Genomic DNA, 144,179 nt, shown 5'->3' on the forward strand with positions numbered 1-144,179 from the left:
CAAGTTGGGTGGCTTACATAACCGAAGTTCATTGTTTCATGGTTTTGGAGGCTAGAAGTCTGAGACCAAGGCGTCATCAGGGCCGGCTCCCTCTGAGGGAGGCAGGGAGAGCCTGCTCCATAGCTTCTGGTGGTTGGCTGGCAGTCTTTGGCATTCCTTGACTTCTAGACCTCTGTCTTCCTCTTCACATGGTGTTCTCTCTGTGTGCCTGTCTGTGTCCAAACCCCCCCTTTTTATAAGAACAGTTGGATTTTTAGGGGGGAATTTCAAGTATTACCTCATCTTCACCAGTTACATCTGCAATTATCCTAGTTTCAAATAAGGTCACATTCTGAGGTACTGGGGTTAAGAACTTCAACATATGGATTTCAGTTGTGGGTGGGAGGTGAGGACCCAGTTAAATGCATAACAAGGAGATATTATTTTCTCCATCTGAAGATGAGATAGGCTAAGAGAGATTATGCTCAACTTGCTGAAGTAGAATGGCTGGGGACCCCAGGGGTTGCTATGGTAACCTGGTGGTTCTGAGGTGGGAGAAAATGGAGGTGATGCAGATCCCCAAGAGCCACGCGGATGCCTTTGTAACCCAGATCATTGTCAGTTACTCCATAAAGCTGTTTAGACGAGAGGCAATGGAATGAGCTTTAGTTAGTCCAGTCTGCCACTCACTTAGCTATGTGCTCTTAGAAAAGTTATTTAAGCTTTCCTAAGCTTACAGATGGAACCAGAGATCAAATTGCCAACATCTGCTGGATCATGGAAAAAGCAAGAGAGTTCCAGAAAAACATCTATTTCTGCTTTATTGACTATGACAAAGGCTTTGACTGTGTGGATCACAGTAAACTATGGACAATTCTGAAAGAGATGGGAATACCAGACCACCTGACCTGCCTCTTGAGAAACCTGTACAGGTCAGGAAGCAACAGTTAGAACTGGACATGGAACAACAGACTGGTTTCAAATAGGAAAAAGAGTACATCAAGGCTGTATATTGTCACCCTGCTTATTTAACTTATATGCAGAGTACATCATGAGAAATGCTGGACTGGAAGAAGCACAAGCTGGAATCAAGATTGCTGGGAGAAATATCAATAACCTCAGATATGCAGATGATACCACCCTTATGACAGAAAGTGAAGAGGAACTAAAAAGCCTCTTGATGAAAGTGAAAGTGGAGAGTGAAAAAGTTGGCTTAAAGCTCAACATTCAGAAAACGAAGATCATGGCATCTGGTCCCATCACTTCATGGGAAATAGATGGGGAAACAGTGGAAACAGTGTCAGACTTTATTTTGGGGGGCTCCAAAATCACTGCAGAGGGTGACTGCAGCCATTAAATTAAAAGACTCTTACTCCTTGGAAGAAAAGTTATGACCAAACTAGATAGCATATTCAAAAGCAGAGACATTACTTTGCTGACTAAGGTCCGTCTAGTTAAGGCTATGGTTTTTCCAGTAGTCATGTATGGATGTGAGAGTTGGACTGTGAAGAAGGCTGAGCACCGAAGAATTGATGCTTTTGAACTGTGGTATTGGAGAAGACTCTTGAGAGTCCCTTGGACTGCAAGGAGATCCAACCAGTCCATTCTGAAGGAGATCAGCCCTGGGATTTCTTTGGAAGGAATGATGCTAAAGCTGAAACTCCAGTACTTTGGCCACCTCATGGGAAGAGTTGACTCATTGGAAAAGACTCTGATGCTGGGAGGGATTGGGGGCAGGAGGAGAAGGGGACGACCGAGGATGAGATGGCTGGATGGCTTCACTGACTCAATGGACGTGAGTCTGAGTGAACTCCGGGAGTTGGTGATGGACAGGGAGGCCTGGCGTGCTGTGATTCATGGGGTCGACTGAGTGACTGAACTGAACTGAAGCTTACAGATGAAGCAATATGCGAGAAAATAGCATCCACCTTGTGAGGTTGTGCAGATTAAAGGACATAGGACAATGGGTGAGAAATGTAGTGATCATCAAAACTGAAACCTGTCCTCTCATCCCAGCCACAATAAATGGAGCTCTGGTTTACATGCAGATTTCCTACATTTTGGGACCATTTTTTTGGATATAGTTTAAAAAAAACACACACACACACATAACATAAATTTACCCTCTTAACAGTTTTTAAGTCCACATTTTAAGTCCACAGTATGCACACCGTGGTGCAACAGATCTCTAGAACTTTTTCATCTTGCGTGACTGAAACTATATCCATTAAGCAACTTGCCATTTTCCTCTCACCCCAGCCCCTGGCAACTACCATTTTGCTTGCTGTTCTATGAATTTGACTCCTTTAGGTACATTGAATAAGGGGAACCATACAGTACTGGTATTTTTGTGACTGGCTTATTTCATTTAGCAAAATGTCCTCAAGGTTCATCCATTTTATAGCCTATAACAGGATTTCCTTCTTTTTTAAGGCTGAATAATATTCCATTGTATGTATATGCCACATTTTCATAATCCATTCATCCATTAATGGACATTTAGATTACTTTCATATCTTGGCTATTGTGAATAGTGCTGCAATGAACATGGCAATACAAGCATCAATTCAAGATTTTGCTTTCAAATTTGGTGGGGAGGGGGCAGCGGTGGGGGCGGGCAGGTAGTGGGGGGCAGGGCACAGTGTATGCCCAGGATTGGGCTTGCTGAATCATATGGTAATTCTATTTTTTAATTTTTTGAGGAACCCCCATACTGTATTCCATAGTGACTTCATCTTCCAATTCAAGCCCATTAATATAATTTAGGTAATTAATCACAATCCTTGACCAGAAAAGTCATTTGAATGGGAATTGGGGTGGAGGATGTAGTGGAAAGGTTAGAAAGAAAGGGAGAAGAGGTGATCTAGAGAAAGACTTCAGCTCCAGCTATCTGCCTCTCAGGGTATTTCTCAAGGTGGGAGGGGCACTGTTGGCATTTAGAGCTGGACAGGACTTCCTCTCAAGCCACTATCCCATACATTGCAGAAAGGTTACCAAGACATTAAATATCAGCCATTCCCCTAGTCATTGTGCATCCGCAAACACTCACTATTTCCAAACTCACCCCAAGGATGGTCCCAGCCCCGGCTGAGCTCAGTTAGAGGTTCCTACAGGCCCCAGGCTACATATTCTCTTTGAAAACCCTATGGCAGCCAGCACAGGGGGAAGCCCACTGCTGGTGCTCAAAGGATATGGAGCAATGGGAACTGTCTTTAGCAACTCTTTAGTGATGGGGATCCAAAATGGTACAGCTACTTTGGAAGACAATTTGGCAGTTTCATACAAAACTCAACATGCTTTTACCATAGTGCTATGCTATGCTAAGTTGTGTCTGACTCTGCACGCCTACGGAGCCTGCCAGCCTCCTCAGTCTGTGGGATTCTCCAGGCAAGAGTACTGGAGTGGGTTGCCATTTCCTTCTCCAAGGGATCTTCCTGACCCAGATATCAAACTCGCGTCTCATGTCTCCTGCATAGGCAGGCGGGTTCTTTACCACTAGCGCCACCTGGAAAGCCATTTTTACTGTACAATAAGTAATCCCACTCCTTTTTATGCACTCAAAGGAGTTGAAAATTTATGTCCACACAAAAACCTGCACATAGATATTTATATCAGCTTTGTTCATGATTGCCTAAAATTGGAAACAACCAAGGTATCCTTCTGTAGATGAATAGATAAATAAGCTGTGTTACATCAACAATGGAATATTATTCAGTCTTAAGAAAGGAGGGATTCCCTGGTAGCTCAGCTGGTAAAGAATCTGCCTGCAATGCAGAAGACTCCAGTTCAACTCCTGGGTCGAGAAGATCCACTGGAGAAGGGATAGGCTACCCACTCTAGTATTCTTGGGCTTCCCTGGTGGCTCAACTGATAAAGAATCCACCTGTAATGCTGGAGACCTGGGTTTGATCTCTGGGTTAGAAAAATCCCTTGGATAAGGGAACAGCTACCTACTCCAGTATTCTGGCCTGGAGAATTCCATGGACTGTATAGTCCATAAGGTAGCAAAGAGTTGGACAAGACTGAGCGACTTTCAGTTTCACTTTCAAGAAGAAACGAGCTATCAAGCCATGAAAAGGAGGAAACTTAAATGCATACTACTATGACAAACATAGACAGTGTATTAAAAAGCAGAGACATCACTTTGCCAACAAAGGTCCATATAGTCAAAGCTATGGTTTTTCCAGTAATCCTGTACAGATGTGAGAGTTGGACCATAAAGAAGGCTGAGTGCCAAAGAATTGATGCTTTCATATTGTGGTGCTGGAGAAGACTCTTGAGAGTCCCTTAGACAGCAAGAAGATCAAACCAGTCCATCCTAAAGGAAATCAACCCTGAATATTCATTGGAAGGACTGATGCTGAAGCTCCAATACTTTGGCCACCTGATGTGAAGAGCAGACTCATTGGAAAAGACCCTGATGCTAGGAAAGATTGAGGACAAGATGAGAAGGAGGGGGTCAGAGAATGAGATGATTGGATGGCATCAGTGACTCAATGGACATGAGTTTGAGCAAACTCAGGGATATAGTGTAGGACAGGGAAGCCTGTTGTGCTGCAGTTCATGGGGTCACAAAGAGTCAGACACGACTTAGTGACTGAACAACAACAACTAGGTGAAAGAAGCCAATTTGAAAAGTGTACATTTTGTATGATTCCAGCTATGACATTCTAGAACAGGCAGAACTATGGAGACAGTAAAAAGATCAATGGTTGCCAGGGGTTGTGGTAGGGAGGGATAAATAAGCAAAGCAAAGGGATTTTTAAGGCAGAAAAACTACTTTGTATGAGACTATAATGGTGGATACATGTCACTATATAATTGTCCAAGCCCAGAGTGTATATGCTGCTGCTACTGCTGCTAAGTCGCTTCAGTCGTGTCCGACTCTGTGTGATCCCATGGACTGCAGCCTACCAGGCTCCTCCATCCATGGGATTTTCCAGGCAAGAGTACTGGAGTGGGTTGCCATTGCCTTCTCCGCATAGTGTATATACAACACCAAGAATGAACCTTGCTGCTGCTGCCAAGTTGCTTCAATCATGTCCGACTCTGTGCGACCCCATAGACGGCAGCCTAGCAGGCTCCTCCGTCCCTGGGATTCTCCAGGCAAGAACACTGGACTGGGTTGCCATTTCCTTCTCCAATGCTTGAAAGTGAAAAGTGAAAGTGAAGTTGCTCAGTCATGTCCGATTCTTTGTGACCCCATGGATTGCAGCCTACCAGGCTCCTCCGTCCATGGGATTTTCCAGGCAAGAGTACTGGAGTGGGGTGCCAGTGCCTTCTCCAAAGAATGAAAAGATTGTAAAGCTTGGACTCTGGATGATGATGATTTATCAGTGTAGGTTCATTAGTTGTAACAAACATACCACTCTGGGAGGGAGGGGGAGATGGGGAGCGGTGGCGGTGGAGTGGGGTTTGATAATGAGGGGGGGCTATGTATGGGAGGAAGCAGGGGATTATGGGAAATTGCTATTACTTCCTCTCAGTTTTGCTATGAACCTAAAACTGCTCTAGAAAACAAAGTCTGTTAATATATATGTACATATTTTTAAAACCCTACTCAGTAAACAGAATTGCTAGAAGTAAACACCTTGGGCCAATAACTGCCCACCATCATCTCTAGTTGCATTTTCCGAGCTTCTGACACCTGAGGGGAGAGGGCTGAGAAACCCCTAGTGAAGTTGCAGTTCGCTCAGATTTGGGTTTGAACAGCAGTATAGAATTTAGCACACTTTGGGTGTTTCCATAGGGTCATGCCAACCACTGGTACTCACGTGACAGCTCAGCGGTTACTCCTCATTCTGGGAGGAACTGCCTTCTGAGTTACATTTTCTACTTTCTGCTTCAGTGGTACGTCTGAAGTATCAGACTGAGTCAGTATTATTAAATGGAAGTTTTTTGATCCAAACGATTTACCAAAGATGAACTGAGTCAATAAGAGTTTACATGTGCATTAAATTTGGTTTAAGTTTTGGAAAGTTTCTAATCCTCAAATTTTGTTACAAAAAAAGAAAAATGCAACTATTACTGACTAAAAGAAAAGCTCTGTCCCTCCAAACGCCTGCGTAGGTCTAACAGAGAGGCTTGCTGTCCTTCCAGATAAATTGTCACTGAAGCAAAACTGAGAGAGGAGAAATGTGAGCCCCCTCTCTTTCAACACTACCCATTGTGTTTAAATTCACAAGTTGGAAAGTTAAACGCCTACCTTCCTCTTTAAGAAAATATGAAAGTTGTTGCTAGAAAATAGAATTCATTGCCCTCAGACTTGAAGTGTTATCTGTGTTCAGCTTCAACCGGATCTGCAGCCCCCTTCCAAAAAAAAAAAGAGAGAGAGAATTCTTTCTTGTCAGTGGTGAAAATCACCCCACCTGGAATGCACTTTTCAAAAGGTTCTCGAAGCCTATTCATATGAATGAAGCTGCTTTCTCAAGGGCAGAGGCGGAAGCTGCCCTCTTGGGGCGCTTAGGCAACCTGGGGAAGGGAAACCGCCTCTGGGGCCAGTGAGGCTGCCGGGGCTACGTGCAGGCTGCAACGCTGACCGCCATCTCCAAGATGCAGTACCTGGACCCCGAGGAGCTGCTGATGGATGAAGAGGATGATGTTTTTGGTGAAGGTAAACATGTCTTTCTGGCAGGAGCCTTTCTGATCGACTGCTTAGCTCTGACACTGTTGGAAACTTTGAGACAACTTGGGTAAGGAACTGGAGGACTTTGACAGCATCCCAGATGGGATGATACCCCAGGAGTGCAGCGCAAAACTGGGACAAAGGAATTTAATGGGTCTTTCAAATGCCTTTTTTTTTTTTCTTGGAAACTGATGAAAGGTTCAGTTTAGGGTAAAAAATAGTGCTGATATCCCTTTGTCCCTCTTCTATGCTCTCTTGTCTAACAGCTAAGGGAAGGAAGTCTGTCTCCCTGCTCAGCACACAGCAGGAGTGGTTGGACTGATGGGAATGTTCTCCACGGTGCCACGCTGCTTAGCTCTGCACTACACCCGGCTGCCTCCGTTCTCTCTCTGCCTTTGGATCTTTCCCTCTCTCACTCTTCCTGGCACCCTGGCACCCCAGATCTGTCAGTTGCCTCTCCCTTTCCCTCTCCTTCTAGGCTGGGAGGTGGCAGCCTTACTAGGTTCTGACATCCACTACACTGCCTGGGTTTCCCTAGGTAGACCTATGTGGTGGAATTTGACATTAAAGGTTGCAAATTGAAGTGGCTAACCTTGTAATCTACAGATTCCTTGTTCAACTGCTGCTTATAAGATTGGGCTGCAGGCAAGAGCTTTTAAAGAATTTGGAACTGTCAAATTAATGGTTATCTGGATTCAGGGACCTCATAAATTCATTTTTATTCACAAGAACCATATCTGGTATTACCCTATCAAGTAATTTTTTTAAAGGAGCTCTGGTAAAATTTTTTGCAGTTACCCAAGTAGTTCAAGTTTATTGAAGACAAATGAAAGAGTATAGCACAGTGATCTAATCATCTAGGATGCAACCATTATTGATGTCTGTCTTTACATTACTTTGTTGTAGCCTCAGAAATATTTAAAACCATATATATTTTTTTTAATCACAATTTAAGACAGCTTAAAGAATATCTCCCCGAACTTTGTTGCTGTTTGCCACGTTCTCAGACTGTTGCTTTACTTGGATGACAGGTAGAGCCACTCTGACTTGAAGCTTGCTCTCAGGCTCCATTCCTCAGGTTTCACTTCTACTTACAGATGTTTTCTCTGTGTATACATACTTAGATATTTACCCCCTTCAGGAATTAGAACATGTTTACAACTAGGAAGATAAGCCTAAATGGGATGATTTGGTAGTTATCTACCCAACCTTCAAAACACCAAGCCACAATTTCTCCTTTGCCTCAAAGGGAGATGGTAAAGAGTCTTCCTACAATGCGAGAGACCTGGGTTCGATCCCTGGGTCGGGAAGGTCCCCTGGAGAAGACAATGGCAACCCACTCCAGTATTCTTGCCTGGAAAATCCCATGGACGGAGGAGCCTGGTAGGCTACAGTTCATGGGGTTGCAAAGAGTCGGACACGACTGAGCGACTTCACTACTCGTGTCCGACTCTTTGCAGTAGTGAAGTCGCTCAGTCGTGTCCGACTCTTTGCGACCCATGGACTGTAGCCCACCAAGCTCCTCCGTCCATGGGATTCTCCAGGCAAGAATACTAGAGTGGGTTGCCATTTCCTTCTACAGGGGATCTTCCCGACCCGTGGATCGAACCGAGGTCTCCCACATTGCAGGCAGACGCTTTAACCTCTGCACCACCAGGGAAGCTACTACTACTACAGTGCTGAAGAGCGCCACCTATAGACAGATGCAACCACTGCACTATAAATTACTAAAGCCACCTGACTCATTTGAAAAGATCCTGATGCTGGGAAAGATTGAAAGCGGGAGGAGAAGCGGATGACAGAGGATGAGATGGCTGGATGTCATCACCGACTCAATGGACATGAGCTTACTCCTGGAGTAAGCTCCGGGAGTTGGTGATGGACAGGGAAGCTTGGCATGCTGCAGTCCATGGGATCACAAAGAGTCGGACACCACTGAGTGATTGAACTGAACTGATAGATTAAGTGGCCCCTCTCCGAAGGGCTTCCCAGGTGGCACAGTGGTAAAGAATCTGCCAACCAGTATAGGAGAGGCAAGAGACAAGCGTTCAATCCCTGAGTTGGGAAGAGCCCCTGAAGTAGGAAATGGCAACCAATTCCAGTATTCTTGCCTGAAAAATTCCATGAACAGAGGAGCCTGGCAGGCTACAGTCCATGCAGTCACAAAGAGTCAGACACAACTGAGCATGTGAGCACTCTGAAAATTAAGACCTCAACGAAGCAGGAGTTGAGGAGCCTGTAAGATCTTTCTCCTGAGCAGTCATGATTATCAAGGTGATGATTTCAACCTCAACAGGCACTGTAAAGAGTCAAGTTGGGAGTCAGACAAGATTCCGATTCAAACTCTCATTTTGCTTCTTATTACCTATGTGGCTTAAACAAGGTAATTGCTAAACTAAACCTCTGTTTCCTCAGTGGGGAGATGGAACAATAATAGCTATTGGGTTGTACAGATTACCTTCATAATAGATTCATAATATTTGCATGGTGCTTCACAGGCGATATACTTTATACTTTTCCAGACTGATTTTCTCATTTAACTTAATCTCTGCAGATTAGAGAGAGAATCCTTACAATTCCTGTATCTAGCATATTTTTATCCAGCTTTTGGAGTCATGGATCATGTTTGCCTAGCTTGTCTGGGTAGTTCCTTCATTTTAAGTAAGCTCCCTGCAGAATATTAGTCAAGAGCTTCGTCTCCAGACCTACACTGCCTGAGCTCTGCCACTTAATTTACTCTGTGATTTTAAGCTGGTTACTCCACCTCTCTGTGTCTCAGTTTACTCACGGTAAAGTGGACTACAAACTTCCTAGGGTGGTATATGGATTAAATATTATTAATATTTAAGAAGGTGCTAAGCACTCAGTTCAGTTCAGTTCAGTCGCTCAGTCGTGTCCGACTCTTTGCGACCCCATGAATCGCAGCACGCCAGGCCTCCCTGTCCATCACCAACTCCCAGAGTTCACTCAGACTCACATCCATCGAGTCAGTGATGCCATCCAGCCATCTCATTCTCTGTCATTCCCTTCTCCTCCTGCCCCCAATCCCTCCCAGCAACAGGGTCTTTTCCAATAAGTCAACTCTAATTCACAAAAATGGGTTCCTAGAATAGGTCAGAAAGTGATGTATAAAAGGAATTCTATACAGAGTTTTTTTCCATGTCTGGTTAACGTAGTGTCTGATTAGCCCTTCACGTTCTTCTGTGCATGGAATTCCCCAGGCAAGAATACTGGAGTGGGTTGCCATTCCCTTTTCCAAGTATATTCAAAATAGGACTTATCACAGAAAAATTGGTTTATAAACCTCTTTTCAGAGGTATGATAGGGTGGAAGCACCAATAGACAAGGGATTAGAAGCCTGGATTATAATCCTGCTCCTGCTGTTTTGCAGATGTAGGAGCTTAGGCAAGTCACTTAACCTTGTTGAGCCTCATTTTTCACCTACAGTAAAAGAGTTGATTACATATTCTCTTGGATCTCATTTGAAAAGCTCCAGCATTCTATTACATCATCTTTTCTGCACAGTGGCATCTACCTAGAGGAATTCAAGCTGCTTTGAGGCTTCTTCCATGCTTTTGGCTCACTTAAACATGCCTAAGAAAGCAGAAAGCTTTTGGTCCAATCAGTTTCCTCTAACATAAAGGAAGGAAGAGGCCTAGAAGCTTGTTACTAAGGCAACTGTATTTCCTTGTAATGGATACACTTTTAAAGGACCCTTTCCCCCTAAAGAAACACACATTTAGGATTTTGGTCCATTTGGTTGAAAGTATATATAATTCATTTAGATTTATGGACCACAGAAAGATCTGGGAAGAAAAAAACGTGAGTTGTGCTCACAATATGTTTTTAACTGCTTTTCTGAGATCCTGTTTGCTTCAGCTTTTGTTTTCTGTGGTTAAAGAAAATGTTAAAGTTCACGTAATTAAGAACCATTGGTGTGTAACTTTGCTCTTGTTCTAGGAAAGAGTTGCATATGGTTAGTGAGAAAGAAAGAAGCAGTCACCCACCTACCCACCAGAAACCTCAGTATTTGTTTCTCTCTCTCCTTCCCTCTTTATCTCTCTCTCTTACACACACACACACACACTCACACACAGGTTGGCTTTCCAACCATCATCATGCTATTTAGAAAATGGTTCCAATCAGGTAGGCTGTGTTCTTTGCTGGGAGAATGATTGATTTGATTACCATGCTATTGAAAAACCAATAATTGGAATTAGAGAGCTCCTTTCTCATTATTGTTTCAAGCATATCAAATTAAAGAGGGCTTTCATCTGTTTTGTCACTGTGCCTTCTTGACAGGCAGTCTGGTGTATGTTAGTAGAAAGAACTGGATGGATAATAATAGTAGTGATAACTGTAACAATTATGATGGTGATAATAATAATAGAAAAAAAAGTGTTGTGCACAGTGGAGGCCCTTGGCCGGCTTTCAAGGACAGAACAGGATTCGTGTGTGGGAATAAGCAGTTCTTCAGGTGGTGGTCTACCAGTAGCTCAGCAGCCAAAATTACTCCTCGGCACAAGTCAAAGTTGCAGTTCTTCTTTCCTTAGAACCACAAGCTTTCCCTGCCTTTGTTTTCACCCCTCTGTTGTCAAGTGCAGTGATGAGAATAATAAAACCACCACCAGTTCACAGTCATCTGTGCAAAGTATTTCTCCGACTTATATATTTCCTGAACACTTACATGCCTGTTAGGATCTTGCTTCTGGAAAGACCACTGGAACCTGCAGTGTGTTTGCCAGACCTGCAAATGTTCTGGTACAGTGAAGCACAGCACAGAATTACAGTGTCTAGGGAGGTTGTATCAAACTCTCCAAAAGAGAATGCTTCCAGATGGAGATAGACTGGCAGAAGGGAGTCCACTAGACAGATAGCTGCTTGTCGGTCTTAAAGAGATCAAGAGATGCTTGGGGAAAAAAATGCTACACAGTTTTGAACCAAAGCTCTCTCCTTTCCTCAAGCCAATTAAGCCAACATTTTTTCCCCCTTTCAAAAGTAACTTCAAAAAAGTTTGTCAAAAAGAGAATTCTAAGTAGAATAGATGCCCACTTTGTCTTTCTTTGTAAACTGCTTATGAAGCCAAAGTAGATTTTTTTTTTTTTAATAAGTTAACAGTTATGCAACCTGTTGTAATCTGGCATGTTTTGATATTGTTTACTGAATTACATTTTCCCTTTCCAAAATTGAAAGAAGAAAAGGAAGAAGGAAAGAAGAAAGGAAGGAAGAAGAGATTAAATAAGTTTATGTACAAAACCAATAGATTCTGAAAGTTCAGGCTGGTTTAGTCAAACCCTTTATGGGGAAAGTGTTGATAAAGAGAACATAAAGTGTATGTGCCTTGGCTAAACAGAGTTAGACTTTTTTGTTTGATTATGCCACATTTCATAGTTATAAATATAATAATTGTAATTTGGCTGCATTAGTCCTTTTTCAAAAATACTCGTATCTGGGGTTCTCAAATGAAACCCAAGTAAGGGATTGAAGAAGGAGCAGAAAGAGTCTACCGTACTTTCCTGGGCTGAAAAAAGTTGATCATTCTTTGCTTTTGCAGTTTGCTAGATCACTTGGATCAATTTCCATTCTCGGACTCCTGGAGAAATGCTTCAGTTGGAAGTCGTTTTCCCTACTTTATTTGTCACAGAGGCCGGAGCAGACACAGACCTCCCCACAATTATTCATGCCTGTGTGACCTATGCCTTGGATTACTACAAAACATTCCCTTCCCAGAGATGTCTAGGAAGCTTGCTTTGGCTGGTGCCAAAGAGATGGTGTCATTTCAGGGGCACAAACTAAAATAGCACATTGCACTAAAGCGATGCAGGCTGTCTTAGCCACCAGTCCCCCCCTTGATTTACGGCCCCTAGTGACCTCTGGGTGACCTACTTAGATCAGGCCAAAGCCAAAAAGGGGCCCAGTATCACAAATAAAGTACTTAAAATGCTCATTTAATAATTTTATGAGCAGCCAGTAAAGTCTTTTCAGGAACGGTATGAGATAGCCTCGAGTATATCTTCTATAGGACTTGAGTTGAAATACAAATATATGCATAACCACTGTTTGTGTGGGGGGGAAAAGTTAAAAAAAGAAAAAAGAAATGTGTACTTGTTATGACCAAAGCAGTGAAATAAATTGGGAGAATTGCCCTTGCTCCTTGATAAGAATTACTTCACTCCTGAAGTCGACATATTTTTTATAAAGAGATGTGATATATCCAGTTACCTATGCCTCACATGTTTTCCTGTGCTTAGCAAATATCGGCTCATTCCACTTCTCATTTATTTTTAGATGGCTAAGTTTTGTCTATGAATTGTTTACCAAAGAGTGGTGACATTGAATGAAAAGGTTTGCAATTCAGTTGGTTTTAGAAGAAATTTTAAAGACCGAAAAGTATTAGTTGAATCAAGTTGAAATTATTTCAAGTACCTGAAGGACAGGGAAGAAGGAAAAATAATAGTGACTGGTCCCAGCAAGCAAAAATAGAGGGAAGAAAATGAAAATACCCCACTGCAGGGGCTGGTAGGGTATTGAACATGCATGTACTTCCTTGACAGAATGTTCCAGGCTGCATTGGAGTTGGAGGCTGGTTTCTGGGGAGCTGAAATGTGGATGTGCCTGACTGACCAGAAGGGTCATGATTCCATAGCATGTGTACGATCCATAGTGAAGGGATTTGGCAAGAATCTGAAGTGTTTGATCCCTGTTGATAGACAAACCAGGTCATAAGCTGAAAAACCACTGCACTTTGTGCTGTGTAGACAAAGCCTATCTCATCACTTAGCAAGAATTTCCCTTCAAGAAAAATAGAACAATTTACTTGATCACTTTTAGATATTTTTAAGAGAAATATTTTGACATATATGCTGGGATAACGATCACAAAGCAGGTATAATGGCCAGTTTCACTCCAGAAGGCAAATTCATGATAATTTATACTATCATCATTCTTTCACGTGTGGACTTTCCATAGCTTACACTTTTCATGCCTTAACCTGCTAAACAGAGGCTTCAGGCAGAAGACATTTAAGATCAGTTATGGATACAAAGTAAAAGTTTTAGGTGTTAAACTGTGAAAGTAAGGAAAATGTGAACTTTTGGCAGGGTGACTTGTCTATTTTCCCAACTGTTGTTCATTTGCTAAGTTGTATCTGACCCTTTGCAACCCCATGAACTGCAGCACACCAGGCTCCCCTGTCCATCACTAACTCCCAGAGCTTGCTCAAACTCATGTCCATTGAGTCGCTGATACCATCCAACCATCTTATCCTCTGTCACCCTCTTCTCCTCATGCCCTAATCATTCCCAGCATCAGGGTCTTTTCTAATGAGTTGGCTCTTCTCATCAGGCAGCCAAAATATTGGAGCTTCAGCTTCAGCATCAGTCCTTCCAATAAATATTCAGGATTGATTTCCTTTAGGATTGACTGGTTTGATCTCCTTATTGTCCTAGGGACTCTCAAGAGTCCTCTCCAGCATCACAATTCAAAAGCATTAATTCTTTGGCCTTCAGCCTTCTTTATGGTCTCACATCTGTTCAAGATTACTAGAAAAACCATTTGTTGTTTAGTGATTCAGCTGTGTCCAACTCTTTGTGACCCCATGGACTGCAGCACACCAATCTTCCCTGTCCTTTACTATCTCCCAGAGCTTGCTGAAACTCATGTTCATTGAGTCAGTGATGCCATCCAGCCATCTAACTTTGACTATATGGACCTTTGTCAGCAAAGTAATATGCTGTCTAGGTTTGTCATAGCTATTCTTCCCAGGAGCGAAAGTCTTTTAATTTTGTGGCTGCAGTCACCATCTGCAGTGATTTTGGAGCCCAAGAAAATAAAGTCTGTCACTGTTTCCATTGTTTCCCCATCTATTTGCCATGAAGTGAATGGGACTGGATGCCATGAACTTAGTTTTCTGAATGTTAAGTTTAAGCCAGTTTTGCTACTTTCCTCTTCCACTCTCATCAAGAGGCTTTTTATTTCCTCTTCACTTTCTGCCATAAGGGTGATGTCATCTGACTATCTGAGGGTGTTGATATTTCTCCCAGCAATCTTGATTCCAGTTTGTGATTCATCCAGCCCTGAATTTCACATGATGTACTCTGCATATAAATTAAATAAACAGGGTGACAATATACAGCCTTGACATAGTCCTTTCCCAATTTTGAACCAGTTCCAACTGAGGGAGAGAGAAAACACTGGGTCAAGCTTTGTAAAGACTGTCATTAATAGATAACCTGGTAAACACAGAAAAGATCTTCTGCTGTATTAGGAGGCTTAACCCTGTGAAATAATTATTTCTAAATAAAATAAAGAGAAGAAAGAACAAGTTGCTGCTTTCTGGAAAGTGACGAAGTTGCGGTGTCATCTTTTCACTGCAGATCTTTCCTTCTTAGTCTTTGGATCATTGGTTAAAAGTTTAAATATTTGTACTATACAACTCAAACAGCGACAGGAGAACACCAGCTGGTCTCTTCTGCCTCTTGACGTCATTCTAAAGTGTCCATTCAGTGTAAGAAATAATGAGCTGAGAAACAGGAAGAAAATAATTCGACTTTCAGATCACAGATTGAGTCAGCTGGCTGAGCAGTTGAAGATAATTTTTTTTCTATCTAAATTAGCATTTGGGAAACTCTGAGAGGGAGCAAGTATGAAAGCATGTTCTGTGGTGGGATTTTCTTTGCTATTTATAACAGCGCCATGAACTGATAGAATGGCGTTTGAAAAAAAGTGTGTCAAAGAATCAAATACGCAGATACAATTTGTAGAAGGCACCTTTTACCACTTTTAGATAAATTATAACTTCTGGTTTACATGCCAAAGGTTATCAAGAAGAGACATTTCTCAGCCCCCTATTAATCTTCATTAGCATCTCTAAAGACTAAACAATCAATGATAATTTAGAGTCTTAATGTAAAGCAGGATAAAAAGCTTTTTCAGGAAACATTGCTGTTTTGAATGGTCCGTGCTCTACAGTCTGAGTAAAAACCATATGCTTGCTCTGCACACAGTTTCCATAGGAGGACACAGGGCTGTATTGAGTGCTTCACATGCAAAAATTCTAGAGCCACCCATGTTTAATAAATCTTTGATGATTTTTTTTTAACCACTCAGATTTCCAAACTGAGAGAAGGTAGCAGGGCTGAAAGAACCAAATATCTGTACTCAAAACACCTAAGTCAATCTAATAGCAGTTTGACTTTAGGCAAGCTACCTAACCCCTCAGAGGTTTCACTTCCCTTCTTCCACTTGGAGATGATGATAATTATAGTGATGATGATGGGGGATGGTGGTCACCTGCCCCCCAAATCGCTTAATATTAATGGAGATAATGTCTGAGACCATGGGAAACCAGTAAGGGCTTCCTGGTTAGTTACATTACTAATTTAATGTCAGTTGGTTTTTCATTGTGATTTTCATAGCTGTCCCACTCTCCCGAGTCTATACAATCTCCCTCTTCTACTCTTGGCGTGTGATCAACAAAGACACTAGCTGATGAGAGCAGAGCTATGGAGACTGCTCACGACAAATGCTTCCCTGGGAATAGAAAGGTGCGTCTGGCTTATGAATTAACAAGCCTGACTGCTTGCTATCTGACCTCCACCATGTGACCAAGGCAGGGCTCAGAATAACCCCATCATACAGAATAAGTACATGATTTCCTACCTTTTTTTATTTTTGGTGGGAGGGACTAACCAATCTGGTCTCCCTCTAAAAATTCTTAGAGTTTTAAAATAAGCTATGGCAGTTTTCTTGTAGAGAGAGTCCCCTTTGCCTCCCTCAGGAATGCAGGAGGTGAAGAATCATATCTTCAACATTATCTTTACAATACACAGGCCCTTTCTCCAGGGTAAATATTTACCTGCAGTAAACATACCCCAGTTACTGCCTCCCCATCACTTTACAGAGTACTTTTTAAAAAGTAACTTGATAAAGGCTGGGCTTTCTATATTTGTTAAACTGTTTCTAATTTAAAGATGACACTTACTGAAACTTGCATTATGTATATGTTAAGAGCATTTTAGGATGGTAATTAAGATTCTAAATGAAGCCTCTACAACATTTCCTCTAGTGGTGTTTTGCTTTGTTTTTACTTCCATTGCTGTTTAAAGATATTTTTCAGTGGTAAAACCTCCTGGAGAAAAGCATAGTCATCTGTTTGCATATAAATTAACCGCATGCTCAGTCATGTCCGATTCTTTGCGACCCCATGGACTGTAGCCCACCAGGCTCCTTCTATCCATAGGATTTTCCAGGCAAGAGTACTGGAGTGGTTTTCCATTTCCTCCTCGAGGGGAACTTCCTGACCCAGGAATTGAACTCTCGTCTCCTGTGTCTCCTGTGAATTCTTTACCACTGAGCCACCTGGGAAGCCCATGTGTTTACAGAAAGACAAACATTAGTTCAATTGTTTAATATTAATAATTATACTTCATGGAATAGAAAGTACATTAATAGGATCTACCCACTGTGAATTAATCACCAAATCTTTATTGAGTACCACTCAGAAAGAGTTAGGACAAGGGGACAGGACTGGTCAAGCTGGAAATGGCCCCAGCTATAGGAGGGCAGACTGAAAAACGGTCAGCCCAGATCCTCCCCACTCCTGCAAAGACAACCGCTGGTGGCTCAAAAGCATTGTCTTCTGTTTGAGAAAAGGCAACATATCTTGTCATTTATGTTATGAACTACAGTGCAGAAGACAGGAAGAGCCCTGCATGTCTTCCTAACATCAATGATACACCCAAAAGGTGGATGTTTATGCCTTTATAAGCTACTGGGCAACGTTGAAAACTGCACATAGCAAGTCAGTAGCTCATTACCCACCCCTTGACCTGAGCAGGAGTTGGCAAACCATGGCCTGCAGGCCAGACACAGCCCACTGCCTGTTTCTGCCCAGCCTGCAAGATGGCAATGGTTTTTACAGACGAGCGTTTGTAATCAGTTTGATAATCAGGAACATTGACTTTCAACTCCAGTTAAGCAAGATATTATCACTAAGAAAAAGAATTCCATTCTTCTCCTTAGTAGACTGTGTGTGTTAGTCACTCAGTTGTGTCTAACTCTTTGCAACCATATGAACTATAACCCCCAGGCTCCTCTGTCCATGGAATTTTCCAGACAAGAATATTGGAGTGGATTGCCATTCCCTTCTCCAGGGGATCATCCTGACCCAGGGATTGAACCTGGGTCTCTTGCATTGCAGGCAGATTCTTTACCATCTGAGCCACCAGGGAAGTCCCTTAGTGGACTGGTATTACCATAAGTGCTCAATTATTACACAAAGTGCTCAATTATTATACTTTGAATTTTGCCCATATAAAATGTGAGATTTGGTTTCCTCTCTTGTTGTATGTATGTAAACAATTTCCTCATTTTTTACATCTTGGCTCCCAAAGCCTAAAATATTTACTTTCTGACTCTTTACAGAAAAAGCCTGCTGACCACTGGTTTAAGTCATCAGGTTCCATCATTTTGCCTCTTGAGGTCATTGAGAGTTTCTTAACCATTTCTCCCACCAGCTCTTCCCCTTTTCATGTCTGCTGAGAAAGTTCTATCATTTTTAAATCCCTTTTAAGAGGAGATTTGTTCCCTCTTAAATATTCTTTTTATGAGAACACATGTCCCTCAAATTACATTGCTGCTGTAACATCAGCTGGTAGGATGATGAAAATTTGATAGTTTACGACAAAACCAAAGACAGGAAATGCAGGGTGGGAGAGGGTAGAAACAGTAGCATCCTTCAAGTAAGGAGAGAGACAGAGGAGGACTAAGGGCCTATTCTCCGTTAGGTGAAAGAAGGTAACAGTCAGGAGGCGTCCCCGGCCCCCCGACTTACACCGCTGCATCACATCAAGGCACTGTCCTCTTCATCTGACTCTTAGGGTTTTTCATCCCTGAGATCTGAAATCCTTGGACCTCCTTGTAAGAGATGGTTGATGCACAAACATGATCAGTGCCATCTTCTTGGCTCTTCCACACATGTCAGCCCAAGTCTCCCAATTCATCAAGGAGTGATAGTGTCACCCTGGGGCATCATTCAAAGAAACCACAAATTGGAAATATAACCCCCTTTACATTAGGAGATTAGATGGGATTAGCAACTTTAATCATCCTCAAAACAGTGCTGGCTCTTGCCCACTGCCCTCTTCTGTAAGGCAGATCTGCCGGTGTCCACACAGCCTGCATGTTAATTTGAGGACAAGGAAGCCTTTTCAAAACAGGCATAAAAGAGAGAGTGAAAAACACCACCCCACACACCCTTGCACGTTTGGTAGGCCACTTGGTTCCTAGTTGCTAAGCATTGAGAGGAGCTGGAATGTTCAGCACTATTAGACATCTCTGAGCAGTTCTAACTTGCTGGAGGGGAAAAATATATTACTGTTAAAAAGAGTTTGGGGGCCATTATGCACTGTCAATGAGACTGTAAAATGGTGCAGCCACTATGGAACGCAAGTGTAATTCCTCAGAAAATTACAAGTAGAGTTAATATATGATCTAGCAATTCCACCTCTGGCCTTTTACCCAAAAGAACTGAGAGCAAGGTCTTGAGGAGATAGTTGTACATCCACGTTCATAGCCCCATTATCCACAATAGTCGAAAGGTAGAACAACACAACTGTCCATCAGCAGATAAATGGGTCAACAAAATACGGTATGTACATACAATGGAATACTATTCAGCCTTAAAAAGGAAGGGAATTCTGACATGCTCTAACCTGGATGAACCTTGGGGACATTAAGCTTGGTGAAATAAGCTGGTCACAAAAAGACAAATCACTATATAATCATGAATATGAGGTGTCTAGAGTTGTCAAATTCATAGACAAAGAATGGCATGTTGATTGTCAGGGGGTGGAAAATAATAAATAAAATTAAAATAGAGGTGGCAGGGAGGAAGTGGGAAGTTGTGGTTTAATGAGTATAGCTTCAGCTTTATAAGATGAAGAGTCCTGGAGAGTGGTTACACAGCAATGTGAATGAACTGAACACTACTAAACTATACACTTAAAAATGATTAAGATGGCAAATCTTACATCACACACATTAGATTTACATATATATATATCCACATTAAAAAAAAATTAGGAATAGTTATACCAAGAAACAGGAAAGAACAGGCAGTTCCTGAAAGTCTGCAAAATGGTTGCTTTTTCTTGAGCTATGTAAACTTAACAGCAGGGAACTGAATTCTCATGTGAGATAGAAATGGTTCCAGGGAGCTGACTCTGGGCATATCTGACACAATCTTAAAAGGACTGTTTTCTCCACAACAGGATGTTTAAGAGTTAGATCTGGGAATTTTTCCTACCAATGTCTGCCTAGTTGGAAATCAGTTTTAGAATCTCTGAATAAATATTTTGAGATTAGTGCTTACTGAAGCTCTTCTAAAAAAAGAGTAGCATAATTAGCAGAGGCACCCCCGTCAGGAGCTTATGAACTATATAGGGACAGAAGATGGATTATTTTTTCATTCATTAAAGACTATCCGCTGATAGTCTACCATGGGCCAGATTCAGCTCTATTCAGCTCTTGGATCAGCAGTGACTATGACAAAGCCCCAGCCCTGGTGAAGTTCTGCTGGTGGTAGAGGGAGCCAGACAGTAAACAAACAAGTAAAAACACGATGTGTCAGATGGAGAGAAGTGTTATGGAGTAAAAGTAAGTGCAGGATGAGAAGAGTAGAGCGTGGTGGTCAGAGAAGGCTATGCTGGCAAATGCCCAGAGGCTTCAAGGGACTGCAGGGTTGGCCTGGATATCAGAAGGGGAAGGTTCCAGCAAGAGTCAGAAGGCCAGTGTGGCTGCAGCACAACATGAGCAAGACTGAGAGCAGTAGAAGATTTGATCCAAGAGGTTCCTGGGGGCTGTGTTAGGGGGATGGACCCAGCTCTTGTACAGCCTTACAGGCCACTGTAAGCATTTGGGTTTTAGCTCTATGGGAGATGCGGAACCACTGGTGAAGGTTGAGCAGAGTGACATAATCTGGTTTGCCTCTCAAAAGCATTATCTGACGACTGTCTAGAAAATAAAAATGGCATAAAGGGCAAAAGCAGGGGAGCCAGTTAGGGGAAGATGGCAACAGTCCAGAAGAGAATTGGTGGGGGCTTACCAGGCCTGATAGTGATTGAATTCTGGAGGTGAGGGGGAAAAGGCACTAAGGAGAACTCCAAGACTCTGATCCAGGCTTCTGGAAGGATGGGCTGCTCTTCATTGAGGTGAGGAAGGCTGCTGGAGAAGTAGGCTTGGGGTGGAGGCAGTATTGCCCTGATGGGGAAGTAGGAATCCACTTGGGGATAGTTGAGCTATAAACAGGGAATGACTTCATAAAGTTCCTCTCCAAGTACCCAGCATAGTGGGCACTAGGAAATATCTGTTGAAATGTTGATGATAAAGCGGCATATACATAAGTGAGAATTATTTATAGATTTATCTCCAGTTTATGGAGATTGGGCTGTATCACCTGCATGGGCTGTTCCATAAAGCTAGGAGAATGCAATATAAACTGTGCACAAACACTTAAGGGAAATTAAAGGAAAGATGGGGGGGAGGGAGGGTCATCTGGACAGGCTTCTTGCAGGTGAATATTTGGAGGAGAGGGCTTCATATCTTTGGGAGCACTGCTGTGAGATACAGAATGGCGATGGAAATGCGTCTGTGAACTCCCCTTCTTCACGTGGCCTGCCTGCGTTCGGTGCTAGGTTCACCATGTTCAGATACGTTCATTTCTTACCCTTTTGCTCCAAGGCTGTACATCCGTAGCATCTCAGCTGAAAGAGATCTCTTTAGAGGTTTTTGTACGTATTCTCCTAATAGGAGATAGGCTAGGGTCAATCCCATTGCTAAACTCCCTGCCTTTCTCCCCCTTCCCCAAGGAGATTATCAGTCTCTGTCAGTCACATATCCATTTAACAGTCAAGAGCCAGCAATCAGCACATTCGCTCGTATTTTATCTCAAGCCCCAAAGAGCTGTGTCTTCAATCACTTCTCTTTATTCTAATCCTAGAGGAAAATTGTTCTTCCTCCTGAAAGATAGTCTTTTGTATCCTTGAAAACCATTAAAAGAACATATTCACATGCCAGTAATTCCCCAGACCCTGCAATAGCCAGTCAAATGTTTGTATTCCACCACCAGGCACTTGAGTTGACTAGTATATCTATGCTGACAAGAGGCCAAGTGTATTCTAAGTACTGAAGAGACCCGAATGTCTGCAAATTAGGATCTGAAACGCAGGGACGCACGCCCCACAGCTGTTGAACTTGAATTACTCTTTGAATGCGGCACCCAGGGCTGAGAGGCACTTCTCAGAGAGGCCTGTGCGCATTCGTTCTTCTAAACCCTGCTGGTGCCCAGAGCTTACATCCTCATTTGGACTTTACAGCCGTCTTGGGTACAGGGAGCAGACAAGAACAGGTGTTCAGATTTATATTCCTCAAGCAGCCCCTTGAGGCTTATTGAGGACAGGTCAGTGAAGGAAGAGGCTGAAACGAAGCCTTCCACCCCCAGAGTTCTCGTGCCTGCCAGCAGACAGCTGTTCCAGCCGCTTCCTGCTGTCGCTCATGAAAGCATAACTGCGATTCAATGAAAAATAATAGAGGGTTGCTTGGAGCAGCCCCTTACTTTGGAGATTGGCTGAAACCAAGGCACTTGGATGTGTTGCCATCACTGTGAAATTTTCACCTCTAGCAGCCTGAGCAAGAATGACCTATTTTGAATGTGACAGCCCATGACACTTCGGCGGCGTGAATAATTTAATAGGTGCAAGAGCTCTGTCAACGCTGTGATATTACAGCAGCCCTGCCTTCCTGGCTAATTATGGAGGGTGACGGCGCCCCATCCCATTGTCACAGCTTCTGTGCGAAGCTGCCAGGGACGTGGATTGTGTGTGAGCAGAGAAGAAAAGAGGGGAAATGGGGCCAGGCCTGGTCCCTGCTACCAAAGAAGGCTTTGTGGGTCGAACAAGCCCTGCCGCAAGAGTCAGATTTCCCCTTTCCCATCTGCAAAGCGAAACTGTGCGGGGCCCAGGGGATTGGAGCTTGTATCCAGTATCCCCGATCGATCGGGGAGACGGAGGCTGGGAAAGGGTGATTTAGGAAGGAAAAGAGGCACTGGACGCCGAAGCTAGCAGGGAGAGCTAATGGTTTCCAGGCCTCAGAGAGGAGATACCAGCCTTTTAAATGTGCAGCTGGACTCCCAGCCCCAGGAGCAGGCGTATGAGCTGAGTGCTGCAGAGAAGAGTGAGCAGCTAGGAGGAATCTCATTTGTGGCTTCAGAACCTTTCCCTTGTGTTCTAAGCCATCTTGATCCTCCCTTCAGCTCTCTCTGGCTTTGCTTAAATGATAGCGACAGCCAGTTAACCTCAGAGACCTGTTTCTGATGTGAATTGGGCTCCAGAATAATGTCCATGAAGATGGTGAAGATTAACAAGCAGCGAACAAGTTTTAAGTAAAATGGTTTCTAGGTCCGTAATTCCTCCTAAAATCACCTTTTGACGTTAACAGTCTTGATCTCATGCATTACAGAGGGACCAGCCTTTAGGAAGATTTGTGCATTGCTGGGGGACAGTAAGGAGAAAAGAAATTGAACAGGATTATGTGTAACAACAGATCTTGCCTAAAATTGAAAGAGAAATGAAAAAAATTAAAGGAGTTACATAAAGAAAATATATTTTTAAAAATATGAATGACTGGCTAAAAGCATATTTAAAACTTTTTTTCAATAGTCAATAGGCTGTTATTAATGTTATTAATGTGCATTACTTAGGGGAGTATTAGGAAACGGATGGCTGGCTTATATGAGAATAATTCCAAGAAAGTTTATTTACAAAGAGATGACTTATGGAGGTCTGAATCAGTAGAGTGTCGGGGAACCAGAGGGAAGAATGAAGTGAACACCACCTGGCTCCAAAGGATGGTAGAGGAAGAGGTTTCTAGAACATGCAAGGAGAGAGAACTATATAGAAAGGCTGCCTGGGGTTGAAGGGGAGCAGTCATCTTTTGTGAAAGGGTGATGGTCTCCAGTCACTTCTGCATTCATTCTGCATTATTCTTTTAATGTCTTTGTGCAACAGTATTTGTTAAATTTATACTGCTTACCTTCAGCCTTATTGGGTTCAGAGCTATAGGAATTTGTAAAGTTAACGTTTTACCAAAATGTTTGTCAGTCTAGAGCAGAGGTTCTCAAAATATAGTCTGAGGAGCCCTCAGGTTTCCCAAGACTCTTTCAGGGTGCTTCCCCAAGGCCCTTAACAATTTTTAAAAATACGAGAGGATTTAGGTTATGTTATATAAATAAACATGAGTTTTTTAAATATTGAGGTATAGTTGATATACAATATTATATGTTACAGGTGTACAATATAATGATTCATAATTTTTAAATGTTATGTTTCATTTATAGTTATTAAAAATATTTGCTATATTCCCTGGATTGTATCCTTGTAGCATATTTTATACCTAACAGTTTATACCTTTTAACCATGTTTCCGTCTCCGCTTACCCTCCCCACTGGTAACCATTAGTTTGTTCTCTATATCTGTGAGTCTGCTTCTTTTCCATTATATTCACTAGTTTGTTGTATATTTTAGATTCCACATGTAAGTGATATGCAGTATTTGTCTTTCTCTGTCTGATGTATTTCACTTAGCATAATGCCCTCCAAATTCTATACATATAAACATATATATATGTATATATAAACTATTAAATGGCTGGTCTAGATTACATTATTGTGTAATGGGGCTTGAGATAAAAAAATTGGGAAGTGATTTTTATAAATTAATTATTGCAGAAAATGACCACTCCTTATAATATAATAGTAATATATGAGAAATCCAATCTCAAGTTGCTGGACAGAAGGGGGTTGTTTGCTACATGTAGGACGTATTTTATTTCCTGTCAGCCTTGAACATTTTGCTGACTATCTTTCACCCATGCAACTTCCAGGTCACTTGGTGCAGAAGCTAGAAGTGGGGGTGAAGGAGGGGTTTAAGATTGGATCACTTGCCTGAATGCATAGGTCTGATTTCAGAGCCCCTGAGGCATCCACTCCTGGAACATACTAAAATGCTAAGGGTGTTGGCCCAAGTAGTTTCCCATTGTGCAAGCAGATATGTGTGACAATGGTAAGAAAACAACAGCACGAGATGCCTGCTCCCTTGAGGACCTTATCATCAGAACCAGGCACGGACAGAGGAGGATGGGGTTCTGCTCCCAGCAGTTCCGAGAGCAGCGAGCAAGACTCAGCTGTCATTTGTTACACTGAAACATACTCCTATAGGTCCAGCTCTGATGTCAAAAAATACAGGCTTGTAAACATACTTTTTCCAGGGAATAAGGTGACAGAAGGCAGCAGGGACACTATGTGCTCTTGTTCCAAACATAGTCGATAATTACTGATGATTCTCTACGCTCTTTAATATAGAAGTTACAATGCTATAAGTGGCAGTAAGCATAGTTCCCAACATCAAGGAGTTTAAACTGATGAGGGGATGTGTACCAAATATTTAGGCTGGAAGGAAGGTGTGTGATAGGGTCTTATTCAGGGGACACACAAGGGACTTGAAGAAGGTACAGGCAGAGTGTGGAGGGCCAAGAAGGCATCGGGAAAGGAGGCAGTGTTTGAACCAGGCTTTCTGGCTAGGCAGGGTTTTTGTTTTTTATTTTTATTTTTTTAATTTAAATTTATTTATTTTAACTGGAGGCTAATTACTTTACAATATTGTATTGGTTTTGCCATACATCAACATGAATCCACCACGAGTGTACAGGTGCTCCCCATCCTGAACCCCCTCCCTCCTCCCTCCCCGGGGTTTTAGAGACAAATCTCAGAGGTAAAAGAAAACATGATGGGCAATTCTCAGCAGAAAGTTTACAGGCAGTAGAAATGGCCCGAGCAAAAAGGCAGAAGTAGAAAGTATCAAATGTTAGAGCCCAAGGAAGCTTGGTGATCAAGTGGTTCAAATCCTTCATTTGACAAGTGAGGCCCCTAAGATCACAAGGGTTGAAATTTGTCCCAAGTTTACAACCCACGTGTTTCAATTCAAAGTCCAAACACTTTTTGTAAGGCTGTTTCCCGGACACTGTCATGATAGGAAGAGCCAAGGCTTAGACTGGGTACTATGGAGAGATGGGGATGCAGCTGAAAGGCTTCTGGAAACACACTGTAGTGCCACGAAGGCCAGGCACCTGTTGGGACCTTACCCAGACCCGTGTGTCCCAAAGTACATTCTGAGACAACCGTAGCAGAATCGTCAGCATGCTTTTTCAAATGACTGAATTAAAAAATCAAAATCTGCTTTTTAAACTCCATCCCAGAGTGATTCTTATGCACTCCATAAACTAGAAAAACAGAAATAAAGGAGGGGAGGAGGAAGGAGCGGGTGGGATGTATGGAGAGAGTAACATGAAAGCATATACATTACCATATGTAAAATAGATAGCCAATGGGAATTTGCTGTGTGACTCAAGGAACTCAGACCAGGGCTCTGTAACAACTTGGAGGGGTGGAGCGAGGAGGGAAGTGGGTGGGAGTTTCAAGAGGGAGGGGACATAGGTATACCTATGGCTGATTCATTTTGATTCCTTATCCTTCAATTAAAAATAAATACGTTTAATTATAAAAAACAAATAAAAGGGAATAGAGAAAGATTGGTTATAGCGACAAGTGAAACATTAGTAGAGGTGAGCCAGGGGGGAGGGTAAAGAGTTATAGTAGGAGAGAGGAGTTCTAGCATCTTCCTCTTTCATGGCAGCATTCCCAGTCATGATTTGGCCTTGCAGTTGGGTGACCAAATGCCTCTGGGGGAAGGTCATAAGAGTAAGAAGGAATTGCAGAATCAGGATGTTAGATATGCTATCCACCTGGATATTAAACATCATAGTTCTGAAGAAAGATTCGATCTCAGCTCTATCTGGCTACCTCTCTCCAGGACTAGTTAACCAGATGGAGAGTAAAAGCCCAAATGCACCAGCATCGTAGGCAGAAGGAATACATAGAGAAATACAAACGGATAGAGGTGCCTAGGTAAAAGCCGATCTCTGGCACCTTGCGGTTAGAGCACTCACTTCACTTCATAATGGCAGTAGGTCTTCGGACATGTTCTGAATCCTGCATTAAATATCTGTCGCTCTAAATCAGGAAACAATTGGCTGCACTGCAGATGCTCTTCTGCTTTCTTTTAATGAATTGTGCATTTACTAAGATTGATTGGTGGTGCAAAGAACAGAGCCTGGCATGGCCAGTTCCGTCCCCTAAACAAAATCTGGCCTTAAAAATGCCCATGAGAGGAAAACAATGAAATTTGGTTTTCAGAAAAGACCATTTTCAGTGCTGCTGAAGTTAAAACACCCTGTTTTATGGCACCAAAAATAATCACAGTTCCCATAGCACCCATAGTACTTCCTCTTTCATGACAGCCACCTCAGATATTTACAGCTGTCCTTACCACCAGGCTCCTCAAGATGGGTTCCATGACTTTCCTATTTATCTCTGTGGTTCCTGCCCTTAGCAGAGTGCCTGGCACCTGAGTTGAAATAATAGCTATCATTTTTCCCTGCTGCTGCTGCTGCTAAGTTGCTTCAGTCGTGTCTGACTGTGTGACTCTCTGGACTGTACCCCACCAGGCTCTTCTGTCCATCGAGTTTTCCAGGCAAGAGTACTGGGATGGGCTGCCATTTCCTTCTCCAGGGGATCTTCCCGACCCAGGGATCAAATCCATGGCTCTTATGTCTCCTACACTGGCAAGCGGATTCTTTACCACCAGCACCACCTGGGAAGCCCTCATTTGTCCCTGCTGCCAAGTCATTTCAGTTGTGTCTGACTCTTTGTGACCCCATGGACTACAGCCCGCCAAGCTCCTCTGTCCATGTGATTCTCCAGACAAGAATACTGGAGTGGGCTGCCATTTCCTTCTCCACCATTTGTCCCTTGGGCTGTTAAATTAAAATTGATACATGGATAAGGACTACGGGTGGGGTGGGGGACTTGTGTTAAACCGTTAACTGCTTTGGAAAAAGTCATTTCTTTCCGTTGGTGTGAAAGCACGACAAAGTCTCACACTAGAGATTTCTATAATATCCCCACCACCAATGCCTGACAAGCTCTGGGCTTCACTGTTTTCCTGGATGAGGTTTCCAGGGCTACACCAGTGTATCTCTGAATGCTTCAAGTGGTGAAGTTTTCAAGACAGAATTAGAGAGCTCTCACCAGAAATTAAATCAGCCAGAACTTTGATCTTGGGCTTCCAGCCTCCAGAACAGTGCAAAAACACATTTCTGCTGTCTAAGCCCACCCAGTATATGGTATTTGTTATGACAGTCCTAGCCGACTAATATAGTGGGGAAACAGAAATCTACTTCTCTTTAGGGTGGCTGTTAGACCCTGCTCTTCCCCCTGGACTTTTCCTAGGTAGTCTATTATAATCTAATCTGGTTAGTAATAGACTACTAATGCTAGTAATACACTACTAGTGCTACTAACAGACTACTAATGCTAGTGATGCTAATCTGTAGTAGCTATTATTTCTCCCAAGACTTTTCCTGCATAACTGTACTTCTTTCCAGGCTTCTTTCTCTAGAATGAGGTAAATGGAGGAATGTTTGGAACCACTAGTCTCTACATAATTAACCATAATACAAAGTGGCGGTTGCCCAGCATCTCAGGAGATAAGGTCTAAGATGCTGTGAAAGTTCTGAAGTGAGAAGGCAGGGAAAGAGGCAAGAGATCTGGGGGAAACAGATAGAGACTAGAGTCCTGAAACTGGACCTTAATGAATAGATGTGGCTGTTGGGAGATAGGGTGAAGGCTATGGGCATGGAGATAGGCTGGGGGTGGGGCTGACGAAGGAAATAAAAAGATCAAGGTAAGAGTCCAGGTGAGCTCCAGAAAGGCAGAGTTATTCATCTTTCATTCACTAACTAGTTGTTAAGCTCTTGCTCTGTGCTGGGGATACCACGAGATATAAGGCAGAAACAGTCTCTGCCCTTAGGATCTCACACCGCATACACCACCTGGGAAGCTCCATGATGTCACAGTTCAGTGAAAAAGAGACCAAGGACAACTAAAAAGGTAAAGAAAATCATTTTAATTAACAACTGGTGCTGTAAAAGACACAGCGCATTAAAAAAGAAGAAATGAGGGGAAGAATATACTTGAAGATGTAGGTGGTCAGGGAAGACCTCTCTGAGAAGTGATTTGGCACATTTAGGGAACTAAAAGAAGGCCCTTGTGACCTTAGTGACCTGAGCTTAATAAGAGAGAGGCTGGAGACATAAGTAAGGCTGGAAAGGATTGGCTCACCAAGATCTTCTAAGCATTGTCATGGATTTTAGATTTTATTTTATAATGAGTGAGGAATGAAGGCAGAGTTTTAAGCAGGATAGTGACCACAACATAATTTTTATTTTTGAAGATTACTCTTTCTGTATTAGTTATCTATTGCTACATAACAAATTGTCACAAATTCAGCTGTTTAAAACAGCACATGCTTATTATTTCACAGTTTCTGTGAGTCAGGAGTTCAGGAAAAGCTGAATCAATGTGTTTTCTAGGGCTAGGGTCTCATCTAGAGGCTTGACTGAGGAGAGATCCACTTTTGAGCTAATATGAATGACGGCAAGATTCCATTTCCATGAGCTACTGAACTGAGGACCTTGGTTCCTTGTCATATGAGAGTCTCCAACATGGCAGCTTGCTTTATCAAAGCCAGCAAGGGACAAATCCAACTAGCAAGATAGACATCAAAATCTTTTATCATCTAATCATGGAAGTGATATCTCAGCCTATTTGCCATATTCTATCGGTTAAAAGTCACTAGGTTCACACTCATGCGGAAGGGATTACATGAGGGTGTGAATACTAAGGGGTGGGAATCATTAAGGACCATCTTAAAGTTGTCCCACCACAGTGAAGAATGGATTCTGGGGAAGAGCAAAGTGGAACTGAGGAGATAAGTGACACAGGCTGGAGATGAAGGATCCCAGAGAAAGATGGTGGTAGTAGAGCTGGAGAGAGGTAACCAAGAATGAGAACTGTCAGAGACAGAGCAACAGGTTTTGTTGGTGAATTGAGTGTGGGAAGAAAGAAGAGGCATCAGTAGCGACTTCCTGATTTCTGGCCCTCTAGCAGTGGGTTGGATAGTGGTGCTGTTTATTCTATTTTTAACTAAGATGGTTAAAAATAGAGGAGGATCAGTTTTGGTTTATGAGGAAGAGAATCAAGAATTGGCCAGCAAGAAATTAACAGGAATTTTAAATAGGTACTCAGATATCGGACCTTAGAGGAGAGTTCTGAGTTGGAAGTGTAAATCTGGGAGTCTTTTTTCTTTTTTTTAGTATTTATCTCTTCTGGCTGTGTCGGGTCTTTGTTGTGGCTCACTAGATCTTCGTCGAGGTATGCGGGATCTTTCATCACACCACGTGGGCTCTGTAGTTGCAGCGTGGGAACACTGGAACTCTTTAGCACAAGAACATGACTTAAAGCCCTGAATGAATACATGAGAGCCCACTGCAGGGCCTTGAATACCCAAATAAGATGTTTATGTGTATTTAGAACTCCATTTAGTCCTCTGTAAAGTGCCTCAACCTACCTTTAGAACCACTGTTTGCTTGCCCTAATTCTAATTATCTTTCAAGGAGGATATCCAGGTTCCATCCTCTCCCTCCTGCTGGTTTTGCTTACTTTGGTGGGAGGAGGGAAGAGTGTATCTTCTGATTTAATCCTACCTGTTCTTGTGGTCTATTTCGCCATTGTCTTAAACAATGTCATTCAGTTCCCATACTTAATTGAGTTATCACCATTTAGGTTGTAAACTATTTGAGTGGAGCATGAGAAGAGCATTCTTTCTTTTCTCCCCCATCCTTTTCTCAGATCTCCACAAATATTTATTGTATGAATGAATGTTTCAATAGCAGTTTTATTTATGGCCATTGTAGTAGCTATCAAGAGGCCAAGAAATGCTGTAGGAGTTGTGGGGCTGTTTGGACCTTTGTGACTCTCAAATTTATTGAGGCTGGAAAGGACTGGGGGTGGGGGGATGGTCATTGAATAGGTGAAAGAGAAAGGAGGTAGAATAAGGAAATATCTGCAAAACCTGGGCTCAGCTGTCAAGTATCAACAAGGATACGACAGGGATGAACCCAGGTCCAGGCTGAAGGGAACAAGGATGTATGACAGAGAGGATGGTAGGGCCACCATTATCCAAGTTTGCAAGGGTCAAAATCCAGCTTTTGCACAAGTATCTAAAGTTTATTCAATTGTGTCACCTTGGACAAGTCACATTAACTTCCTTGAATCTTGGTTTTCCCATCCATGAAATGGGAGAATTAATACCTAATACAGACTTATCCGTCAGTTCAGTCACTCCGTCATGTCCGACTCTTTGCAACCCCATGGACTGTAGCACACCAGGCCTCCCTGTCCTTCACCAACTCCTGGAGCTTTCTCAAACTCATGTCCATCAGGTCGGTGATGCCATGCAACTATTTCATCCTCTGTCCCCTTCTCCTCCACCTTCAATCTTCCCAGCATCAGGGTCTTTTCCAAGAAGTTCTTCAAATCAGGTGGCCAAAGTATTGGAGTTTCAGCTTCAGCATCAGTCCTTCCAATGAATATTCAGGACTTATTTCCTTGAGGATTGACTGGTTTGATCTCCTTGCAGTCCAAGGGACTCTCAAGGGTCTTCTCCAACACCAAAGTTCAAAAGCATCAATTCTTCAGCCCTCAGCTGTCTTTATGGTCCAACTCTCACATCCATACATGACTACTGGAAAAACCACAGCTTTGACTTGATGGACCTTTGTTGGCAAAGTAATGTCTCTGCTTTTTAATATGCAAACTTATAGTCAGGAACAAATGATACAGAGCTTGTAAAGTATCTGCTTCAGTGAAAGTCGCTCAATCATGTCTGACTCTTTGTGACCCCATGGACTATACAGTCCATGGAATTCTCCAGGTCACAATACTGGAGCGAGTAGCCATTCCCTTCTCCAGGGAATCTTCCTAACCCAGGAACTGAACCCAGTCCTACATTGCAAGGGCCACCAGGGAAGCCCATATGCTCCAGAGTCTAGGGTATAAGAAGAAAACCAATGAACGGTAGCGTTCAGCATCCTAAGGATTATGTCAAGTCAAGCTAACTCACTAGGGACACATATTGACCAGAATACCAATTATTTAACACATACAAGGAATAACGTGCCAGGAGGACTGGAATGTCCATATCATGTGGTCAACACATTTTCTCTTCTGAAGGAAAGTCTCTTTGGGAAAAATGAGTGCTGTTAGGAACTATTTAGTCAGTTGGAAGAAGGACAGAGGGAGGTGGGTGTGTGGAAAAATCCAGCTGTCATGAAGCGTGCAGCCTGTCAAGGCACTCACTGCTTAGGCTGCCCTCTGTGGTCTAAGGCAGTGACCTGGTGACCAGGGCTTCCTCTTGGGTGCCCTTTCTAGGCATCAAGCACACTCTGCTCCTCCTATTGAATCCTTAAGTCAGCTATGATATAGCTGATTAGGCTATGGTTTGGGTGTCTCAGAGCCCAAGTGTGAGGATGCAGTCTCATCACCACTGGGTAAGGACACAGTGTCCTCAAATGTTCTCTTTTGGTCCATATCTAAACTCACTGAGTCTCACCCAAGTTGGGAATAGGGATACACCATTGTACTTAACATACTCTAGGCACAGTTCATTCAGGATGATGAATTTACAGGTAAGGAAACTGAGACCTAATAAGGGATTTCCTATTTAAGAAAAGAGGCAGAGACTTTGTCTCTGGGTCCTTGTACACTCCTAGGATTGGACAGTTTCCACTCTAAAGACTCTTTCCATGGAATATCTTTGCCTGTCAGCTCCACACTTTCCTAAAGAAAACAGATTCTGTATAGTTCTAATCTGCCAAAACAAAACAAGACAATTCTGTTTCTCCCCATTGTTATGAGATCTCGCTGCTCAAACAAGCTCTAGCCGAGAGCCCACACAAAGGAAACGTCAAGGGGGGCTTTCCAACACGAGTCTTGCCAGGGGCAACCAACTTCACACTCACAGACACACACACACACACACACACACACACACACGTCACCGATGTCGCCCCAGCGCATTGTTTCGATGCACAGCCTCTCTTCGAAATCCCAAAAGGTTAGCTGAAAGAGCCTTTGCTGGCCTCGGCTGTTCTCCCGTCTCCCTCCAATGCCCTCGGTCCCCTGCGCGAATTCCAGGGATAACTCCATAGCGGTGACACCAGCCCGTGCCAAGGACCTCGGCGTGGCGGCGATCAGCTGGCCGCCGACAGCAAAGCGCAGCCTTTGGCGCTGGGCTGGAGGAACTGTCAAGCAGCTGGCTCCCCCGCCCCCTCCCCGCCCCGGCGACGCCGCGGGCCCCGAGCCCGCCCCGCCCCCGCGCTCCCCGCCCCCGCCCCCCGCGCGGCCACCGCCGCGCTCGCTCGGCGCGCAGCCGGCCCCGCAACTTCAGCCCGCGCCGCCGCTGGCTGCCGCGAGCTGAGGCTGGAGGTCGGCCGCCGGCGCCGGGGCCTGCACCGAGCGCGTCCCGCGACCTTTTGTCCCTTCCCCCGAGTGAGCGCGCTCAGGCTGTCTGCAGAGCCGAGGTGCGGGCGGCCCCGGGCATTGCATTGGCACGGAGGCGGTTATTCTAAGCCGGAGACCTCAAGTGTCCCCCTGTCATGACAAGGAGCCTTCGTCTTTAGGTATGTGCACCTTTTTATTTGTTCTTTTTTTGCTTCTGATCTTGCTGACAGTCCGGGTGAGGTCTGTGTGGCGAGGGTGTCGTCGGCTTGAATGAGTGTCGCCTGTTAAGGAGCCCCTTGGGACCGGGGCGTCCTTGGTTTCCTCCGCCTGGGAGCGTTCGGGTCTCTGATGCCCACGGGATAGAGACGCTAAGTTGCTGTGCAGTAAGGGGGCACAAGCACTTTTGCAGGCAGAACGGAGGGATGCCCAGGAACGTGGCAGGACCGGCCCAAAAGGTAGTGAGGGGCCCGCGGCAGTGCTCGGGGACCGGAGCGTTGTTTCTGGGGCGAGGACGCGCGTGGCTGGACATTAGATGTCCGGGGAGGGGGCTTGGTGCGAGCGCTTCGGGATGCAGGTCCTAAGATACTGGTTGCCACCGAGCGACTTCCGGCACTGTCAGTGCCCACGAGGAGACCAGCTCGCATCTGGGATTACAGCCTCTGGGATGCTAACTTGCCCCCAGGCTGCCTGGATTCAGCTTGGCTACGAACCAGCTTCATCCCTCCAAGTCTGGATTCCAAATCGGCAGTGTGGGGTTGGGGAATGAGAACTGGGCGGGGAGCAAGAAGGAGAAATGTGTGGCACTGATGCCGACCAACGTCCAGAAGAATGAAGGGGTAAGGGGTGTCGATGCACCTGATGAGGAGCACCAAGTTTCTGTGGTTTGGGAGATGGTCTAGGAAAAAGAAGCATCTGCACCTCTATTAGCGCGAGACTGTAACCTCCTGTACCCCTCCCCCAGAATGGTGGCGAGCGCATAGAGAGCCTCAGTCTAGGAGAAGCTAGCTGCTGTTGGAACTGAGACGAGCGGGAGCCATCCAGATGTTAAAGTGGGAGAAGCGCTGGGCCGTTCGCTCGTGCGAAGTGACACCTCCCGCGGGAGCCAGAGAGCAAGTGGAAAAGCGAGATAACTGGACGGATTTTTATTGGGGGTTGGGGCGGGGGTGGTGCAGAGGGGATGTTGGCAGCGTCGAGGGTCCTTATCCTGAAGATACCAACGTGTTGCTCGAGTGAGTGACAGAGAGGAAACGTCTAAGCTCGAGGGCCGGGGGAAACAACCATGATTGTCTTGGAAACCAGTCTGGATCTGTCTTTTCTCCTCCCTCCTCACTTGCTCTCCACTCACTGCCAAGTTCTACGACTGTGACCAATTGTCCCCCACTCTTAAAGAGACTGTACTTGTGCTCTGTATGGGACTGGGCATCTCCTCTGAGCCTTTGCCCCTTTGTTATTTGGCACCTGATCACGTCTTCCTTTTTGTTTCCTGTCACGTTTACCTGGCTCTGAGTATGTTCCCTAGTCCTAGCCACCCCCAGTTTAGTATATTCATGCTCACTTACTTGCTTCTCCAGCCTTTTCCGAACAGCCTCTGATTTTTCCCTCTCACCCCCACTGTCTGCTTCCTTTGTGTCTCCATCAGACTGTTATAGCTGCTGTTCCAAGCAGGGGATGTCAGCTGTGAACTCTTCAAGAATGAACATCATCAGGCTACTCTCCAGTGGTTAATTAGGAAGCAGCCAGTGGCTAACCTGCTGTAGGAACAAATTGCAGGGGTGTGTCTACTCAAGGGAAGAGCCACTAGAGGAAAAGGCCTCCCTGCTCTTCCCTACCCCTCCTAGCCCAGCCTTTGGGGTCAGCCTCTTGTGCCCAGCTCCCCCTGCCACAGAGATGCTGCCAAATCCTGGCTTTTCCCCAGGAAGCTGATGCATTTGTCTGTCCAAAAATCTGCTGCGTGCAAACATCTGAAAACCTGAAGAGTGGAGATCTGTTTCAGTAAAAACGTGCTGCATATGTTGCTTTTCCGAAAGGCCCCCAGTGGGTGCTGCTTCTGTCTTCCTCTGCCAGTCCAGTGTGAGATTGTGGTTTTGAATATTTTATCTTCAGGATAAATATAAAGAAATACCAAGCTAGAGTGAGGAAAAACTAAAAGCCTGCACTGGGGACTTGACTTGCCTAGAATTCTGTGTAGTTGAACACAAATGCTGGCAATGGCTCTCTTCTTTCTGTGGACTGAAAAGTCAGATTATTTCCAGCAGAAAAGGGACACATACATCCCTCCTCAAGGGTGACCTGGAGAAACCAGGGGGCCTGGGAAGGAGATATTTATGTCTGTGGGTGTCACTTCAAAATTCTACTCTTTAGTGTTGGAGTCCATTGACTTGGGGCCCTTCTGATGACAGTCAGCTGTCCTACCCTAAGCCTGAGGTTGGTGGGTGGATACATCCCTAGTGTGGTAAAACCCCACAGTCCAGCTGTGATACCAGCCATGTGCCCAGTTGTGACTATAACCAAGTCCCTTCTCTGCTGTATTTTGGGTTAATTCATGTATTATTGACTCACCGCTCAGCATCAGGAGACTAAAACACAGACAGAGGCCGTTCTGGAGGGTGAACAGTGCAGCCTGCACTTTCCATATTAAATAGTAGAGTTGGGTGAACAACCATCCCTTGAGTTGAAGTGTTTGCAAACCAGTGTTTTATTTTACTGCTCATTGCATTCAGTGAGTTGGGGGGAAAAGATAAAAGGCTGTCTTGTTTCTGTTCTGAAAAGAAGTCAGAGGTCTAAATTCAGTTTCTTCCTTTTCTTGGGAGGAAGCGTGGTAGAAGTGAAAGTCTTGTTTTGTTTATACAGTGGGTTCTCCTCGGGGCAGTGGCAGATATTTGACTTTCCACGTGGGCCTCCTCCGCCCCGGTGGCCATGGGCCCGGCCTCGTGCTTCTGAACGGCTCCTTTACCAAGGTTTTTTTCATCTGCCAAGCCCAACTCCACCGAGTTGGAGCAGATAGACAGCTTGTGTTTGTGGCCATTCAACCAGAAAAGAATACCAGCTGAAAACAGACAATGAAGCAAGGGAATTGGGGGTGGGGGTGGGGAGAGGAGGTACAGATAGGCCAGCAGCACATAATTGGTTCCCCAAAGGCAGACCTAGACACGGGATGGCTCCCTGAAGCCGTTGTCATGTAAACACCCCATAGTGCGATTATTAGAAAGATCTGTTCAGAAAAGGAGAGCGATTATGACTACCCGCCTTTTCCTCTGGAGGGAACCCTCCTTGGCGTCATTCCCCTCCACTTTCGAAATCATATCCTTATAGACAGTTTCTCCGCACATTTTCCCCCTGAAAATGAAAACCTCCCCCATTGTGCACATGGAGGCCTTCCAGCCGATTCCACGAAACAAAAGCACTCAATGCACAGATCCTGAATGAATTAATACCGAAACACCCACACGTCCTCCTCCCTCTTCCTATCTCCTCTCTGAGGCCACCAAGTTCCTCGCTGAGGAAATGGCCAAGGTTTGTTGTTATTGTTGAGGGGTGGTGGGTTGTGGGTTTTTTTGGTTACAGTGTACTCATCCCACTTTAGTTGGAAGTATTCCCTAAAAATAATAGATGTTTTTCTCGAATGTGGCCAGTTACCTAGAAAAGATCGTTTTACACATGGCCCGATGCCGGGTGCCCTCCCTAGACACCACCGAGAAAAGAAACCACTGCGATTTATTTCCTTGTGCCCATCGTTTACATGACACTGATGAGCACTGCGTGGAGGATATGAATGTTTTCACACGTCCATCACACTAATTAAAAAAGAAAATTAGATTTCTTTTCAACAGTGAGAGCAAATGAGGTGCAATGTTTCTGTGTTGTGTTTCATAAGCTCAAAATGAGCTCTCTGCCAGATGGAGGATGGCAGTGTCTTAGACAAAGGGAATGTTTTTCACACCATTTAGCATTCAAATATAATAAAGTGATAAACAAATATAATAAGTATAATAAAGTGATGAATAATCATTTTTATTTCTGAGATGGATTGGAAGTCCAAGTCCTAAATTACAGTGTTCTGTAATTTAAGGGAGCACTGGGATCTGGCCAGAATTAAATTTTTCATTCCATATAAAAGTGTAAGATACCGATTATACCTTCTAGGAAGTGCACAGTCTGGTAGAGAAGGAGGAGGAACCCAGCTGTGTTGGACGGAGTGCCGTCCGCCTGTCTTGGTTTGCCCTGCTTTCATCTGTTGTCTCAGCATAAAGCATAAATGTTAATAGCACCCCTTTCACTCAGAAGGATTCTGATTGGTCACCCTAGAAAAGGGGCTATGGGAGGTCAGAGGAAGGCGAGGAAGGCTGTGACTGGAGTAATCAGTGAGGATTTCATCCATGCGCCTTTGGTAAGATTATAGATAAATGGAAGGGAAAAGAGAAGACTCACCAGATAAGACTAGGAAGATTGTGAGCTCTCTGAGGGTACAGAGGGCCCATTTCATTCATTCCTGGATCCCCAGGGCTTACGTGCTGCCTAGCAGGTCATAGGCATCCAGTGTGAACTCACTGCCTGTGACCTAGATTTAAGATCAAGATGAAGGTAGAACAGTTCAGGACAGCAAAGCAGTGTGCCTGGCAAAGGTCACATGGGCACAGTTATGACATAAGGCTATTAATAATGGCAATGATATTAAAACCAGGCTGGTGATGACCATCCCAAAAAACAACCTGTGTACAGAACAATGCCTTACAACCCTTTCTTGTGTAAGTCACTTGTCTTTGGGGTTTAATGCTGTGGCTTTCACCTCTAGCGCTGGAAATGATCTCTTTCTCCTCAAGCAAATTGTTCAGGAAGGAACTGAAGGAACAATGACTCCATTCACTTCAAACTTGTCCCCTTCTGTCCTTGTCTTCTAGGAGGACTTTTGGAAGAGAGGCAAGGGCGGAGTTGGGGGGAAGGTACCTTACAAATAACAAAAGCAACACAGATGAACACAAAGAGCACATGATTTTTCCTTCCCCTAGTAGGGGGAATAAATCCATAGTGACAGTTTCCTGGAGCAAGTGTAAATTCCCGAGAGATTATTCCTGGGACAGCATTTACTTTCCCTACTTTTTGCTGTATATGATGGCCTGGAGAGACTTGATCTTGGCCTTAACTGTGATAGTCCACCTTAATGTCCCCCCTGCTGCGATACAGAGGTTCAAGGTTAATTATCCCAAATAAGTATTCCAGCAGAACTACCAGTAACCCTTGAATGGCAATGCCATACTTTTCTATTATAAAGTTACTTAGCAGCATTTTAGCCACTTTGAAATGAACCATATCTTCCAAAATTATAATACAGTTTAGTTGTCTTGGTGATGGTTCACCATCAGAAATATGTGGAGCTTAGAAAAGAGAAACATAGACATACACAGGGATATAGCCCTGAGAATGGGCATTGGGATTCTATTGCAGACAACAGAATCCACTCAGCAGAAAGAATGTAAAATAAAATGACTTACAAAATTGTTGGGTCAGGAAGGCCAGGGAAACACACTGTACGTCGAGCTTTCTGGAACAACTTTGAAAGTCACGTTGTAATGGAGTCACTGCCTGGTCAATAATGTAGACACTGCCTGATGATTTAGGAAGCTTCTTTCTCCAGAAGGAAGCCGTCACTGCCACGGTCAGGAAACAGATAGCCAGGAAGCCACCACAGAAAAACCAGGTAGTCCATGAAGGTGAGTCCCAGTGGTGACAACAGAAGAGGTGGAAGTGCAGCATAGTAGCAAAATAATGTCCCGCCCCCTCAAAGATGCCCATGGCCTAATCCCCCCCCACCTGTGAATGAAGATGTTACCTCACGTGACAAAAGGACCTTTGGAAAGATGCTGAAGTCAAGCTCCTTGGGATGATCCCAGCTGCTCCACCTGGGCCCAGGCTAATCTCATCAGCCCTTAAAAGCTGTGGTCATGTGATATGGGAGAAGGCCCAGAGAGATGCAGCATTGCTGGCATGCTTGAACGTGGAGCAAGAAGCCCCAAGAGAAGAAATGTGGGTGGCTTCTGGAAGCTAGAAAAGCCAGGGAACTGGGTTCTTCCCTAGAGTCTTCAGAAGGGAACACACCTGCGCTGACACCTTGATTTTAGCCCCATGAGACCCATTTCAGACTTCTGACCTCCTGAACTGTCAGATAATAATTGTGTGTCACCTTATGCCACTGAATTTGTAGTAATTCATTACATTAGCCATAGGAAGCTTAATACCACAGCCTCCCCTTCAAATCTTGTGGCAAGCACACTGGTGGAGGCACCCTGTATCATGTGCAGAATCTGAGCTGCAGGGGATTCTGGGAAATGTAGTTTTCTGCTTCCAGGCTTCATTATTGGAAGTCACCAAGATGGGGCTTGGAATGACATCCAGTGCCAGTCACAGATGGCCACTGCAGCTGCCATGAGAATGCATGGGGGGCCTGGAGAGCTGCACCCTGAGGGATGGAGGCATGTGGACATGGCGGAACAGAATTGGATGCCTGAGATATTTAGGAAGTTTAACCAGTGTTATTAAGTCATTAAGGCACAAGGGGGAGAAGAGGAGAAGGCCTCAGAACAGTTGCCTGTTTTACTGAACTAGAAGTTACTAACTGATCTGTTAGCTATTGCTGGCAGGGTGGTACTAAGGAGAGATTATACATGAGTATCAGTATCAAGGATAATTATTGACATATAGACAGTCTATATGGCAAACTGTATTTTCCAAAAATGGCCTCAACAGTATCTCCCACCCTATAAGGCTCTTCCTACATAGTGACTTCGATACTCTTGCAATTGAGAGATGAGGTTTTCCTTCCCTTTCCTCAAAATCGTGGCTCTCTTGACTCATAAAGAATTGACTTCCAAGGCTAGATCGCAAAAGATTACTCAGCTTCTTACTAGTTCTTGAAGCTATCAGCCACCATGTAAGCTATCTGACGATCCTGAGGCTGCCATGCTGTGAGAAAGCCCAAACTAACTGACCGCAAGGAAAGGCCTGGGACCACAGGAAGAAAGAGAGACGCCTGGGCAGCCCTCAGCTTCTCTGGTCCCTACTACTCCGTGTCCAGCCACCCTCTGACTGGAGCAGAGCCCTTTCCAGCTCCTGACGCACTGTTGTTGTTCTAGTCCATACTGTCAGATGCAGAAATAAGGTCAATTAAAACCACGATTTTTTGTTATTCCTATCACATTTCTTCACTGCGAGGTAAATAGCATGACAGTTGTCAGTAGTAGAATAACCAGATCTAAAGCCTACCTTCCTCTTGTTGAATATTGCCCAGAGAAACTCATTCCTAAAATAGATATTAGAAGCGAACAGAGGTTGGTTTGTTGGGGGAGGATTTAGGAAAAGGGGAATTGGTAGCCTTGAGACAGAATTTCAAACTGGCTAATTCAACAGGTGAATAAGCAAGACTCCCAGTAACTTCTTTTGAAAGTAGAGTTGTCTCAGTGTGGCCAGTAGAAATACCACAAGTCTTTACTTTAGGGAGTGTTGTCAAATAGGGACCCACTTAGGAGATGGAGAAAAAGAGATGAAACATAGCTGGACAAACCCATGATCAAGTACAGCTAGCCACCCTGGCAAGCCCTTCCTCACCAGCAGGCTGACTGCTCTTATCACTTCTTTTTTCCACATGCCTCCTTCCTTGATACCTAAAGTTTACTTCTGAGGTTCAAGGTGTCCCCTGGAAATAGTACATAATATTAATAATGCATTAGTCTAAATAGCACCTTCTATTACTGTGGGGTTTTGCAGTTTTCAACAACTTCCAGCACACCCATTGTCCTATTAAACCAGAGAACCCATGATGTAGGCAAGACTAACATTAATGTCCATGGTTTCACCAATTAGGAAACAAAACAAAAGGATTAACTGGCTTGTGCAAAATCACGGTGCTAGTATGTCTAAGAGGCTGGGTTAGTGCCTAGCCTTTCTCACTATCATTCGGGGTCTGCCACTCCAGAATATCCACTCCATTCGCCTCGGTAGCAAAATGAATGTTAAGCTGGAGAGAGGGAGGGATGATTTGTTCTGCCTGCCCACACCTTCAGGCACCAAAATATGGCCTGCTTGAAGCCTAATTCATTGAGAGCCTGAACCACAACTATTTTCTCTTCTTACCTGACTAATGCTCTCAGTTTGATACCGTATTTTGCAAGTGGAAACCTGCCCCGATGACACAAGAAAGGTCAGGAACTGCTCCCTTTGCAGGCTCCCATGACATCCCTAAAAAAACTTGCCCTTTGAATTTTGTCAAATAGTCTTTGGGCTAAAATAGGACAGAAATGACATGTGCTGTTACTCTTTAAAGGGTTATTTATTATTATTTCTTTTAGATCCTCAAAGTGTGTTTCTTCGCATTAAGATATTTTCCAGATGTAGTTTGTTTTGGCTCTGAATGTTGCAAAATGGCTGTTTTGCCACTAATGGAAGAAAACAGCCAGAGCCAGAAGAGGCTGAGGGGCTGCATTAGCTCAGGGAGCTTTCATGTGTGTGAATATACAGTGACCAAGCTAGAGATATGGAAACAGTATTGAGAGAATGTGTCATCTTAATTTAAGGAATGAGTATCTCTCCTTTACAGTCCAGCTGGGGAGAAATAGCTCCAGGTAGACCATGCACGTGGGGCCTCCCAGGTGGCTCAGTGGTAAAGACTCTACCGCAGTGCAGGAGATGCCGGACATGTAGGTTCGATCCCTGGGTCAGGAAGATCCCCTGGAGTAGGAAAGAGCAACTCACTTCAGTATTCTTGCCTGAAAAATTCCATGGACAGAGGAGTCTGGTGGGCTCTAGTTCCTGAGCGACGGAGCACACAGCACACAGATCTTGCATGTGGATTCTCCTTTCTCTTTGAGTAAATTATGCAATCCTGAATGTAGACACAGGGGACTCTGAAGTCTTTGTAATTTAAAAAATAACACCCCCCCCCAAAAAAAAAACAAGCCCAATTTCTGAATTATAGATGTGTTCACTTGTATCTCATATTGGATGTAGACATTAAACCCCTCTTCTGTAGCAAAGCATTGAATCTAAATTAAAATGTTTTGTGTAATATTAATAATAATAACTATCATTTAATAGCATTTCCAATATGCCAGGCACATGCATTCATTACCTGAATTCTCGCAATGACCCCAATGTAAAATTATCATCTGTATTATAGATGAGAGAACTGACATTGAGCAAAATTAGTAAAGGCAGAGTTCGGTTTTAAATCTGGGTAGCCTGGTATCAAGTCTGGATTGTAGCTGTGGATGTAAACATACAAAAACCCCAAATTCAGAGTTCCTGTGACTACCAGTTAGTAGCATGTTCCGTAAGCCTGAGTTCTCCCATAGAACTAAGCTGGCTTGTGGTTCCTAGATCACTTGGCTTAGTCACTCAGTACTCAGATGGTTAACGTGATTTTCAGGTTGAGATTCTTAGTTGATATCAAGGCATTAATGAGACATCTCAGGATTCTATTGTAATCACCGAGAAGTTTTCCCACATTATGCATCCAAAAGATTCATGAGTCCAGCTAAGTAGGCATTGTGTCTGCACTGAGAAGTACCCGATCATGAGGAAACAGACATTTTTCTACTGGGTAAATGATCCATTCTGATAAATGACAGTGTCAGTGATAAGCCCCTCCCCATTACCAATTTTGTTCCTTACAATGCCTCAGAGGTCTGAAAATCCCACAAAAGGGGAGGGAAATGGAGGAAAAGCAATTTTGTTGTTCTATCGCTAACTCGTGTCCGAATCTTTGTGATCCCATGGACTGCAGCCCACCAGCCTCCTTTGTCAACGGAATTTTCCAGGCAAGAATACTGGAGTGGCTTGTCATTTCCTTCTTCAGGGGACCTTCCCGACCCAGGGATTGAAACCACTTCTCCTGCTTGGCAGGTGGATTCTTTCCCGCTGAGCCACCTGGGAAGCCCAACTTGAGAGAAAAAAGGAGTCATTCCTTCTCTTTTAGAAGGACCATTGTCTAATCCATACCCACATGTAGAGTGTCTCTTGATCAATTTTGTCTCAATTACTGAATGTAGGAAAACAAGATCATTGTTAATTCATACAGTTTAATTTATGCATAGGAGAATTATGCAGGGTAATTACCTGCAGTTGAAGGAAATGAATGGTGTCAGATCTGGTTAATCCATGCATGTTTCACCCTTCTATCCCTCTGTTCTCAGAGAAGACTTAAAGTGGTAACCAGTGTGTGATATGAAAAATTGCATTGGTTTGTTAAACAGAAGTATTTTTTGCCTTTGATTTGCATCACAAATAGAGTTCTCAGATTTGGACTGACTACATTTGAATATAATTTTCAGAACAAAAGCTTTGATTCACTGTCTTAACTCCTGTATAATCTTTTCCAGAAGTGCTCATTTTTTAAATCAGTGCAAGAGAAATTATCTTCATGTGCCCTGTGTTAGCCTGAGTACAACTTCCTTCATGGGAATAATTCAATGGGAATGATGATTATTTTGTTTATCAAGAGTTATAGGGGATTTATAATAATGATTGCTAGTTCCCACATTGTCCAGAACCTCTGAGATCTAATGTCTTCCAAAAACTAAAACTGAAACAAGCAGCTGGAACAAGTTATGGGACAGTGAGTGGACAGAGATGGAAATATGCTCATGACTTTTGCCAAGCAATAGGTTAAAGCAAGCAAGAGCTGTTAAAGCCTCTTTGAATTCATCTATGGTAATTGGGAGACAAATAAGATTCAGTTTTTGTTGATGTTGTTCAGTCATTAAGCCACGTCCGACTCTTTGCGACCCTATGGACTGCAGCTCACCAGGCTCCCCTGTCCTTCACTATCTCCCAGAGTTTGCTCAAATTCATGTCCATTGAGTCAGTGATGCCATCTAACCATCTGACCCTCTGCTGCTCCCTTCGCCATTTGCCTTCAACCTTTCCCAGCATCAGGGTCTTTTCCAATGAATCGGTTCTTCACATCAGGTGGCCAAAGTCCTGGAGCTTCAACTTCAGCATCGGTCCTTCCAGTGAACAGTCAGGACTGATCTCCTTTAGGATTGACTAGTTTGATCTCCTTGCAGGCCAAGGGACTCTCAAGGGTCTCCTCCAGCACCACAATTCGAAAGTATCAGTTCTTCAGTGCTCAGCCTTTTTTATGGTCCAGCTCTTACATCCATATATGATTGCTGGAAAAATCATAGCTTTGACTAGATTTGGTTAAAGTTTATTAAAAAAAAATTATTCTTTGTAACTTTTCAAAAACTTGAGACAGGTTATAATATCATACCATTAAAAAGAGAATAAGTATCAAAAGGAGGAACTCAGAAAAATCAATATCCTAACTTTAAAGAATGAATGTTTATGCTATGATTGAGCAGCAAGTTTTGCTCTGAACTTCCCTGTAGCCAGACCAAAACAAGTATATACTAGGTTATCACTAAAGTTACTACTATCAGAAAGATGGACTTGGAGCAATTCCTTGAAGGGCAGATTACCCCAGCAATGAATTGTAAAAGAAATGTCTTATGTGGGAGCTTAGACGAGGTGAAATTGAGCTCGTTAAACCAGAGCACTGCAGTGAAGTTCAGAAGTCAACACTGCACGTTGACCTTCACTCTTATTCTCTAATCCCTCCATCACATTCTCCTAAAGATACAAAAGGAACAATCAAAGTAAACTCCATGAAGGGAAAAAGAAATATGTATTTTCAGCCTTCAGTTGCTCTGTTTGGGGGGACAAAAAAGATTCAACTTTTCTAAGGTCAAGTTACATGCCGTGATCAGATTTTTGTCTTCAGACAAGGTTAACAGAAGGTTGAGGATGACTGCTCCCTTCCCCACACGCCCTTACAGGGGAGCCCAGCTGAGACAATTGAGTTGCACCTTCACGATAATCTTATTACAGCAGCAGATTTCAGCACTTGAGACCTTGGGTTTTAGCAAGACCAACTCGACTAGCAAAATGAAGCAGAGCATAAAAACATGAAACTTTCATTGTTTAGGTGAGGCCGTATGTCTTTTTATCCTTGACTTGATGATAATGATGACGGTGATGATGGTGGTGGTGTTGGTAGCAGACATCTGTTTTACTGAGTACGTACTCTGTGCAATATACTTTACAGGCTTGATTTCCCTTAATGATCACAATAACTTAATGATGTAAATGTTTAGGGACGAGGAAACTAAGCAGAGGTTGTTGTTCCAAAGAGGATATTCACACCAACTGTGTGACTGCAGAATGATGGTCTAGCCACACACCGTAAACTTGAGGTGTCTATATGTGAACGTATGTGTTTGAGATTCTGGATCCCGCTGCTTCATTGTTCCTACTTGCTGCTTCTCTCTGTTACTGACAAACACACTGACTGCAGCAATCTCTAAGATTCTGTCTCACCTAAGACCCTCTTTAAATTAGAGCTATGATAGCATGACATCATCTCTGAGTTGACTCTCAGGAAATATGTAACCTATATATGCATATGTTCAGTTTAAGTGCACTCTCATTTACTAAGACTAATGCTCCCACCTAAACCATTTTCCTTGACTCAGTAAAGTCCTAACAGAAACATAACTGATAAATTTGATACTGCCCTTCCCTGCTGAGAACATTAATTGTGACACACAGCATGGCCTGAAATCCAGCTCTGGAAGGCAGCAGAAGGGTAGGGGGTGCAATCACTGGCTGTGTCCAGCCACCTGTCCATGCTGTTGCCCCCCTTTTCTCTTCACCCTCATACCCCAGGCTGAACAGTTGGAGGGCATCTGCTCTTGGGGCTGAAACACCCGCACTGCCGACTCGGAAACAATAAACCCATACTGCCGAATGATATATTTTTGGTGCAGAGAAAAATTTTGTCCCTCCTAGGGATCAAAATACATTCTTACATGAATGCATGTCATTTTTTTTAAAGACATTGCCCAGGTCACATTCCAAATTCTGCCCATCCCATTGGATTGTACTCAACACCCACATTTAACGTTCTCTGTGCTTTCAATTGCAAAGTCGAGATGAGGTTTGAGAAACACAATGTGAATGACATCCTTCAGAAGAGAAAAATGTTCAGAGCAGCTGGTTGTCTGGAGGGCGTCCACTGAAAAGCTCACAAATCATACTGTAGAAAATCAACTCTTACAGACGCCTGCTTGGTGGTAAAGTATCCTAGGATCTTGTGCTGTATTTAATACCGACTGCATTTTTTTTAATTTAGGGGGAATCAACTTTTTTTCCACCACCTCTGCAGATATTATATAGTCTCTAATTGAAGCCTAGCTCAGCTGATTCAACTTTCAAGAGACTTGAGAATGTACAGTACTTATAAATGAGCTCCTAGGTAAAGTATAAAACTCATGAAATCAGCCTCCCAGTTTTCTCTGGGAGATGCACAGGATGTTGTCATCTAGACCTCATTAAACTGGAGACAACTTGGTAATACATCCTCATCACGGTAACAATCAGAATAGTGCCTGCTCTTCACTGTTCTAAGCGCTTGAATTCATTAGCATATTTAATTTTCACAGCAAACTGGGAGTTTGTTTCTTTTCCCACTTTTACAGATGAGGTAATTATGGTCTGGAGAGGTCAGGCAACTCATCAAGGCTCCACAATATAAAGTGTTTCTGCCAGGCAGGCTGAATTCTTTGGTCTCCGCAGCCCTGCCACGGAAGGCCTATATTTTGTCATCACAGTTGGGAAACAGAAGATTAGATGACCATGAGTTCCAGTCCTGATAGGGAGTTACTTTTGCGTCTTCACACAGTGGACAGTTTTTCTTTTAAACCCTAGGATACCCAAAGCCATTCCTTTTTTGCCATTAGAGAAGTGAGGCAGTTTTGTCCTGTGTTTCTGGTGAAAACTGGCAATGCCTTTTCCAAATATTTTTTTTGTATCGGAGTTGGAATCAAGCAACTAAAGAACATTAGTCACTCAATTTTTTGTGCATTGAAAGAATAGGAGGCAGATGTGATCAAGATTACGGCATACGGTGTGCAGAGAAAAAAAAAATGAAACCCTGGGAAGATTTTATGTATCTTTGGCAAGGCTCTACCCAAATCAATTAAATTGAAACCACTGGGGATGAGGCTCAGACAATCACATTATTAAAAAGCTCTCCAGGTAATTCTAATATGCAGCCAGGTTTGAGACTCTCTAAACTGTATTATGTTCTTTCTAGAGGTTATTGATAGTTATATCCATAGGAAGGTGCAGAGGCCAAAATATAGGTTAAATATTTATTTTAATGTAGTAAATGTCTTCAAAAAAGCCCAGTAACTCAGTTTCTAACAGTGAACATGACTTTCTGGATTTAGTCATGAACTTGTTACTGCTGAATAGCAAGGATTACCCACTTGTATTTGTTGACTCTAAAATGCTGTTATTATTGTTATACTGTGTTATAATGAGCATCTCACTGTGGGAAATGGTTGAGTGAGTGAATCCATGAGTGCTCAGCCACTCAGCTGTGTCTGACTCTTTATGACCCCCTGGACTGTAGCCCGCCGGGCTTCTCTGCCTATGAAATTTTCCAGGCAAGAATACTGGAGTGGGTTGCCATGCCCTTCTCCAGGAGATCCGCCCAATCCAGGGACTGAACCTGAGTCTCGTGCATCTCCTGCATTGGCAGGAGGGTTCTTTATCCACTGAACCACCGAAGAAGCTCATGGGGAATGGTTATGGAATAAGAAAATAAAAAATAAGAGTAAGAGTGAAACAAAGGTCAATTGTTCTTGAACTCTCTGAGCACCTGATCAGTGCTAGTTAATGATGTCTGTGAGGTCACAGGGCGTTCTGAGTACTGGTGACCCTTCCTTCCAAGTTGATGGAAAGCCATATTAAGAAACAGGCAAAAAAGGGAGTTCCCTGGTGGTCTGGTGGTTAGGACTCCAAGCTTTCATTGCTGAGGGCTGGGGAACTAAAATCCTGCAAGGCTCGTGTCACGGCCAAATTTAAAGAATAAGAAGGCAAAGAAAACTGGAGGAGGAGTTCTGCTTTCTCAGCTAAAGGAAAGGAGAGATGGGCAGAAACTCTGATGCTAGAGCCAGTTCTGCCAACAGTCTTGTTAGTACAGTTGTCTATAGATCGGTCTCCTTACCTGTGCAATGGGAATCAGGACAGTTGCCCTACCTTATCTGCATGGCTGTTCTCAGAGTATAGATGTCAAAGCGTTTGGAAAGGACCGACCCGCGGATTTGAAATGTTATTATGAATCTCCTCGCTAGATGATAGTAGAGATTCAAACAGCTGTGTGGCCACCAAAAGATGCACCATTCTCTTTATTTTTATTCCCCAGAGGGTCACCTGTTCTAAGTTCTTTTAACTTTGGCATCAGTACTAAATTCTTTAGAAGCCCTATATGGTGGAGAAGATGAAAGTGTGAGTCGCTCAGTCATGTCCGACTCTTTGCGACCCATGGACTGTAGCCCGCCAGGCTCCTCTGTCAGTGGAATCCTCTAGGCACGAATACTGAAGTTGGTTGCCATTCCCTTCTAGGGATCTTCCCAATTCGGGGATGAAACCCGGGTCTCCTGCATTGCAGGCAGATTCTTTACCATCTGAGCCACTATGTCTACCTCCGTGGTGGAGAAGGCCTCTGTCAATTGACTGGAAAACTGAACTTGCCTATGCAGAGATTATTTCATCTTTTCATTTTTGCATGACTAATGCTCCCAGGCTCAGCACTGCCAGCTTGCTCAGAGCCTGCACTTGTTCAAGTCCTGACACCTCAGACCCTTCTGTGGCCCTGTCCATGGTGAAAGCCTCAGACTATTCCCACACGCTTCTCCCAACCAGCCAGAGGACAGAGGCAAAATCTGAGGCTCCCGTGATCCCATAGCTCTGTTCCCTGTTGACCTGCTCCATGGCCAAGAGAGGTGGTCCTAGTTTGGGGTTTCTGTGTTTACACAGATGTTGGTCCAGGAGGAGTGGAAAGTTAGGTGGGTCTGGAACTTATTAAAGCCAGTTAATTTGACCTCCAGTGTGGTCAAATTATAGGCTTCTTGTTTGCTTTGAAGTGGGATTGGGTCAGCCCACCAAGCAAACAGGCTAAACCAAATCTCCTTCTCCTTCTAGAGAAAATAGACAAATTTCCCTTCTCTCTGACTTCCTCTTTATCTGCCCTGAGATTCAGGAGGACAGAGACCATCATGTATTGCTTTCATGCTACATCCCCCATTCTTACATTCCCTGTGTTCTGAAGTGTTCCATAAAGGGGCTAAAGGCCAAGAAGTAGTTTCTGACGCAATACTTGACTGCTTCATGCTAGATGTGGGCCCTGACACCCATTCACTATTCGGGATTGCTTTCTTGTATCAATGCTGGAGCAGTAGACGCATTAAAATGTTCAAATGTGCACATAAATAAAGCAGATGGAATAACATATTCCTAAAAACCCATCACCCAGTGCAATGATTGTCAAGAATTTTCCATATTTGCTTCATATATCCCCGTTATTGTTGTTAAAACATCTTAAAGCAAATCTAAACTATATGTCATTTCACTCCTACAAACTTCCATGGGCATCTCAAAAGTGTAGACATATTTCTGCATGATCCTAATTCCATTTCACACCTAGCAAAATGAACAATATTTCCTTAGTATGATCTGAAGTCTAATCCGTGTTAAAATGTCCCAAATATCTCAAAAATGACTTTTTTTCGGTAGGTTTGTCATCACAATCAGGACAAGGTCTACACATTGCATCTAGATGTATAAGGAGGAGAAAGGACAAGATACTCAAGCAAAAAGCCCATTTAACCCTTAAAGTACTGTTTGGTTGCCAAGAAAGAGCAAATACTTATGGATCCCACACTGGACCCTTCAACATATGGCAGACTCCCAACAGTATATTTCTTGAGTATCTTGTCCTTTCTCCTCCTTTTTTCCCATGAATAAATGATTTACTCAGCAGGGAGTCTGAAGCCCTGTGAAGATCTTAACCTACTTTATTTCTCCCAGACTGGCCAGAGGGACAGGGTGCATGGAGACAGTGGGTAGGACCCAAGAAAATGAATGAAAACCATTTTCTTGCTAATGAACTAGAGACAAAATTTAAAACCCAGAGCCAAGAGAAGACCAAGCATTTCAGAGTGAGATTTGAGTCCCCGAAAATAAAAAATAGCCCTTCAAACAATTCTAATGTGACCAGAGGATGGAGTAAATTCAGACGGAAGGGCCTAAAATAGGGTTGAAACTGGTAAGTCAGGTGATGGAATGGTGTGGTGGGGGAGACAGGTTGTCTTGGGGAAAGTCTTCCAACCCTTCTTTTTCCTGCTTTTGAAAAGGGGATCTGACTCCCCTCTAGGTGGGTTAGCTAAGGACATGAATGGGCAAGGAATTACAGACAGCTAAGAGTGGAGATTAACTTGCTAGCTGACTGGAAGCGTCGTGTGATTTTTTGGAGTTATGTGGGCCTCTGTGAGGGGAAGTATCCTGACAGTGCCTTTGGGCTCAGAATCCAAGTAATTCGGCATTTCACATGTGTACAAATAGGCCTGCAATGTATTCTTTTGTCTTTGCTGTTGGGAGTCTGCCATATGTTGATGGGTCCAGTGTGGGATCCATAAGCATTTGTTCTTTCTTTGCAACTAAATTGTACTTTAAGGATTAAATGGACTTTTTGCTTCATTCCTGTTTTTACAGCTTCAAATCCTCTGGTTGGAGCAAAGAACAGTAAGAAATGATTTTACCCTCTTAATGTATCATAAAAAGGAACATAATTCTGCTTTGTTGATAATCTAGGCATTTGCACATAGCTATACCTAACTGCTTTGCATTCTGGTTATAAATTATTTGGTTTTGGCAACCAAAAATAACTCAGCAGATGTTGTTCATATGACCACCTTCTTGGTATGCAGGAGCAAGGACCAGTAATGAACCCACTATTCCCTTTATAGTAGTTTAATTTGCTAAAATTACCATGCAGAGAACATGTGTGCGGGCCTCTGGGAAACCACACAGCTTTGAAACTGCTGGCATGTGATGGCACTTTCAAACACAGCCTTATTCTAGTTGAACCACAGAGTAACTCTCTGACACTGGTTTCTTCTGAAATGTTATCATTTGCATCCTCCTTTTTTCACCTCTACTTTGTTCAGTAATAATTCACATGACTTCAGACAGAACACCACAGGTTTAGGGAGACCAAGGTCACATTATCAGAAAAAATGTACTCCAAGGCAGGGAGAATTAACAATAGAGATAAAATTCTCCCTATTAATATCTGGTTGGCCAAAAAATTTGTTCGGGTTTTTTCCATACGATCTTAGGGAACTTTTTTGCCAACCCAACACATAATGATCAGAAAGTGCCAACATTCAACTGACTCATTTCCTTGGTAAAAACATCTTTTTCTTTGTATGTTGCTTTAAAAAAAATGGTGCTCACTTCAGCAGCAAGTATACTAAAATTGGAACAAGAGTGAGAAGATGAGCACGGCCCCTGTGCAAGGATCACGTGCAACTTTGTGAAGCATTCTGTATTTTTCTCTTACATGTAAAATAGATAAGCAATAAGGACTTGCTATATAACACAGGGAACTATTTTCATTTATCCTGTAATAATCTATAATGGATAACAATCGGAAAAAAGAATATAACTGAATCATTTTGGTGTATACCTGAAACTAACAGATTGTAAATCACCTGTGCTTCAATTTAAAAGATTAAAACATAAGGTTTAATAAACATTTCTCTGCTTTTACCGGACTATAGTGCAGACACAGCAGATCATTGCTTCCTGTTACAGATTCATGCTAAAAGCACTCTCCCTTTATAGATTATTAATTTTCATAATAAGTCTATGTTATGAGAACTTTTTCTATAGAGCTACAGTTATATAAACGAATCACTCCAATAGCTAACAATAGGCTCTTGAAGTTGATCAGAACACACCATCACTTACAGACTTCTAAAAAAGCCATGACGCAGGCTGTAATCAAGAGTATCAGAATAGAGACTGTGAATAATAATGCATATCTTCCCACGTAAATTCTTTCATCTTCCCTCCTCTGGATGAGCCCTCACTATTTTTTTACATAAAAAAGCCAAGTGAAGGAGCTTCAGGGGCCAAAGCTGAGAAGGTATCCAGGTGTTCTAACTGTGCATCTCGACTCCTTCAAAACCCCTACGAGCTGTGCTTTATACCTTTGTGTATTATATTCAAGTCTATAATAAGATGCCTGAATGCTAAGCATTTGAAGTACTGCTTTTAAAAGTGTTGTCATAACAACAGAAATAAAATGACGAATGTAACTTGAGTTTGAAAAGACTGCCTTGGCTTTAAGTCCATTGCTTTACCTAAGCAAGGCTTAACTGTCACCTCCTAGTGCAAACGAAAGCTGTGATCCTATGGCATTACCATAGTTGAGTTGAGGTCTTTAGCTGTAAGGTGACTCAGTGGTAAAGAATCAACCTGCCAATGCAGGAGATACAGCTTCAATCCCTGTGTCAGGAAGATCCCCTGGAGAAGGAAATAGCAACCCACTCCAGTATTCTTGTCTGCAAGAAACCTTGGACGGAGGAGCCTGGTGTGCTGCAATCCGTGGGATCATAGAGTCAGACGCTACTTAGCAGCTAAGCATGCATGCGTGCCATCACATAAAATTGCCAGTCAACCCTCCAATAATTCCACTTAATTGCTCTGATGGCCAGAAATAAATTAATTGATCATAAGAAAAATCTATTTGTTTGATTGTGTAGGCCATATCTAAAAAGCTTTAAGATAATTCATCTCCTTTCTCTGAGATGAGCTAAATCATATAGCTTAATTATAAGGTTCAGTTCCATATTCTACCTGACTCTCATGCCCATGAACAAATGTATTTTAGACACACATGCTAGGCAAAGGAACCGTGCATGGTGCATGCTTATGCGTCCCAGCACGCTGTTGGGGACAATTTTCTAGAACCAAAGGGCTTTTTCTCTTTAAGGTGGCCAAAGATGTACTCCATTCTAGTGAAAATAATAAAAACTATGAGCTTACAAAAAAAAAAAAATGGTGATTTAGAGATTTCTCCAGTGGTTTAGTGACTAAGACTCCAAGCTTCCTCTGCATGGGGTACAGGTTCAATCCTTGGTCCAGGAAGTTCCGCATGCCAAAAAATAAATAATAAATACAAAGTAAAACTGCTCTAAAAATAAAGTACAAAAAATTGTAATTTCAAACTTCTTGAGTCTTCCATTTCTCAAGATAATCAGCTTAAATTAATCCACATGCAAAATAGACACATTCAGAGATGGGAAATTTTGCTTCCCTATGCTCTTATGGTGGACAAGTCATTACACATATTCCCAAACTCATAGGATGTAGAAGACCAAGAGTGAATCCTAATGAAAATTACAGACTTTGGATGATGGTGATGTGACAATGTGGGTTCATTGACTGTAGCAAGTGTACAACTCTGGTGGGGGTTGATAGTAGGGGAGACTGTGCATATATAGGGGCAGGGAGTATATAGGAAATTTCTGTACCTTCTGCTCAATTTTGCTCTGAGCCTAAAAGTGCTTTAAAAAGTAAAGCCAATTAAAAAAAAAACTGTAAAAAAATGGTAATTTTAGTAAAATCAAATAACAGCAGAAGATGTTAGTACCAGTTTGGTGTATTTTGAAGTAAAGAAGCAATAATCACCATTAGCTAGAAGTGAGTTGCCAAGCTCTAGGGGTAAACAGGCTACATGCAGGGAAAGCCTAGAGGAGCTGGTAACAACAGGCATGGGGCCATTTCCTTCATACTGGAGCGTTGTTTTTGAATCTGATGATCAAATAATGAGGGTTTGTGGTGGGTGGACTTTTTTCTCAGCAGGATCAGCCAAGCTGTCTATGAGGACAGTGTTTCCAAGAAATTTCCCCTTTTGATGTGCATGGTTTTTACTGTTTTGTGTGTTTTTTTTAATTAGTAAATTGACTTATTATTGCTAATAGCTTCAAGCTTCATTTAAGCACAAAATGTTTTTTCCTTTGAACCAGGAAACAGTTGGTCCTGTTTTGATGTCTACTTTGCACCAAATGAGGGTCTCTAAGTGTTTTCGACTTTGCATTTTAAAATGAGTTATGACAACATTAGTCAAAATCCATTCAACCCCCCTTGACATTTAAGCAAGTTTTAGGTCCTGAATCATTTCTCTTCTAATTATCGTGAGGCCAGCTGCTCCTCTCTGCATTTATTTAATCCACCAGAATGGAAGAAGAGGGGGTTTTCATTTTCCTCAGGCTGAAATGGTGTCAATTATATAGAAGTTCTTACAACTGACTGTTCCAGTGAGTAGACATGCAATTAACGTTTCTTCTTTACTCTTCAAATGGTTCTGCAAGATGCTGAAAATAGCTTCACAGTGCTCTGCTCTCATTGGTTTGAGGGGGGAATAAAAGAGAAAGAAAGAGAGGAGCAGTAATATCAAATTTCTTTATTTCTATATATTTCTTTCAGCTTCCCTGGTAGCTCAGTCAGTAAAGAAACCGCCTGCAGTGCAGGAGACCCAGGTTCAATCCCTGAGTCAGAAAGATCCCCTGGAGAAGGGAATGGCAACCCACCGCAATATTCTTGCCTGGAGAATTTCATGGGCAGAGGAGCCTGGCAGGCAACACTCCATGGGGTTGCAAAGAGTTGAACACAACCAAGCGACTAATACTATCTCTTTCCCTAAAAAGTATGTATGGTTTTATAATTAGTGCATTCTATTTGATGGATAAAAGTCAGATATACCTTATACCTTCTAAGGGCTCATTCTAGACATTGATAGTAGAAAAGAAACCATTATTCCACACTAAGATTTTTACATACATTATCTCATTTTCTCCTTGCAACAGCTTTGGTAACTTAGGTCTTATTATCCTCATTTTATTGACAAGAAAAATTGGAGCTCAGAGAGAACTTGAGTGAAACCTGGGTTACCTGGCTCCAGAGACAATGCTTTTCTATCCTACCCTGAGCATCAAAGAATTTGGTACAGATAGATGGTACCTATGCTCAAGAAGTTTGTAGCTTGTTAAAAGAGGTGAAACATTCAGGGAAATAGTTATAAAACACCGAGTCCCTGAGTATGTTAATTCCCATCAATAATTGGAAGTTTTGTCAGTAATAGAGTCACGGATGTACAAAACAAACTTATGATTACCAAGGGGGAAAGAGAGGGAGGGATAAATTGGGAGATTAGAATTGACGTATATGCAGTACTATATATAAAATTATGACCAGCCTAGAACCTAGACATTAAAGTTACGACCAACCTAGACAGCATATTAAAAAGCAGAGACATTACTTTGCCAACAAATGTCCGTCTAGTCAAGGATATGGTTTTTCCAGTAGTCATGATGTATGGATGTGAGAGTTGGACTATAAAGAAAGCTGAGCACCGAAGAATTGATCCTTTTGAACTGTGGTGTTGGAGTAGACTCTTGAGAGTCCCTTGGACTGCAAGGAGATCCAACCAGTCCATCCTAAAGGAGATCAGTCCTGAGTGTTCTTTGGAAGCACTGATGTTGAAGCTGAAACTCCAATACTTTGGCCACATAATGTGAAGAGCTGACTCATTTGAAAAGACCCTTATGCTGGGAAAGATTGATGGCAGGAGGAGAAGGGGACGACAGAGGATGAGATGGTTGGATGGCATCACCAACTCAATGAACAGGAGTTTGGGTAAACTCCAAGAGTTGGTGATGGACAGAGAGGCCTGGCGTGCTGTGGTCCATGGGATCACAGAGTCGGACACAACTGAGCGACTGAACTGAACTGATATATAAAATAGATAACTAATAAGAACCTACTGTATAGCACAGAAAACTGAACTCAATACTTTGAAATGACCTACATGGGAATAGAATCTAAAAAAGAGTGGATATATGACATATATATGTATACATATATATGTATAATTGATTCACTTTGCTACATACCTGAAATACAACATTGTAAATCAACTATAAATCAATTCAACTACACTCCAATAAAAAGTAATTGAAAAAATCAGTTAAATAAACACCAAACTTTGAAAACAATAAATAAATAGATAAGATAGAAGTGCAACCAAAAATACTGGAAATTTTGTGGTTCACATGGCAAGATTCCTCTGGTTGAGCTGGTTGATTTGCTCAGAAAATGCTTCAGGAAACAGTTGACTTTTGCATCAAACAGTAGTAATGGATCAAACCCACTGAATAAAATCAGAATCCATGAGTCCATCCCAACACACCTGACAGTAAATAAAAACAAATAAAAGGATTCAAGAAAGCTCTTACAGTACAAAACAATGACTGAGTTCAAAGCACACCATTTTGCCACCATCATAATGATAATTGATTTGGGAAAAAATCATCAATGGTTGCTAAAACTTCTAGGTTAAAGAAACAAGATATTTGCATAGCCTCAAAGTACCTCCTTACCAACCACTTGCCAGTTACAAAGGCAAAAATAGAAACTTTCCAGGCATCCAACACCTTAACCAAGGGATCAAAGTTGACATCAACTTCGTTCTATAAGGTTCTTCATCCATTCACGTCACTTGTCTCAGTTCATCAGTGTAATAGCTCACGCATGTATTTATCACTTGGTTAGTAAACAGAAGCTGACAACTGAGAAGCAAATATTAGCCTTGCCTTGATTTATTTTAAGACAGAACACTACAGAAAAAAAGCCAATGACTTAAATATATCCACTTTTTTTTTTTAAGATTAGTCAACTGTTCTGTAATAGGTACCTTGCAACCGTATAATACACAGACACCTATTTTTAGGATTCATCTTAAATAATCATTTAGCATAGCAGGCTATTCACATCTGGCCCACATGCCTCTTTCAGACAGCTGAATTATACTTTTGCTCTTGACCAGTATGTGGGGGAGCATAAACAGGATGGCATTGTTAGGAGTGGGGAGCGGAGGAACACAACCTGGGCATGATGAAATGAGTCAGGAAGCACAGTGGGGCCAGTGTGCTGCGTCTTATGTGGTGCCTACAGGGAAAAGGATCAAAACATGAAAATATTCAGCTCTCAGGTGGCTCCTTATTAATTGAGCTTTTCCTTTTCAGGTCCTGATTCCTTGGCATTTCCTCTTGCAGAAGGAATGATGACTTTTTCTGGAAACTGATAGAGATTTTCCAACAGCTTTATTGATGTAAAATTACGTATCATAAATTGAATTCATCTTAAGTATATAGTTTGAGTTTCAGGAAATGTATACATTGTCCAGCAATCATCACAGCAGTTTTTTTAACACTTCCACACACATATAGTTGTCATGAGACACAAAGTTGTCTCATGATCCTTTGCCTGTTCCCATCCCTGGCACCAAGCCAACACAAGTTAATTGTAGAATTGTCTACTTTTGCCTGCATGTCACCCCAGCAACCTGCCAGCTGACCTGCTGGCTCTTGCCTTATCACAGAAGATTAGTCTCAGTCTAAGGTGGAGCTGGTATAGCTTTTAGCTATGCCACTATTGATTTCTAAGTTGACATTCTCCCCCTATGAGAAATGCTTCAGTGAGAAGAAACTCTTTGTTCTGAAATCACAGATGTCTCTTATATTTTCTGTCAGTAGTGGGGATCTTCCAGAATTACCTGTTTGTGTTGTATATTGGAGAATTCAGCTAAATGAAAAAGAAGGGAAACAGATCATAAAAACCTTTACTTTTGCAGGGTGAAGAGAGTGATGTCCAGCTGTTGTGTGGCTGTTTTTTAAATTTCATAATACTTGATGTCCTGCATCTCCAGCATGTACAAATGCTAATCTGCTCCTTCCTTTCCCATAGGGAAATCATTCTTGCAAGGATACACTTTGCCTTTGACCATATCTTAAAATCAAAAATAAAAGGCATCTATCATAGAGACTGGATTTTCCTTGGTGGCTCAGTGGTAAAGAATCTGGTTGCCAATGCAGGAGACACAGGTTCAACCCCTCGGTGGAGAAGATCTCCTGGAGAAGGAAATGACAACCCACTCCAGTATTCTTGCCTGGGAAATCCCGTGGACAGAGGAGCTTGGCTGGATATTCTACAGTCCATGTAGTCACAAAGAGTTGGACACAACGTAGCGACTAAACAGCAGCAGCGTGATGCAGACTGAATGGATCCCTTTTATCATCCAAAGGAGCACCTGGAGTGTGGGTCGACCTAGTGTGTGTTAGTCACTCAGTCACGTCCGATTCTTTGTAACCCCATGAATTATGGCCCATCAGGTTCCTCTGTCCATGGGATTCTCCAGTCAAGAGTACTGGAATGGGTGTCATTTCCTTCTCCAGGGGATCTTCCCAACCCAGGGATTGAACTCAGATTTCCTGCAGTGTAGGCAGATTCTTTACTGTCTGAGCCACAGGGAAGCTCCTAAGTACCTTCTTATAGGTAGTTGAAGAGAAAAGCCAATTCTAAACCATAAAATATAGTTCTAAAAAAAAAGAATATGATAGAAAAAGCAGCATACACTATTTAGTATGTACTGTGCTCAAAATTATTGAGTTGAAGAAAATTGTATGCACCAAAATTCTACTGGTGGTTGTCTTTGGGTGGATAGAAACTATATGGTTCTTTATTCCCCATCCCTGCCCTAACTTCTTTTTACTTCTCTGTATTATCCTAATGCAGCAGAGTGCTTTTATGCTTGGAAAAACTAAAAAATAACCTAAGGATTCCTATTTCCTTTCATGAGTCTCAGTATACTTAGTAACATTCCTTCTCCTGACTGGTTGCTTTGTCCAATTATGGTTAATCAATGCTTCTAACACGTCTACTGTGAACTCGTTCATTTGGAGATTCGTGCCTGAGAGGTGATGAAAAGAGCTCACCCTGCCTTACCTAACCTTGAGAGTCTCCAAAAGGAGTTGTTCACACTTGGGGAGAGAGGCTTGCTAACTCAGGCTAATCAAATTCACCAGAAAGTATAAACCAGAATACCAGTTTATAAAAATGTAAGGGGAAATGGAACTGTCACCTGGACTGAACTTTCAAAGCATTTTTCTTCCGTTTTTGCTATTTCTACCGGAAGCACTGTCAGGAGCTGCGTGTTAGGATCTACTGCAGAGCCCTGCTCTGTGATGGATGCCCTTCGTTTCCCGTCCTCCAAGCAATTCTCCAAGGTTGACCTCTGTCATTCATTCATTTATTCTTAAGAATCAGGTTATCTTTGAGTTCTCCAGGGCACTGGCTAGTCTCCCCTCTGAACTGTGCTCGTATTGGACCTTTTATTTTTGGCCCAAACAAGGCAAGAAATCTAGTGGGGTGAAGGGGCAACCTCTTGATCCCTTGATCTTTTTTATCTGCCTCACATCCACCCTCCCCAGACCCTACCATCTCCAGACTCAGTGCTCTTCCCAAATTGCCTGATTTGATAAGCTACCTTCTAATTTAAACAAACTAGGAACTTCAGGTCACATGGTGGCTCATCACACCCACCAAGACCCAGTCTACTTATATCACTGTGTCATATCAGAACACGTGAAATCCTGTACTCATTTTATGTCAAAAGACTCTGTTGTGTGTTCACTTGGATCTTAGCACTGCATAGCCAGGGAGAAGGCAGCAGTTTTCACTGTATAAAAAGTCAAGAAGAGAAACAATTGTGGCTGTCTTCTGTGCTAGGAGGCTCGGCTCCGAATGGTAGGGTTCATTCAACTCTTAGTCAAAGTGCTTGGGATTCCTCCAGAAAGAGTCGATGCTTCCCAGGGATTATGGGAATTGTGGGGCAGGGGTGGCCACATGGTGTAACTGCCTGGGCTGCCTGGGACAAAGCAAAGTAAGGAACAAACCATAGCAGCTTCACTGTTTGCCTAAGGTTCGAGACCTTTCATTTAATGCACATAAATGAATATTAGTTCTGCTGGCATTTTCAGAAAGACCAGGTGAGAAGTCAGTAACTTGAGAACTAGAAACATGTCTAGTTTCTAGAGCTAGAAAGCTGGAAAGTTTCAAGTAGCAGCAGCCCAAGAAGAGTGTTGTTTTATGTGGAATTTCTTGCTTATTAGGCATGGTATTTGGTGAGTCTTAGCAATATGTACTGGGTATAGTACCTCTTACCAGGAGTCCAGTCCCATCTCTAGAAGTCCTTCAGATGAAAATAAAGAAGTTGGTCTATAATTCAAAGCTCATCATGGAAACTTCATTGAGGAATCTGAATTATTAGGGTGTAATCAGAATTTATGAAACCTAATACCTTATTTCTCAGAAATCATATTTCTCCTTTGCAGGACTTACAGATATAAACAACAAACTGTATAAATAGAGCTGTTACCCATCAAAGTTGTCTTATATGTTCTTGTATGTGAGATCTCTCTCCTCTGTAGTCCCAACTCTGCTGCTGCTGCTGCTGCTAAGTCGTTTCAGTTGTGTCCGACTCTGTGCGACCCCATAGATGGCAGCCCACCAGGCTCCCCCGTCCCTGGGATTCTCCAGGCAAGAACACTGGAGTGGGTTACCATTTCCTTCTCCAATTCATGAAAGTGAAAGTGAAGTCACTCAGTCGTGTCCGACCCTCAGCGACCCCATGGACTGCAGCCTTCCAGGCTCCTCTGTCTATGGGATTTTCCAGGCAAGAGTACTGGAGTGGGGTGCCATTGCCTTCTCCAAGTCCCAACTCTAGATAACTCTAAATTTCTGCAGTTTCAAAAAAGTATTTGGCATCATATCAATCATACATAAATCCATTTCCTTTACAAAAATTTAAACAATATAGGAAAATTAAAATGTTTCTGACTGCCACTCAATCCCACCTCTCCATGGACTGTCTATGTATACTTTCAGAACTTTTTGATTCATGTACATAATTTTATATTTTGTTTTCAACATTCCTGGTATCATACTCTAATTTGTTCTGCAATTTGTTCTGAGGTAGGGAGGGTCTTTCTGTGTGGGCATATTGTTATAACTGCTCAGGTTATACCATAATGTATTAATCATTCCCATAATGATTAATATTTATATCATTTCCACTTTTCTCCTATTACATAGTTGACTGTCATTAACTTCCCCGTATATAACTTTTTGTGAAGTTGAGTATTTCTACACAGGAGATAGCAAAGAGTAGATGTGACATATTGAAGGATAAATGTGTTTTACACATTAAATAGAAGATACTACCAGTTGTCTTCCAAGCTTTGGGTATCACTTTATACCGCTATTAGCAGTGATAATGCAATTCTATTGATATTAGTACATTAGTCCTTTCCTTAGGGGAAGGCATTGCTTCAAAGAAGCATCTGCTAGTAAAATGCAAATGACAAAAAACCAGTTTCGAATCCTTAAAGCCTGCAAATGAGTACGTAGCTTTAGGGATAGTTTTGCTGGAAGAAAGCAGGTCTGTGAGTCTAGGAAGCCGGTGAGCAGCTTGAGGACTTAAGGCTCCAGGAGGTGGGAGTGGTGTCATCAAAAAGGTGATAGCAGAGTTACAGAGTATCTAGCCACTGGGGAATGGCTGAGGCTGCTGGAAGACTAGTAGCCAAGTAGCCACCCCCACTTCAGGGTTAGGGGTATGGGCAGGGGCGTGCTTTGCGCACCGTTACCCATCATCCCTCCAGCTCTTCCCTTTCTCAACCTACTCCTTTTTCTCAAGAGCCTAACTTTGTGCAGAAGCCCTCAAACTTATTTTATGACTCTCCTTAGGCAGTGAGTCAGCCTCTAGGGGAGCTGATGGCAGGATAGGGATCTCAGCCTAAGCCAGCTATCAGCCAATTTTTCTCTGATAGATAATGATCATTTCGCAGACCAGATAGGCAAAACAGAACATTCACAAAACTGCTTAACCCCTCTTCCTGTTCCCAGCAGGCATCCATTCAACAAGTAACTGTAATGAAAAGCGTCTGAGGACATCCCGAAGCAATTTACAAACTCAGAATTCAAGACAGACATTTTTGTTCTCAAGAAGTGTGCCTGGAGACACATAGTTTTTTGAGGCAGAAGGCTGGTGTGTCTCCCTTTACCTGGCAAAGCAATAAAGCCTTTCTTTAAAAGAAGCAGCAGCAGCTTTCTTACCTGGTACTGAAAAAAAGGAAGGGAAAAAATTATTTCACTATCCAACTCTAATGTTTAATTCATTTAACATTTAAACTTTCCAAAGAGAGGCTTAAGACTCTTTTTTTTAAGTTGGATATTTGAGAAATTGTAGCAAATTGTTTTGGTTGAGTTTGAAAATTTCAACCAATTCAGCATCATCTTTTTTTTTCTTTTCTTGGCTGAGCATCAGAACCACCTGCGGTCCTTTTCAAAATCCCAATACTCAGGTCCATATCATTTATATCAGAATGCCTAGGAGTCCATCCAATTACTGATGCAGTGGGTACGAGAAAAAAATCTTTTTTGTTTAAAAATGTAATCTCTAGGAAGTCAAAACAATAACACAGTTAAAATATTTCACACACTTTTAAGTCTTTTTCCCATGACCAAAGCTTGCTAGGATGCAACAGACCTATTGGACAATAATTGAAAAAGTGAGATATGAAACTGACTAAATTTGCCAAATTGAGACATTAAGGTATGTTTTCTATAACAAGATTATTGAGTACAAAAAGAACATGTTTTCCTGATATTTATTAAATTTTCTGGACCTTTTTCTTGATATTTATTATAGATGTTTGCTATGTTTACATGTGATGCAAAGATAGCACAGGCCTGCTTTATGAACCTAAGAAGGTGTTTTTAATGAAAATTGGATAGACTTCTTAGTAAGCAACAAAGAACACTTGGGAGGACCTTATTAAGGACTTAAGTGTAAATTGTGGTTAGTTTTGAACGTTGGGGTGAGGAGCGGCATCAGAAAGAGTCTCTCTGCACTACATTTTGTCCTGCCTTTCATGCGTTAGATATTAATATTATTGACTGTGCATACTTCTACATCATCGCTTTTAAAATCCTGGAGAATGCTCCCAAATTTCAGCTTCCCTGCCCCCATCCCTAGCTGGAATGGATGGGATGCCTGTCCCACCCAGATCAAAGAGCAACCTGTTGCTCACTGCAAAGCCTCTTGCCAAGTGAGTCAGCGCCAGTGTGCATGCAAGAATGCATGCAGCCCAGAGCTGCTTTCTTCTCGGTGGCTGTGGAGGAGGGGGCTCAGGAGCCTGCAGCCTCCTGGGGAAGGGGCTGTTTGTTCTTTTCTCTCTGGGGAAGCAACTCATTCAGACCTCCGCCCATGACTGAGCTGCTTCCAAGAGCTCTGAGCCGGTCTCAGTGATACTGGCTTTTCCATCACATTTAGGTGGACCACAGGAGCGTTCTGCTGCTGATTTTCAGCTTTGCTTGCTTGTTTGCTAGGTTTTTTAAGGGCAACTATTGATGCTGTTGGTGTCTGCCCACTTTGGAAGTCTTTAGCCTGGAGAGGGGCTGTGTCTCCTTCCTCCTGCTGGCCCGTCCCCCTCTCTGGACTGAGGTTACCTGCTAAAACAATGGTATGTGCTTTGACTCTTCTTGATATAAAAGGAATAGAATTACCTAACTGTTCTAGGGCAGTCCTTTGGGGAAACTAATCTTAGGCTTCTGTCCAGCTTAAGTTTTGTCTTTTTGTTAAACATTTATTTCTCTTATTTATTTGGCTGTGCTGGGTCTCAATTGGGGCACATGGGATCTTTGATCTTCACTGCGAAATGCGGGATCTTCAGCTACGGCATTGAGACGCTTAGTTGCATCACGTGGGATCTAGCTCCCTGACCAGAAATCGAACCTGGGCCCCCTGCATTGGGAGCTCTGAGTCTTAGCCACTGGCCCACCAGGGAAGCACCTGAAGTTGTGTTTTGACAACGCATCTTGGTCAGCGGTGCCGAGTCTTTACAAAAGGCGAGCTGGTGACTGAAATGCGGCGTGTGCTTTCTGCTATATTTTCCCCTTTACCTTCCTTGCCTCTTCTCATGGGTTCTTATCATAACCTCGATTATCACTGCTCTTGTGAGGACTCCCTGTGCGCGTCTTTTTTTCTCACTGCCACAATAGCAGCATGATCTGATCTCTCAAAATATACTTAAGTGTAGAAAAAGGGAGAACAAGTTTAAGTAAGTTCATCTCTCAGGAAACCTAGTGTTTTTTGTCTTGTGACTTCCAAGTGTAGAATTCCACCCTAAGACTGAGCCGTGCTTTGAATGCGACACAGAGCCTGTCTGAAACTTGACTTGGCCTATTTGTGTGCTTCTGCTGATGCTATTGCTGTTCTAAATGGAGGGAAACATTACAAAGTTTCCATGATTTGGAAGGTATGGTTGAACCTTGTTTAAAAAAAAAATCCCTGAAGGAACCCTAAAGTAACTGATAATGGTGTCTAATTTATATTTATTTATGTCTTTGTGTGTTTCTTTACCTAAGATCTGAACCCTTTGGGTTAAAAAGAACATGTCATAGGAAAGAAGTCTTACAAGCATCTAACAGCGATGACTCACCCCATGACTTACCCCATGTCACCTCCTATTATCGTTGACAGGCTTAGCATGTTTTCTGTTTGAACCTGCCAGTTATTTGCCTTAACCTTTCCATTGTCTTACAGGACTACCAGCCAGACTCCCAGAAATCATGTTGGTAGGATCCCAGTCCTTCTCGCCTGGAGGGCCCAATGGGATCATCAGGAGCCAGTCCTTTGCGGGGTTCAGTGGCCTTCAGGAGCGGCGATCCAGGCAAGTCATGATGGTTGTCTCTTGGGACACAGCTTGAGAGGGATGCGAACCCTGATGCTCTGAACAAGGTCCGTGTCCATGTGGCCTGGTCAAAACACACACCTGTGCTGTTTTAATCTCTTTCATGAAAAAGATGTAATGTTCCCCAAATTTCTATCATTTAAGAATTGCTCCTGCAAAGGAGATGGCTGAAGATTTAGGACAAGCTAGCAATATGTGTGCGTAGCTCTCCCTACCCCCGCTCCACCCCCGCCCCATGTTTTTCGTATTTTTTGATACCTGTTGCTAAAGTGCCTCCAAACGTTTGAGCCCATTTATCCTCTAACCAGTAACAACAAATTTGCCTTTATCCACACATCTGCTGATACTGAGCATTTTCTAAAAATCTTTCTCAGTCTTTTAGATCATCCTTAATTGAGGTTAAATGTGTTTTCATAAGTTTACTTGTCTTTTGTCTATACTTTGGGAATAACCAGTTCATTTACATCCATTGCCTGTTTTGAGGGTGTACATTTACATATTTTCTTACAGAATAGTAAAGGTTCTTTCTATACCCATTTCAGCACCATCTATGGTAGTCTTTCCCTGCCAATTTAAATTGTTCTTTTTTCCCTTTTCGCCTTTTGACCCCCTTGGCCCATTTCTCTTACCTACCCTTCAATCCCTGCCTCTGACAGCCACCAATTGGTTCTCTATATCTACAAACTTGGTTGTTTTTTTTTTCTTTTAGATTGTACATTGATCTGACTTACTTCCTTACGTATTGATGCCCTCAAGGTCCTTCTATGTTGTCACAAATGGCAAGATTTCATTGTTGTTTATGGGTGAATAGTATTCCTTTTATTTTGTTGATGGTTTCCTTTGCTTTGTAGAAGCTTTTCGTTTTTTTAGTTTGATGTAGTCTTTCTTGTATATTTTTGCTTTGCTTGCTTTTGCTTTTGGTGTTTTATTCAAAAAGTCACAGCCAAGACCTGTGTCAAGGAGTTTACTGCCTATGTTTTATTTTAGGAGTTTTGTGGTTTCAGGTCTTACATTCAAGTCTTTAGCCCATTTTGAGTTAACATTTTTATGTGGTGTAAGAGAGGGTCCAGTTTCATTCTTTTGCATGTAGCTGTCCAGTTTCTCCAGCACCATTTATTAAAGAGACTGTCTTTCCCCCATTGTATATTCTTGACTCCTCTGTCATAAATTAATTGACCATATATAGGAGGGTTTATTTCTGGGTTCTCTATTCATTGATCTATTTCCAGATCAATTCATTGATCTCTACTGTATTCATTGTATTCATTGATCTCTATTCACTGGTCACAGTCTGACCCATGCCAGACTGTTTTGATTACTGTAGCTTTATAATAAAGTTTGAAATCACCCCATACCCCTTTTTGAAGCACATTTCCATTGTATTTGGGGGATTTGCATTGTATTTGTAATTGGGGGATTATTTTTGGTATGAAGTTATGCAGTGACTGCCTCTGCAGACTGACCCTGAGGAGCAGATGTCTGTCATTCAGACACAGGGTTGGGAAAGTTATTCTTCACTTTCCCCAGTATCTCCTCTCATCTAAAACAGAACCTAGGGGAACTCAAGAAAGAGAAGACAGGTAGTGAAATAAGTAACATGGAATAAAGTTGGTGCTCAGGTTGTCTGACGTGATAAAGTTCTTGCATTCTTAGGGGGTTTATGTGTTCTGACATACGTTGTCCCCTTTGGTACACACAGTGATGGCAGAGGGAGGTAACTAAGAATTAGCCTGGAAGGTGCCCACCTGCCACACTCAGAGGTCATGGCTTTCCACTTGACAGCTGGGTCAGTGAGTAGTCTGGCCTCTTAGCTTCCTAATCAGATCAGTAGTTTGGGGTTAAGTTACCATGTGTCCATCTTACCACTATAGGCTGCCTCCCTGCCACTAATAGAGATTTTGAGTTTCATGTTATGCTGAAACAAAATTTATTCCATAAAATAAAGCTTAAGGGAATTCCCTGGTGGTCCAATGGTTAGGACTCAGTGCTTTCACTGCTGAGACCTGGGTTCGATCCCTCATCAAGGAACTAAGATCCTGCAAGCCTCACAGTGCAGTCAATAAATAAATAAATAATCAATAAAACTTTTAAAAAAATCTATCCTCAGAGATACTGCAGGTTTGAATCCAGACCACTACAGTAAAGCAAATATCATAATAAAGCGGGTCACGTAAATTTTTTGGTTTTCCAGTGCATATAAAGGTTACATTTATACTACACTGTGGTCTATTAACTGTATAATAGCATTATGTCTTAAAAAAAAATGGACATACCATAATTAAATGCTTTATTGGTAAAAATGCTAACCATCATCTAACAACACAGGACTGCTGCACGTCTTCAATTTGTGAAAAAACACAGTATCTTTGAATTGTAATAAAATAAGGTGTGCTTGCCTATAGAATTATTCCTTTGTCATGCTCTGACCCTCATTTAAGATGTATGCATTCACATCTCAGTTGAATTTGCCTTCTTTTTATGATTTTGTTTATTTACGTTTGGCTGTGCTGACTCTGCTGGTGTGCTTTCTCCAGTTGCAGTAGCAGGGGCTGATCTTTAGTTGCCGTGCTCAGGCGTTTCATTGCAGTGGCTTCTCTTGTTGTGGAGCATGGGCTCAAGGCATGGAGTATGGGCTTAGTTGCTCCTCAGCATGCAGGATCTTCCTGGATCAGGGATCGAACCCATGTCTCCTGCATTGGCAGGGAGACTCTTTACCAATGAGCCCACCAGGGAAGCCCCCCAGTCAAATTCAGTAGATGCATACACCTGATGTCACATAGTGAACATATTTTTTTAGCTGGATTATATCCTTCTGCCTGTTCATTATTTCTACCTAGAAGTGTGTGTCCTTGGCTTCCCATGAGGATTCAGTGATGTAACATGCTTTCATTCAGAGTGTACATTACCTACAGCCAGGCTTTGACTCTGGGTAGCCACTGCCCAGCCAAACTTCCAGATTTCAGCAGTTAAATCTAATACCACAAAACAAAATTTAGGATGGCTCAGATCTACTAATATGCAAGGGAATGTTGCCTACCCCAAAAGACACTAATGCAAACACAATCTGATTAAAAGGCTTTTCTTTGATCAGATCACTTTGGCTGCCAGAAACTGAAGCCATTTCAGCTTTTCTTTTCTCTTTCCATAGATGTAACTCCTTCATTGAAAATTCCTCCGCTCTCAAGAAGCCTCAGGCCAAACTGAAGAAAATGCACAATTTAGGACACAAAAACAGCAGCCCTCCCAAAGAGCCTCAGCCTAAAAGGGTGGAAGAGGTCTACAGGGCTTTGAAAAATGGACTTGAGTAAGAACATCAAACCTAATGATACATTGAAACCTTATTCCTTTCTAAAATCCGCAGGAGGGTCAGAAAAGCTAGTCTCGTAAGATAATTTTAGAATGTCTATTTCTGTAGCATGATTGCACCATAATTGAGGAAAGCTTAAATGAGTCCGAAAGATAAGAACTCTGTCTGGTTTCCATCATAGCCAAACATTGAAAGAGATCTGAAAAAGTAATATATTTATATTTAACTCAGCATTGGATTTCACTTCAACAATGGTAGACTGGCATATCTGTTCTAGAGACTGCTAAAGAAGGGTTCTAAAACCTTCCCAAGTATATTATAGCAATGGTTTGTCCAGAATAAAACTTCCCTAGTGTGTGGAGAGACGCATACAGTCAATGTCATGTGGAGCTTAGATGGGATTCCATGAGCCCAGACCCAAGACTGACTCCATAGTACTCACCCCTCCCTCTTCATTGGTTTTGCTTTCCTGCACTGCCAGTCTCATGGGGTTCTCCTTTTAGACTATCTGGATAATATCAGAAGCAACTGCTAGAGCTTTCAAAATGTGGAGAGTTTGGAAAAATGCAGAGCCTTTCCCTCACCAGCTCTGCACTCCACAGAGTAAGGTTCAGGTTCTTAATCCCCCTGTTCAGGTCAGCATCAGCACTGATTCCACTCAGTGGTCATGGAGTTCATGATCACGTCTCTCTTATCTTTACAGTGAGTATCTGGAGGTTCACCAGACAGAGCTGGACAAGCTGACAACTCAGTTAAAAGATATGAGAAGAAACTCTCGCCTGGTAGGTACTAATCGTTAAGATGTTAACGCAGTGGGGTTTTGGGGTGGGAGAGGAGGCGCTGCTAAGTAACTTGTCTTACTGGATGGGCATAGGATGAGGAGGAAGCTTCAAGAAAAGCAGATCCAAGGGGCAAAGTACCATCTGCTTCCGGATGTGTATCTTAATGTTTTATTTTTAATATGTTCCAGTATTTTCCAAGTATATTTATGCAGACAAACTTTGTAATCAGGAAAAAAAATACTTTAAAAAAAAAACTCCCTATACCCCTCCTCCCAAGAAATATAAGGAAATAAAAAGTTGGGATTTTCCTCTGGGAGATAGTGATGCCCAGGGAAGCCTGGCATGCTGCAGTTCATGGGGTCACAAAGAGTCGGACACAACTTAGCCACTGAACACCACCACCACCATATTTTTAGTGTTGGAATTTGGAGCCCAGAACTTTTGTTTTATCTCCAGTTTTTAGAAAGTAATAGGTGAGTGATATCAGAAAGGGGAGGGAAGCTCAAGAGGCCGTTGTTAGGAGAAATCAGAGGAGTCCTTGAACCATTTTAACTACACATGGTATTGTTGGAGATTCTTACACATTTCCTCTATTCTGAATCTGTGAGGGCTTCTCTGCTTGAAGAGATGTTTCTAATGATTTTAAATGATTCTGTTAAGTCCTAAATGATATGCCTTAATGTTCCAAGGCATCAGAAAGCCCGGGAAAACTCTACATACACAAGGTACAGATATACATGAATAGCTGTTATCTTTTTTAAAAGATGTGCTAAAATGTATATTTTTGTCCTGAAAAGCCTGAAATATGCAGGCTGAGGGACTTCCCTAGTGGCTCAGTTGGTGAAGAATCTGCATGCAATGCAGGAGACCCAGGTTAGATCCCTGAGTTGGAAAGATCCCAGCCCACGCCAGTAGTCTTGCCTGGAGAAATCCATGGACAGAGAGGCTGGGTAGGGGTTAAATTCTTCACAGAAAGTTGAAGTTTTATATTCTAATGATGTTAAAGGATAAAATGTTCCCATTTATGTGGAACTCACTGTGGAGTGGCCTTCAGAGTTTAAATGTCCTTGACAGTCCTCAGCGGCAACAAATGTTCCTCTTTGGAGAACAATGGTGTGTGGATGGAGGAGCTTCCAGCGGGACCAAGTGTTCCATAACAACTCTTCTGATGGGGGCTGTGGGCTTAGTGTACTGATGCTCCTGTGATATTGTGACTGAGGAATAAACATGCTTTAAAGATAATTTGTGGAAAGCCTGTCACCACTCTCAAGGACTCTTCTTAAATATCAATTTTTATGTGTTTAAACAGGAAGCCAAGTCTTTTTTAACATATATCACTGCTATTTTTCATGTTAACATTAAAAAAATTTTTTTAAGTGAAGATGAATTTTTGTGCCCCTCACTATGTAAGAGAGGAGAGCTCAAAGCAAGTGAACATTTTACAGCTCCCAGGGGGCAGTGAGGACTGGGCAGGGTTCTGGAGACACAGAATATAAATAAACATTAGCTCTTAAAAATATTCTTAGTGGTATTTAAAATAACCCAGATTTTTGCTCTTTTAAAGCAAATGTAAAAAGTCCAACAGAACATTTTGGGGTCAATCATTATTTCACTGATAATGCAGAAATGCGGACAAAATCCTTCGATTCGGGTCAGTAATGGTTTTGAGGGAACTATGTTTTAACCCGGATACTCTTTTTTTTTTTTAATTTTAGGGTGTGCTGTATGATCTAGACAAGGTAAGTTATTGTTCTGTGTTCAGGGCATTGCTGGGGAAAAAAACCCTTCATTTCTGAGAAGTCAGCAATCTCCTCTTAGGTCCAGTTAAGGTCCTAGAGAAAGAGTTCATGCGTTTATCTAATGAGGATGATGTAAGCACTATGATCTACAGACTCAATAATGTGTTTAAGGTCACTTTTATAAAAATGCCACCTGGTTTCAGGGCTTCTCAGTGTGCTAGTAAGTTTAAGAATTTTCCAAGGGTTTAAAGGTCCATACCTGTGTTCTCTCTAAATGGGAACTATCATATTTCATCAAATGGAAGACATCTGTGATTGGAAAATACATCATTATCTTATGTGCCACTAAGAAAAAGAGTGATTCCAGGTAAACTGTGACACATTTCTTTCTTTTCACTTAAGTGTATTTTACATTTAGTGACAAACTCTCTTAGACCTATTTTAAATGTACATATTTTTTAAAGTTATATACAATGTTGTCTCTTTCCATGCCTTTCTATATATTTGAGACCTTTGATGCTGAATCCTAGTATAATCTGCAAATATTTTAAAGGGTAATTAAATTTAGTATTTATAACTGAAATGGAAGAGGTGACACAAAACCAACTATGATTATCTTGAGGCAGACACAGACAGCAGCGGTTGTAAAATGCACCCCAATTTCAGAAACATTAAAATGGGGGTGAGTTCATCTTTGAACTGATAAAATGTCATTATGAAGGAATTTAAGTATACTCCAATATGATACTGTCCTGCCAGAAATCCAGGAAATTCAATTTGTTTGGCCTCCCTTGATGTTAAACATAAGGATTCAAAAAGCTAGCTCAAGTTCATCTTTCAGCGTGTGTCTTCAGTATTTTTAAAAAATACGGTCTAAGTTGATACTAGAGAATCTTTTAAAGTAGTAACCGAGATAGGAAGAAAGGGGAAATAGTTAACAATTTCTGGTATTTTTGAGTATGAGATAATAAAGATAGCCACACAGGGCTTTCCTGGTGGCTCAGTGGTAAAGAATCCACCTGCCAATACAGGGGACACAAGTCCCATCCCTGGGATCCCTGGTCCAGAAACCCCCCACATGCGGTGGAGCAACTAAGCCTGTGCAGCACAGATGTTGAGCTTGTGCTCTAAAGCCTGGGAACTGCAACTACTGAAGCTTGAGCATCCTAGCACCCATGGTCTGCAACGAGAAGCCACCGCAAGGAGCAGCCCTTGCACCACGACTAGAGAATAGCCCCCACTTACTGCAACTAGGGGAAAGTCCAGGCAGCAGCAAAGACCCAGCACAGCCAAAAATAAATAAAGTTGTAAAATAAAAACCTTTAATAAATAGCTACATGTGTCTAATCAGTGAAACTGTAAATGTCTGTACTTTTTCAAACTTCTTTTAATTCCAGCAAATTAAAACGATCGAAAGATACATGAGACGCCTGGAGTTTCACATCAGTAAGGTAATTGACATTTCTCTTGTCTTTGCCTGTTTTTCAGTTCTCAGTCACTAATCAGTATACCTTTGGCCTGAACATAGCATCTAGTCATGGAGAATTTCTTATCCAGTTGATTCCTAGCCTGATTAGCAGTTAAATCCTCCAACAGTCAGTAAAGTTGGAGGGAAAAAATAAGAATGGAGAGCCTGATGATCTAGCACATTTTTCCCTCTGCTTCAGTTCAACAGATATTTAGTAAGTGTTTCCTGTGCAGCGTGCCCAGTGACTAGTGTAGAATTCAGCCTCAGTGTGGTCTGGTCAGAGATAAGATTGCACCAGACTGACCCTACGAAAATCTTCACACTTGCTTAACTTGACATTTAGGTCCCACATATAACGGTTCCGTATCCTTCCTTGATAAAGAAGGAACCCCCATAATCTTCTTTATCAAGGCCTATTAAAATACTTAACCACAGCTGCAGCATAGCTCCCTCAATCTTTCTCATGCTTACTTAAGTTTCTTCCACTCTTCTTCACGTGGCTTGGTTTCCAAGTTCCTTTTCATCCTCATTGCTTCCCTCTGTGTACTCCAGTTTGTCAGGGTCCCTGATATCCAGCCCTGAACCCTACAAATAGCTGACTGATGGTCCCACCACCCTAGCATGTAGTGGGACTATCCCCCGTCATTCTGGATACTGTCGGCAATATTGGCATAACCTAGAAACAGTTTCCTTTAGAGGGCAGCTGAATCACACTATCAGCAATTCCTGTTATATGCACCCATCAGAGGCACCCACTCATCTTCCAAGTGTGGAGACTGGCGGTTTTAGCTGTTCTCTCTACTAGGAGTCAGAAGTCTCAGGTTTACTTCTGTCTCTGCCACATACTCACTGGGCTGTGTCATCTAGGTGGACCTTAATTTCCCACTCTGTGTGGTGAGCGTGGAGCTGCATGTAGTCAGTCTAGATGACCCGAAGAATCCTTTCCAGTTTAGAATTCTGTGATGATTTATATGTCTGTAAACGTGTGTATGGGGTACTGCCTTTGTACATCCCTACTTTGAAAGATATTTATTACCTTGGTAAATCTGAAATCGCTCCTATTTCTGTTCAACTCAATAAGTAAAACAATGATATCCATTAGAAGATATTTATGTGGCAGGTGACCTTTGAAATTACTCTGTTTAGTTGGGAAAATAGCAAGAAAACAGAATTAGTATTAGGAAAAAATGTATTTATCCATCTCATATCCATCATTGTAAGACATAACAATCTTAGTGGTTATTAAAGGTTAGTAACCCCCTATCTGTGGCACCTTATGCATGGATGCCTAACAAATCCTAACAAGTTACATTTTATTGACTCCGGTCATTTGATGAGAGTCACTGCTGACTTACAGGACTTCCTGTAGCTCAAACGGTAAAGAATCTGCTTGCAATGCAGGAGACCAGGGTTTGATCCCTGGGTTGGGAAGATCCTCTGGAGAAGGTTATGGCAATCCACTCCAGTATTCTTGCCTGGAGAATCTCATGGACAAAGGAGCCTGGTAGGCTACAGTCTGTGGAGTCGCAAAGAGTCAGACACAACTGAGCGACTCACACACACACACACACACACACACACACACACACACACTGCTAACTTATAGGTGAGACAAATTCTTGCCTACAGCTTCTGCTTAGGTGAGTGCAACCACCTAAATCCACCAACCCCAAAGATAACTAAACCCCTGCTTAGTTATCCTTTATGTGAAAGGTTAACTCCATTTGGCTAGGATAGACTAATATTTAAATGACAATAAATATGTGTAACTGAATCACTTTGCTGTACACCTGAAACTAACATTGTTAATCAATGATACTCCAATATAAAATAAAAATTAAAAATAAATAAAAATAAAGTATTTTAAAAATAAATGAAAACAAGATAAACTATTATTTAAATGCAAAGTAGTATACTCATTAGGACTATACCAGTGGTCCAGTGAACAGTTTCCTTATTAAGAGGATTACAGTCTCAGCGTCTTTGGGAAAGAGGCTGAAGGGCCAGTCCCTCAGGAGGCTACACAGATGAGGCAGCCAGGCCCGCATCAGAAGAGGTATCAGCTCCTGTGTTTCTTAAGTCTCCAGGGTACCAGGCACATCAGACAATCTGCACCGTTTATTTAAATTTTCAAACTCCTCACCCATCCCTAACCTACTAAATCAGCGTCTCAGAGTGAGGCCTGGGCATCAACATTTTAACAAGCTCACCAACTGAGTCTTAGTTTGAATGTATGGAAACCACCCTCGATGCCAGTCACCAGCCAAAGGATCTTATCATCAGATATGCCACCATCCCTTGGGTCCTATACCTCCCTCTTATTCAGGGACAAATCCACCAACCCCAAAGATGAAAGACTGTTGTTCCTTACAGAGTTTTGACGATTCCTCTCAGAAAAGTGGAGTGAATTGTCAAAGAGCAGCAAAGAATCCTTTAACCAAGGGAATCATCTTCAGTCTCTCAACATTCATGTACTCAGCTAAGCATCACTGACATCTGTATAGAGAGAGAACTGTGGAAAATTACACCATTAACAGGTAGTAGTAGTAATGCTTTTTAGTGATTAGCCAAAAGTTTCCCTTCAGGACGAAAGGGGAATCTTAAATGCTGAAATCCATCATATTCATCTCCACCTTCTTCTGAATCCACAGCTATAGCCTCCTTTTAGAGAGAACAGTTTGTACTGAAATGAAAAATTCAAGTAGTCCTAGGTAGATAACTGCCTCCCAGAACATAGAATATCTTGTGATATCATGCTTTTTAATCTGCATGAAAATTCCTATAGTTAACTGAGGTTGGTGTGTTGATAACTGAAAATATCACAAGAGACTGTAGAGATAAATATCTGGAAGAACTTTAGGTTTTCTCAGTGTAGGCACTCTTGACATTTGGGGATAATTCCTTGCTGTAGGGGGCTGTCCTCTGTGATGTTTAGCAGCATCCCTGGCCTCTGCCCACTAGATCCTAGCAGCACCTCCCAGATGTGACATTGGAAAATGTCTGCAGATATTGCCAGATGTCCCTTGAATATCACAATCACCTTGGATTGATGGAGAATTACTGCCTGAGAAGTATTAAGTGACTGTCAGGCTTATCTAATGAGTATGATCAATAACCACTTGCAAAGAGTATATTATTATTTAGAAGCCTAAGCATAGAGGTATTGCAGAGAAATGCTCATTTCCATTCCTCCCATTTATGTTTTTAATTGTGGTATAATTTACGTGCCAAAAATGTCACAGTTCTTACGTTTAGTTTGATAAGTTTTGACAATCATGCTTCACTGTAATTTAAAAAATAACTTACCATTGTTTTCTGTCTTTTGTTGAGCCACATCTTTACAAAAATCATTTTCCATAAATAGTCTCAGGTTCTTTTTAAAAAGAATTCTAAATCTGGATGTGTGACTATCACCTGGTGATGCTCTTAAAATAAAGTGATAATAGCCCAGTATATGCAAGGTCTTCACATCAGTGTGATACTGTACACACTCTTCCAGTGTTTGTTCCTTGTGTAAAAGACTCCTGTCCTCATTATCTAAACCTTATCTCACGTGGTCCACCAGTGTTAAGTTCATTTTCATTCCATGCCATTTGAAAAGAAAGCTCAGAGTAAAATCTGGTTTGAGATAGAAAATGGATCTTAGTGGCTGAAACAAAAATGATGGGTCTGTCTAGAAAGGATAGCGCTTCTACAAGAGTCTCCTTTTGAGTTCAGAAACATAAAGTATATTGAACTCTTAGCAATGGCCTGTGTTACTTCCTTCAAGTGTGATAAATATTGATCGTGTTCTTGTTTTGTTTTGATTCTGGCAGGTAGATGAGCTCTATGAAGCTTATTGTATCCAAAGACGCCTCCAAGATGGTGCCAGTAAAATGAAGCAAGCCTTTGCAACGTCACCTGCCAGCAAAGCTGCCCGCGAGAGCCTGTCAGAGATCAACCGGAGCTACAAAGAGTACACAGAGGTATGTGCCAGCCTGCTCGGCTGCTGAACTCCACCTGTCCTGACCTGAATTGAATTGTCAAGAACCATAGGGCTTCCCAGGTGGTGCTAGTGGTAATGAACCCACCTGCCAATGCAGGAGATGTAAGAGACACACGTTCCATCCCTGGGTTGGGAAGATCCCATGGAGGAGGGCATGGAAACCCACTCCAGTATTCTTGCCTGGAGAATCCCATGGACAGAGGAGCCTGGCAGGCTACAGTCCATCGGGTCACAAAGAGTCGGACACGACTAAAGCGACTAAGCGCACAAACATCCCAAGAACCAGGCAGCCTGCAAGCTCATTTCACTCTTTAGAGAGAGAAGTTTTGCTGTTTGCACGTCTTGCATTTTCTTGAGGCCATCAGTGCAGTTTTAAAAATGTCTCTTGGGTGGTATCATTCGTGGTATTTTGATTCAGCGCCTTCTGTAAACGCCAGAGCACATGACTGTCTTGGTCTGTGAGCTTCACCTGTCAAGCACGCCCCCTCCTGGTGTCGTTGTAATAGGCGTGTTCATGGGCTTGCAAATCCACAGGATTTTAAATGCTCTGAAGCTGTTCCCAGGACAAGTGTCCTGCTTCTTTATGTGTACATTCTATGCACAAGTAGACTACAAAGGCATGTTAAAAAGGTCAGCAAATGAATGAGCCGCAGATGTGCTGGTTCTGCTCATTGAAATGCACTTCCAGATTCTCTGAAGTGTACAATCCTTTCTAGCTTTATCCCTGCAAATTGAACAGACCTTGTGGTTAAGATGGCCACCCTGGATGTTGGGTTTACTAACCTCCTGCCTATGATTATTTTATTGTAAGAAATTTCCGCTCTATCGTAAAGGAGGGAAGAAAGAGTCATGAACAGAAGCACGCTTTCCTGCTTTCTGAAGGTCTCTGGGGCCCAGACATATGACACAGAGAGGTCTTCGCTCCTCCAGGGGTCACCTGATAGCAGTGTCTGAGATGAAATGACTGAATTATTAAAACCTTCTCACTGTCCCATGTGTCTTTGTTCGGAGATCCAATGTCATGAATGAAGTCATCAGCCTGATGAGGGTCTACTGGACAGTTCCCAGGTCTGAGCATCTGTCTCAGCCCTGGGACAGGAGGGACGTCTTAGATGACTTGCCGCAGGGTCATTTCCTGTGTAACCCTCCAGCCCTGCCTCTTGTCTGAACCAACTTTGTCTTTTTTCATGGCTTAAAGCAGGGCTTCTTCACCTAAGTTCCCCTTTTGGGAGAATACTTTTTGAATGCATGAAATAAAGCCCATAGTAATTCAAAGGAAACAAATGATATTGAAATATAGTTAATTCAGTATTGTCAGCACAGTGATCAAAATATTTTTGAAACCAAATGTGTGGTACAGTACAAGACTGCTGCTTTATGAACACATCAAACTATAAGATTTAGCAACGGCTCCAATAACTACTGAAATTTCAAAGTATTGAAATGATTTCTCAGGATGCCTGCAACAGTTGATGTAACATAAACGTAGACTTTTACCAGGTCCCAGTCGTATGGCTGTGGCTTGTTTTCTCCATTCATGATATACAGACATACTAGATTTCAGTTAGAGGTTAGTGGAAATAGCAACATGACTTTTCCTTTTTTCCCTCATCCAAGTTGATGGAGCACAGGCTAAGAATCTCTGGCTTAGAAGCAGCCCTAGTTCAGGTGACCTCGTTTCCACACATCTCTGAAGTCAAAAGAGCAGTTGCCAGTGAGAGTGGCCATTTTCAGTACACACGCCGAAGAAAGAGCAGCGGCCTGTGCCTGTCCCAAAACTTTTGTAGGGTGTTGCAGAAAAACCCACCCGTGGAACCCTGCTCAGTGTTACATGACAGCCTGGATGGGAAGGGAGTTCGGGGGAGAATGGATACTTATATGTGTATGGCTGAATCCCTTTGCTGTCTACCTGAAACTATCACCATTATTGTTAGTTGGTTATACCCAATATAAAATAAAAAGCTTTAAGGAAAAGAAAAAGAAATAACCACCCCTGGTCAGGTGCCAAGACACGACATCATATTTGCTCACAAATTCAAGGTTGTTGTGTAATTTCAGCAAGAGGAGAAGGAAGGCCAGGACATTGGTAGCTTCCTACCTCACTTGACATCAGATGGATTTGTGTCTTCACATAACCACAAAAAAAACAGGGATATTATCACAAAGAGGGTTTAGGAATTGATGGTTCTGGGAGCCTTTTGCAATGGCAGCAGCTGCCTGGGGGAGACAGAAGACAGTTCTGACTGTGGGTGTCCTCAGCTGTTAAACTAGCTGTCCTCTGCCCCCACCAAGTTTCCTAAAGGCTGGTCACAGTCCTGACATGTATGATAACATTGTTGATAGATTTCTAGAAACAGTAATGCATTCCTTCCCAGAGACACCCAGTGCTCAGAGGAAGAAAATTGGTTTACAAAACTGAGACTTTGTTTTCAAAACTTTCCAGCTGCACAGAGTTCAACCTCAGGAAATTTTCCCCAACTTTCTGAGCTATTTGAGGTACTGACGTTTAAGAGTCAGAACTCCTAGCTTGCAAGTCAATCCTGAAGCCTTCTGCAAACAAAATCCAAATGGAAGCAACCCCTCAGCCAGGATGGGAGGGGAGTTTAGGGGAGAATGAATACATGTGTATGTATGGCTGAATCCCTTCACTCGCCACCTGAAACTCTCACAACATTGTTAATTGGCTGTACCCCAATACAAAATAAAGGATAGCATATGGAAGCAGCCCTTGTCCATGCTCACTGATCTGCCCAGGCCACAGGCCCGAGCCCCCAAAATGTGATGGGGGGAGAGCCTGCAGATACTGCCCCTGGGTGTCTGTGTGGGGCAGGGGGCGGCGAAAGCGTGTGCAGGAGGCTGGCACAGGGCCTTCTGCTTCGAACACCAGAGGTGACAGCTGTGTGCTATGCTTAGTCGCTCTGTCATGGACTGTAGCCCACCAGGCTCCTCTGTCCATGGGATTCTCCAGGCAAGAATACTGGAGTGAGTTGCCATGCTGTTCTCCCAGGGATCTTCCCAACCAAGGGATCAAACCCAGGTCTCCTGAACCGCAGGCAGATTCTTTACCGTCTGAGTCACTAGGGAAGCCCAAGAATACTGGGGTGGGTAGCCTATCCCTTCTCCAGCAGATCTTCCCAACCCAGGAATCGAACCAGGGTCTCTTGCATTGCAGGTGGATTCTTTACCAGCTGAGCTACCACCCGAAGCTTAAACTGGCCCCTGCAGGAGGGCCTCCATGGGGGCAGCCCCCAGCCACAGCGCTTTTTCCTCTTGATTTCTAACTGTAGCTGCTCTGTTGTTTAGGTCCTCAGACACTGAGGAAGTAGGCTGGGTGGTTAGACATCTAACCACAGGCAGAGATGGTGACGCTCCTTTGCTTCCACTGTTCCTTCAACATTAGACGAGGAGAGGACGTTTGTCAAACCCAAGAGTCATTCTGGGGGCCTCCTGGCACGGCAGCAGGAATCCTGCCTCACTCGCTTGGAGTACAGTTGAACTTCTCAGCTCTTTTGACTCCAAATTATTGTAAAGAAAATTTTCAAACCTACAGAAAACTAAAGACTAGAATGTCGACCGTCATATTACTTTATTTAGACTTACCAGTTGCTAATGTTTTGCCATATTTGCTTTCCTTCTCTTGCATATACTCAGTTTTTTTCCCTTTTTACTAAGTCATTCGATAGTAAGTGGTAAATAATGTGACATTTCACCCCATAAATATTTTAGCACGGATGCTTTAATGAGAACCTACGTAACACATGTATTCTTTGCAAAACCACACACCATTATCACAACAAAGAATATTAATTACCAGTCATTGAATAGAATGATCTAACATCCTGTACATTTTCAGATTTCTCTTATTTGGTCCAATAATGTCTTTCATAACTCTTTTACTTTATTTACTTTCAAATCAGGATGGAATCAGAGTTAACACGTTACATTTGGTTGTTATGTCTCTTTAATCGCTTTTAACTAGAATTTCTATCCAGTAGTACTACTGTGTTTTTATATAATCCAGGCCAGTTCTTTTAGAATCTCCCACATTCCAGATCTATCTGACTGTTTATAAGTTAATTTGGTCTCCTGTGCTCTAAATTTCCCCCACACTAGAAGGCTCATTTAGGCTTAGATAAAACATTTTGTCAAGATTGCTCCACGAGCAGGGTCGTGTAACTCATCACAAACAGGTAAATGCCTCTTGTTTGAGCAGTGGTTATGAGAACGTGGTGTGCTTTGAGAGAAGCTTCGTTCTAACACTGGTCCCCTGTGCTCTTTCTAGAACATGTGCGCCATTGAAGCGGAGCTGGAGAAGCAGCTGGGGGAGTTCTCCATCAAGATGAAAGGTATCCTCCCCTCTGTTTAGAGAGGCGGGCGTCAGCCCTGCAGAGCTCCTCCAGGCGTCACATCACATACTCTATTGTCCTTGCACAGATACTAGGCCACCTTCTCTTAGCCTTCCCCACTTAATTTATTGATGCTCCAGAACCTTCTCATCCTGAGCCTTGCCTACACACTTCAATATTTACTATGACAGGATCTCAAACATACACAAACATGGAGAGAATATCACAAGGAACCCCCATAGACCCATCACCTTGATTTAATAATTAGCAAGGTTTTGCCACCTTTGCTTCATCTGCTTCCTTGTCTTTGTTTTTCCTTTGATAAAATAAAACTCATATGTGGGAGTCTCCCCCTGTAGACTGCAATATGCCTCTCTTAAAGAACAGGGACATCTTGGGACCTCTCTGGTGGTCCAGTGGTTGGGATTCTGTGCTCTCAGTGCTGAGGGCCCAGGTTCAATCCCTGCTCAGGGAACTAAGATCCCACAAGCTGCGTGGTGCTGTCAGGGGAAAAAATAATAGGGCATCTTACATCACCACATGCCAAGTATTGTCACTTCTAATAAAATGAACATGCCTTTGTTATGAATCCATTCCATTGGCAAATGGCCCAGTCATCTTAAAAATGAGTTGTATAGTTGGTTTGTTCAAATCAGGATCCACACTAGGTCCACACATTGTGACTGGTCATCAAGTATCTCTTTTTAGTTTGCTTTTTATCTAAAACAGACCCCACCCTGTTTTGTTTTGTTTTCTTACTATTGACTTACTACATTGAAGCCACTGTTGTACAGAATATCCCACACTCTAGACTTGTCTTTTGGCTTCTTGGTGTTATTAAGTTTGTTCATTTATGCTCTGCTGCTGCTGCTAAGTCGCTTCAGTTGTGTCTGAATCTGTGTGACCCCATAGACAGCAGCCCACCAGGCTCCCCCGTCCCTGGGATTCTCCAGGCAAGAACACTGGAGTGGGTTGCCATTTCCATCTCCAATGCATGAAAGTGAAAAGTGAAAGTGAAGTCGCTCAGTCGTGTCCGACTCTTAGCGACCCATGGACTGCACCCTACCAGACTCCTCCATCCATGGGATTTTCCAGGCAAGAGTACTTATGCTCTACTTTCCTGTAAAGTGAAGTCTCTCAGCCGTGCCCAACTCTTTGTGACCCCATGGACTGTAGCCTACCAGGCTCCTCTGTCCATGGGGTTTTCCAGGCAAGAGTACTGGAGTGGGCTGCCATTTCCTTCTCCAGGGGATCTTCCCAACCCAAGCATCAAACCCAGGTCTCCTGCATTGCAGACAAGCACTTTAGCATCTGAACCACCAGGGAAGCCCTTCCTGTAAACAACATACCAAGTTCTTCATTTTTAAATGCTTTTTAATATTAACTCTCCCAGAGGACTGTGCATTTTCCCACCGCCTTTCTGGTATTGACTCCAGAAAGTTCTACCCTAGAAGCAGTGTCAGTTTGCACCACTAGCATCTTCAAGACAAAAAAAAGCTCTAGAAAGCTTAGAAAACAGAGCATCCCCCAGGTGTCAGGCTACCAGTCCAGCAGCCAGCAGGGCTCTCCAACGAGCAGCCATCACAGCAGGTCCTTCTTCCTTCTGAGTCTGGGCCATTCGCCCACTCACCGCAGGGAGAACGGCTGGTGTGTGCACCTTTCCTTTGCTGAGGTGTCTTAGCAGCTGCACCCTGGGTTGCTAGTGGGGGTTTAATCACCCTCTTGTCTACTTTTTGCCATCAAGGGAGTAGGAAAGGGGCGCTTTTTTAAAAAAGCGTTCAACAGGAAAGCTTCATTTTCCAATGAGTCACCTATCTCAGGAGAGAGATTTTTCTGTCAAGTTTGATGCCTGGAGAGCTTCTCTGTATGAGTATACCTGCCAGTCCACACGATCTTGACCCTCAGATGCCCACGCGGCTTTGTTCTTCTCTCCAGCAAATGCCATTGCCGATCAGTCTGTTATTCAGTATGAAGTCTCAACACTTAACTCACTGCTGAGGTGCGGCATCTGTGTTTTTCCGGATTTTCAGTCCATCCTCTCCATTTTGAGTCCTCACCTGAGCCAGTGGTTCTGAAACCACTCGGGCCCTGCCCCCCTCTCAGCATGTCAGGGCGGGGCCCTGGAATGTGTGTATTTTTCATCCTCAGGATGATTCTATCAGCAGCCTGCTTCTGGAAAACTACTGTCCTGGGTCAGCGTTTCGCAGAGAACACTTCTCTCTCCTTCCAGCTCTCGAGGCATCAGCCACACAGGCTAGCACAATCTAGGGTCTCACAGCTGAGAGAAATTCCTGTCACACCCATCGTCTCACTGTTAACACAGGCAGTATCATATATCCCCTGACATTGTTATCAAATGCACCAGTTTGGGGTGGGATGGTAATTTCCCCATTTCTGCCATGGGGAACGGGGTTAAGTGACTTGTCCCCAAAGTCGCACAGTACTTTATTTTTTTGCTGCAGTGGGATCTTAGTTCCCCAGCCAGGGATCAAACTCATGCTCCCTGGAACAGAAGCACAAAGTCTTAACCGCTGGACCATCAGGGAAGCCCCTGAAGTGGGAAGTTCTAACACAGTTGAGCAGATATGATAAAAGATTGCTCAAAGAATGTTCTCTATGGGATGGTCACCCTCCACCCAGCACACAGCCATCCCGGGGGAGGTGTGGGAGAAAGGGGATCCCACCCACCAGATCTGGACCTCAGGCCTGTTGGTCAGTGAGGACGCTGTGGGGACCCTGCCATCCACTGGGGGGACTGGCTGCCCAGCTGAAGAACAAATCCGCATTATGACGAGTTATCGTGATGGACAGACTGAACTTTCTGCTGGCTCCTGCTCTTCCATCACTACCCTTGACTTTGTTCTCTCCACCTACCCAATGGGCTTCCCTGGCTTCTCTCTGGGTTTGGGGATCAGTCAAACCTGCAAGCTCACTTCCGCTTTCCTAATCTAACATGAAAACTTGAACTATTTCTATGAAGCCTTTCAAGGGCAGTATCCCCATGAAAATCGTCCTTTCTCTTGATAAAAGGAAGCCAGTCACTTGCACTGCCAAGAAATCTTGCATCTTTGCAGTTAGCTATTTTATCTGTTATCAATTCTGCTAAGAAAAAATTACCACTCCCAACATACATAGTGACATAAACTGAGGATCTTTCATAACATTCTCAGACCTGGTAACTCAGCTTCTTCCTGCCACACCCTTCCCCACTTCCTTTTGCACCCCACCCCAACACACAACAACAGAGTCATTCTGTGGGCCTTTTGGTGGGGGTGGGGTAGGTGATGGTGTTAAAAGCAATTGATCATGTGCTCGCTGAGCTCCTGCTGTTGGCCAGCTGCATCCTAGTAAACGGTCCCTGGCCTTGACTTCCACACAGTCTACTGGAGAAAATGGATGCATGAGCCAGTCCAGTCTAATTCAGTGGAATAAACAACCTGCCTAACCAATAATGTGGTGAGAAGGGGGGCAGAAGCAGGAAAGAGAAAGGCTTCCCGAGTGTAACTTTTGTGTTAGAATGAGAGGACCTTGGGCTTCCCAGGTGGCACTAGTGGTAAAGAACCTGCCTTCCAATGCAGGAGGCATAAGAGACTCAGGTTTGATTACTCAGTCAGGAAGATTTCCCTGGAGGAGGGTATGGCAACCCACTTCAGTATTCTTGCCTGGAGAATCCTATAGACAGGGGAGCCTGGCGGGCGACGGTCCATAGGGTCACACAGAGTTGGATACGGCTGAGCAACTCCACTCCAGTACTCTTGCCTGGAAAATCCCATGGATGGAGGAGCCTGGTGCGCTGCAGTCCATGGGGTTGCTAAGAGTCGGACAGGACTGAGCGACTTCACTTTCATGCATTGGAGAAAGAAATACCAACCCACTCCAGTGTTCTTGCCTGAAGAATCCCAGGAAAGGGGGAGCCTGGTGGGCTGTCATCTGTGGGGTCGCGCAGAGTCGGACACGACTGAAGCGACTTGGCGGCAGAGCAACTGAGCAAGCAGGAGAGGACCTTGGGAGGAGAGTTGTGGGGCTCCTTGGTGCCAGATTTTAAAGAGGCTCCAGTGCCAGCCTAAAGAGGGAGAGTGCAGAGCCATCCACCAGTGTGCACATGAAAAGATCTGGTCCGTTACCGAAATCAACTTCTCCCAGTTATTACCTGCTTTGAATTAAGTTCCAGGCAGTGTGTATGTCCAAAAGTCTGTCCTGGCTCTTGCAGCTTTCAGGGCAGGTCCAGTCCAGGAGAGGGGACATCTACAAGGGAGCCAGTAAATCTGCATTATTTATGTCTCAGCATAAGTCCATCAGGCCTGTAACAGGAGCTCCCAGCTATTCAGCTATTTGGCTGTTTTCCTTGGAGTAGAAAGTGTGACTTCCTTAGCTTCAGAATGGCTCCCCCCAGTGCTAAATTTTGTTAAAAGTGTCATGAATTTCCAACCAGCCTTTTCCCTGTGTACGTGCTGCCAGCCAACATGTGTGATCCTCTTTATCTTTGGAAAAGAAGATCCTTATAGATCCTTGTAGAACTAGAAAAAAAAGGGATGCGTTCTTCTGGCAGAATGGCCCTTGAGCAAAGAAAGAGCAGGGTGGGCAACTGCTCACTGTAGTATCTGGGGCTTCTGAAAGAGGTTGTGTGTGGGAGAGCTGTTTCATCAGTTAGTCGCATTTCTAGTAAAGCATCCGCAAGAGGCAGGAAGACACACCATGGAGATAAAAGGCCCCTCAGCCCCCCACCTCCCATGTCCTTCCCTGGTGCTGACCCCTGTGGTGGGTTTTGGAGTGATCATCTTGAAAGCTCTGTAGACAGTGCTGCATTCATCCCTAAACCACTGAGGAACATGAAGCTTTCCCCAACTGAAAGTCCAAACAGGCATCAGACCAGAGTCTGAAAGAAACCTGGCCAGGTTGAAAGGATACTCACTAGGCAGTAAATGTAGCTGTTTCAGTTATGCTGTCAGAACCGTAATGGCTTACGTAAGCAGGTAGGACTTGAAGAAGCATAGCATAGCCCCAGGCCTGTTTTTACCTACCTACTGCCACATGCCACGATACGGTGATAATCACAGTATCAGTGTGATGTAACTATAAGCAATTCAAAAAAATTTTGCTTTAATAACATGAGCTGAGAAGCTCAAAAACATCTGTACCAAGTAGCTTTCTCCCATTTGGATAAGTTCTTCCAATACAAAATTTCTAGTGATTTTTCACAGGGGGGAAAAAAAAAACCTTCAAAGGATTTTCACCTTACTCTCCTTTATCCAGCAAGGATATCAGATCATTTTTTTAGGTTTTCTTTTCTTTTCTTTTTTAACCAGGCCTCCACTGTAATTGCAGAGGTAGGTAAACAGGCAGTAGATGAATTCTGAATAGTCTGTAGAGGTTTTTAGAGAGTGCTTAGGATTTTATTGGAATTGGCATATCCAGCCAATTTGGATTTATAAAAACAAGTTGATTGTGCTTTGCTTCAGAAGTACTAAAAATAAAAGACTAATCGTCCAGAAAACTATTAGTGAAAACTAGCTTCTTTAATTCTACTCTTATTTCAGTAAATCTTTTTAAGAGGCTTGTTAATGTTCTACTTGTTAGTAGAAACTGGTCCTCAATGGAGTGATTCTATGGATGGAGAGATGTGAGGAACTGATAAGTTGCTGCCATCTACTGACAGAGAGTGGTAACAGCAGGTGCTTTTTGAGGCCTCCATGGACCTTCTCTGTCTCAACCCTGGCATCACCCATGGAACTGGTGGAAAGCAGATTCATCTGTCTCACAGTCTCACGACTTAACGGGGTTCTTCATAGAGAAAACAGCCTTATCTGCCTGACGAGCACCTCTCCCATCATCCCAGCAAGGAATGTCCTCTCTCGCTGAGATAGATGGAATTCCCAACAATAGCTGTGCCCACAGAGGGTCCCCAGAAGATATTACATGAGGTTTCACAAAGGCCTGACACTTTGAGTTTTATAAATGTGCCAGTGAGGGTTTGTAAAGAGGAGAAACTGACTTTGTGTCTCTGATCCCAACTGCTTGCTTACAGGTCTGGCTGGCTTTGCTCGCCTCTGTCCTGGAGATCAATATGAAGTAAGTATGGTATCAGTCTGGGTGTTGGACTTGAGAGACAAGAGTCAGTTGTCATTATTTTGCCTCTTCAATTGTCTTTTTATTTGTATTTTTTTCATTTTGAAAAAGAAATTTGGGCCCATAAGAAAGTGTCAATGTATGGCAAAACCAATACATTATTGTAAAGTAAAATAAAGTAAAAATAAAAATAAAAATAAATAAATAAATAAAAAGTTTAGAGATTAGTATAAGACCTCTCATATATGGGTCATCTAGACACTAATTTTTAACATTATGCCACATTTGCTTTATTATTGTTAATATTGTTGTTGTTATTTTTCTGAACCATTGTAGATTAATGCACAGATATCATGACCCTTCACCCATGAATTATTTTCCTGAATACAGGAAGACATTCCGTCATATAAACATTGTCCAGTTCTTGACATGAGCAGACTTAGCATTGATCCCTTAGCTCATATCGTTAGACATGAGATCTACAGTCATGTTTTTCCATGTCCCAATATTGTCCTCGATAGCAGCTTTTTCCTGACCCAAGATCCAATCCAAGATTATGACTTCTTGCAAGTATCAGGAATGAAGAATTGTGAAATCTAGATCTTTCTTTATAAAAAGTATACTCCATAAAGTAAAAAAAGCTTTTTATCTTTTTCCTTTTCAAAAGGGAACCTGCATAATTATTTCATCTAACCGTCACCTCCAGAACCTTCTCTAATCATTCATCTTGGTGGGAGGTTGGGGGACTGTATCTTTCTCTAACCAGTAAAGCTGTCTGACCGAGGGGAGTCTGCACACCCTCTCCCCAGAGTGTGTCAGGTTTCAAAATCCTTGTCCAGCTCCATCTCCCTTTCCCAAAAGGAGGATGTCTTATTTCTTGCTTCTGGCCGCTGAGTAGATTTTAGCTGTTGGCACCTTGTCTCTCTGAAGGGGCTGGGGAGTGTGCGGAATTAATCCAGTGGTGGTTCCACTGAAGCAGAACTAAGGAGAGAAAGAGCTGGGTGACCTGAGTGAGCTGCAGGGCTTGATAAAATAACCTTTTTTAAAGGAAGCCCTCCGCACTGGGTCCTAGAGGAGCAGAACTTACTCCCTTTTGAAAGTCTTTCCCCACTGGTCCTCTGCCCCACCTACTCCCACCCCGAGAATTTGGAAGAAGCAACAGTCAGGATGTGGCGTGAGGATGCTGGAGAAGGGGAGGAGCGGTTGTTTCCTGCCTTTTTGATCCTGGTGTTTGGAGGGGAGGTGGGTGAGGGCAATGGAACCTGAGGACCCTTTGGCGTCTTCTCTCTAGATTTTCATGAAGTATGGCCGACAGAGGTGGAAACTGAAAGGCAGGATAGAGGTAAACGGCAAACAGAGCTGGGACGGAGAAGAGATGGTGTTCCTGCCGCTGATAGTCGGGTTCATTTCCATCAAGGTACGGGATCGGCACTGCTGTGTGTTGTCTTTGCTGCTGCCGCAGCAAAGACATCTGTCATGGAGACCTGTCCCTGAGACCTCTGCCTGCTGCCCCTCCACCCCCCAGACCACTGTCTGTGCTACAAGCACATCCCCAGACCCACCCTCGTGTCAGAGCGGGCAGTGTGAATGTGAGCGGGCCTGGGAAACACCCACCTCCAGCTTCAGATATGATTCTGAATGCCTCCCCTGGCCAAGAAAAACAAAGGAGAGGGGCTGCCTTCGTCCAGCGCTGTCCTGTAAGGCCTTTCTCCCTTCCCTCTCTCACCAGGTCACAGAACTCAAAGGGCTGGCGACTCACCTCCTGGTGGGCAGTGTGACCTGTGAGACCAAAGAGCTGTTTGCAGCCCGACCTCAGGTGGTGGCTGTGGACATCAATGACCTTGGCACCATCAAACTCAACCTGGAAATCACCTGGTAGTAAGTTGCCCTTTTTTATATCATTGCAGTGAAAATACATGTCACAGGCTCGTGCTATTCCCGGGGTGGCGCGTGGACCATCAGAATCACCAAGGAGCTTGGCATGAACGCTGACTCTCAGGCCCCACCCCAGGGCCCAGGAATCTCTTTACTAGGGTTGCTAGGTGTTCACACATGTTAATATCATATCACTACTCTCCTCTTTGACTTTCTGTTTTTAAACATTTTATCCTGCCTCCGTCCCTCCTCCTCAACCCTTGAACGTATATAAAGAAATGTATCTCTCAAGTCAACTGATGTGAAGGAAAGAAACGGTCCATATTTTGTCTGCAGAAAGATCCTGATGCTTGCTGTGGTGTCTTAATTGCTTAACCCTCTTTATCTCAGACATCATACAGTGCTTTGGAAAGCTTTGGATATCTTTAGTCTCTCCACACTCTAAATGCTGAAATAGAATATTTCCAAAGGGCAAGAGAAATCTTTTGTCAAAGTAAGGAACTTAAACATAGTTTTCTGCCAAGAGGGGTAGGGGGTGGCAAGGAGGCTCAAGAGGGAGGGGCCATATGTATACTTATGGCTGATACACGTTGTTGTATGGCCGAAACCAACACAACATTGTAAAGCAATTATCCTCCAAATAACAAGTGGTTTTCTGAAGTCGTCCCATAGGAAAGGTCTTGCTAAGTTATGAAACACTGGTTGCTCACAACAGTTGATCTTATGCCCGTGTTACCAAGTAACGAGGGCCTGTCGAATATTAACGTCTGGGCCCCTTTACAACACAGAGGGTCAGGCATGGAAGCAGCAAAGACGTGTAACCTTGTCACTAAAACAGTGTCCACATGATTTGCCTAGCCCGTCTCTCCTCATAATTTGTAACCACTGACATCTCAAATGCAAGCCCCTGCTGGATGAGCCCATGTCAGGATGACTAATGGCATCATTGTGAACACTTCTGTCCTCTCAGTCACGCAGCAGGCGCTGGGTGAACTGAAATGAACAGGAGTGTTTTCTTCAGAACCAAACAATAATCTATTTCTCTCCTGTATCATTAAAGCATCTGTCCTTGCAAAGCTCCAGGAATTTTTACAGACTTCTTCAACATCTTGTGTTATGCTAAGTCACTTCATTCGTGTCCAGCTCTTTGCGACTCTATGGACTGTAACATCCCAGGCTCCTCTATCCCTGGGATTCTCCAGGCAAGAATACTGGAGTGGGTTGATGTGCCCTCCTCCAGGGGATCTTCCTGACCTAGAGATCAAACCCACATCTCCTGTGGCTCCTGCATCACAGGCAGATTCTTTATGTTTATGTCTCTAATATGCATGAAGAAGCAGATTTAATTGGTATCCAGGTGTGCACATAAATTGTACTTAAAGCTGTGATGATAATCTGTGGTCCTTTGGGTGAGTCTAGACTTCTTTTTCTGCTCCACTTTTTTAAAATCATGGTTTGTTTGGTGACAGACCAATTCGGCCAAAACCAGCCCAGCTCTCCAGCTTCCCTGGTGGCTCAGTGGTAAAGAATCTGCCTGCCAACACAGGAGACGCGGGTTCTGTCCCTGGGTCGGGATAATTCCTGGAGAAGGGAATGGCAGCCTACTCCAGTATTCTTGCCTGGACAGAGGAGCCTCGCCGGCTATAGTCCAAGGGGTCACAGAGTCAGACATGACTTAGTGACTGAACAACAGACAGCAAGCCCAGTTCCCACTGGCTGAGTTTACGTTAGTATAATGAGGTGCTTTCTTGGCCTGCGGTCCGGTGATGATGGGTGATTTTAACAAGCATGCGTTCATGGGGTCCTGTTGTTTTGCAGTCCGTTTGACGTGGAGGACATGACCCCATCCTCGGGCGCTGGGAACAAGGTGGCCGCCCTCCAGAGAAGAATGTCCATGTATAGCCAGGGTACTCCGGAAACGCCCACCTTCAAAGATCACTCCTTCTTTGTAAGTTTTGTGTGCTTTCTGGAGGAGAGGTGATGAACCTGAGGCAGTGCTTGCATCCAGCCTCTGAAATGCTTAACGTACAGTGTTAGGGAGTCTCGATAATTCTTAATGCAGTCACCTCTCTGTATCCTCGGGGGTTCACCCCTTTGATAGCAAAATCCGAAGATGCTCCAGTCAGTCTTTTATATGAAATGGCAGTGTTTGCACATAACCTTCACATCCTCCCGTGTATGCTAGATCACCTCTAGATTATCTATGATACTTAATGTAATGGAAATGACGCATAAATAATTGTAAATACAGTGTAAATGCTATGTAAATAGTTGCCAGCAAATTGGCAAATTGAAGCTTTCCTTTTTGGAACTTTCGGGAATTTCTTTTCCATGGATGCATAACCCTCGGATACAGAGGGGAGGGCCGACTCTGATGTCATCTTCAAGTTCACCCTAACCCAGTGGTGACTAAGGGAAGCACATGCCTAGATGCCCGTGGCCACCGGTGCCCAAGGGGTCAACCCGCTCTATCCCTGCTCTGCTCCCCACCCCCATTTACCTGTTACTTTGATCAACGCATATCAACTTTTCCATCCATTCTCTGAGATCAGCCTTTTAAAGAAGTAGGTGTAAATAAGGGCTCCTTGTTTTAATCAGCAACGCTTGCTTAGGAGCTGACAGACACATAGTAACCTGCTGCTTTCCACTAACTCCCCATCTTGCTTTGACTTCTGAAGAGATGGTTGCATCCTTCACCAGACAAGCCAAGGCTGTCTGTCTTGAGTGCCTTGCAAGACTCTTTCTTTGCCAAGCTGCACCGCAGCCGCTCTTTCAGTGACCTGCCCTCCCTCAGGCTGAGACCCAAGGCCGTGCTAGAGTTTTATGTGAGTGTGGGTGGCCCGCCGGGGTGTGATGTGCTTGCCTTTGGGGGCTGGTGGCATGTATGCTTTGGCACGCCTCTTGCTTTATCTTCGCTCTCATGCTCACTGGCTAACGGTTACAGGTCTCCTGTCTGCAGGGTGGGAAATTTGGGCTTGCATGCACCTTTGTGAGAGAGGCCGTTTGTCCTTCCCTTCCCACAATCTCTGCTTTTGTGCTGTGCCTTTTTTGCACTGTGGCAAAGATATCCATGGTAACAAGATTGTCATTTAAAAAAACACAGTCACACATGAAGTCAAAGAAGGTTCTCATTCACAAGTTAAGCTAATGTATCACTAATATCAATCTTTACAGTTGTAGCCTTCAAAAACTGGCATTTGAGGAAGTCAGAAAGATTTCAACCAATTTTCCTAGAGCTCTTTTTATTGAAAGAGGTTCTTAGCCTTAGTGTGTTTTATACTATCATAGTAAAAGAGACTCTAATTTTCAGTCAAAGATGTAATAAGTTACCTACATGATATGTGTCGCCCTTTATGCCACAGGAGAATATACATACACATATGTATGCACATACACGGCGTGTTCTGCCCTTCACAGACATAGAAAGTAATCTTTGAATGTCCAGAGAGGAAAGGGTTAAAAGTCTTCTGGTTAATAAGAATAATAATAATAACCTCTTATTCATTGAAAAAAAAAAAACCACCAGTAAAATGGATGGGGCTAAACTCCAATAAAATTTCCGAGGGAAGTGGGAAGACGATATGGGAACGATAAAGCAGGCACCAGCTGCTGGAGTAACTACCAACGCCAAGTGTATATTCATGCTCATACAGTGCGAGTCAGAGGGCTGGGGAGGGAGTTGGCAGCGATTTTAGTCACATCGTTTAAACAAGAGCAAGATTAGAAAAAAAATGTGATGGTTTCCTAAAGCCTTTTGAACTATATGTTCATAAAGCCTTTTGAACTTGATGAACACAGACTCCTCAGAGCAGCCAGTTCCCTTCCAGCCCGGCTCTCCAGGCCCACCTCCCGTCTCTCCAGGCTTCATTCTCTGCCCAGCGCCCCGCCTCCCCATGCACCCTCCCTCTCAGGATCTCCTGCAGACTGTTGTTCCTTCTAGAACACACTTCCTCCCCCTCCTTCCTTTCTTCTCTGTCTTCCAGGGCTGAGTTCCAGGTTGTCTCTCTCCCAGGCTGCAGCCACCCCCTTGCTCCAGCGCCCGCATCACCCATCAGTTACAACATCCCAGCCCTCCTGTGCCTGTTTGTAGGCTCGGCCCCTTGGCACCTGGTACGGCCCCTTCGGCAGGCAGCTCAGTCTAACTCGACCTTTGCCGCTGAAGTCCAGCAAATATGGGCTTGGGAATGTGAGGCTGCACAGAAATGGCTGAAGCGGAGTTTGGAATTTAAATAAGAATCGAGATCACCCAAGGTCCCCCGCTTCCTTACTTAGCCAAGGCCTCCGCCTCCCTCAGAGCTGCTGGGAGTGTATATTCTGAAGGCGAGTTGAGGCTGGGCCAGACAGCTCAGAGGACCGGGGGTTCTTTGAGATGCCCAGGGGACCCCATGGAGGAAGTGCCGGGAGCAGGACTCAGCCTTCCTCCATCTCTCCCCAGAAGCTTCCTCTTTCATCACTCCCTGGAGGCATAAAGCCTGTTTGGGGGGTGATGAGAGGAGGGTACAGATAGAGGAGGAAGGAAACTGAAGTGAAGGAGCTGGCAGTAGTAAGGGGAGCAATTGGCGCCCCCCACAACGGTCCCTGCAGCTCCCTCCACCCCCTCCCCATCCCGCCCCGCCACCCCCTCCACCCCGACTCTGGGGAGCACTTTTCAGTAATCACTAATCCAGGAAAACATTCTGTTTTAGACACAAAGAAAGTGAGCTTGCAGAGGTCACTTGAGGGTCCCAGTGACACATCCTGAGGTTCCAACCAGACGAGAGTGGAGAGTTTGGGTTGAAACTGCAGGTGTTGGGAGCAGGGACATTGCTGGAGGAGAACGGGGAGCCACTTTCTGTCTGCTCCCCACTTCACTTGCTGCAATATTTTTATTTCCTGGATGTATTCCCAGCACTGTCACGATCAATTGTTGTTGTTGTTTTTAAATTTTTTTTATTGTTTGTCAATGCCACATGGCATGTGGGACCTTAGTTCCCTGACTGGGGATCAAACCTGTGCCTCTTGCTGTGGAAGCACAAAGTCCTAATCACTGCACCACCAGGAAAGTCCCTCATTGTTTTATATGAAATTAAACTAGGTACTTATATTTACTTAAACAATCAAATCTGGAATCCAAGAGAAAGTATTCATTTTGAAGGAGTCGATCTCAAATAACTAGAAAACTTTTCCCACTGAACAGTGTTGGGCACTTCAACACCATGCAGACCACAGTGTCAGGAAAGATGACTTGGAGATTGTTAATGCCTGCATAAATGAATTATCTTGGTTACCTGGGTATTTCTGACCTCTGTCTTCTGAGTTCTGCTTCACAGATCACAGAGCTGGGGCTGTCCAGCAGAGCACCCGAGGTTTCCAGACACCCTGGGACCTCTGGGGTTTGCAGCCCTGGAACACAGTTATTTAGTTCATCAGTCTTTCTCTCCTCTTTTTATAGAAGCTCTGCAAATATATTTCTGGCCTTGAATTATTTGTGGCATGGTTACTGAATTAATAAAACATTTTCCAGGGCTTTGGATTTGTGGGTAGAGATTTTCAAAAATAATTTATGAGAAATGAAGCAGAACAAAGCATCACATCTTTTGAATGAAATAGCATGAATGCTGGAAAGCCCTTTAAGATTGATGCCAAAAAAAAAAAAAGAACCAGTGGTGTTCTTAACTATGGCTGCCAGATATTGTGAGATCCTGGGATTTAGGAAACAAGCAACCCATGCCTCCAAATTTTTTGTTTCAAAAATTTCAAACCTGAGACCAGTACAATGAACTTTTACACAGGTTCAGCAATGGAAATAGAGTTTTTAAAGGCTTGTTTTGTTTTGCCATGCTTGCAGACACACACACACGCACACACACAATCAACAAATTCAATGTTAATATCGTGAAAGGTCTGTTTCTTATTTTAATTGTCTTACATTTTGTCTGGAAATGAACAAGGCCAAACACATTCCTTGTTTCCAAAATCATAATGATTTGCCTTTTATCTACAGTCAAATCTACCTGATGACATCTTTGAAAACGGGAAGGCAGCCGAGGAGAAAATGCCACTGTCCCTCAGCTTCAGCGACCTGCCCAACGGGGACTGCACCCTCGCCCCCAGCCCAGCTGACTCTCTCCCTGGCGCGTGCGCGGCAAATCCAGAAATCACTGTCACCTCCGCAGAGCTGCCCCCAGGCAGCCAGTCCTCCCAGAACGAGGGCTTGGAGGACTCCAGCTCAGCCTCTTGCAGCAGCTCCTCGAGAGAAGGCTCAGAGCCCCGGTCTCACCCCGAGGGAGAGACCCAGGGGACGGGGAAGGCCGAGGGCTGCCGAGCGGCCACTGGGGCCGGGCCGGAGCGCCTGTTCCTGCAGAAGGGAGTTGCAGAGGCCCTTTTACAAGAGGCCCTTCTGCAAGAGGCCTCTGAACTCAAGCCCGTGGAGCTGGACACTTTTGAAGGAAACATCACGAAGCAGCTGGTCAAGAGGCTCACCTCGGCAGAGGTGCCGGCGGCCACGGAGAGGCTGCTCTCGGAGGGCTCGGTCAGTGCAGAGTCGGAAGGCTGTAGGTCTTTCCTGGATGGAAGCCTAGAGGACGCCTTTAATGGGCTTTTCCTTGCGTTAGAACCACACAAAGAGCAGTATAAAGAGTTTCAGGATCTGAACCAGGAAGTCATGCACCTGGATGACATTCTAAAAGTAAGTACCTTTTCAGAGAAATTGGATTAGTCTCCGAGACAGTCTCTTAAGCCAACATTCTATGTAAAATAGACTATCTTTTTTTTTATCCTTCCCTATCACAGGATCAGTAGATAATCAATATGTAAATGACATTGATTTTTTTAATACTAGTTGTTATTTAGTTGCTGAGTCATGTCTGACTCTTTGTAACCCCAAGGACTGTAGCCTACCAGGCTCCTCTGTCCGTGGGATTCTCTAGGCAAGAATACTGGAGTGGGTTGCCATTTCCTTCTTCAGGGGATCTTCTCGACCCAGGGATCGAACCCAGGTCTCCTGCATTGCAGGTGGATTCTTTACCAACTGAACTTCCAGGGAAGACCCTAAACCACCACCAAATGGCATTTATTTTCTAATACTAGTTGTTGTTTAGGTGCTAAGTCATATTTGACAGTTTTTGCAACCCCATGGACTGTAACTCCTTAGGCTCCTCTGTCTGTGGGATTTCCCAGGCAAGAATACTAGAGTGGGTTGCCATTTCATACTAGTGGCACCACACTCCAATACTCTTGCCTGGCAAATCCCATGGACCGAGGAGCCTGGTGGGCTGCCGTCCATGGGGTCCCGAAGAGTCGGACATGACTGAGCGACTTCACTTTCACTTTTCACTTTCATGCATGGGAGAAGGAAATGGCAACCCACTCCAGTGTTCTTGCCTAGAGAATCCCAGGGGCGGTGGAGCCTGGTGGGCTACCGTCTATGGGCCTGCACAGAGTCGAACACGACTGAAGCAACTCAGCAGCAGCAGCAGCAGCAGCAGCAGCATATATTAATTTTTATTTTCCTGACAACGGATCAACTTTAGGAGAATGACTGGGAGTTAAATTAAGAGCTCTAGAGAATATCTAGACTCCCTCAGCCCCAGAGTTTATCATTCAGATCCCAAATGTGAAATGAATGGTGGCCTTTTGAGCATCATATCTCATTGAGATGTTACTGGAGAGGGTCCCTCTCGGAGTTTCCAGGAAGCAGGAAGGGCCTTCCCTGGTTGAAGACAGAGTTGGGCAGCCAGGATGTGAGGACCACGGGCATCTCTCCCTGCCCTGGGCACTACCTCCTAGAGGATTCCCTTCTCAGCAGTTGGCCCAAATCAGTGAATTAGAATCCCAGATTAATCACTCACAAATAATCTAGAAGCCAGAGGACCCTGACTCCACTAGAGCTATCTTCCTCTCTTGTTCCCAATTAGACCACTCAGGATAGACATGGGAAGAGAGGATTCAGAAAGGTGATTTCCTCCTAGTCAGGAGAGTCTCATAATGAGGTCATTATTGCTACCCCAGAATGTATCCGCCTCCAGTTGGTACATAAAATTTAATAAAGATTAAGTTTTTAAAAACATGGCACAAGAAGACAGAACTGGATCTTCTGTCCTGAAACCCACTGCCGCTTCTTATATTCTTTGCTTTGCCACTCTGATGTCTAGTGCCATAAAGAAGAGAACTTGGATCCTTTCTCTGGAAAGAGCAGTTCTTTGGGGACCTGTTCTATAAGATCAGCTTGAAAATACAGTGCCAGGGGCAAGCAGAGAGTCAGCCCACAGAAGTCTGTTGCATCCCTCGATATGACAGTTTGAAAATGTGGCCTTCCCCGTGGCATCTGGAACTACCTTCCCAAGGCTATTCTGACAGTTGCGGTCATGCTGACCTGGCTCTGGAGGGCATGTCTGCCCAGGGCAGAGGGGAATTCAGGCTCTGACTCTCCACGTCCTCTATTGCTCCTGACAGATTGATTCTGCTGTAGGTATAGCCTCTTAGCATCAGGGAAGGGCACGTTGAATCTGCTTCCCGTCAAACATAACTCCAGAGCATCAGCTCAGGACTCATGGATGGAGGCTGCTTATCTAGTATCCCAGGGAAAACTTTGATCCCTTCAACAAGTGCTTATCTGCACAGTTGACCAGCTTTGCTTAGTGGGCAGAAAGGTGTTAAATGTGAAGAGCCAAGACACAATCCACCTAAAATAAATGCCTCAAAGAAAGCTAGTGTGATGGCAGCCCCCATTTCCAGGCATCTAGAGTGCTCAGTCCACCAGGAAGCACTGAGCAAGTCATCCATTAAGTCTTCTAAAAACGTGGTGGCTGTCAGTTTCTTTCAAGATTTTTATTCCAATCTGCTCTTGTTCCAAAACTGTCCTAAAATTCTTAACTTCCCCCCTTTCTTTCTTTTGATCGTATTTAAACACATCCATACTGTGCACGGTCAGGTTCTGCAGTCTAGCTTAGCAAAGAAGACCCTAGAAGTGGGTTGAGTTGGGAATGGCTCCTCCTCTCTCTCTGAGATGGAAAATGACATTAGAGTCAAGGTCTGGGGCAAGTGGCTTTGTCTCCAGCCAGGATTAAAGCATCTGCTGGCAAAGCATTCTCTTTTTTTCCTCCTTCACACTCCTAGGATGCTAAACACCTTGAGGATCAGAAACTAAATGGTGCTGCCTCTTGGACGGAGATGACTGAGGGCGAATGAAACAACTCTGATTTAAAAGACTCAGACTCCTGCCAGGCCCTTCCGACCCTGTGTAACGAAGTCAGCAGGGAGTGCCACCTAACTGGATGGAGGACATTTAGCTCCTTTTACTTGCAGGATTTGTCCCGTTCGATCCCTCCCAACATCCTTTTGACTGTTTGGAAGAACTTCTCCCCATCGCTGTGCCCAAAGCAACGGGCATTATCCTGTTTGTAATGTTTCTGTTTAATGTCCAGAAATACAGAGTTCTCCAGGCCATAGAATGGATTTGCTCACATAATTCCAGGGCCCAGTCAGGGGAGAGATGGAAGTTGTTCCTTCAAAGACAGACTTGTAAGGGAAGCACAGCCACTCCTTGTCATGCTTGTGCTCAAAGGAAAAAAATTTTCTCCTCGATGCTCAAAGGAAAATTACATGCTGTGAATGTAAAATTAGTATTTAAATCTACGTAGAGAGTGTGCATTAGTGAATCTGAGTAGTTTTCTGTTTCTGAGATTTGTTTTGTGAATCCTTTAGGACAGGTGCCTTAGCTCGCCCTGTCTCAGGGCACAGACCACGTTGCCACTTGGAGTTAAGAGATTGGTTAGTAGTTGGCATTGACCTTTTAGATTTGTCTGCCAGTTGAATTTTATTTGAAGTTGAGCAGTATTAAGAGAGAGAATAGCCATTCTGTTTCCCAAGACTTTCTGATTGTAATATTTTTAAAACTTTTGATTATAAATATTTCAAACAGGAATAAAGAGGATCAGATAATAGATCCTAATGTGGCCATCAGCACACTTCCACAATGATCAATTCATGGCCAAACTTGTCTTTCTCTACCTGCTTCCTTCCCTCCAGATTCTTTTGGAACAAATCCCAGATACTGTGTCACTTTATCCACGGTTGTACTTTTTTATAAGAAGATTTTTAAATGAATTTTTTTAAATGCCAACAAAAAAATAAAAATAAAAGCTTGAAAAAAAAGAAAGTGTCGCATCTCCCATTGGGTGTCTTTGTTGTGTTTCTCCTTCCGAATATGTTGATATTCTCCTTGGTACCTTCTGCCTTTGCAGTGCAAGCCAGCAGTAAGCCGAAGCAGGTCTTCCAGTTTAAGTCTTACTGTTGAAAGTGCTTTAGAAAGCTTTGATTTCCTGAACACCTCTGATTTTGACGAGGAGGAGGAGGATGGTGATGAGGTTTGTAATGTTGGAGGAGGTGCTGACTCAGTATTTTCAGACACTGAGACTGAGAAAAATAGGTAAGTCTTGAAGTCAGCAGCTACTTCTGTTTCCACTCTCATTCCTGGTACAGCAGTCGTTTATTGCTACCAGATAGGACCTGATACGCATCTTCAGGAAGATAAAAGTCTCTACCTGAATTGGTTTACAGACCCTTTTCACTGTCCTGTACAATTTTTAAATACAGTTCATCTCTTTCGGTGTTGTTTAAGAAAAATGCAATTTTACTTTTTATAAATGAAAGGGAAATTTTTGTACAAGCATATGTACCCTTATGTATAAGTATGGATGTGTACATATCCATCTTGTAATAGGTTTCAGTGACTACAGCTTAGCCCCAGGGTAATGAATTTCAAATTAACTCCACATACTATGTTTCTGGAGAACTCTTACTGGATCATCAGTCTTGACCTGGTTCTCCTTGATTTGCATCTTATTCCTAATTTCTTCATTTTGTTAGATTTTGCTTTTCCAATCCCTTATCTCTCTATTCCTTTTGGCTATTGGGTCTTTGCAGTTGATTAAGCTCATCAGTACCTGTTTCAAAACCAGGCTTAAAACCCATGGCACATATTTTCCTCAGACTGTAGAAAGGGATGACTAATAACTGATATCTGCCAGTGGAACTACAGGCCTCTGGGGAGAGAATATGGCCTTCTCTAGGATGGAGATGAATCAGGGCAGTGGGAAGGGAGGATAAAGATGAAATATTATCACTTTCTTCCTGGGCTTTGTTGTACCAAACCACATGCTTAGAGCTAGAGCCTGGGGTCCATTCTGTAAGCACCGTGAACATAGGTCCACCAATTTGCTGAAAGAAAAAAAAAATGCAAAAACATTTTCCCGAAGGAAAAGGTGGATTTCCATCCATCTTTCCTTTTGACATGTTATGTGCACAGGTTTTCAAATTACAATAAGCTATGACTGTTTAGCCTTCACAAACTCCTCTGAGTGGTGTTAATATTTTGAAGTTGTGTTATTCCCAGAGGGTTTCTTCTGCCAAAATGAAACCAGGGAAGGAAAAGGGGAGAAATAGAATTTATCCCTTGAGCAAACTGGGAGTGTAACAAAGAGAATTTATGAAATGAATGTCATGTTTCAGTTATCTTTCTGCATTCTACCCTGAGATTTTCTAACTTAATTGCATTTGTGAAATGCTTCTTAAATCAAACCTCTTCTTGTATACTTGTTAGCTGAAGCTATTACATAATAGATCAAGGCTTTTCTTCTTAATATAAGCATTTTAAGAACAAAAATATCATAGCCTTCGTAAATTCTACAGAACATTCCTATTAAAGAAGATGGCTAATGTGATCAGTCTTACTGTGTGTTATCAGCTGTTTAGGGTAAATGTGTGTGTGTGTTTTAAATGTGGATTGACTATAAGCTGAATGTTTTCCTCTTGGAAGCAGGGTAAAGCATTCAATGCCTTTAAACTCTGGTGCATGATCTTTTTAAATTGTGGAGACTGGGGAGCATGAAACTAGAACCCAAAAATCACCTAGCTGTGTGAACTAGGATGCTGTAGTTAACATCTCTACTGGTCATTTCTTCCATGGGTGAAATGAGACTCTGCTCTCCCTCTCTCCCCTCTGCACAGATTCATTTTAAAAATAAAATTAGATAATAAATACAACACACCAACTTTAAATGTAAGTGCCCATCATGATACAACTTTAGATATTTCAGCAGTGTTTACACAAAGCTTGCAAAGCAGAAGAAAGTGATGCAAATGCCCCTTTTGGCGAACATCATGTTTGTTCCCAGTGGCTATGCTTTCTCTTTTTCTTCAAGTGGCAGTTGATTCAAGGCCAGGAAAAAGCCTTGACTGATTATTTTAATGGTATTGCTCTTGGGAAACCACAAATACAGAGGACAGTTTATCCCAGAAATTTGGCAAATCACCCCATCAACAGAGCACAAATATGCCCCCAAATGAGGTCACATTTCAGAAGACTTATTGGTGAGATGACTTGACAAAGAGTTCATTGTGCTTGAGAAGCAGAGAACTCTGGAAGCAATCTATTTGTAGGATCTTTTTAACATTAGGCAAATTGGTGACCAGGCTTAGTGATAAAGTAGTATTTGAAGGGTATCTCAATTTTTTGAGGTAGGAAATGCAAGACTTTCCAGTGGGTGCTGTAGGGGCCTGACACAAGCCATGTTGAGTTTTGACCTGTGGTCTCCGTGCAGAAAGAAACAGCTAACGTTTCGCTCCCCTTCCTGCTTCAACAGTTACAGATCGGTTCACCCAGAAGCCAGGGGGCATCTCAGCGAAGCCCTGACTGAGGACACGGGAGTTGGGACTAGTGTGGCAGGAAGCCCTCTCCCGCTGACCACGGGGAATGAAAGCCTGGACCTTACCATCATCAGGCACCTCCAGTACTGCACCCAGCTCGTCCAGGTAGGACTGGCGACTGAACCGGGGTTTTAGAGCCCAGGCTGTTGATGCACCAAGAATGTGTGCTTCCTTTTTTTTCGGTTTTCCCAGGAAAAGGAGAATTCAGGAATGTGAGAATAATCATCTACGGCCAAACCTCCCTGAACGTGCCCTATCTCATCTGCTTTGATTTGAACTCAAAAACTAAATTACATGGCCGTCTTCCTTCAACCCTGGGTTTTTCATCTTAAAATCTAGGTCTCCAGGGACTTCCCTGGTGGTCCTGTGGTTAAGACTATACACTTCCACTGCAGAGGGTGTGAATTCCATCCTGGACGTGGAACTGAGGTCCCACATGCCACACAGCATGGCCAAAAAAATAAAATAAATTTTTATAAATTTAAAAAGTCTAGATCTTCAGACCTTAACAGGTAGTAAGTGACATGTAGTGAGCTCTTGCTTTCAAATTATTCGATAACAGGTGAGAGTAATGTGATTTTTAAATTTTAATTATTTGATCACACTTCCCAGCATATGGGATCTTAGTTCCCTGACCAGGGATGGAACTCATGCCCTCTGCAGTGGAAGCGAGGAGTATTAACCACTGAACCAACCAGGGAAGTCCTGCGATTTTTTTAAAAAAGGAATTTGCATTCTGCCATCTACAAATGGACTTTGAAAGCCAGTATTACTGAACTTATGTTAACATAAACCCAACACATTAGTTAGCTTTCCATCACCTGGACAGCTAAAGGCAAAATGCTACAGAATATAACCACAGTTTCCCAGATTGCGAGTAAGTACTAATTAACAATGAGAAAGAATATTTTACAGCCATTATCCTCACCAGTTCATTTTCATTCTGGGACACCGTGGGGCTCCTTTTTCTTCTCATATCAGGCTGGTTTACCACTTAAGATTTTGCCACAGTTGTTGCCGTTCAGTCACTCAGTCATGTCCAACTCTGTGCTACCCCATGGAGCACGCCAGGCTTCCCCATACTTCACTTTCTCCCAGAGTTTGCTCAAGCTCATGTCCATTGAATCAGTGATGCCATCTAACTATCTCATCCTCTGTCACTCCCTTTTTTTCTTGCCCTCAGTCTTTCCCAACATCAGGGTCTTTTCCAGTGAGTCAGCTGCTTGCATCAGGTGACCAAAGAGTTATCAGCTTCAGCATCAGTTCTTCCAATGAATATTCAGGGTTCATTTCATTTAGGACTGACTGGTTCAATCTCCTTTCAGTCCAAGGGACTCTGAAGCATCAGTTCTTTGGTGCTCAGCCTTTTTCATGATCCCTCTCTCACATCCGTACACCACTACTGGAAAAGCCATAGCTTTGACTAGATGGACATTTGTCGGCAAAGTGATGTCTCTGCTTTTTAATATGCTGTCTAGGTTGGTCATAGCTTTTCTTCCAAGGAACAAGTGTCTTAATTTCATGGCTGCAGTCACCATCTGCAGTGGAACAACTATTTCGACATTCTTTTGTTGCAGCGAGGGTTTCAGCTGTCAAACAAAGCACTTTCCCCCAAGCATCTGCATGAATGCTTCCTCCTCTCCCAGATGTTGGTCTTTTCCCAATCTTGTTCTTCTCTCACCTTGCCTCAGTGTATGGGAATCAGGAACAGAAAGTGAAAGCAAATGTATAATGGTTGTAAGGGGCTGGGCCAGGCAGGAAGAGCGCACAAAGAGGAGAAATCATGCTTTTAAGAGCATGTGTTCAATTGGAAGCCTGAGGCAGGGTGGGGAGGAAGGACCCAGGGAGGCTGGGAATGGGTTAACATTGCTTTTTCAATAACACACCCATGATGAGATATAGAAAAATCTGTTTCTCCATGAATAGAGACCCTCAAAGCCGCCTCAGATACTCACATTCTGTGGGAAGCTGGTAGGCAGTTATGACTCTTGCACTAGGTTGGCCAGTACCCCAGTGGATCTCTTTTGTTGAGTGTTTAATTTATAAGCCAGGTACTGACAACCAGTCTGGCAGACGGTGCACATTTTTTCTGACCAAAATGAACAAGGATTGTTGTTGACTTACAGCTATTCTCTATTCACCAAGCATTGGAATGAGATGGTGTTCACAGCCCTTTGTCCTTGGTGAGCCCGAGACTCTGCTAAGCAAACTCCCTGTTCGCCTTTCAGACATAGTCATTACTTCGTGAGACATGGGAGAATTCTGTTCCATCAAGGGACAGATGTGTTCGCTCAAAGACTAATTGGCATACAAGAGTTAGTGTGGTGTTTCTCTCTACAGTGAGGCCATGGTTATAACAAATTCAACTCTTCTGTGGGGAACAACAATACTAGAAAAAACAAGGGGGAGTAGTCCCACCTAGTCCATTACTACGTGGTACATGGGACACTGCCCAATTCATGAATTGTTTAATAAAGCCAATTAGATCGTTAAATTTAAAAAGAGAAAAGAAAAACAAAAGAGATAGACATAAAGGTGTAGAATAAAGGAGATGTAGAATAAAGTAGAAATCAAGGTAGAAACCTGATTTCTAATTCACAAGATGGTTGGATGCCATCACTGATTCAAAGGACATGCGATTGAGCAAGTTCTGGGAGATGACGAAAGTCGGGGAAGCCTGGCATGTTGCAGTCCGTGGAGTTGCATAGAGTCGGACATGGCTGAGCAACTGAACAACAACCTGAATCAGGAAGCTTGCTTATTCATTTGGTATATAATTGCAAAGAGATAAAAATGGGTATTCCGTAAGAATTATAATAGCTATAATTATGTTTAAAATAGAGCAGTTCTTTTCTACTCATTTTTTTTTTTTTACATGAAAGGCATTTGTATATAATGCTTGACTTTTGAATGTGAAAAATTCATTTTGCTTTAGAGCCCAAATGCTTGAGACCATACAGGATGATGGTACAGTTCTGCGTCCTGCAGCCATGCCTGCCAAGTGAAGGGGACAGAGGCACAGAAAGGACTAGAACCTTCAGACAGTCACTGATTTCTGTCCTTTCTCCTCTTAGGGCTCTCTTTATTCTCATGACCTGCACACAAATGAAATCACTTGCCATTAATGTTCTCTTGGACAGGTTGCTTAACCTCTCTGTACCTCAGTTTCCTCATCAGTTAACTGGAAAATCAAAAGTACCCACTTTTGGGTTGTTGTACAAAATAACATGAGCTAATTTATGTATAAGGCCCAGACCAACGCCTGGTACATAGTAAGCACTCATTAATGAGATAAACTTTTGTTGTAATTATGATTATTATACAACACACTCTTAATTTTCAGCTTGAAAACAATGATATGAATCCAGGCCATGAAAAATAACTACACTTGTAAAACAAATCTTTTTTCTGCTTCCACACCAGTGGCAACCTAAATATGCTCTTCAAGTTTCAAAGAGGTCTTACGGATTGACAGTATGTACAGAAAGGCAACTTTATAATAACTTTGCAGCCCTACTACTGAGAAAACTCTAGAATTTGCCCCAGCATGAAAAAAGTTGAAAGCAACGAAAACATGTCTGATTTCATCAGATGTTGTAACCGGCCTGGAATAAGGAACACTATACTGAAACAGAAAGGTGTATGAGTTTAACATCCCCTCTTCATTCAGAAGGATGAAGCTGAGCTCTATTGACAACTGACCCAGTGGTTTTGTTCGTTTTATCAGCAAATTGTTCTTTCGAGTAAAACCCCATTTGTGGCCAGCAACCTGTTAGAGAAGCTTTCCAGGCAAATCCAGGTGATGGAGAAGCTCTCGGCTGTCAGCGATGAGAACATTGGAAACATCAGCTCTGTCATTGAAGGTGAGCCCCTGCAGTGACACCGCCAGGTTCTTACAAACTGTAGCACCATGAGCCTTCCGCCCACCCCACCTGCCCCAGTCCCCACCTGCATCCATTCATGGCTTTGTTAGGGTGGCAGAGAAGCACTCTTGGGCTGTAGAATAGAGGAAGGTTGCCACATGAGTGTGGTCATAATTAACAACCTGCTTCAGAATCGGAGTCAAAGCAGCAGACACCTAGCTTTTTCTAGAGGGGCCTCCACCTCCAGGAGGCAGACTCTCGTGTATACACAGAACCCCCTCCTCCTCTGCTGGTTCCCCCTGGGGACAGGTGATCAGGATTGCCCCTATACAGTGGAGCTGGCTGAGACAACCCCCATAGCGGTTGACGGTCAAAGGCAAGATGCTCCCAAAGCTACTGTGGCAGAAATACGAGGAGTCAAAGGCCTTCAAGAGAATCCTTGGTTCAGAATTTTAAATAGAAAATTTGACGATACCTTTGAATTTGTGTGGTCTGGCTACAAGACTAGTGCCTAGAGACAAGAATTTGTGTCTTCTTTTCCCCATCAGATAGTGGAAAGAGTGGGAAACTAGGATCTTCTGGATTATCTCCAGTTAGGCTTGAAATTCCCTATAGGTTCTTTCTATACGTTGCTGCCTCCTGCTTCCAGTCCTCCCAGGAGCAGGTGACCTTGACAGGGCTCTGAGAGATGTGAAAAGCGGCAGGACATGCAGGCTCCTGTTCGCTCCTCCTCCAGCCCCTTGGCTTGATCAGAGCCTCTGGACTGAAACGCTGACTGTGGCACATGGCTCTTCAATCATTTCAGTTGAAGAGCCACCTGGGAAGGGTGAAAAACTCCTTCAGTCACCCTCTACTCTGTTCCCCCGCTGCAGAAAATCTCCTGGGGTTTGATTCTCTGATCCTGCACAGTTTTATTTGCTAAGTTACAGGAGGTGGGGGGATTAGACTTTCTCTCAAGGGTAGACCTGCTGTTTTCTATCACAGAAAGCAAACAGTTTGCTTTTGCCGCCTTTTCTTTAGTGCCCAGGCTGGATAAGCTCCTCATCTCCACTTCTTTGCCCTCAGGACCACCTGCCAACAGCAGGGGAATCCTGTAGTTCTGATTAAAAACTGGTCTTAAAAAAAGAAAGAAAGAAAGGCCCCTGGCGATGCCTGCCCCACCCCACCCAGGTCCATCTCTGCATCTGAATCTGTTTCACTGAGTCGTGGGATGGGGGCTTGTCTTCTATTCCAGCTATACCGGAATTTCACAAAAAACTGTCTTTGCTGTCCTTCTGGACCAAATGCTGCACCCCGATCGGGGTCTACCACAGCTCCGCGGACAGAGTGATTAAGCAGCTAGAGGCCAGCTTTGCCAGAACCGTCAACAGAGACTACCCCGGGCTTGCAGACCCAGGTACAGGGCAACAGGAATGAGAGAAATATTTCCGACTTTTGGGTTGAAAGTAGTAAGCGGTGGTGCATTTCCCTCAACACTCCCCGCCGCAGCTAGCCCAGAAAAGAGGCTTCCCCTCCAGAGAAAACATCATCTACTCAGAAAAATCAAAGAAAGAAAAGACAGGGAACATGTTTTCATTCCAAATATCACCAGTGACTTTGAAAAGGACCGTATGTCTGTACTGCTATTGAAGTATGTATCCTTTTCTCATTAAAAAGTCACCAATACAGGAGTGTCAAATGGTATAACCACTCGGGAAAAACTGCTTGACAGTTTCTATAGAAACTGAATAGGTATACTCCTACCCTATGATCCAGCAATTCCACTCCTAAATATGTCAAGAGAAATACAAGCTTATCCTCATTTTTTAAGAGGACATGTATAAGAAGGTTCATAGCAGCTTTATTCACAGGAACCAAAAATGGAAACAATTCAAATGCCCTTCAACAGGAGAAGGGATAAATGGTAATATTACACAGCAGTTTTCAAAAAGACTAAATTCACTGCTGCAAGCAATAATTTGGATGAATCTCACATAATTTTTGAACAAAAGGAGCTAGATTCAAAAAGCACATAGTATATAGTTTTATTTATATGAAGTTCAAGAACAGATAAAACCAATGTATTGATAGTTTGACTATTATTGATAATTGATAGAAGTTTGTCCCTATGGTTGGAGCATACTGGGAGGGGGCACAGGAGAACGTAATGGCATCCCAGTGATTTCTGTATCTTGATACAAATGATAGTTACACGGGTATATATATATATGCTTTACACTGAACTCTGCAGACTTCACTCCATCGTGTACCCCAATAGAAAGATAGACAAATGAGAGATGAATGAATGATTGACTGTGTTTCTTAAAAACTACTTCCTATCTCCCCCTTCCAAATAGTGTTTCACACCCTGGTGTCCCAAATCCTGGACCGAGCTGAGCCCCTGCTTCCCGCCAGCCTGTCCTCCGAAGTCATCACTGTTTTCCAGTATTACAGTTACTTTACGAGCCACGGCGTGAGTGACCTGGAGAGTTACCTGAACCAGCTGGCCAAGCAAGGTAGGACATGTTCTTTGCTCACACTATGCGGGGCTCAATCTGGGATAATCTTTGGTGTCTTCAATCATAGTTTTTAGTGATGATAGCTTTTTCTTCCCCCAAGTCAACAGCTGGGCTAAGATTTGTCTTTTAGATGGCTCCTGGACTTTTAACATGAGTGAGCCCTTTGACAATGAAACAAAGGTTTGCTGAGCATACCCTTTTCGCTCAACAGGGGTGTACTATTAACAGGAAGCTGGTAAATGATTTAAGGCCCTGCTGAAGTTTTTGTCTATCAATATATTTGCCGTTTGTAGGATCAAGCCTACAGGCAATGCTATTTTATAGTGCCTTTTTGGTGGCGCTTTCATAATACTAAGCAGAAGTGAGGTTCCATAGAAGCCAATGGGGTGACACATTGGGAACGAAAAGGAGGGAGAGATGAAAAAACAAATCTAAGGCTTCATCTTCAGGGATTGAAGAAAACAGACAGCAACACAAGGAGCAGCAGTGAAGCTTGTCATTGCCTTCTCATGTGGCACTCCAGTTATGAGGACGAGAACCAGCTTCTGCCTTGAGTGCAAGCCTCTCCAGGAGTGCAGCCAGGCTGTGAGGGGCTGGTTTCTGGGTCCCAAGTTTGTGCTGTTTCTCCACCCATGCTTGAGAATGGGCGGCAGGAGGGTGAGGCGAGAGGAACCAGGTGTGTTCTTGGGAGTAAGTAGGTTGGCCACAGTGCTAGTGGCGGAAATGTGTCTGACCCTGACCCGGGTTCGGGCTCGGTCCTTCTCTTTAAACTCCGAGACACCATGTTCAGCACGGTAATTGGCATCACAGGAAGAAGAAAATCTTCCTCCACCGTCACTTATCGGAAACATCGCCTTTCTCATATGCTAATTTTTCATATATTCTTGGGTCTTTTATTAAGCACATCCTTGAACCTTGCTCGTATCTGTAATGAGCATGCTACTTTGCCAACAGAAGGTGACTTCTGCTTTTCCTCTCCCTCCAGTTTCGGTGGTTCAGACTCTGCAGTCACTGAGAGAGGAGAAACTGCTCCAGGCCATGAGTGACCTGGCCCCTGGCAACTTCCCGGCCCCGCAGGAGGAAGTACTCAGGACGCTGGCTCTGCTCCTAACTGGGGAGGACAGTGGAGCTAGTGAGGCCGTGACGCTTTACTTGACAGCTGCCTCCAGAAGCGAGCATTTCAGGGAAAAGGTCGGGCATGAAATGGTGGACGGCAGGGCAGAAGCTTGTTTAATTTTATGCCATTTACTGTTAATATTGTGTCATCTCTTCCTTTGTAAAAATAATTTTCTTTCTCCTGTTTTTTAAAATTTAAAAAAAAAATTGCGTGGCCCTTATATACTGAAAATAGTTAAGGTCCTGTAAGTCTAGCCCCCAGAGAAAACTATTAATCACCAGTGTACATTCCTTCAGATCTTTTCTATGTATATGCTAACATAAATAATTATTTTTTCTTCAATGAGATCACACTATCTTATTGCACAAATGATTTTTTAAATGTAATATATCATGGTTATTTTCTTTTCATGTCAGAACATATTGATCTACTTTATTCTATTTGATACATAAGTGGCATCTCAGTATATAAATAACCTGTTATTTTTGTGTTGCATATTGAAGAGCATTTGTGTAGTTTCCAACTCTGAAAAATATTGTGATGAACATACATATGCGTGTTCACGCACACATATGTTTTCTGAATAGCTTGCAGTTAAGTCATAAAACTATTGGGTCAAAGCACTAGAATAATTTTTACTTTAAAAGCCATCTCTCCTGTTGCTAGGAAGGAGACAGTTTACCTCTCTCGGCTTCAATTCAACAGTCATCCAAGTGTAATAAGCATATGCAATTCAAGTACTTTGGGGCCTAGTATAAGCAGGCCCTTTACACCTGAGAGCCCTTTACAACCTGAACAGTCATTCTAAAACCCACATCCCATCAACTTTCAGATCAGTTAAAGAAACTAAAAGTTGGCCCTTCTTGTCTTCGGGGTGGGTCCGCTGTTGAACTCAGAGAAGAGTTTGCTGAACCTTCCTAAGGCATTATCTAATTATCTAAGTCAGTGTGTGGTGGGATGTACTCCTGGGAAGATATTCCATTCTAATACATTTTGGCCCGAGAACATGAACTTGATGCTGTTCTTTCAAGACTACAAAGCTCCAGTCTTTTAGGAGAGTTTGCTCAAAATGCTCTTCTGTGGGCCAAATACCCTCACCCACACTGAAAGAGCAAGACATCAGAGACCATGTATTATGCGATGCCAGTCATAGAACAGAAGGCATGGATGGATTGGATAAAAAGATCAAGCTCTTTTAATCAGTATGCATTCTAATGGATTTTTTTTTTTTTTTCCCACTCTGAGGGTAGTGCAAAATGTCTCATTTTACCTGTAGCTTATATCAGGGAGTAAAAATGATACATACGTCTGAAAAAAAAAAGTGAAAGTTATACAGTCATATCTGACTCTTTGTGATCCCATAAACTGTAGCCAGCCTGGCTCCCTTGTCCATGGAATTCTCCAGGCAAGAATACTGGAGTGGGTTGCCATTCCTTTCGCCAGGAGATCTTCCCGACCCAGGGACTGAACCTGGATCTCCTGCATTGCAAGCAGACTCTTTACCCACTGAGCCACTAGGGAAGCCTGAACATACAAACAAATCAAAATGTCTTCATGGCGTCCTTCCTTCTCTTTCAGGCCTTGCTTTATTACTGTGAAGCCCTAACAAAGACTGACCTCCGGCTCCAGAAGGCAGCTTGCCTGGCCCTGAAAAGCCTGAAGGTAAGGCCTAGCCTTGGAGTCCCTGGCAGGTCAGCTTCGAGCTGACTCTGGCTTTGAGACTAAGCCAGGTGCATAGACAGCTTTCTTTCCATATTTGGAAGTACCTGCTTTAGCAGCCTTTCTCCTCTCCTTTACCCTGTGTATTAGTTGGGGAGTCCTTTTTGTCTTCAAATAGTACCTAAATGTGACTTGGTTTTGTTAAAGTCAATACTTTCTGGAAAACAATTCCCTTTTTCAGTAGCTCTCAGGAATCAATTTGCCTCAGGGCCACTATTAGAAAAGTGTCTCTCATGCCAAAAAAGAGATGACATGCTGATTTCATCAATTTTTCTTGTGTACAGAAATATGGCAGAGATAAAATTGGTGAAGAAATACTAAAATCCAGTGTGCCAATAAACTTCCAAACCCTTCCCTGGAAGCTCTTTTACTAAGCAGCTCGTCCATCTTCATTGTGTCAGAGGGCTGAGAATTGCCAATGTTTTAAGGAGCTTGCCTTTTAGTAGTCAAGATTTAATGTCTGACTGACCTTAATCACAAAATATAAGATTAATCATCCTTGAGAAAAGAATGAAAAGGCCACACCTTGAGATCTGCTAAAATCTTGTGTGGGAGGACCTGCAGACCTAATGGGATGTGAAAGGGATTAACACCTCAAAAGAAAAAGTTAATGACCTGTGAAGAAAAACTGTTCTGGGAAAATTTGCCTTCCTTGTTACTTGGTCAAAAAATTACCTTGAGGTGGCCAAAAAAAGGCCCACAGTGGTTGCTGTGCATTTGGGTGCTGTCCTGATAGTGACAGGTCAGCGATGATGGCTGTGACACAGAGTTAATGGAAAGTAAGACATAAGGATATGTGATCCGCACCAGTTTTTGTGGGTTTACATGCTGTGAAGGTTTAAAAGCTACAGTTTTAAACTCCAGCATGTTCACAGTCTGGGAGCAGCAATTCCCCCCATTACTCTTTCCTCCTAAAGCAAAGACCTCTTTCTAAACCATCCCCAGCCCCCCAGCTCTTAAAAGGGGCTCCAAACAGCATGATGTAAAAAACACAGCACAGACCCAACCAGGCAACTCTCATTAACGTGTCAAGAGAAAAAAAAAAATTTTTTTTAATGAATGACAGCAAACAGACATCCGACATATTTCTTTCCTAGTACCATACTGGAAACAAGCTTGAGAGGTCAGGGTTCTTAAATGCAATTGTCGTTCCCCCATCTGTCTCACTGGGCTACACGAACCCAAAGAAACACCTTCTTGCTTGCTTCCGTCTGTTGTCTTCCAGTGCCCAGCACCACCGCTACCACTCCATAAGCCTTTCTTCCAAGAAAGAAAACCATAATGTGTTATTCGTTATCAACTCTTCAAAATCACTAGAAGAGCATTTTATTCACAGCAGGCCCTCTTTTATCTACCGGCCTTTATCATTGGCCCTCATGAACACGACTCTGCTGGGCTCTCTTCTCCTTCTCTGTGTCCTCCCTTCCATGGCTATGCCTATGCTAATAACTCCCCATGTTTCCCGTCCATGTCATCCCTTCCATCTCTGATCCAGCTTGCTCTTAGGTAGCCTCCCTAGGAAGTTACCTCAGACTCCACCCATCTCACCCCTACTTCTCGTCTCCGGTGTGTGAGTGGATTGTCCAACTTCTTTGCAGGAGCTTAGGCCAGAAACCTAGGAGCCATCAGTGACCTGCCCTTGCCCTCAGCCTCCACCTCCAGCCAGCCTCCTCATCCTGCATATCCCACTTCACTGGTAGCAGGAATCTCTCTCCTCTTCATCCGCATTCTATTCACCTGGATTCCAGCCACATTTCCACCAGTCTCTCTGCCTCCCTGTAGTTCATCCTCTCCTCTGTGGTTAGAAAGCTCAGAATTAAAAAACAAGTCCTATTTAAACCTCTTACATGACTTTCCATGATCTTAGAATGATATCTAAAACTGTTAACATGGCTTATAAGCCTCCCCTTGATTTGGGCCCTGTATTTCCTTCTCCTCACCCCCAAACACTACGTACACAAGTACACACACACACACACGCACACACACACATCTTTACCACATGCCCAAACTTGACCAACTCCTCTAAGATACACTTCCTCCAGGAAGACTTCCCTGATCAGACTACTCTGCATCTCCCAGTCATGTTTGGCCCCAGCACCCTGACTCAGCCTGTCACTCATCATAATAATTAGTTTACTTATTTCACCGTCTGTTTTTCCACCGGACTGTAAATTCTTAAGGGTCAGGAACATGTCATGTTCATGGCTGAGTCTCCCAGGCCCTGTGAACCGCCTGGTTCACAGAGTGCTCAGTAAATGTTTGTGGAAGAAACAAATAGACGAATTCCCATCCTTGACCTTTATTCATCTCCTCTATTTTAATATATAAACTAAAATTAGGAATTCTTAAATTAGAACTGTTTTGGAAGGAATGAGACACAGTAGAAAGAAATAGAAGTGGATTCTATTCTGGAAAAGCAGGCTGGTCATTTCCCTTCTCTCGGCCTGGAGTCCCCTGTGAAATGAGGAACTTCCCTGGTCATCAGAGTTCCCACAAGTACACATCCTGAGCTCCATCCAGGAGGTTCTAATCTGATGTGTCTGAGTAGCATCAGGAATCTGTACTTTTATAAGAGCTCCCAGAGTGATCCTGATACTCAACTGGGTTTGGGAAGACCTGGGTGGTTTTTACGGAGAAGGCAATGGCATCCACTCCAGTACTCTTGCCTGGGAAATCCCATGGACGGAGGGGCCGGGTAGGCTGCAGTCCATGGGGTCGCAAAGAGTCAGACACAACTGAGCAACTTCACTTTCACTTTCACTTTTCACTATCATTCACTGGAGAAGGAAGTGGCAACCCATTCCGGTGTTCTTGCCTGTAGAATCCCAGGGATGGGGGAGCCTGGTGGGCTGCCGTCTATGGGGTCGCACAGAGTTGGACACAACTGACGTGACTTAGCAGCAGCAGCAGGGTGGTTTTTAAAGTCCCCACCAGCTGTGAAAATGCTAAGTCTCATGTGGTCCCACACCTAAATGTCACAACACTGTTTTAACTCTTTTCTCCTTGTAGGCTACTGAAAGCATTAAAATGCTGGTGACATTGTGTCAGTCTGATACTGAAGAAATCAGAAATGTGGCCTCAGAAACTCTCTTATCTCTTGGTGAGTTTTTTTGTTTTTGTTTTTTGGTAACATGATTGTTTATTTCTGACACTCACAAAGGTAATGGTAAGAAGTTTCATGTGCCTTGTTTGAGCAAGTTTTCTCCTATAGGCTATTTGCTCAAGCACTTACACACACACACACACACACACAGTATGAGGGACTGATCAATTAGTACCAACTGGTATTAATTTATTATTCTGAGTGATGAATAAACATGTTAAGTTCAAACTGGTATTTATTTTTGGTGTTCTGTATCCAGGAGAAGATGGGCGGCTGGCATATGAACAGTTGGACAAATTTCCTCGAGACTGTGTAAAAGTTGGAGGTCGTCTTGCAAGTGAAGTTGCCACGGCCTTTTAATTACAATCTGACTCTGCCTAACAGCTGTCGTAATAAATGGCCCTGTTAATCAAGATGGTGCTGTGACTTAGCTGGAAGCTGTTGAGGTTGTCTGATAATTTTAAATGTTTTGGAAGGAATCCAAAGTCCAGTTTCACAGTGCTTATCTATTTTTCCTTTGGCCAATAGAATAGGGCTATGTATATTTCAGTAGATTACATCACTGATTGCAGCTGACAAAACTTAGTAGAAGAGTCTGTCTTATCTAGTATGTATGGAATTTTAAAACAGCCATCTTTGTACTTTTTTGGAAGTTCTTCTATAAGCTTGAAATAGTCACATGATACTTTGATAAATATCATATGCCTTGCAGTTTTTCCTCTGTTGTGTTCTCAGGGTTGAGTGGCCCCTTTAGGTACCTAATTTTACCTTAAATGTGAAGCAAAAAAAATAAAAGAATTTCTTTAAATACAAGTTTGCCTGCAGAACCTGGTAAAAGAATACATTATAAGATTTTTTATTTTCATTTTTTCAAGCCACCACAATTTCTTTTGTTTCTCTATCGTGAAAAATCCAAAGGCATGTTTCCAGTATATAAAAAAAAGATGGATTAAAAAAAAAAAAGATGGGTAGATCACTAAAAATTACCTTATTAAGATTATACCATACTCATTTTTAAGAAGATACTCAAAACTTAAGCTTTTTTTTTTTTTTAAATAAGAGCCATTTTTAAATGATACTTTTTATAATAGAAGTATTTTGCTGCTAAGGCAGATCAAAACCAGAAGTTTTCAGAAAGTTATGATGCTCCTTGAAGAAGAACAACATAGAAGTTGGAGGAATCCTAATGGGGTGAAAGAGGCTTCCCTGGAGGCTCACGGTCAAGAATGTGCCTGTCTAGGCAGGGGATGCATGTTCATCCCTGGGTTGGGAAGATCCCCTGGAGAAGGAAATGGCAAGCCATTCTACTATTCTTGCCTGGGAAACCCCATGGTCAGAGGAGCCTGGCAGGCTGCAGTCCATGGGGTTGAAGAGTCAGACACGACTTGGTGACTAAATGACAACAGCGAGGCGAAAACAGAGGATCAATAACAGTGGCCTTTGCTTTTATAGAAAGTATTATAGGGAAGGAAGAATGCCCTGAATGATGCCCTGAATGCCCTGAAGAATGCCCTGATGAATGCCCTGATGCCCTAGAGGAATCAGTCATCACTGGCTAAGCACCGCTGGCCAAACAGTTAAGACAGCTCCCATCATTGCTTTCGTATCAGGGTAGTAAGTCCTTTAAATAAAATACAAGTCCATTCAGTAATTCTTATTAAATAACTGTTTTTCCTCTTAAGAGTATATAAGGTGGGATATGCCAAGATATCAAAATAATATGTATGAGTGTAATTTAAACTGTGGAATATCTACTATTCTCTGAATGTGCTTGTATAATCATTTAGATGTTATTTGAAATATTGACATTTTAGCAAGACCTTTAAAAACAATTCTTATTTCGTTTAAAGTGTAAATTGTTTATCAGGCTTCCTGGTAGATAAGTTCTTTCAACTGTGAAGTTATAATGTATATATAAATTTGTAAATTTATAAATATTATATATATGCATATCTTCCCTTTTAAAGGTACATTGTACAGCCTACAGTTAGTATGTATAGTCTGTAGTCCCGATCAAATGGTTGAAGTGATTTTTTTTTAATAGAAAGTCAAATCACAAATGTCACAGAATTGTTTTGTTGTCTGGGTTTTTTATTTTTTTGAGTATTGCATGAATGATTAATTCTATACCTTTTGTATTCACTTCTGCATTTTATTTTTGGTTGAAAGGGGTGCTTTTAGTTTTGTGGTATTTGCATTCATCACTCTTTCAATCATGTAAGTTAAAATAAAAATTATTTTTGAATTACTAGTTTCATGTTCAGAGTCTGCTATATTTTTTCACATGTTCTTGTTGAGTTGATATTTACACAACACACTACACTTCATTCTCAATTTGAATTTATTCTTATCTTGAAATTCCTTCATCCATGCATGAGAATGATAGTTACGTCTCAGAGGTGTTATAATGCTAATTGAAGGAAAAACAGAGCTGCATTTTATCTGATTCCTTCATCTGGAACACATTCCTGTGCTGCCCCATTTTGTCTAAGTTGCTATTGGTATATTTTAAATTTAATTATTTATTTTTTGGCTGTGCTGGTCTTGTTGCTGCAAGACATAAAAATTCCTGCCCTCACAGGGCTCATATCCTGGAAAGAGAAGACAATAAGACAGAGAAAAGGAAGGAACTCCCTGGCGGCCCAGTGGTTAGGACTCTGCGACTCCACAGCCAGGAGCCCAGGAACTAAGATCCCACAAGCCATGCAATGTGGCCAAAAAAAAAAGACCAAGAAAAGGAATGTAACTGCCCAAGGCCAAGGCTGGGGATGTGAAATGGGATAGGGCAAAGATCACAAGTTTCAAAGAGAGTGGTCAGCGCAGGCCTAAGAGAAAATGACTTTCGAGGATGATCTGAGGGACTGACAGATGAGTCGTGTGGATATGTGGATGCCTCTGGGAAGAACATTCCAGGCAGATACAACAGTAAATGCAAAGACCTTAAAAAGGGACCATGCTTGAGGTTTTAGATTTTCTAGTAGCCACACGAAGTAACAAGAACAGGGGAAGCTAATTCTAATAATATGTTTTGTTTAACCTAGCATATCCAAAATCTTTCAATTTGTAATCAATATAAAAATTATTAATAAAATATTTTACCTTCTTTTTCTCATACTTTGAAATAGAATAATATTTTACAATTACAGCACATCACAGTTCAGATCGGCCACATTTCAGGTACTCCGTAGCCATGTGTGGCTAGTGGCTACCATATTGGATAATGCAGGCTCTGTGTTTCCTCAGTTGTCCCAGTCATAGCCTTTATAGAATAGACACACATACACATATGCTCATGCACATACATGGATACATGTTTGCAACCATGGGTTCTAACCATGGGTTACATGTTTAGTTGTATGCCTCTTCAGGTTCTTTTTTAATTGATTTACACTGTTGTGTAGCTTCTGAATCAGAGCAAAGTGACTCATATAGATATAAAAATATTCTTTTTAAAATTCTTTCCCATTATGGTTTATTACAAGATATTGTAGTTCCCAATGCTATATAGTAGGATTTTGTGGTTTATCTATTTCATTTATTTATAATAGTTTTTATCTGCTAATCCCAAATTCCTAATTTATTCCTCTCCCAACTCTCCCTTTGATAACCATAAGTTAGTTTGTTTTCTATTGTCTGTGAGCCTGTTTCTGTTTTGTAAATAAGTTCATTTGTATCTTATTTTAGATTCCACATATAAGTGCTATCATATGATATTTGTCTTTCTCTGTAAGACTTACTTTACTTACTATGATAATCTCTTTGTCCATTCACATTGTTGCAAATGGCATTATTTCACTCTTTTTATAGCTGAGTAGTATTCCATTATATATATGTACTTCATCTTCTTTATCCATTCATTTGCAGATGAATATTGAGGTTGATTTCATGTGTTCAGTTCAGTTCAGTCCAGTCGCTCAGTTGTGTCCGACTCTTTGCGACTCCATGAATTGCAGCTGGTTATTGCAAACAGTGCTGCTATGAATATTGGGGTGTATATATCTTTTCAAATTAGAGTTTTCTCCAGATACATGGCTAGAAGGGAGATTGCTGGATCTTATGGTGACTCTCCTCTTTAGGTTCTTTTAATCTGGAACAGTTGTGCCCCTACCCTTTAAACTTCTACACCTTACTATATTTGAAGAATACAGACAAGTACATTTCGTAGAATGTCCCAGATTTGGACAGGCATCCAAATTTCTACCTTGAAAGTACAGCCAGTAGGATCTGTTGATAAGTTGGAACTGAGATATGAAACAGAGAAAAGCCAAGGGTGGATCCAAAAATTTCAGTCTGGAAAACTGGAAAGATGGAATGGCATCTTCCAAGACAGGGAAACTGAAAAGCAGCAGGTTTGGAGAGAAAGACCAAGAATTCTGCTTTGATTGTCTGTTAAGTCGGGGAAACCTCTTAGGCATGGAAATGGAGATACCATCTTGGTGATTGAAAGTACTTGTGTTTAGAGTACAGGTGAGAAATCCAGTTAAAAATAAAAAATTGGGAGTCTTCAGCATGTGAATGGTTTATTTCATCTAGGAAGTATAGATAAAAAAACAAGAGGAGGTACAAGGACTGAGCCTCAGGCCACTCCAATACTCAGAGGTCATAAAGAGGAGTGGGAGACAGCAAAGGAAAAGGAAGATGGCCCGTGGGGAAAAGTTAAAGGAATATGACATCTTAGAAACCAAATGAGAAAAGTGTTCTGAGCAGCAATGAGTGACAAATGCTGAGGACTGAGGATTGAATTCAGCAGAGTGAAGGTTCCCAGTGACCCTGATGAGCAATTTCAGTGGACCTATAGGGTTGAAATCCAATTTGGAGTACATTTAAGAGAAGTTCAAAGAATGTTCAAATAGCAAGTATGACAGCTCTTTGAAGAGTTTTCGTATAAAGAGGAACAGAAACGTGAATAACCAGTGGAAGGGGCTGTATGAGGTCAAGAGAGTTGTTTAAGTTTTTTTTAATGAGAAAAGGTACAGCATACTTGTTGATGATGCAAAGGTCCCAGTTGAGATGGAAAAATTAAGAGGCAAAAGGATTGTGAGCAATCTCCTTGAATGAAGTGAGGAGGATTGGTTGAAATCTGCATAAACGGAGGGAGCATAACAGGAGGAAGCCAGAGGATATGGACACACACAGGTCAGAGGATGGATATGATGGCGAGAACTGATGTAAGTCCCCTTTTTTTGGCTGCCCTGGGTTTTTGTTGCGGCATGGTCTTTCTCCAGTTGTGGTGCGCAGGCTTCTCGTCGTTGCAACTCCTGGTCCTGGGCTCAGTAGTTGTAGCATCTGGGCTTAGTTGCAGCAGGGCATGTGGAATCTTCCCGGACCGGGGATGGAACCTGTGTCCCCTTCATTGGCAGGCAGATTCTTAACCACCAGACGACCAGGGAAGTCCTGGAAGTTCTTTTTTGACTGCTTCTATTTTCTCAGCAAAATAGGATCAACATAGAAAATCTATGATGTAGAGAAAAACTCTATGTAACAAGTAAGCAAAATTGGCATAATACTATGAAAGATGAGTGGAAAGTTTGACACGTTGGAACAGTCAAAGCAGAATGACCAAGTTCCTAGTAGACATCGCCTAAACAAGGCACAAAGACAGGAACTCACTGAGTGTGTGTTAGGGGGAACCAATTTAGTTTGAGGTGAGATTCTGTGCACCAGAGAAGCGAACGTAAGCTTGGTTTAGCACAAAGTGCAGAAGGCCTCAATGCCAGGCTGAAGAAAGTTCAGCATACATGTCTCCCCCGACCCGCCCCGGATTTGTGTATTCCATTCCACGGTGTTGCTAAGTGATGAGTTCCAGAGTTCTTGACTGTTCACTTCTGTTACTGCCAGGGATGTGACTGAAGCACCCTTGGCCTTTTCACACAATGGCAAAGACTCAGGCTTACTTTGTGCAGTTTTGGACTCAGGTTCTTCAGTATTTCATGGGGCTCTATCACCGCCTCCAGAAATGCTGGAGTGTCGTTAAGGGCTTCTGCACTAACAAGGAGGAGGAATACATCCCTCCAGCTGAGAGTATTTTTCATAAAGAAAAAATTCTGATGCTTGGCAATATTTTGACAGATAATTCTCTAGACCTTGAACAGAGAGCTCAAGCTGCCTATAGAATCGGACTGTTGGCCTTTACAGGTACTGATTTAACCAGCGGTACTAATGGAGGTATCCCACAACCTTTCTGCCTGTTCTAGCACTGCCAGTGAGTGAGTCTCCTAGCGCTCATCTTAAGAGTCCAATAATATTTCCTTTGCCTAAATTATTAGTCTTTCATCTTAGTACCACCAGATGATTACTAATTACTTTCTCCTCAAGGATCTCCCATCTGAGCTACTAGCTTCCCTAGTAGCTCAGATGGTAAAGTATCTGACTGCAATACAGGAGACCCAGGTTCGATCCCTGGGTTGGGAAGATCCCCTGGAGAAGGCAATGGCAACTCACTCCAGTATCCTTGCCTGGAAAATCCCATGGACAGAAGAGCCTGGCAGGCTATACAGTCCATGACGTCACAAATGGTCAGACACGACTGAGCAACTAACACAGAAGGATCTCATGTTTTAAAAGAATGTGTCCATCAGATGTGACTAATTAGGTACTTTCTAATTTTTATTCGTTCAAATTATATATACACGCATACACACTGAAATTGCCTATAAATTTTTTTTAATATCATAAAAAATCAAAGACTATACTGAATTGATTTGTCAACCCATTTACAGGGAAAAACTACTTGATATTTTACATTTTATCTTGCAAAAAATGCATTGTACAGGCAATAATCAGTAAGAACTTTAGGCTCTTAAAACACTGATTAATAACAGGAAAGTCAATAGGTGCACTAGTGAAAAACAGCTATTAATGTACACTTGGCTAGAAAATTAAGCGGTAAGGGTTGAAATTATATTTAAGGGCCCTTGTGGCTCAGATGTAAAGAATCTGCTTGCAATGCAGGAGACCTGGGTTCTATCTCTGGGTTGGGAAGATCTTCTAGAGAAGGGAATGGCAACCCACTTGTTTTCTTGCCTGAAGAGTCAAGAGGAGCCTGGTGTGCTACAGTCCATGGGGTACCAAAGAGTTGGACACAACTGAGCGACTAACAAACCATTTAAAGACACACTGTTCTGTCAAATCCAAACTTGCTTCACTTTTTTTTTTTTCTAATAAATGTCAGGATGTGTAAAAAAAAATTTATAGACAGCCTCAATAACACGTCTCCTAATTAGAAGCTGATGTTGGTAGATTATTTTTTAAATGGGAATATGAATTATTTTGATGCCATTTGATAGACTACTTCCACAGAATGGTGTCCATGAGAGAAAACATTTACTGTTTACAAGGATCAGTGGGTCCTAAGGTGCCAGAATGATTAAGAACCACTAGCACAGGACCAGAGAGAAGACAGAAACTCAGGAGAATGCCCATGTGCAGGATAAATCGTAACCACCAATGAGGCAGGCTCAGGTCACTACAGAGCTGTGGCACCATTGGGGGTAAGAGTTAGCTAATTATAAAGGGATCAGAATCCTTTAATTACATGTGAGGAACAACGAAAAGGGCTCAGGCCAGCTTTTCGCTAACACTTTACATCAAAGAGAAAATTCTTAAAACCATGAAACTGTGGTAGTACAAATAAAAGAAATCCAAGCCAGGTCAAAACTCCAGTGGCTAGAATCCAGATGACTGTGCCAGCCGCTCCTCTCCATCTAAACTGTCTTCATGAGTGCTGCCTTATCTATGACCTTCTCAGAGTTCAGGATTTGAACTAGGAAAATCTGGGGTTCAGGTACAGGATGGGAGTTGAGTCAAGGACAAGGTTGGCCCCAGATCTGCAAGAGGCGGGCTGAGAAACATGTTAAGGAGAACAGAACAATGGTGGGAAAAACCTCTCTTGCCAGTTAGACCCTGACCTTGCAGCTCAGCCTGTTGGTTTTTCCTTTGTTTGCTCTAATGTTCTGGTACTTCTTCACGCACTGAAGACCAAGACTCGGGAATGAAACCATGAGGGAGATCTGCAAGGTGAACATAGCCAGGCTTTATTCATCTTGCAATACTGACAGGTGCCTGATGAAGGAACCAGGGAAGATCTTTGAGCAGGCAGGGACCTCCCAGTGCTCGTCACGTAACCCCACGCTGATCAACGTACATGTTCTCAATTCCAGAGCAGCACATAGAGTTTGGGGTGGCGGGGGACAGAACTGAGTGTGAACACAGGAGCACTCATGTTACTAGCTACTAGACATATCAAATACTTCTGGAAATGCAAATGCTTTGTTTTACAGGAGGACCCACTGCTGGAAATTTTGCAGCTGAGTACATGAAAGAAGTAGCTCACTTGTTGCAAAATTACGAGATGGTACCAAAAATAAAGATCCTGCTGCTCCAGAGTGTGGCATCTTGGTGTTACTTAAACCCTGTCAACCAGAGAAGAGCCAAACATTTGCAGTTTATTCCTATCCTCATTAATCTTTTTGATGACACATCTGAGTCTCCTATGAAAAGTGAAACAAACAGCAGCCTCCTGGTTAAATTTTGGGGTTGCTATGTTCTCTCTGTCATGACATGCAATAACTTGCCTTGTATGCAGGAGCTTAAACACTACAGTTCTCTGAAATATCACTTGCAAATACTGGCCAGTGAGAACTGGTCTGGATGGCCCGAGAATTTTGCAGAGGTGCTATATTTCCTCATTGGTTTTCACAGGCGTTAATTCCTCTAAATTCAGCTACCTGATGCCACTGTCTGCACCCCACTGTATTACCCTGGAAAACTGAAATAAATAACAAGAGCTAATAACATTATTCTTCAGCATTTTCTTTTAGGTGGTTGAAAAACTGTATATTCATTTTCAACATTACTGTAATTAACCAAACTTATGAAAAGCGCCCCTGTTGAAATAACCTTATAAAAATTGTGTATAAAATGAGAATTCACTTAGCTATGTAACTGTTAGAAGCAGTGGTGTGTTTTGGGGAGGGTTATTGACGACATTTAGCTAAGACATCCAGGAATGCCAAACCCAAACCCAACTCACAGCCACAACGGATGCTACACGGGATGTAGATGGATGCTCTTGATCTATAGTGGATGCTGTCGCCCTACTCATACGCATCCTTGCGTTTCAGTGCCAGCCTTCAAGGTGCCACATCCTTGGCTGAGGCCTTGTTTGGCTTTCAGATATGATCTTACTGCACATCAGGCTCACCAGGAGTTCAGGGGAACTCTCACTTCCTGGGAGCAGTGCTCACCTCCATTGGTCCAGCTCTGGAAAGAGATGGGAGTATTATGTGTACAGACACCCAAAGAACAGCCTAAAGCTCGCCTCTTGGATTTTCACCGTCTGTATTTTGTTAGAAAATATGTAAAAGAAAACTTGCACTTCTGTACTGTCCAGCCTCATCAAAAAAAAATTTTTGCTACAAAAAAAATTTATTAAAAAGCGCTTAAAGGATTTGTAGCTTTTTGTCTCTAACTACCCTAATATCTGCCTCTAGCTAAAATTGGAGCCCTCAAGAGATTAAACTGAATACTTTCATCTTTCAGACACGCCTTGACTAAACCTCGTGTCATGCTTTCACCTTTCACTGAGGGGCCTGGAGAAAGTGTAGGTCAGTGATCTTTATTTATTACAGGAATGTTGTTCAATTCAGTCAGTTCAGTTCAGTTCAGTCGCTCAGTTGTGTCCAACTCTTTGCGACCCCATGAATCGCAGCACGCCAGGCCTCCCTGTCCATCACCAACTCCCGGAGTTCACTCAGACTCACATCCATCGAGTCAGTGATGCCATCCAGCCATCTCATCCTCTGTTGTCCCCTTCTCCTCCTGCCCCCAATCCCTCCCAGCATCAGAGTCTTTTCCAATGAGTCAACTCTTTGCATGAGGTGGCCAAAGTACTGGAGTTTCAGCTTCAGCATCATTCCTTCCAAAGAAACCCCAGGGCTGATCTCCTTCAGAATGGACTGGTTGGATCTCCTTGCAGTCCAAGGGACTCTCAAGAGTCTTCTCCAACACCACAGTTCAAAAGCATCAATTCATTGGCGCTCAGCCTTCTTCACAGTCCAACTCTCACATCCATACATGACCACAGGAAAAACCATAGCCTTGACTAGATGGACCTTAGTCGGCAAAGTAATGTCTCTGCTTTTGAATATGCTATCTAGGTTGGTCATAACTTTTCTTCCCAGGAGTAAGCGTCTTTTAATTTCATGGCTGCAATCACCACCTGCAGTGATTTTGGAGCCCCCCAAAAATAAAGTCTGACACTGTTTCCACTGTTTCCCCATCTATTTCCCATGAAGTGATGGGACCAGATGCCATGATCTTCGTTTTCTGAATGTTGAGCTTTAGGCCAACTTTTTCTCTCCTCTTTCATCAAGAGGCTTTTTAGTTCCTCTTCACTTTCTGCCGTAAGGGTGGTATCATCTGCATATCTGAGGTTATTGATATTTCTCCCGGCAATCTTGATTCCAGCTTGTGTTTCTTCCAGTCCAGTGTTTCTCATGTACTCTGCATATGTTAGGGACGCTATTCACATCGTGTGGATTCATGAGCTTCCCTCAGGAAATTTGTCTCAAAACTTAAAACAGGAAAAGCTGTGTTCTGCTGCTAAGCCACTGTACCTTTTCATCCTTTGTGGACTTTGTGAATTGTGTAACTGTTTCTCAAACTAGACCTCAGTTTATAGATTAAGGTTGGAAATCAGAAGCCCCATTTAGAAACTGCATCACAGAAATCACATTTTCCAAATGCTTTTGTAATTCAGAGTTAAATAATGCTGGGTCTCTGATGAAAAAACAGGTTCAGATTTGGGCTTTGAGGAATCTTTATGCTAAACTGTGATTTTACGCTGGCTTACCAAAATTGTAATAAATGGTTGTTTCCCTTTGTTGTCCCTTGTAAGGATTCTCTCAGAAGCAAATGCTAGATAGCAATTTGAGCACAAGGGCTTTATTTGCTAATCTTCATAAAGGACTTATGCTTTCATTTCCCTCAGGTAAGAGTACCTAAGAGTATAATGGCCAGATCATATAGAATGTATATGATTAATTTTTAAGGAACTGTTGCACAGTGCAACAGCACCTGTGGCATTTAATATTGTCTCCAGCACTGCCAGGGTCCCAATTGTTTCATATCCTTAACTCTCGGTACTGTGAAGTTTTTTTTACACTTGAGCCATTCTGATGCACACATGAGTTTCTCACTGCAGTTTCACTGGCACATCCCTGGTGACTAACAACGCCATCTTGCCCCTTGCTTGCTTGCCATCTGTACATATGCTCTCCAAGGGTCCAAACTTTCCTCCATTTAAAGCAAAAGTGGTCTATCTACTTAATGAGTTTTAAGTTCTTTATAGACAGAAATCCTTTGTTGGGTATGTTTTACAAGTATTTTCTCCCAGTCTGTGGCTTGTCTTTGCATTGTCTTTTAAAGAGAAATTTTTGATTTTTATGCAGTCCAATTTATGGTATAATTAGTAATGTGTCCTTTTGGAGAAATCTTTACCAAATCTGAGATCACTAAAATTTCCTATTTTCTTCTAGATTAACAGTTTTAGCCCTGACATTAAATTTTAAAATCCTCAGTTCTCTCTGCTTTTGCTCCCTGCTACCAAATCCTAGCAATCCATTTTTGACATTTTCCAGAAATATTTTCTATTTGCCAAGTCATCCTATTCTATTTAGGTTTCCTCTTTACCACTCATTCTAAAATCCTGAGTCCCCTCTCCCTCTAATCAAGAATATCCTTAATTTTAAAAAAAAAATATTTTTATTGTGGTAAAAAACAATGTAAAATTTATCTATTCTTCCTCAATTCTTTGGGCTAATACACCAAATCTAAAATATACAGAGCTGCACTAATACAGCACCCACTGACCTCACATGGCTCTTTAAAATATAAATTAAAATTAAATAAACTGTTAGTTCCTCATTCATTCAGCCACATTTGGTACTCAAGGCTACCTGGGTATTACACTGGACAACTCAGTTCCAGCATCCCAGAAAACTTTACTGGACAATGTTGCTATAGCTTAATAAGTTTCCATTACTTAAAATTTTTAGTCCTCACAAACACGGGGGTGGACTTCACCTCAATATTAGAGATAAGAAAATTGAAGTTCTAGAAGAATAACATGCCTCAAGTAATCCTTAAAAGCTTGATATTGCTCCTTATTGTCAATTTACACAAAGTTGCTTGTATGCTATCCACAGAACTTAATCCCAATGCTGTATACTTCTCAATTTCCCTTTTGTACTTTTCTTCCTACAAAACATCCTTCATTTCACCCTCTTACTTCAATATACACTTTGTCTACACCAGTATGTGAAATGTGTGAACAGAAAGTTTCAGAACCCTGTTATTCCTGCATTTCTTTATCTGCTCCACCCTCTGCTTTTCTAGGCCACCAGCACCCCCCAGCATTTTACCCAGCCAAGAAGAGCAGGATCCTACCAGCCTGCTGAGCCTTCCCGTGGCTAATCATTCACCTGGGGAGTTTTGGGACCTTTAGATGTTCACACTTCTACTTGGTCCTATTACCGGGCCTTGGGGTCTGGAAATCAAATATCCCTCCAGTGAGCTTGAGATGCAACCAGGTTTAAGAGGGAAAACCTCAGCTATCTCAGTCTAAAGAGGGAGAAGTCATTTTCCCTTGTTTTCTTCCAAGCTAGTTAGCAGAACAGAAAGGAAACAAAACAAAAAGCACAGAAATAGACAAATTTTCTACACAGACTCTTTATATTTCATTCTTCCAAGATACACACAGAACTCAACAGAATGAAGTTTATTTATCATATACACAAGTCATGTCTGACAACTGAGAAAATGCTATTTACACAAAACACCATAGATTAAAAATACATAGTATTTGTATTTTAATACAATAATAGGGCTCCAGGATACAAACAAGAAAGTTTGATAACAAATTTTCATTATAAAGTTATTTGCACTGCTACAAAGAACTACAGTGGAGGTAAACTTCGGCAGTTACTGAATTTCATGTACTCGGTTTTACATCTGTAGAGGAAGAGACGACTTCTTCAGCACATGTGCCACCAATTTCTGAGTCTTCTACTTCACTCAGAATCCTCAGCAGTTGCCTGTTCAGGATCAAATTCCTGACTATACGGTGATTCAAGGTTGTCCAGAGGTTCATGACTCAGCCTCTTTTAAAGAATAAACCAATAATTTCTTTTAAAAACTTTGCAATCAATTATTACTATGCTGATATAAGGAACCCTCACTGTTGTAATGAGGTTTCATTTCATAATGTCTCTCCTAAATTCACTTACAAGCAGTGTTATATCAAAGTGCTAACCATATTAGATCCTATTTCTGCAAAGTCAGTGTTTACAAATTTGCTTATTTTTAAGTAGAGATGCTTTCAGAATACAATCCAAACCAGTACTTCTCAAACTACAGTAAAGGACCAGGTTTCCCATCTGCTTTGGACCAATACTCGTGCAGCAGTTAAGAGAGCTACGACAGTGCTTCCAAACGAAAACTTTATTCTGTCATGGTGCTAAAATGTAAGGCAGAAATTCAGTACAAGAAAAGTTTTGATTTGAAAAACTTCCTAACCACAAGATGATTTTTTGCAGACATGAATAAATTTAAAACCTAGTTTGTAAGACAGGTAAAGTTAATAGTCATCAGGTTAATACTTATAAACACATTGCTAACTGCTAAGTCACTTCAGTCGTGTCCAACTCTGTGTGACCCCATAGACGGCAGCCCACCAGGCTCCCCCGTCCCTGGGATTCTCCAGGCAAGAACTCTGGAGTGGGTTGCCATTTCCTTCTCCTATAAACACATTAGTTACTTCCAAATTTTAAAAAAAGTCAGATAAGATGGCCAAAGCTATTCAGTACACCAGTTATTAATACCAGTTTTGGAAGTGCCCATCATGTTTCATTGGCATTATAGTTAAAAACTGTGTATGTCTGTGTGAATATATATGTATGTATAACTGATTCACTCTGCTGTACACCCGAAACTAACAGAACACTGTAAATCAACCATACTCCAATAAAATTTTTTTAAAAAGCCTGTCTGAAAATTTGACACCTGTGAAATATAATAAATTCCCTATATTTTTCAGATATAATTCCTTTTTATATTTCTACAAGAAAACAGGTATTCTTTTGTTTCGTAATAATAGCATCTAACAGTTATTGGGTTCTCACTATATACAGGCAGTTCTCTCAATTTTCTATTATAATTCACTATTCTCATAGGAAGCCTAGAAAGTAAGCACTATTACTCCCATTTTATAGATGAGGAAAATGGAGCCCTGACAGGATGAACAACCTGCTTAACTCTAACTTAATGGTGCCAGGCAGGGGGCTAGGACTCAAACCGGGAGATCTGATCCTAGAGCCCAAACACTTTCTGATCACACTACCTGGACTTGATAGGAAAACAGACGGCTCTGAGTCAGGAGAAGGTTAAGACACCCACCTGTATCATCTCTGCCATATACTGAACGTGTTCTGCTACTTCTGCCAGTTCCTTATTCTCCTCCTTCAGGCGGGCAATTTCATTGTCCTTTTGTTCAATCTCTTTATGAAGCTATGTGACATAAATCAAAATAGTTCAGTATCTCACAGATTTCAACTATCTTTATTGCAAAGATAAACCAAATTATATGCCTCCAAATATACAACTGACAGACACATTTAGGGCAAAGTTCCTAACAAAGGTGCTGTCCTTGGACCTCAACACAATAGGCTTCTTTTTGTGTAACAGTTCTGCCTAATTCCACTTTTATTAGGCCAACATTACATCTGGTTTATATTGCTCTAGTAAAATATCTTAGAAGAAAAATTATCCCAGAATGTTTAAAAATGTCACAAATTATATCTAGTACATACTTTCTCATTTTCCTTAAGTGCCTCATAGAGAGCCTTCCTCCGTTTTTCCGCCACTTCTTTCCAATAGTGAGGGGATGGATTTTCTGAAATAAATGAATGGTTTACAGTGTAACTCTGGAAATCATTACTGTTTATATATACTGCTGTAAAAACCCAGTAACTTTTTGTCTACTAAAAAAAAATTTACAGTCTCTCAGTACTTAGTAATACCATTTGTAAAAAAGATTAAAGTTAGAAAGCCAAATCAGTTGTTTCTCTTATTTTTCCTGACGTTTTGAAGATTTTCAATGTTTCAAAACAATTCCAACACAAGTACAATACACATATAACTTTCCCGTAGACTGGTAAAGGTTGTTTGCTGCATTTGCTATGTGTCGTCCCATTTTTTTTAACAGTGACATTTGTGAAAAGTCCAGATCAGTTATTTTTACATTGCCCTTAAATTTAGATTTGTCCATTTTGATTATTAGGTTCAAGCTATACATGTTGGCAAGGACACTGTGTAAATACCTTGTATCCTTCCCAGTGTACCACTGAAGAAGAACACATGAATCTGTCACAATCCTAGATATTATATTCAATCGTTTAAGATGATTTCTCCCTTGTACATTTTTTTCCTTCAGTAACAAGTAAATGATCTATGGAGTAAATTTTTCAGTCTGTGGTGTTAATATCCAGTTCCCTAACAACCTTTCATCCAGTTTTAGCTCCACTAATATTTCTTAAATCTATTGTTTCTATGGTGGATGAAAAAGTAGTGATTTTCCATTTATGTAGTTCCTTCTATATTCAGTAGTTGGTGTTATTCGGTCAAAGAACATCCCCTACCTCAATTCAGAAGAAAATTACCAGAAGGGATTCATGTACTCTTTTCTAATTCAGTGTATTGTAATCCATTCTTGTCATCATTCAAACTTTCCCTAACTTAGCCAAGGGGATCCCTTCCTTAAAGCAGTCTCCTTATCTGTGTAACCTCTGCATCAGTTGTTGATTTTCTAACACAAGAGATTTCTTGTGTTTTCTAACACAAGAGATTACAAACTCACTCTATAGTGAGCTTGCCCCAGTGCTGGAAGCAGCCATTTCCTTAGGGAGCTTTAGCGGAGAATACTGTTTACAAACCAAGAACTGGATGTGATTGTGCTTCTTGTTATTTAGGTGCCATTGTTTCTGGGCTCTTTCACTGGCAGAGGTAGTTTTAAAAAAAAAAATCAGTTCACACCAACACTCCCAATTCCAGTTCCACAACAGAGTTCTTCCTTTCTTTCCCCATTACATATTGTATCTCCCTTCACTATACCATGAACCCAACCATGTCAACATATTACCCATTTGCTCAATCCTAAAATATACTCAAATTTCCCCCATAACTGCTACTATAGCAATACCACTAACAGCAAAAATTAAATTCAAGATGTCTTTGTAGTTCTTTTAGTCCTCACAGTATATCCCACTGAGGGTGTATAGTCAAGAGTTCTGTGTTCAAGTTATATGGATTAATTTTTTTCTATGTGGTTCAGTTCAGTCGCTCAGTTGTGTCCAACTCTTTGCGACCCCATGAATCGCAGCACGCCAGGCCTCCCTGTCCATCACCAACTCCCGGAGTTTACTCAAACTCATGCCCATTGAGTCGGTGATGCCATCCAGCCATCTCATCCTCTGTCCTCCCCTTCTCCTCCTGCCCCCAATCCCTCCCAGCATCAGAGTCTTTTCCAATGAGTCAACTCTTTGCATGAGGTGGCCAAAGTACTGGAGTTTCAGCTTTAGCATCATTCCTTCCAAAGAAATCCCAGGGTTGATCTCCTTCAGAATGGACTGGCTGGATCTCCTTGCAGTCCAAGGGACTCTCAAGAGTCTTCTCCAACACCACAGTTCAAAAGCATCATTTCATTGGCGCTCAGCCTTCTTCACAGTCTAACTCTCACATCTATACATGACCACAGGAAAAACCATAGCCTAGACTAGACAGACCTTAGTCGGCAAAGTAATGTCTCTGCTTTTGAATATGCTATCTAGGTTGGTCATAACTTTTCTTCCAAGGAGTGAGCATCTTTTAATTTCATGGCTGCAGTCACCATCTGCAGTGATTTTGGAGCCCCAAAAAATAAAGTCTGACACTGTTTCCACTGTTTCTCCATCTATTTCCCATGGAGTGATGGGACCGGATGCCATGATTTTCATTTTCTGAATGTTGAGCTTTAGGCCAACTTTTTCACTCTCCTCTTTTACTCTCATTATGATAGCAATATGACATATAGTTGAGTTGTTTATTTCCATATTCAACTTTAGTTATTACTTCCTATCAATCTTCATTAATTTTAGCCAAATCAGATGAATGTCACAAATCCTGTTGCTTATATTATTACTAGAACTTCTTATTTGTATGCAATCAACCTTTCTTAATTTTGCCTAAAAAACTCACTATCTATTTATTTTTTCTCCCACTGTCATGCAGGCAACTCAAAATGAGCCCAAATATCACTTCAATCTTGGGTAAGACCATTAACTTCTCCAGGTGTCAAATTTTGTCCTCAGTAATAATATCCAATGACTCATTATTAGAATAGAAGTAATCACCTTCCATAATACTTATACAACATCACTAGCTTCCTTTTCTGAATTCCACTGCCATTCCATTAAAACCAGTAATTATCACAGGCACATGCTTCTCACTCATCTTCACTCGTCTTATTGTTCCTATTGTTCCTTTAGAGCATTGTGGAGAGGAGCTTGAAGAAAAGACACTCCTCTCCACAAATTCATTCTCTAGACACTTTTCTTCTGAAGAGACTATTTCGAAGTCTTACATGCCCCATATCAAAGCTGCCATACTATTCACTATCCTTTCCTTTAATATTTCACCTATATGTGGATCTTACCAAACCATAGTACCTGTCCAAATTTACATTTTATATATTTCCAACCATAAATTTTAAATTATCAAAAACATTAAAGCAAAATATTTTAACAGATTAAAAAGCTGTAGGTAGAATTCATAACAACAAATAATACTTACCCTTATTATAATGTAAGTTTTTAAGATAAAAGCTGCATATATACATAGTTTTTTGTACCTGTGATCATAAGATCAAATGCTTCTTGGCTGACTCCTCCAAGAGTTTTACTTTTACTACGTTCTTGGTCAGTAACAACTCCAGAGCTGGAAGTCTTAGATATTAACTGGTCATTCCAATGTTTCTGTTTGGACAAGCCTTTAACCAACTATAATGAAAATATGTACATCAGTCATTTTGTTTAATAAACAAGAAAGCTGAATAGCTTTCTCTTTTGAATTAAAACTAAAGCTTTCATTTTTTTGGATATCTTTGGCTCTTCTAAAAAATTATAGATTCAAAACTCTACAAAAATGTATCATCATATTTTAGGAATTTTATTTACAGCAATTATTTTAGATTAGACTTGGGTCTAAGGCTTAGCCAAATTCATTTGCATCACTTAAATAATTCAGTACCACAGGAAGGCATGATTTTCAACCCATACAAGTCTAGAAACCCTCATCCATGATTTCATTATTTACATACAGGGGTAAATGAGTGAATCTAACATTTTATTCTTAAAAAGGAGAAAGAAATCAAACATTATGCCTATAGGTTGACTCATAATTTATTATCCCAGTTCTACTACAGATATTCATACCAACTTTCAACTTCCTAAACTGAAATTAAAACAAAAACCACTTCTGTGGGGAATATATAATTGTTATCCCTAAATTATTTCCCAATTTCAATGATTTAGGTATTTCTGACCAAGTAAGTCTTTGAAATGTTTTTAATGTAAGTGCAGTATCATCTGTACCCCATTCTAGCTCAACAATACACACCTCATTTTCTCTTCCAACTAGAGATCCAGCCGTAGAAGGCTGAATCATCTTCAGAGTTCTTCTTGGAACAGGACTACACTGAAAGTCAACATAAAAATTATCTGGTTACTAAGTTACTATATGGACTGCTACTATCTCAATCTTACTATAATTTACAAAAAAGAAAACAACCCAAAGGACACTGATGTTTGATATGGTATAAAATTTTATAAAATTACACATAGTTTGATCAACTAACAAATTTATTATTTCCCTAAAATTCTAATAAAGTTTGAAGAAATTCTAAAAATAAATCATATTACTCAGACTTGACACAAACGAGTCATTCTTCTCCCATTTCAATATATGTTCTTGCTACAGTCATAGTCATTTGTTTAGTTAAAACAAAAATACAACATTTTTAAGTTCTAATACTTCATATATGATGAAATTCCAGAACACCAGAAATATCTGTATTCCGTCTTATAAAGGAAAGATCTTCCACACAGAAACTAAAAATGTACCAAATATCATTACATTTATGGCAGAAACCCACAAAAGGGGTAAATTGGAGGAAAGGGTCAATTATTTACATTGCAAAATATTTCTCTCCCCTAATCAAAAGGATTCCTCTCAGGCTTTCTCTAAATTGCGAATATCCCCTAACATATTTATAATGAATTCACCAGAAGAATATAATTTTAATAACATTACACATGTAAAGACCTGCTTCTCCCTCTCAACCTTTACCTGAGTGTAGAAGCAGTTTGCTTCAAGACCATTCATCAGCAGACAGCAAAAATGTCAGTGTCTGAGGCATACTAGAACTCCAAAATGCCCAAGCTATTGTTTCGGCAAAAAAATTGCCTTCCTTGTAATATGTAAATACCTTCCTGTATATTTCCTGATCTAAAAGATCTCTCCACTATATTTGCAAAAAATCATTAGTTCTACTGCCACCATGGGATAGCAAACAATAGTGAATACTCAAACAAAGTTAGTAAGAACATGACACCAAAGCAGCGTGAGAAAGTTACCGCTGCCACACTGCACTTCACAGGACCAGAGCTCACCTTTCCCACGGTAAAGTTTCTACTGCTGATTATTATCTCACTATTGAACTGAAGAACAAACGCTGGCTACTGTGAGAACAAATATTACACCAACATTTCAGATACAGTTTAGATTAGTCAACAGTCTCCAGACAAACAGAAGAAAATATAACTTTGAAACCTTTTAATAGGAAATGTTAATTTATTTAAACGCTTGCTACTAAGATAAATGACTGAAATACTGAATGACCATTTCTAAGATTTAACTTTCACAACTGTAAGCTTTATAGCCCACACAAATGTAATATTGCTATTATCATTTTATTCATACAGATCTTGCATTAGAATAAGCTCTTTACAGCCAGAAAGGTTCTCATATATTAATGAGTCTTAATCTTTTTAGAAAACAATTTTATATTCTGCAAACCCCCTCAGAAAACAGTAACAACAAAACAAGCACACACATAGCATTTTGTGTATGACTGGCAAGGAATCCACAAACTCCTAAAATATACTCTTACAGACTAGCTTCAGTCCAACTCGCTCATTTCACAGATGAGTAAACTGAGGCGGAGATGGTGAATAACTCACCACCCAACATCACAGTTTTGGAGGCAGAACCAAACAGAACCCAGGTCCTTTTATATCCCAGATAGTTGTACTATAGCTACTAAATATTCAACTTCTCTTTAAATGTTAGACTCTGTTGGAAAACTGAACTGAACTGAAATACTGATAATTGCTGAAAATGGGGGAAGTAAATTGAGATTAAATTACTATTTTTTAATATTTTTCCTAATAAGAAGTTTAAACACACACATACAAAGCACAACTGGGAGATGTTATTACCCTTTATGGAAGATGATGGAATCAAATTCACATATTATGGTACAAACTATTATTCAAGAAAAATAATGTAAGGAAGATATGAAGGCAAGTTAATAATGCAAAATGTCTCTGTGATCAAAGATCTAATTTGAATATACACACAAAGGATTTTAATAAAATCATCTCGTGAAATGTAATAAGAGTAAAAACAAAGGAATAAAAAGTCTTGTATATAGAAAACCCAAAGGAATTTACTAAAAAAAACTATTACAACTAATAAACAAGTTCAGCAAGGTTGAAAGAAACAAGATCAAGATACAAAAGTCAATTGCATCAACAAAAATTTAATTAAGGAAATGATTCCAGTTACAATAGTATTAAAAAGAGCAAAATACTTAGACCTAAATAAATGGAAAAACATCCTATGTACTTGGATCACAAAACTTAATATTCAACCATAATTCATTTTTAAATAGTCCTCTATTGTTACTTGCCCTCAGACTCAAAATTTAGTTAAGTCAAGGTTCATAGAAATTATAGCCAAGTTACATTTGACAGAATTATGTCAAAAAACATCTACCTACCTGCTTTCTACAACAGCTGAAAGTGATTGCATCACATACCTTTACATTCTCTTGGAGTCCTTCTTGTTTCTGCTTCATGTTGTGACTCATTACACACCTGATGAAGAACAGAAGACTAGCAATTCAAAAACAATAATCTGCATCAGAAAGTGAAATTCAGTTTTTTGTTCAAACTACAATCGTAAAAATAAAAATTAAAAAATCAAAACGATAAAAAAGATGGAATCTTTTCTTACTGTACGCAAACAGCCCTGTCAATGACAAGTAACTAAAGCTAATGACTCTTAATATCCCTACTTTATACATACCCACACACACAAAGTAATTCTGACTGGTAAAATTCTGTTACAGATGAGAAAATATGTATTCTAAGCAAATTTACAAAATATGATGGTGTTCTGGATTAAATGCAGGTCTCCTAAAGATCTGAAAAATGGTCAGTAGGAAAAGTTAAACACAGACATTCAGGTATGATCAGGTCAAGAACAGCATCCTAACTTTGCTGTTTCCAAGGCAGATTTAAGCTATAACAAACTTGGCTCTGGTAACAAGCAATAACTTAATACTTAGTTTCTAATCAAATAAGATTATGCATTTCCATGTGTAGGGAATGTTTAACCACCATTAACTGAGGTACTGATGGATGCAAAGAAGAGGGAGGAGACAAAGGGCTCTGCAATCTTATTAACCAGAACACTGGGCTCCACTCACTCCAAACCCAAATGTGAACTCCTCAGCCATCTCTCTTCTCTCATCTGTCTCTCATACAGATCTCACTGATTTCTGTAGCTATGCCTTTCTTTACTCTAAACTTTGACTATGACCCATCCCATGTGAATACATTTTATGCTGTGCACCAGCACACACAAATGCAATCAAAAAAGCTTAGGAAAGAAAGTCTAATGCTGTGACGCATCCTATTTTCTAGTCTGTTTAATGTTAATCAAATGCTGGTCGGGCTGAGCCAGGACAGTGGTGTTCAAACTGCCGGTCACAGCCTGGGATTCCAAAATCACTTAGTGGGTGTTTAAAACATCAAAGTGTATGACATAGGAGGAATAAATACTGCTTCCTGAAGGTTGTAATTTAGCCGAGGAATGCGACCTAAATTGCGATGTAAAAAATGTGATTTAGTACATGTCATGACTTAAAGAGTTGAAAGCCACGGGTCAAACCTAACTCTTCACTTGCTTGAACTCTTCACTAACTCTTCACTTGAGTGTAATGATACACTCCCCCCGACATCCTTACTTTTTATTATCTAGTTATTTTAGATTGAAAACCCTGGCATATGACTGAGTCCAAGGAAATATTGATGAACTGATGAAACCAAGTGTCACCACGTTCATTTTTTCTTTAAATGAGCAGGACCAGGATTCAGGGATCTTCTCCCATGAGCCTAGTTAGCGGACCATCATGGAGGCTCAGTGGTAAAGAAACAGTCTGTCAATGCAGGAGACGCGGGTTCGATCCCTGGGTTGGGAAGATCCCCTTGGAGAAGGAAATGGCAACGCACTCCAGTATTCTTGCCTGGGAGATCCCATGGACAGAGGAGCCTGGCAGGCTACAGTCGCGGAGTCGGACTTAGCGACTAGACAACAACAATGGATTTCCACCAGTTCAAGAGGACGGAACATGTTCCTCTTAACCAGGTACACCCACACTGATGCCCTCACACCAACCAGCTGCACAGAAACCGCCCCGAGACCCCGCCAATTTGTCCTCGGGACAGAGACCCAGAAGCCAAAGAGGAGACAGAAAGTTCAGCGCGCCGAGGCCCTCCAACCCATGGGCGTGCCTGGGGACGGCGCCCGCCAGCCAATAGCGAGCGCGGACGGGAAAGCGCGCCAAAACTGACCTAACTAATGGGACGGGGTCCAGTCTCACCTCCCCCTGCCCCCACCCCCATCCCGCGACCGTTCAATTGCCTCTTCACCCCGACCCCGACAGTGGCCAAGCAGTCAACAGAGGAGTACGCGACTTCTGGCTAGCGGCAGCCCAAAAAGGCCTCATCTAGCAACCCCTACGGACCCCCTCCATCCACCCCTCTCACACTTACCGGATGGAAGCGTGCAGTCCTCGTAGCGAACTCAGGAAGTTGTGGCCGGTGCTTCTCGCGCGGGGTTCACAGCCAACCCACGTTTGGGCCAGCAGCCGCTGCAGTGCGGGCGCGCGCAGCTGTGAAAACGCTGAAACTCTTCCCGCCGGCCCTGGACGATCACGTAACCGCCGGACGCTAGGCGTAGGGCGGAGCTATCGGAATCCGACGAATCGCCTCTCGCCCCTGCCCGTTTCGGCTCCGCCCCTTCCTGCGCCTGCGTGGTGGGCGGGGTGTGCAGTTGGGCCCGGCTGGGTTCTAGGTCCCGGCTTATGTTCTGCAGTCCCGACTTCCATTCAAAGTGAATGATTTTTTTTTTTTTTCCCGCCCCCGCTAGATGTAAACACCGAAAGAAGAAGTATTGTATGTGTAGTACGTCTTAATTTTTCTAAAAATCCTTGTTCCGCGGCCCCCTTATTGTATTAAGAGCTTTTCTATTTTGCCTTATTTATGTTGACTAAATTGTGGTTCCCTGTGGCTCAGTTGGTAAAGAATCCACCCGCAATGCGGGAGAACTAAGTTCGATCCCTGGGTTGGGAAGATCCCCTGGAGAATGGAAAGGCAAAGAGTCGGACAAGACTGAGCCACTTTCACTTCACTTCACTTCACTTCACTTCGGTAGTACTAGAAGGCCTAATCCTGCCACAGACCCATTGATTGAGCGCCTGGAGGTACCAGTACTGTTCTAGGCGCTGCCATTGCAGTCTGAAAGAGCAGGAAAACCTTGTTTTTGTTGTTTAGTTGCTCAATTGTGTCTGAATCTTTACAACCCCATGGACTGTAGGGCCCCATGCTCCTCTGTCCTTGAGTTTTTGTAGGCAAGAATACTGGAGTAGGTTGCCATTTCCTCCTCCAGGGGATCTTTCTGACCCAGGAATCGAACTCCAGTCTCCTGCGTTGTAGGCGGCTTCTTTACCCCTGAGCCACCGCGAAGCCCGAATATTAATTACTTGTAGCTTTTTAAATTATTATTATTGCTTTTAGTCATTTTACAAATTTCTCAACTTTCTTTGTGGGCATAGTACACTTCGGTTAACCAGTCTTGTTAAATCTTTTGTTTTTACCTGCCATAGCTGTCAATGTTAATACAAGTCTGTTTCCCCGCTTCGTAACTTTTCATGGAATTATAATTCTCAGAAGGAAGGAAATAGCTGGTAATTACGGACAGCACCACCTTTCTGAAAGCAATGCTTTCTCAACTGCAGACACCCTGTAGACACTGCGCGCCCATCTCCTGCCACCTGCCACATTGTATTTCTTTTTTACAGAGCTCAAAATGTACAAAGCATCATCATATGATTCTAGTTATCTTTGGGGTGAAATGTAACATAAAATCTAAATTCTAAATAAAGAAACAATCCATTCTTTGGAAAACTATCAATAATGACCGAGTTTCCAGAGTAAGAATTCTGATGACCACTGTGTAATTTGACTTTGAAACACCTGTCAGTCAAAACAGTAAATCTGACTTCTAGTTTCTTCATTCAGCCACGATTAAAACAGCATCACTGATGAAAAGAGCCCAAATAATAAGTATATATTTTAAAATATATAAAAAATTATATTCAGGTAGTCTGTAACATGTATAAAGCAAAATACATAATGTTACTTCTTTCCAGAACTAAAAAGCTGGGAAAGAAAAATGTCTTCCATATGAAAATGATGAGAGGTAGAATTGAGAGGTTACCGTAGTTGAAAATTTACAGAAGCAATAAAAGAATTGATTTCCTAAGCATCTTATGAAGCCCACCTCCCCAAATGTTATCTGTAGCTGTTAAGAGGATTGGTTAGTTTGAGGATGGTGTGAAGAAAGTTTTGCTTTATACATTTTAGTGTTGCTTGACTTCTTTTTAATTCAAAGGAGATGATGCGTCCTTTAGCAAAAATTGTGAAGCCCCCAGTCTGAAAAAACGGTATCACCAGCTTAGGTTAGATCCCTCCTGCTTTGCCTGCTAAATGATCAACTAATTAACATGACAGATTAATTCAGATCTCTACCAGTGTTATTCAGTTGGGTGGCCACTAGCCACGTGATGGCTATTGAACACCTGAAATGTACCATAATGTAAAACACACCAGATTTCAAAGATTTAATGTGAAAAGAATGTAAAATACTTCCATAATTTTTTTGTATTGAAATAATATTGAATAATAATATTGAAATAATACTTTGGATATATGGGGTTGAGTACAAATATTGTTAAAAATAATTTCACTTTTTGTTTTTTTAATATGGCTACCAGAAAGATTGTAATTACATAAGTGGTTCGCATTTTGTTTCCATGGGACCTGACTGTCATAATGTACATGATCCTACTAAATCCTCTTAGTTGCCCAGTAAAGCAGTTGTTTCCTACTTCCTTTTTTACAAAACTGAGAAGCTAAATCACAAGTCCAAGATCTCACACAACTAGGCTGTGGTAGGTTGAGACCTCAGATCTTCAGACTCTTAAGTCCACACCTGGAAAGAAAGAGGTTCTAAAAATACTCCTTTCTCAAGAGACAGAGGATCCTCAGAGTACTAGGGAATGTCTCCAAAACTTATGGTTTCACATTGTTTTTGAAGAACCATTTATAAGAAAATAATTTTGAAGATATTTGGAAAAAACTTATAAGTTGTTAATCATTTAATTAGAATTTTTCTCTTGGCATCCAAATATACTATCATATCTGTAGTAAGAAACCATGGGATTGATTGACTCATATATCATTCTTTAATTTATTGCAGGCACCACTGTACAACTTTTGAAAAATTGTGGGTATTTTTATATAATCTTTCTATTAGCCACTTGTAGCTTACCACAGACCCCACTGCTGGGCGTTGTAGGTCTGTGTCTTCTTGTCTTGCTCAATAACATTCATAATCAGGTTGTGAAAGAGGAAAGAAACACTATTGTATGATAATAAATAAAGCAAAATCATTTAGTGTGATATAAAGAATGATGCTAAATTAAAATGTTAGTGTAAGGCAGGAACTCCCTGGTGATTCAGTGGAAAGGATTCCACACTTTCACTCTCAAGGGCCTGGGTTTGATCCCTGGTCAGGGAACGAAGATCCCACAAGTCGTACAGTATAACTAAAAAGAGCTTTTAATAAATTAAAAAATAAAAAGGAATTTTAAAATGTTAATGAAAGGCAGTAGAACCAATTAAGATGATGCATACCTTTTAAAAATTTGTTGTTGATTAAAGCTAAACTAAATTACCAAGGTTTTTAGCCAGAGTGCAGAAATTTCCTATTACATGATAATCTCTATCTTTCTGAAAACTGCATAGGGGAACGAATAATAATTCTTTACACCCTGACTCGAAAAGCTCATTTGAGCTTTTAGTAATATCATTTGTAGAGCATCCATTATACCCAGCTCCCCAGCTCTAAATTGTATTCAAATAGTTGAACTTAGATTTTAGGTTACCTGTGACATACACAGGTTTAAAAAAAAAAATGAGAGTAGGAAAAAGGTTCAAATTCAATGTATCAGAATTAAGATTTTTATATTTAAGATAACATTTTAATAATAGATAATATGAGATGCATAGTAATTTTAAGGATGATTAGTCAACCTTAAAAGATAGTAAACAGGTGATTATAAAGCACCAAGGAAATGAAAAAACACACAACGAAGGCAATCCATGATGAATATAAACCTTTTTCCTAAGCCATTATAATTTCTCTTTTCATCGTATATTTCATTCTCACTTTAAAAGGTTGTTTTCATTTTCAAGTGTCAGAACAGTGAATACTGATCCTGAGAAATTCCCTAGTTACAGAAGACATATTTTGGTCTGCTTGTTGTCATTTGTATAAAGAAATCATTGAACCTTCTTGATGTCCCATGAGTGTTCTTATTTCAAAACAAATGCATTCCAGGCAGAAACTTTTTTCTTAATCCCTTTCATTTTATATTTATATATATTTTATTTCTTAAACCCAAACCATTTCTGAAGGAATATTTCCTGGAGAAATATTTCACAAAATTCATAGCAGTAATTTTACAGAAGTTAGTTGTTGAGTAAATTTGTATGATGAAAATGAATTGTTGGCTACATAAGGAAAGATGGATTTTTTAGGGTTCACCAGAAGAATGGAACCAACAGGGTATATCATATATATGTGGGAAAAAAGGAATTGACTCACTTGATTATGGAAGCTGGCTAGTCTAAAATCTACAGAATCAATGTCTCATTTTGAGTCCAAAGACCTGAAACTGCTGTAAAACGAGAAATCAGTTCAAAGGCTCCCAGGTAGGAGAGTGCTTCCCTGAAGGGGAAGAAGGGTTAGGTAGCTCCCCTGAAGGTAGCAAGGCCTTCATTTGATGGAGTGAGGCCCACCCACATTATGGAGGGCAATTTGCGTTGTGCTCAGTTTACTGATTTAAATGTTAATCTCATACAAACACCCTCACAGAAACACGCAGAATAATAATTATTCAAATATCTGGGTACCCTGTGGCAGAGTCAAGTTGATCCATAAAATTAGCCATTACAACAGGATAGAAAGCCTTGCCTGGACCTTGACTGAGATTTATTTGGGTTCCCTTAGAGTGGGAAGGCCTAGGAGTATACAGTCCACACTCAGCTGATGAGTTAGTAGGAACATCTTATATGAAGGAGAGCAAATCATGTCTTATGTCTTGTTATTGTAAATGAACCAAAACTGTTAAGCTTTATGTGTGCATGCCTGCTCAGTCACATCCAACGCTGTGACCCTATGAACTGTAGCCCACCAGGCTCCTCTGTCCGTGGGATTTTCCAGGCAAGAATACTGGAGTGGATTGCCATGTGCTCCTCCAGGGATCTGCCCAAGCTAGGGATTGAATCCTCACCTTCTGTATCACAGGCAGATTCTTTACTGCTGAGCCAGCCATGACTGAAGCTCTGTTTTCTAACAGCAGACTTTAGTTTCTTCTGAGGGCCATGAGGGAAGGATCTGTTCCAGGCCTCTCTCTGTGTATGGATGGCTGACTTCTGCCTGTGCCTCTTCCTGTGATCTTCCTGCTATCTGTGTCTCTGTCCAAATTTCCCCTTTTTGCAAGGACATCGGTCATATAGGGTTAGAGTCTGCTATAGACTGAATGTTTGTGTCTCTCCAAGATTTATATATTGAAACCTAATTCTCAATGTGATAGGGTTTGGAGGTGGAGGTTTTGGCCAGTAATTAGATCGTACAGGTAGAGTCCCTGTAAATGGAATTGGTGCCCTTATAAAAAGAGATCCCAGAGAACTCCCTCACTCCTTCCACCGTGTAAGGAAACAGTGAGAAGATGGCTATCTACAAACTGAAAAACAGGTCCTCATCCAACAGAATCTGCTGGCATCTTGATCTTGGACTTACCAGAACAATTCTGTTCTACTTTTGAAGGGAAATTGTGCCAATTAGTATAGATTTCAGTTTAGTGAATGATTCTTAGATTGCACACAACAGACACTAATTGGTTAACTTCAGGGGGAAGGAAAGGGAAAGTACATGGAAATGAGAAGGGACGAAACCTTGGGGATAACTCTGGGGGTGTCAACAGCAAGAGTCCTTAGACTGTGTGTCCAGGATCTTTGGAGCAGTGCAGCTCCAATGGCAGTCCAGTGACATTCTGTGTCCCTGTGGTCCATCCTTGCAGTTACTGAGTATGAAAATCTGACTGACTCTGGGTCAGATGATCCAGTAAGCTCTAAGCTGATACGTATATGGGGGAGGTGGTGTGACACACTGTCCCACAGACGTGTCATTTCCCCCCACCCTCACCCCAGGTGGAAGGGCTTTCCTAGGGAGAGTGAGTGGATGGGCGCTACTCTAGGAGGTCTCCTCCAGGTATTAAAACATACAAGATCACTAATCACCACACTTGGAGGGTGGAGGTAAAATGCTAAGAAAAACCTGGGATGGATCTTTGCATTTGAGCCAGGAAAAGACGCTTTAGTTATTGAACTCTAAACCTGTTGGGTGTTACTTCTACTCTGCACAGTAGACAAAAACAGGGATGTTTCTCAGAAAAATGAAATTTGGTGACCAGTGAGTCTGAGTATTGAAAGCGAAAAATGTAAGGATGTAATTCGAGTAATCAAAAGTAATTGAGGCTAAGGAAACTTTGAGGGTCAAGGATATACTCTGTATTTTAATGTGGTGGTTTCAAGACTGTATACAGCTACCAAAATTCATTAAACTGTATACTTAACATAGGTGAATTTTATTGTGTGTAAATAGTATAACGCTAGTAAATAAAACAGGCCATCTTCTTCGTCACCTCCGCACTCCTGCCTCAGTGTTTTCACAGAGTGAGTTTTTGATTGTTGAAGATAGTTCCTTATATTTATATGCTCTGTGGTATATAAGGGACTTCCTTGGTGGCTCAGATGGTTAAGAATCCGCCTGTACTGAAGGAGACTTGGGTTCGATCCCTGGGTCCGATCCCTGGGTCAGGAAGATACCCTGGTGTATAAAGCAACTTCATGTATATAATTTCATTTGGGTGTCACATGACTCTAGCCAGATACATATTGTTATTCCCTAATTTTCAAGTAGAAAAATTGAGCCTCAGAGAAGTTACTTGCTGTTGGTGAATGATTTAAGCTTTTTTTTTCTGATTTATTAAAGGAGAAGGAATGAAAACAAATACATAAATAAAACAGGTCAGTCCCTGGGAGGGACTGCCTGGATGCTGAAGGAAAATACAGATTGAACCCTTCACTTGTGGGAGGCTAGAGCCGCCTTATCTGCCACCAAGTGACTGTGCTTCAGCAAATAACAAATCAGAAACAGAACATGGGCTCAGGAAAAACTTCAAGTGGCCTGAGAAAAGTCAACAAACTTATCATAGGAAAGCCTGAAACCGAGGACAGGCATCCTTAAAGCCAAATAATTTTTAATCCTATCCTAACATTTGTATCTTTGAAACATTCCTTTTTTAAAAAATGTTTATTTATTTGGTTGCACGAGGTCTTAGCTGCTGCATGTGGGAACTTCCATCTTCCTTGCAGCACACAGGATATTTAGTTGTGGTATGTGAACTCTTGGTTGCAGAATGTAGGATCTAGTTCCCCAACCAGAGACTGAACCCAGGCCCCCTGCATTGGGAGCACGGAGTCTTAGCCGCTAGACCACAGGTAAGTCCCCAAACATTTCATATGTGCCATTTCACTTTCATCAGGACAAATACCTGCAACGTGAACGCAATTATTTTTTTCTATATGCCACAGGCCAACTGGAAGAGGAGGGCTGGTGTCTGAATATGTGCCAGGTATCAATGTATTTCCTCTCGGACCCAAATTCACTGTCAAGCTCCGGAGGGAAGATTTCCCCACAGGTTCTGCCAGTACAGCATCACAGTGACTACTGTCACTTCCCTCCTCTCCGGTGAGGTCTGGATCTCAAAGAGGAGGAAATTCCTTAGATGCTCTATTTCAGCACCCAAGGAAGCGAAGACAGCTCTCAAGAGTACACTATAAGAAGCAGCCACTGTTTCTCTGGCTAAAACAAACTGCCCAGCTGAGATCTAGACCTTGTTGGAGCAGGCATACCAGTGACAAGGATGTCCCTGGGATGCTGTACCCAGGGAACTTGCTGGAAATCTTCCCTCCGGTACTTCCCTGAAATTCGTTCTCTAGGGTGCCAGAGAAAGCTGTTCCCTGGGAGGTATCTCCCCAGAGACCAGAGGCGAATTCTACAATGATATTGCCCGAGGCAAGGGGGCAGTGAGGGGTGACGTCAG

The 144,179-nt window shown here is 42.3% G+C and overlaps 3 protein-coding genes and 1 non-coding gene across 4 annotated transcripts; 3 read left to right on the forward strand and 1 right to left on the reverse strand.

Moving 5' to 3' along the window:
- The first annotated feature begins 6,493 nt into the window (after positions 1-6,493).
- On the forward strand, positions 6,494-113,587 carry RIPOR2 (RHO family interacting cell polarization regulator 2). The gene is made up of 23 exons (XM_068960628.1): positions 6,494-6,592; positions 64,522-64,648; positions 67,818-67,973; positions 68,680-68,758; positions 70,474-70,497; positions 71,895-71,948; positions 75,781-75,930; positions 80,233-80,296; positions 86,322-86,365; positions 87,654-87,779; positions 88,092-88,240; positions 90,056-90,185; positions 90,916-91,062; positions 94,221-94,904; positions 98,461-98,645; positions 100,861-101,029; positions 104,652-104,787; positions 106,022-106,183; positions 107,124-107,282; positions 108,271-108,476; positions 109,981-110,064; positions 113,134-113,224; positions 113,487-113,587. The coding sequence occupies exons 1-23, from the start codon at positions 6,532-6,534 to the stop codon at positions 113,585-113,587; spliced, it is 3,288 nt and encodes a 1,095-aa protein (XP_068816729.1). The 5' UTR covers positions 6,494-6,531.
- Positions 51,460-51,566, forward strand: LOC138069870 (U6 spliceosomal RNA). The gene has a single exon (XR_011144134.1). It is a non-coding gene; the product is annotated as a U6 spliceosomal RNA (small nuclear RNA).
- Positions 113,588-119,100: 5,513 nt separating the features above from the next.
- ARMH2 (armadillo like helical domain containing 2) lies at positions 119,101-121,934 on the forward strand. The gene is made up of 2 exons (XM_068994195.1): positions 119,101-119,362; positions 121,507-121,934. The coding sequence occupies exons 1-2, from the start codon at positions 119,101-119,103 to the stop codon at positions 121,932-121,934; spliced, it is 690 nt and encodes a 229-aa protein (XP_068850296.1).
- Positions 121,935-126,050: 4,116 nt separating this feature from the next.
- On the reverse strand, positions 126,051-136,557 carry GMNN (geminin DNA replication inhibitor). Its single transcript, XM_068960893.1, has 7 exons — positions 136,438-136,557; positions 134,418-134,475; positions 131,936-132,013; positions 131,169-131,316; positions 128,095-128,177; positions 127,682-127,792; positions 126,051-126,387 (listed from the first exon to the last, which is right to left on the reverse strand). The coding sequence occupies exons 2-7, from the start codon at positions 134,466-134,468 to the stop codon at positions 126,298-126,300; spliced, it is 561 nt and encodes a 186-aa protein (XP_068816994.1). The 5' UTR covers positions 134,469-134,475; positions 136,438-136,557; the 3' UTR covers positions 126,051-126,297.
- Positions 136,558-144,179: the final 7,622 nt, after the last annotated feature.

Source organism: Capricornis sumatraensis, chromosome 22 (assembly GCF_032405125.1).
Source record: "Capricornis sumatraensis isolate serow.1 chromosome 22, serow.2, whole genome shotgun sequence".
Lineage (NCBI taxonomy): Eukaryota > Metazoa > Chordata > Mammalia > Artiodactyla > Bovidae > Capricornis > Capricornis sumatraensis.

Excerpts from the sequence above, each read along its gene's own strand:
- RIPOR2 (XM_068960628.1), top strand. The coding sequence starts at position 6,532 with ATGCAGTACCTGGACCCCGAGGAGCTGCTGATGGATGAAGAGGATGAT. Across the intron at positions 71,949-75,780 it reads TGGAGTTTCACATCAGTAAG|GTAGATGAGCTCTATGAAGC; the intron begins GTAATTGACATT and ends TGATTCTGGCAG. Across the intron at positions 86,366-87,653 it reads GTCCTGGAGATCAATATGAA|ATTTTCATGAAGTATGGCCG; the intron begins GTAAGTATGGTA and ends TCTTCTCTCTAG.
- GMNN (XM_068960893.1), bottom strand. The coding sequence starts at position 134,468 with ATGAGTCACAACATGAAGCAGAAACAAGAAGGACTCCAAGAGAATGTA. Across the intron at positions 131,317-131,935 it reads TAGTTGGAAGAGAAAATGAG|TTGGTTAAAGGCTTGTCCAA; the intron begins GTGTGTATTGTT and ends TTTTCATTATAG. Across the intron at positions 128,178-131,168 it reads ATTTGATCTTATGATCACAG|AAAATCCATCCCCTCACTAT; the intron begins GTACAAAAAACT and ends CATTTATTTCAG.
- ARMH2 (XM_068994195.1), top strand. The coding sequence starts at position 119,101 with ATGGCAAAGACTCAGGCTTACTTTGTGCAGTTTTGGACTCAGGTTCTT. Across the intron at positions 119,363-121,506 it reads CGGACTGTTGGCCTTTACAG|GAGGACCCACTGCTGGAAAT; the intron begins GTACTGATTTAA and ends TTTGTTTTACAG.